Here is a 144179-nt window from a genome sequence, read left to right as displayed (position 1 = left end):
AACAGATTCTAATTTGGAAATAAAACGAAGGCGTGCACAATGAAACAAAATCTCTTCAGAATCCAAAGTCGTGCCGCGGAACGTGGTGACGTCACTGCATATACAGGCTTAAACGGCAATTTTATAAAAGTTAATATTTTGAATAACTTGGTCAATATTAGTCCGATTTTCACCAAATAAAGGTTGTCTTTACTTACCTGGTGGTGTTCCTATCCACCACAAGTAACCCGGTGCAATAATCGAAAACCGATTCAAAATGGACCCTCGCTACGATTTTCCACGATCACATTTTATTTTCACGTACTTCAAATCGATGGATTTTTACCAAATAAAATACCCCACTCAATGCACTGATGTCGTTTTTGCGGCAGAAGTGAAAACAGATTCTAATTTGGAAATAAAACGAAGGCGTGCACAATGAAACAAAATCTCTTCAGAATCCAAAGTCGTGCTGCGGAACATGGTGACGTCACTGCATTTACAGGCTTAAACGGCAATTTTATGTAAGTTAATATTTTGAATAACTCGGTCAATACCAGTCCGATTTTCGCCAAATAAAGGATCCCGTTATCCACAGATACGCCTGTATCCTCCTAGAGGCGAAGTCAGGATGAATTTCGCAAAAAATAAAGTCCTTCGGCGACAAAAATTTAACATGGGGTTTTCCTATGTAAATTTACCCTGAAGTAATTTTACCGAAAATCCTGGAAATTTCACGGGGCCAGTTTCTGTCGAGTGTTAAGACGTACTAGCGACTGCGAAATCCGGAATCAGAATTAAAATCCGAGCCTCTGTTAGCTCTAAGGGCCCCCCAAAACAAATCGCATATATTCCTAATGAAAAAACTCCGGAGTTCCTAAATCCCAAATCCCATGCCATCCGATGTCAATCCATATATCCACACCTCGCTACGAACGTTATGCATCTAATGATAAGCATAAGAACCATCAAAAAATATTTTAAGACCAGTTTATTCGACTAAATGTGGCGCGGCCTAGCATCTAGTCAAGACCAAGTCACCAAGGCCGACCACGCATCCCGACCCCAAATTCCTCATCGACGATAACTAAACAATTTATTATATGACTCGCACCATACATACCTCCTTCTAGTTCTTGTTCTTGTCTTGGTATACTCACTCAGGCTCACCCTCGCACAGGTAACCGAGGTTGAGGAAACGGCGAAGCGAGGCGACCACCAACAAACACGTCCTCGCCTCAAATTTCCTCCCGCCCACACAATCGCAGGGGAGATGGAGGGAACAAAGGCAGGAAAGAACGAGAGGGAAAAAGTGTCCAGTGCACTCTTATCACGACTGAATCCTCTCAGCTCCCCCAAATGGCGTCTGCTCTGCCTCGTGTCCAGCTCCGAACTCTTCTTCTTCGAACGACCTTCGACACTCGTGCCGGAGACGTGATGACTTCACTGCGCTTCAGTCTTAGAAAACTAATTTTTATATAAGTTAATATTTTCAATAACTCGGTCAATTTTTGCCTAATCCTCGCCAAACAAAGGTTCCCGTTACCCACGGATACCCCCTCTATCCTCCTAGAGGCGAAGTCAGGATGAATTTCGCAATAAAAATTAAAGTCCTTCGGCGACGGAAATTTGACACGGTGTTTTCCTATGTAACTTTACCCTGAGGTAATTTTACCAAAAATCCCCGAAATTTCACGGGTCCAGCCCTATTGAGTGCCTCCGGCCTCTCAAGTCCCTTCACAGAGTCGGGCTAGAGTCAAGCTCAAAAGGGTTTTCTTTCCCCATAGTGGGGCAGATATGTGAAAAAGATGTTCATTTCCGGCAGAAAGTGTGAAATTTCGCATACAGGGGTATTTTGGGGCGCTGATTTCAAAAATTGGCGGATCCAAGAGATCTAACCAATGGACCGGCCGCCATCTTGAATTCCAATATGGCCGCCAAGACGAAATGTTGAAATTCCCTATCTTGGGTTCTAAATGACCTGTGGCGCTGAAATTTGGTACACAAGGGTATGTTGACATGCTGAGTTCAATAATGCAATAATTTGAAATGTCTGACAAACGGTATGGCCGCCATTTTAAATTCCAATATGGCCGCCAAGACAAACATCGATGTTTTCATTGCTTTAATAGCACAGTGTACGGTAATGTCATAATGTTAAATCATTTGAGCATTATTATGATAACTGGAAAATTGTTGCATCTCAAATCTACTGATGGGTTTGTAATTTTGTCGAAGGCAGTAGAAATTTGGGAAATTCAGCGCCCCAAAATACCCCTGTATGTGAAATTTAACACTTTCTGCCGGAACTGAACATTCACATGACATTCCAATAATTTATTTTTTTTATGTTTTTTCTCTTTCAGATCCAATGTCGAAATCAAAGAAAACATCGTCAACAATTCCAATGCCAACAGACTGGAACATTTGCGCTCTTTGCCAGAAACGTTCTGAAAATGAACCACTAAGAGATGCACGTAAGGGCAGCAATCAGTCGTGTCTAGACGTCTACGAGAATCTTGCTCAAAATCTCAAGGCATTGAATGATTTAGGTGCCTTGCCTTGCGGGATAAACATTTCCCGACTAGATGATGGTTGCGGTATTGCAGAAACCCTAGCTGCGCATGCTGCTAAATGGCACAAAAACTGTTATGTGCAGTGCAGCAGCTCTCGTGTGGCCAGGGCTGAATCAAGGGAAAGAAAGCAAAGTTCAGACCTTAAACTTGGTGAAGAAACTTACTCGCCTGTTAAGAAAAGACTCAGAACAAGTTTCAAATCTCCATCCGTTGAACAGAGTACTGCTAGCACATGTTTCTTTTGTGATAGCATTATCAGTAATAAAGAAATAGTCCACAGAGCGGCAACAAAAAATGTAGATTCCAATGTTCGATTGATGGCAACAGAATTGAGGGATACAAAACTCCTGGCTAGATTGTCTGTAGGTGATATGACGGCATCAGATGCTGTTTATCACAAGAAGTGCATGACTGTTCTCCACACTCGATACAGATCATTTGTAAGAAAGAATGAGGAAGCCAGTTCAAGTGAAAATATGCCACCAGAATCAGTAGCTTTGGCCGAATTGATAGCCTATTTGGAAGAAATGAAGTGTACAGATGACAGTTACACTTTCAAGTTAGCCGATCTCACAAAGCTTTATACAGAACGTCTGGCACAACTGGGAGGTGATATCTCAAAGAGGATTAATTCAACTCACCTTAAGGACAAGCTTCTCAGACACCTTCCGCAACTTGAGGCACATAAGAGCAACCATGAAGTGGCACTGTCATTCAAAGAGGACATTGGTGAAGCTTTATTGCATGCTTGTAGACAAAGCTCTGACAACGACGCGGTCATTCTCATGAGAGCTGCCCAGATTGTGCACAAAGATATTTTGCAAAAGCAATACCAATTCAATGGATCCCTAGTTAACGAATCATATAACAACTCACCACCATCATTGCAGCGGTGATGGAAATGATTCTTGCTGGTACAAACATACAAAAACAAAACGCAAACAACAAGGGAGGCGTCTCTGTGCAATCCTTAACTCAACTTGTAACATTCAACACTATGAAACGAGGAAGGTTGGAAACTACAGCAGTACGTCACAATTTGAAACGTGAAACATCACTGCCACTTTACCTGGGTCTTCTCATTCATAGCAAAACAAGGAAACGGGATCTCGTTGACGTTCTTTTTCAACATGGTTTGTGTGTTTCCTATGATCGCATACTGGAGGTATCCACAGATGAGGCCAACAGAGTCATAGAAATATACAAACATGACGGCGTTGTGTGTCCAACAAAATTGCGAAGTGGAATATTCACAACAGGCAACCTAGACAACATAGATCACAACCCATCATCAGCATCAGCACAAAGTTCATTTCATGGAACCGCGTTATCACTGACACAACATGTTTCACATGACAAAAGTGGCAGCATTCGAAATCATGAGAATGTCACTGAGAATGAGAACAAACAGCGCTCCAAAACCATAGCCGCCCTTCCTGCATCTTACAGTGATGTGCCTCCTGAAACATTTCCAACTAATAATCCCATTCCAAGAAAACCAAAAGGTCCATCCACTCCAAGTGTGTCCTCCGGAATACAGGACAAAGAAAGTCAGTGGCTTTCGTTTGTACAAAGTCTGCAGGAGAAGGAAGGTCTTGAGAGTGAAGATAATATCTCCTGGTCAGCATACATGGCAAATCTGCAGGTTGAAGTTCCTCGGCCTCCTGCAATTACAGGACTGCTACCTCTGTTCCGCGAGAGTGCTCACACATTGGCAATGGTGAAGCATGGAATGAATTTAATCAAGCAGGCGACAGAACTAGTAAACCCCAGACAAGTTCCAGTTCTGACCGTTGATCAACCACTCTATGCAATTGCAAAGAAGATTCAATGGACTTGGCCAGGTATATATGGTGAAGACAAGTTTGTTGTGATGATGGGAGGACTTCATGTAGAGATGGCCTTGTTGAAAGCGATCGGCAGCTTCCTGGAGGGGAGTGGCTGGGCAAGTGTAATGACCAGTGCTGGTGTAACAACAGAGGGAAGAGCAGATAGTCTTCACAAAGGTTCGCAAATATCGAGGTCACAATGGGCACACCAAGTCACAGTAGCGGCGTTGTACGCTCTGCAGCGAAAGGCATACGATGACTACCGGAAAACATGTGAAACTGAAGATTTACAATCATTTGATCTTTGGAGCAAGAAGATGGCTACAAAGTACCCCCAGTTTTGCTACTGGAATAAAGTCCTGCAGTTGGAGTGTCTTCTCTTGGCATTCATAAGATCACAACGGGAAGCCAACTACACGCTCTATGTGGAGACTCTCACGGCGATCATTCCGTGGATGTTTGCCATGGACCATTACCATTACGCCAGATGGTTGACAGTGCATGTAACAGACCTTCAGGAACTTTCAAACGATTCCATGGATATCCATCGTGAATTTGTCAAGGGGAACTTTGTCACTCAGAAGTCATCACACAAGTTCTCTGCTATGGCACACGATCAGATACATGAACAGCAGAACGCTTATGTGAAAGGTGATGGTGGAGTCATTGGAATTACTGAGAATGAAGGGGCTCTTCGCCGGTGGATGGTAGCTGGTGCAGAAATAGCCAGAATCCTGAATGAGTTTGAGGACCAGTTTCAAAGACAGAGGCAAACTGATGTCCGCCACCACGAACAATTGCCTAGTGTCCAGAAATCCTTTGCATCAGATCTCAATAATGCAATCAGTTCCTTTGAAAAACTTGGAAACCCGTTTGCAGAAGACAGTAATGACTTGTATGTGCTTGACACAAAGGTCATCATGCCTGATGAAGTGATAGCCGCAGTGCGATCCATGGAGGACACTGGCAAAACACAATTTGACGGATTTGTGGGGCAGCGAATCAAGGATCCTTCTGACAATTTCTATGATAGCATTTCATAGAACAATCTGCCACTGTTGAAATTGAAGCCCAAGAAAACACCTGGAAAGTCTGAGGCGAAGATTACACGTATGAAAAGTAATGTGGAGCTCTTCTCACGAATGTACATTTCTTGCCAAACTAGAGATGGTGATCTTAACACATTTTATGAATATGAGTGTCATGGGTGGCCAACTGCATTGGCTGAAGGTATCAATACAATGCGGCCACCAACCGGCAAGGCTGATCTTTTGCCCTGTTCGGAAGCTTTAGCACAACGTCCTCGTGATGCGCCCAAAGGAGAAGTTCGTATTTTCGATGGGGCTGCCTTAGTCCATCATTTGGAGCCTAAGAAGTGCAACAGTGTGATCAGGACATTTGGTGACTATGCACAGAAACAGGTCCTTCCGTACATTGCCCGAAAGTTAAATGAGGGGACTGTGATGCGTGTTGATGTGGTGTGGGACACCTACAGAACGGACAGTCTCAAAGAAGGCACCAGGCTTGGTCGTGGCACTGGCATACCACTCCATGTGACTGAACAGACATCCGTGCCACGAAACTGGAGCAGCTTCCTTCGTGTAGATTCCAACAAAAAGACATTATTCAATTTCCTTGCTGATTCCCTGCAAACGATGCCTATTCCAGAGGGAAAAACACTTCTTACAACCTTAGAAGAAGAGGTTAAATCAAAGCCCCTTCTGATGTTTCTCAAATTCAACCATGTACGCATGAAGAGGCTGATTCACGAATGATGCTACATGCTTGGCATGCATATCAGCAGGGGTACAGAAGTATCGTCATTCATGCAACAGACACGGATGTGGTTGTGTTGGCTATCGCAATGGCAAGCATTATGGACGGTTGTGCAATGTGGTTGGCATTTGGACATGGAAACTATTTCAGGCACATTGCTGCTCACACTATTGCGACTCACATTGGCCCTGAACGCTCATGGGGGCTTCTATTTCTGCATACTGTTTCCGGATGCGATACTGTTTCTGCCATATGTGGGATTGGCAAAAAGACTGTGTGGAGCATATGGAATTCCATGCCAAACTTGGGGGAGGTCTTCAATCATCTCTCACATGCACCAGCGGAAGTAACAGATGATGACATGGACAACATAGAGAGGTTCTTCGTTGTTCTGTACAGTAGAACTTCCCCTCTGAAGAAAGTGAACGAAGCACGCAAGCAGCTGTTTGCTCAGGGAAATCGGCAATCGGAAAATATTCCACCGACAAAAGAGGCACTGCGTCAACATGTGAAGAGGGTAGTCTTTCAGGCCGGTCACATCTGGGGACAGTCCCAAATTGCTAACCCAGAGCTGCCTTCACCTGCAGATTGGGGATGGGCTAAAAATGCAGATGATGTCTGGCATCCATTTTGGACAGTAATGCCAGAGGCGTCAAAAGGGTGCCGAGAGCTGATCAAGTGCAAGTGTAAAAAACGGTGTGCTGGAAATTGCAGATGGTCTGCTGCTAATCTACCATGCACAGAACTATGTTTCTGCTCTGGACAATGCTTCCGAGATGAGCAGTAGGAGAAGTAAAACGGATGGAAAAAAGCTTGCAGCATGTTACGGCTGCCAACTGGTACGAAATATACTTTGAAATGAGCTCTTTGACTTGTTATATGATTTGTCAACTAGGGATCCATTGAATTGGTATTGCTTTTGCAAAGAACCCGGGATTTTCAACATTTCGTCTTGGCGGCCATATTGGAATTCAAAATGGCGGCCATACCATTTGTCAGACATTTCAAATTATTGCCTTATTGAACTCAGCATGTCAACATACCCCTGTGTACAAAATTTGAGCACCACAGGTCATTTAGAACCCAAGATAGGGATTATCAACATTTCGTCTTGGCAGCCATATTGGAATTCAAGATGGCGGCCTGTCCATTGGTCAGACCTCTTGGATCCGCCCATTTTTGAACTCAGCATGTCAAAATACCCCTGTATGCAAAATTTCAAACTTTCTGCCGGATGTGAACATCTCGTGCAATTTTTGTTACATATCTGCCCCACTACCACTGATTCCGCCAAGGCCATTCCTTTGGCTGTGGGTTCGCTGGATAGTAGATAGGGACAGTGGGAATCTCGTTCATCCATTCATGCGCGTCACTGGTTAGATGACGAAATGAATGAATTTCATTCATTTGCGCTGCATGATTTTCAGGGTGGCATAGTTACGAACCCGAAGGATCAGTAGCCGACACAATTTCGGTCTTCGAGGCCGGCTGATAGGCACAGTGTGACCAGAAGGGACGAGGTTCTCCTGACCACATGGCCCTCGACTTGGTGGGGTTTGTCCGCACAATGTGGGCGCATCAGGATGAACTTTAGCCGGGGAGCATTTGGGCGCCCCGGTCTGATACTGCCGCCCATGCGTAGAACACCTTGTGAGCGCACGTAGGTCCCGGCGGTCCCACTGGCCTAGCGCTACCATGTTTAGACAGCGAAATCCGTCCCCGGGCACCGGCACCTACTCCTGGAAGTCGAGAGAATAGCGGCACCAGGCACGGTAGGACACCCGCGGAGCCCCGGCGGACCAGGGACGCGCGAGCCTACGCGTTAGCGTGCTACGGCGGTACCAACGGCTTCGGCCACGGCCAGGTCGATACTTGGCCCGGCCGCACCGGAAATGAACTGGTTCGACACCCGCGCTAGAGAGGTCGCGGGCGACTGAGATGCATTAACAAATTAATTAATTAATATGAGACGTCCAATTTCTAGTGTTTGGAAATTTGGAAGAGCTTGACCCTGGCCTTTCCCTTGCGAGGGCAAGGAGGAACTTAACACTTGACACTTAAGCTTAGTTTGAAGTACACCCTGACCAGCACTCACGGTGGGACGGCAAGGCAACCAGAAGGGACGAGGTTCTCCTGACCACGTGGCCCTCGATCTGGGAAGGGAGAGACGTTCCATTAGTGGACGCGCCCCTCACGCCCGACTTTTGGGCGGCCCCAGCAGGCCGTTTGTTTTGACGTTCCGTGACAGGCCCCGCACCTCCACCTCCGGGCCGACCGGGCGACCGGAATGAATCCCGGTGTCCCGATCCGAACCTTCAGAGCGGGCCGGCTGGGGAGTGACTGGCACCCCATACCTGCACTTTCCGTCCCTGCGGTCCCAAATACCGGAACCACCCGAATACCACTTTATTCGACAAAATGAGGTGCGGCCTACAGCCTTAGAAAACCAACCCTATATAAGTCAATACCTCCAACGACACAGGTGCGCATTCGTGCCGCGTGACGTGGTGACGTCATCACGTTTTCACCTTAAAAGACCTATTTGATATAAGTTAATATTTTGAATTAGTCGGTCAATTTTTGCCCAAGCTTTGCTAAATAAAGGTTGTCCTTACTTACCTAGTGGTGTTCCTATCCACCACAAGTAACCCGGTGTCATAATCGAAAACCGATTCACTGAAAACCGATTCAAAATGGCCCCTCGCTACGATTTTCCACGATCACATTTTATTTTCACCACTTCAAATCGACCGAATTTCACCAAATAAGATACCACACTTGATGCGGGGAGCCAGTGATGCGTCACTGGTTAGATGACGAAATGAATGAATTTCATTCATTTGCGCTGCATGATTTTCAGGGTGGCATAGTTACGAACCTGAAGGATCAGTAGCCGACACAATTTCGGTCTTCGAGGCCGGCCGATAGGCACAGTGTGACCAGAAGGGACGAGGTTCTCCTGACCACGTGGCCCTCGACTTGGTGGGGTTTGTCCGCACAATGTGGGCGCATCAGGATGAACTTTAGCCGGGGAGCGTTTGGGCGCCCCGGTCTGATACTGCCGCCCACGCGCATAACAGCGTGTGAGTGCACGTGGGTCCCGGCGGTCCCACTAGCACTTTTGGAGATATAGAGGTGCAAAGTTTTTCGGTTTTTTCAAGATGGCGGCCGAACAACGTGACTGATGACGTCATCATTATTATTTTTTTCTCCACCAGTTTATGCCGTCATGTCGCTCAAGAAATTGCATCTTGATTGGATAAAGTTTTGTACTTGTCGAGTTAACGAATTATGACGTCATAATGGAGGCCTTCGGCCGAGAGAGTTAAAAATTGGGCACAGTCTATTCCAGGGCAAGACAAATATGTGTGTAAAGTTTGGCGATTCTACGTGCAACGGTGTAGATGTAGTACTGTGAACAAACAGACAAACAGACAGACAGACAGACAAACAGACAGACAAACCAACCGATCAACATACTTGCCGGAATCTTTTCCGGCAAGTAACAAACAGACAAACAAACGGACTCAAATGCAATGCCCTCTCCTCTGGCGAGGGTAAAAAGAAACTGGTATAAAAACTGAGTACTCCCTTTCAGCGTGTGTCCTTTCCGGGCCCCCTTCAGTGCCCAGCAATGACATCATGCAGCACCTGGAGATTGAATAGGAAAGGAGCGGTGCACAAGATCAAACACTTACTTGGTACTTGAGAGTCTTCATTGGTCTTCATGGTCTTGTCGCATACCTGCCTGCTGTACATGTTGGTGCATCACACTGTAAAAACACCCCTGTGCACTCGTTGGGAATATTCTGATCCTACGTAGCTTGAGCATTACCTTGCCTTTCACCAAGCCCAGATATACTTGGACCAGACAGCTGGGGGCTTTGGGGGGGTGGGGGGAGAATGGGGGTGGGGGGAGAATGGGGGAGGGGAGTTTACATTTGTTATTATCGTTGCGGAATGATACTAATATTATTATTATTGTTAATATTATTAGTATTAATTAATATATGCTTTGGTACAATGTTATCGTTGATTTTGCTGTTGCCTTCACAATTAGAATGTCATGCCATGGATGGACCTGTTAAACTGCTCTATACACCTTAACACGGCGTGTGTTTAAAACATGGGAATTCTTCAGGATTATTTGTAGTTAATTAGTGTAGTCAAGTCAGGAGATCATAACGACCATTTTGGTGTATCATATTGCACATCAGAAAGCTCCAGTGGAACGCCACAAAAAAAACATGCCATACACACACACACACACACACACACACACACACACACACACACACACACACACACACACACCTTATCAATTTATAGTAGAAACCAAATTAATTTCCCAAGAGCTCTGTTTTAGTATTCGCACAAACACTCCCTGGGTTACCTCACTACAAGGGGTGTCAAAATTTCTGGTCTGACAGAAGTAAATAAAATAAACACGTTTCTTTTTTGGTAGAAACGTTCAAAGGTCAAAATGGGGACATTTGGGGTAGAAGATATCATGAGTATGGATGGTGGTACTGAACAGCTAGCTTGAAGCTCTGGACGGAAGAATGGACTGGACAGTCTTGGGAAGTTGGTTCGACTGGAGAAAAGAAGAATGAATGAGTGGTGGTGAGCAAGGAGCCTGGATTTTGGGAGTTTAACAAGGTTACTGGCAGACCATCATGGGCGTCCTGCAGAAACCTGGGAATAACTCCAACATTTTGAAGTAAGTAGAAGGACCCGCTCCCTAAGGGAACTGCCAGGGGGGTTATGGTATTTATCCTTATTCAAACGTGTAATTCAAAACACTTCTCCAAAATACCTCTGTCTGCGTAATTCAAAACAAGTCACTGCACTGGAAAATGTGGAGACAGGAATACTGGACGTACTGTAAGGCCGGACTTGAAATACCCTATCCCGCCTAGAGGGGGCGCTACACGATACACATTTACATTCCCTGTCTACCCCCCACCCCCGCTCCCAAGACCACCGGCAAGGATGAAAAAAAACACCCCTGTGCACTAGTTGGGAATATTCTGATCCGATGTAACACGTCTGGATATAATCGGTCCATAATTTTAGGAGGAGTCGCGCAACAAACAAACAAACACTGGTCCATGAATTATTTGTCAGGATTCCCGGGTTTATGATCTCGCACCCTTTGCTCTTTCTGTGCTTTGTCCACCCTCCCTCTCCCTTCGCCCCCTGCTCCCCCTGCTCCCCCCTACCCCCAGGTTTCTGCAGGACGCACGCAGTCCACCATAAATCCCCTTCTTGTGAAACTACTCAAATCCAGGATTCTCATTTCCACTCATTCGATCCTCTTTTTTTCCCTGCCTGTCGTACCAACTTCCACATTCCTTTCAATATCATTCTTCCCTTTAGATCTTCAAAAGAGCTGTTCACCACCAATCCAAAACCATGATCTTTCCTTCCCCCGTTAACCCACCGACCCTCCACCAAGCCCACCTCTTTCCTTCCTGAGAGTTTGCTTCCAGATACATTTTGTCTACCTGTGCATCTTCCCTTCCTCCTCATTTTTCCTCACATGCCTTATTTGTCCAGGTCTCCTTTTATTTTGTCCCTTAAACCTGCTCTTGGTTTGCTTCCCACAGCTTTTTCTCCTGTTCCTTTTGTTCTGTGCGTCCCGGTCCATTCTATGTCCAAGCTCTTCCATGAGCCTTGACTTTGTGTACAAAACAAAAAGTGTTCCACATTTAATTGTTGCTTGTCATTCTTTCAAACAAAGTCCACACTCGGAAGTGGGTTCCTCGTGGCAAAGACCCAAAATGGCGCATCCTTCACATTTACAATATTCACATGACTTCCTCATTTATCACGATAACCCAACCTCTGCAAAGGACGAACCACCTGTTTCGGATACTGGACCACTCTCTTGATTGTGAGCAGATATGGAATCCATACAGATATGGAATCCGTGCAGAAAAAGTACTTGTCCTTATTTACCCAGATAAGCCTTAACGTGTGAGGCAGTACTTGGGTGAAGTTGAGACTGACATGAATTTAGAATGAAAAATACATTTTGTATTTCTCTCGGTGAGAGAACGTAGAACAAAAGGAACTTTGATGCAGAAGGAGGCCATTTTGGCCCTTAAGGCCTGCACCATTAATTCAATCAATCAATTTAATTGTACGGGGAATGTGGAGAGGAGTGAAGAGGAGAACAATGTGGCAGGCAACGGGTGACAGGGACACTTTTAGGGTGATATACATATATATTATGTACTCGTATAAAGCCCGTCAAAAATGACGGGATGGAACCGTTTTTGAAGGTACAGCGCATGAGCATGCCAAAGTCTGAAGTCTGGGCAAAGTGTCAGGGGTGCTTATAGCATTTTTATTTGTTACACATCCTCCAGACGTAAATGAACACTCGTTTTACTCTGTGCGCATTGCACATCATGTGCAGAAAATTTCACCTCCCTGTGCTTTGTATTTATTGTGATTTTTAAAATACCGCTTCTGTACACCGACCTTGAGGCTCAGTTTGCAAGCCACCGTCTACATTTCCAATGTAAGAGGCATAATTACTCTTCTTTTGGGTCTTCAGAGTCCTTGGGGTCTTTTTGTCCTCTGGGTAATTTGGGTCCTTGGGGTATTTTAGGTCTTCAGCGTATTTTGTGTTTTTGGGGTCTTCTGGTTCATCGGCGTCTTTCGGGTCATTTAAGTGTTTTGGGTCCACTAGGTCTTTTGAGTCATTTGAGTATTTTGGGTCCTCGATCTGGATATTTGGAGTATTTAAGGGTCTTCTGGGTATTTTGGATCTTAGGGATAATTTTAGTCTTTGGGGTCCACTGGGTCCTCGGGGACTTTAAGGGGCTTTGGGGTCTTTTTGGTCGTTTGAATTGTTTGGATCCTTGGGGTCTTTCGGGTTTTTATGGGTCTATGGGTTATTTTGGGTCTTCGGGGTCTTTTCGGTCTTCGGTGTTTTTTCGGTCTTCGGGGTTTTAAGGGTCTTTGGGATCTTTTTGGTCTTGGGGTATTTTGGGTCTTTTTGATCCTTTCAGTAACCGGGATATTTTGGGTCTTCGGGCTCTTTTCGGTATTTAAGATTCTTTGGGTCCTTTGGGTCTTTGGGGTCTTTTCGGTCATCAGGGTCTTTTCCATCTTTTCGGTCAACAGGGTGTTTAAAGGTCTTTGGGGTATTTTGGGTCTTCGTGGTCTTTTGGGTCTTTTAACAGTCTTCAGAGTCTTTTAGGTCTTCAGGGTCGTTTGGGTGTTTGTGGTCTTTTGGGTCTTATGGGTATTCGGGTTTTTATGGGTCTTTGGGGAATTTTGTGTCTTCAGGGTATTTTCGGTTTTTGTGGACTTTTGGATCTTGAAGGGTCTTGGTCTGTTTGGGGTATTTTTGGTTTTCAGGGTCTTTCGGTCTTTTAAGTCCTCTGGGTCATTTGGGTCCTTGGAGTCTTCAGGGGTCTTTGGGGTATTTTGCGTCTTAATGGTATTTAAGGGTCTTTGGGTTTTTTTTGGGTGTTTAACAGTCTTTCAGGGTCTTTTGGGTCTTTGGGGTATTTATGGTTTTTCAGGGTATTTTGTGTTTTTTGGGGTCTTTAAGGGTCTTCGGGTTATTTAGAGTCTTCGTGGTCTTTTTGGGGGGGCTTTAAGGGTTTTGGGCCTTTTGGGGTTTTTGGGTCTTTGCGGTATTTTGTGTCTTCATGGTCTTTTGGGTCTTTAACAGTCTTCATTGCCTTCGGGGTCTTCGGGGTATCTTGGGTGTTTGTGGCCCATTGGGTCTTCACGGTCTTTTGGGATTTTGGGTTTTCGGAGTCCTTGGGGTCTTCTGGATCCTTGGGGTATTTTGGGTCCTTGTGTTATTTTGGTCCTTGGGTTATTTGGGTTGTTGGGGTTATTTGGGTCTTCAGGTTTTTTTTGGTCTTTTAGGTCTTTTGGGTCTTTGGGGTCCATTGGGTCTTCAGGGTCTTTTCAGTATTTTGGGTATTTGGGGTCCTCTCGGTATTTTGGGTCTTTTCGGTCTTTTGGGTAACCAGGGTATTTTGGATCTTCAGAGTCCTTTATGGTCTTCTGAGTCCTTGGGGTCTTTTTGGTCCTCTGTCATTTTGGGTCTTTTAACCGGTGGACACATAGTAGTGTTCAAAGATTGCCCATTTAACCCCCCCCCCCGCACCCCCACCCACTCAAATCCCTCCTAAAGCACTACTCAAAGCCTTTAAAACCTACCCTTATGAAGGGGGGTACAGACACACACACACACACACACACACACACACACACACACACACAAACACACACACACACACACACACACACACACACATTGTGTTTTATATGGTATATATATATATACTCGTATATATATATATATATATATATATATATATATATATATATATATGTATGTGTGTGTGTGTGTGAACACCGGACGTGTGTGTGTGTGTGTGTGCGTGTTGGGGCATTGGCCTGGTTGCATAAAACTCCTTTAACATTAAGGAAAGTTTTTTAAGGTACACTGTACTTCCTTAGCTGGTACGCTGTAATTCCTTAGCTAAGGATTCCCTTAAATGCTGTTGCATAAACAACCCTTAAGGATGAGGATTCCCTTAAAGTTAAGGAAAGAGATGTCCGAAAGCAAGGGCATGTAATGAACACGTGATTTTAAATGGCGCTTGTTATATGTTGCATGGGGAACACGTGCTTGCGGACAAAGGAGGAATAAAATGATTATTGTGTAAAATTCATTAGATTCTAATTCACCATTTAATTACAGTGAACCCTCGTTAATCCGACCCGTTTAATCCGAAAATCTCGCCATCCGACCAAAACATCCAGGAACAGATTTCCACTATTCATTTTATCCCTCTAATCTGCAAAATCGTTTGTCTGACAATCTAGCTAATCCGACATTGGGTGGTGGGAGCAAAGTAGTCCGGATTAACGAGGGTTGATTGTACTTCCGCCACAGAAAGTGGCGGAGTTTATGGGCCCAGTTGCATATAGCATCCTTAAGGAAAATTTTTTGGATTTCCTTAACTTTTCTCTTAAGGACGTCCTTAAGTTGAGGATGGTTGCACATACGAATAATCCTTAAGTTTTTCCTTAAATCATTCCTTAAAGTTAAGGGAGCATCCCCCCGGCCTTAAACATGAACCTTTGAGTTTCCAAACGGCGCTTTTCATGGAAATTGGTCATGAAGAGGACGATTATCGCAGCACAATGTCAGAGACTGATAGAACAATATTTCCACAATTTTCATTCTTTCATGAAATCCAGAATATTGTTGCTGTTCTGTGAACCGACCCTGAAGGTAATTGCAACCACCATACAGATCCGGAGATTAGTTATCTCATAAGTATTCATTCAGGTAGTCCTTCCCCTTTGTCTCGTGGGGTGTGGTGGGACACATTGCGTTGCGAGGGGTTAGCTAGGTTTTCCCCTTTATTTTCCCCATTTTCTTAAAAACCACATAAACCCAACTAAATTCACTAGAGCTATTTCCCGCCATAATAAGCGGTAATCATTTACACCTGCACTCTACATTGGGCACGACCACACCCGTTGGATTTCCCATAAAAGCAACTGGCAAAGACTCCGCAGATTTCCCGTGTGACATACAGTGCAAGTCACTATATAAATGTGTGGTTGAGGCGACAAGAGAGATACTAGGGAGGGGACGCGGAGCTACTACAAGGACTATCAGCTCGTGGAGATCCTCAGGGCAGGAGGAGAGAAGGAACAGAGCCAGGCAGAGTGGAGCTGAGCTATGGGGCGATGATGGCAGAACTGAGCTCTGAGCAAGACATAAATCCTGTCACCATGTAAAGTGCATCATGGAGACCAGGGGCCAAGCCGATTACCACTTCCGAAATAAATATCCCCACAACCCCAAAGTAACGTCGTCCCTCCACCCCGCCCCTAAGCGACTGGGAGACGGGACCCTCATTTGGTGAGGCCAGAAGACGTGCAAACCTCGATCTGCTTCTATCTTCCTTCCCTTCCGTGGATTGTCTGATGGTTACCCTGTATTGTGTATACCCACTAAGTGTGGCATAGGATTAAGTCTGCATCTCGTTCATTTTCTTTTATGCCCGTAAATATCACTGCATGCTTCATTACCCCCCCAACGTCCCCCCCAACAATAAAGTCCTTGAGTTCCCTTCCCCCCCCCCCCCTTCTTTTTGCACATGGAAAATTGATTTTGCCGATGGAAATTGATGATTTTGCAGTTGAAAATTGATTTCAGAAGTTTGCCCTGTTGAACTTAAAAACAGTTGGTTCCCCCAAATCAGTGATGCGCTGTGCGATTGCTGTTTAATCCCCAAGTTAATACGATAAGTGATGATTTTGCCAATAGAAATTGATGATTTTGCAGTTGAAAATTGATGATTTCAGAAGTTTGACCTTGAGGTGACCTTTTGAACTTAAAAACAGTTGGTTTCCCAATTCAGTGAGGCATGATGAGATTGCTGTTTAATCATCAAGTTAATAGGATGCTAATTGATGATTTTGCAGTTGAAAATTGATTTCAGAAGTTTGATCTTGAGGTGACCTTTTTAACTTAAAAACACTTGGTTTCCCAATTCAGTGATGCATGCGATTGCCGTTTAAACATCAAGTTGATAGGATGATAATTGATGATTTTGCCAATAGAAATTGATGATTTTGCAGTTGAAAATTGATTTCAGAAGTTTGATCTTGAGGTGACCTTTTTAACTTAAAAACACTTGGTTTCCCAATTCAGTGATGCATGCGATTGCCGTTTAAACATCAAGTTAATAGGATGATAATTGATGATTTTGCCAATAGAAATTGATGATTTTGCAGTTGAAAATTGATTTCAGAAGTTTGATCTTGAGGTGACCTTTTAAGCTTAAAAACAGTTGGTTTCCCCAAATCAGTGATGCGCTATGCGATTGCTGTTTAATTCTCGAGTCAATCAATCGGATGTAAAATGATGATTTTAGAAATTTGACCTCAAGATGACCTTTGACCTCAAAATCAATAGGCGTCTCAATTGAGACTACCTCAACAACTTGGTAAAGTGTCATATTGATCGGTTTAGAATTGCGACCTGTAGGCGAATGACAATCAGACAGACGGAATAACAAAGTTGCCCGACCAATATACTTGAAAAATCTTTGATTTTGCAACTAATAAATATTTACAATATAGAAATGTCATTTTCATACAAGACGCGTGTTTAGGATGAGAATGGAAAGACTGGCGCTGGAGCTCAAACCTGGAAACTGTTCACTTCGGGTCTCCCCACTGAAACAGGCAGATAGTGGGGAGTACATTTGTAAGATTCTCGGAAAGAGTGGGGTTACGTTGGAATGTTTGCAATACCATGTCCGCACAACTACAGCTATTTTTGAAGAGAATGATTATGTGAAATAATAATCAGTGACCAACCTATATATTTAGAACCCAACATATTGTGCATTTTGTGCTGTGATAGAAAGAATAACTGGTGTTGCGCCTGCGCGTAAAGACTCGTGTAAACATATTTTTCTCTGACGAAGGGTTCACACCTGAAACGTCAGCTTGCCGTCCTCACTTCCCACGAGGGGTGTCACACTTCAATTAACGCCCTGTTGATTTCATCCATTATATTGTGATACTTTGCTATTTCGGGCCTAGGTATAATATGAGTAAATAATAGGCATTAGAGGTCCATCCTTTTTTTTTTTTTTTTTTTTTGTATACAAGATCGAGGCTCGTGAAAGAGCGATTTTCACAGTCGCAGCTGGAATTTCGAGGTTGGAACCAATCCTGGACATACTGCCACTCTGTCTGCAACATCGTGTTGGACTTGACAATCTATCTATAGTGAATGTTTTTATGATGAAGACACAACATGAGGAATTTGCACTCACCTTCAATCTATCTATAGCTAGTCAGAGCCCGACTAGAAACTGTCTGTCAGAAATAATGTTAAATTGAGCGTCCTGTCTACTAGCATTAGCTGGTAGATATGAAAGACCCCAAAGTGTCTTTCAGGAAGAGTAAGTGAGTTATTGTCTGCATCCTGAACAAATGATAAATTCTAGCCACCCTCAGTAAAACATCTGGCCTGGCCAGCTGGTATTGAAAGGCTTCGGCCAAAAACTTTCCCCGGAAGAGGTGAGGGCGAGACTACCGGAAGTAAGCTGTAACACGTGCCCTTTTGTGGTTTGTTTTCAACGTATCCAATCACGTGATTGTTATCGCGAAGGGTGCACTAACCGGAAGTTACGTAGTTCCGCGGGCGCCTAGACCCGGAAAGAAGTTAACGTTACGTTTATAGGGAAGAGGGTTGTAGCGGTTACCTTATTCGCATGTCACAGTTAACTTATCCGCATGTGACGGTTACCTTATGTTTGGTCATAATCCACGTGCACGGCCCTGTGGGGCTTTTGGTTTGTTGGACGTGACGCACGTGCGGTTGTCGGAGCCACGCCCTCCGAAGAGGGTTTTGGCTTTATAAAAGCGGTACGACTTCCGTTCGCGTTAGAGTGTGCTGGAGATTTCTGTACCAATAAACAAGCTTCGAACCCTACGAAATGGCCTCGTCTTCTCACCTTCCGCAACTCCTAAACTGGTGACCCCGGCTGCCCCCGAACGGATTCGGGGGCTGCAAACGAACACGGCAGTTTCGATCGCACTGCCGGAGTTTTGGAAATGATGAGCGGCCATGTGGTTCGCGCACCGCGCTCGACTCCTCCTCTATGACCGGAGGAGCGAGCCCACTCCAGGACCCTCCGAAGGAATGCAGTTACGAGATGTGGGTGGCACTGCTGCTCATCTCTTGCGCGCGCACTGACGTTGGCGGCACGGCTGCTTCGTTACCTTCGCGCACGCTGCTGCTCATATCTTGCGCGCCCACTGACATTGGCGGCACGGCTGCTTCGTTACCTTCGCGCGCACTGCTGCTCGTCACCTTCACACAACTACACTCTACAAGAAAGCTGCAACTCGCGCAATAACTTTTCCGACTCTGCATCCTCGGGAGGCCTGCAAGGCTACATCCTCAGCCTACCCTGAGGCCTTGACCAGCCCCTCGGTTGGCTCGACCTCTTTTCGTGTGCACCGAGGCTGAGCACTGCTCGAGCCTTCTCGGCACTGCCGAGCGCACCCGCAAACTGCAACCTCAGGAGGCCCATGAGGAACCTCGGCAGCCTCCCCCCGAGGACTTGACCAGCCCCTCGGTCGGCTCAACCCCACGGCTGCGTTTTTTTGCGCGTACCGAGGCTGAGCACTGCTCGAGCCTTCTCGGCACTGCCGAGCGCGCCTGCGAACTACGTACACGCCCGTGGAGTGCATTCTGGGGGGGGGGGGGGGGGGGTGGGTGCATGTAGCGGTTACCTTATTCGCATGTCGCGGTTAACTTATCCGCATGTCGCTGTTAACTTATTCGCATGTGACGGTTACCTTATGTTTGGTCATAATCCACGTGCACGGCCCTGTGGGGCTCTTGGTTTGTTGGACGTGACGCACGCGCGGTTGTCGGAGCCACGCCCTCCGAAGAGGGTTTTGGCTTTATAAAAGCCAAAGGAGATCTCGCGAGATCTTGGAGACGGCGGCAGGGATTTTCGAAGCTCCACACGGTCTCCACGTTTTTCGAAGTTAAGTCTGTTCACAATTGTATTTTGTCGAAACTGTATTTATCTTTCGGTGTGTGAAGTTATTGTGTGCAACTTTGGTTGTTTCTCGGTGTTTATCTTTCATAAATTGATCGTCTGTTTGCCGTGTCGTGTCTTGAGGCCTTGTACAGTGTGCACTGTACAACCTTGAGGCTTTGTTTTTCTCTCAGCGGTCCGTCTTTTGTGATCCAATAACTTTCGTTCTCTGTATTCCCAGTCTTTTCACCCATAGCCTACTTCCTTGTGTAAATCTCAACTCAAAAAAAAAAAAAAAAAAAAAAAAAAAAAAATTTCCCTTCTCTGTTATCATTCGTTTATTCATTCTTATTCGTTCGTTCGTTCTTTGACCACGTGTTTCTCCCCCATTTCCCCAGATAGTTTTCACTCATTAACCTTCAATGTTTACACTTTCCCCTCAAGTTATGTATTCCGTCATATTTTATAACACCTTTTTCTTCTTCTTCTTTAAAAGGCTGCTTTCGACTTGCTCACCAAATCAATTCATCCCAAAAAAAATATCCATCTCCTATAGTACCTTTTTTCTACATTCCCTAAACTCTCCTGCACTCCATCCTCCATCCAGCGTCCTTAAACGTATTTTTAACTCGAAGGTCACAAGCAACTCATTTTGCAATAAATGTTCGTTTCCCATAAATCGTACACTTTCAAAAATCCAATCTCACCCCTCCCCTCCAAATCTTCCCCATAACCCCTCCCCTCCAAATCTTCCCCATCACCCCTCCCCTCCAAATCTTCCCCATCACCCATCCCTTTCAAATCTCCCCCCTTGCCCCCTCCCTCCTAAACGACCCCCTCACCCCTCCCCGCCAAGACGCCCCCTCGCCCCTCCCCTCCTAGACTCCTGCCTCACCCCTCCCCTCCAAATCTCCCCCATATCCCATCCCTTTCAAATCCCTCCCCTTGCCCCTTCCCTCCCAAACTTCCCCCTCACCCCTCCCCTTCAAATCTCCCCACCCTCATTGCTTCTCAATTTCCCCCCTCTCACTCCCCCTCCTCAAAGCGTCCTCCCCGCTTCTTCCCCCTTCAAACTCTCACCTCCATCTCCCCCAACCTTCTGCCTCGCTCTTCCCCCTCCTCAAATAACACCTCATTGTGGCTCACCCAATCACCATCAAACCTTTTGTCCGCCCCATCCTTCCCTTTCTCCGAGCTATTCTGAAATCTCTGACACACCTTCAACAGCTCTCCCTACCTCTTCCACCTCTTCCACATCTTACCCTACCCCTCCTCCCCCCTGTTCTGTATCTGATGCTCCCCCTTCCTCTTCATTAACGGTATGGACCTCAAACATCCGGGGCCTTCGTTCAAACTTAACTGATCTCTCCATACAGGTTGCTTCTGTCAAACCAGACGTGATCTGCTTAACAGAAACTTTCCTCCTTTATGATGTCTCTGATTCCATAGTATCTCTCCCGGGCTACTCCCTCCTCCGGTATGATAGACCTGAGCCTCGTCCTGGAGGCGGGGTTGCTATCTTTATCAAAAACTCTCTTCCTCACTCGCCCTGCACTGCACTCTCTCCACCTCACCCCCAGGAATACCTCTGGCTACGGCTTCCCCTTCGCTCCCACCTCTTGTTCATATGTGTGTTGTACCGTCCACCAAACAGTGATGACTCCATCTACATCTCGCTGTCTGATGATATGGACCAACTTCTATCTACTCATCCCAACTCTCTCTTCCTCATATGTGGTGATTTCAACTGTCATCATGCCAGTTGGCTGGGTGTGGGTACCTCTCTCACCAGCCATGGCTCCTCAGCAAAGGACTTCTGCGACTCACTGGGACTGACACAATCTGTCAATTTCCCGACCCGGATCTCAGTCAACGGAACATCTTCTCTTCTGGACTTGGTTATGACTAACTTCCCTGAAAATGTCTGCTGCTCTTCTTCTGCTCCGATCGGATCATCTGATCATGTCCTTGTTAAAGTGGACATCTCTCTGACCATCCTCAGGGAGCCTGCTCAGCGTCGACGAGTCTGGCATTTCACTCAGGCCAACTGGCACGGTCTTCAAGCAGCCATCAATCATCTGGACTGGTCTCCCATCTCTACCACCTCTGACATCAACTCATCCTGGGAATTCTTCCAAAGTAAATTGCTCTCTCTCATGCACAGATTTATCCCATCTCGTCTTCAGTTGTCATACCCTTCCTCCCGTCCATGGTACACGGAATCTTGTGGTGAGGCTGTTGCCCAGAAACAACTTGCCTTCGTCTCCTGGAAAGCAAATCCAACGGAAGGAAATCTCATTTCCTTTCACAAAGCCCGAAACAAGTGTGTGTCCACCCTCAGGAGAGCCAGGAAACAATATCTCTCCGTTCTCAAGACCGAACTCTCTTATCTGTCTCCCTCTTCCAAATCCTGGTGGCGTCTGGTCAAATCCGTTTCTGGTGTTTGTTCCCCCTCCATCCCCTCCCTTACCTCAAACGGCTACACAGCTGACTCCGCACGTGAAAAAGCTGAATGCCTCAACTCTGTGTTTGCCTCTAAATCTTGTGTCCCAAACCCATCCCTCTCTGTACCCACCATACCCAGTCGTACCCTGCTGCTCCTGGACTCCGTGTCCTTTCCTCCTGACAAGGTGGAAAAGTTTCTGTCAACCCTCGACTCTGATTCTGCAACTGGACCCGACGGCATCAGCCCACGGGTCCTAAAATCCTGCTCTGCTGCTCTATCTCACCCTCTCTCTGTTCTCTTCACCCTCTCTTTTGCTCAAGGTCAACTGCCATCTGCTTGGAAATCAGCCAACATCACCGCTTTGCACAAAAAAGGTGCAAAAACAGATCCTAGCAACTACAGACCAATCAGCCTTCTCCCAATTATCAGCAAAGTCATGGAATCCATCATTGCTTCGGATATGAAATCTTTCCTCTTCTCCAATGGCTTGATCTCTGATCATCAATTTGGTTTCAGACCAGGTCACTCTACTCTGGACATGCTGCTTCTGCTGTCTCAACAATGGATGGAGGTCCTCAATGCCAAACAGGAAAATAGAGCTGTCTCCCTCGACATATCACGTGCCTTCGACACGGTCTGGCACCCCGCTCTGCTCACCAAACTCTCCTCCTTTGGTATCCATGGAAATCTCCACGCATGGCTGGCGGACTTCCTCTCTAGTCGTCGTCAACGTGTGGCCCTGAATGGGTTTCTCTCATCTCCTCTTCCTGTTCAGGCTGGAGTTCCCCAAGGCAGTGTTCTGGGCCCCGTGCTTTTTCTGGTCTTCATCAATGATCTCTCTGACTCTCTCGAAAATCCTCTCTATCTCTTTGCTGATGACTCCACTCTCTGCCGCTCCATTCCTCTTCCCTCAGATCGGCAGTCTGCTGCCTCCTCACTCTCTGAAGACCTGGACAAAATCACAGACTGGTCAAACAAGTGGAACATGTCTTTCAATCCTGACAAATCTCACACTCTTACTATGTCTCTCCGAAAAGATCGACTGGACAACCCTCCCATCTACTTTCTCAACAATCCTCTCCAAGAAGTTCTGTCGCTCAAGATTTTGGGTCTCACTATCTGCCATGATCTTTCTTGGGAAAACCACATTTCCAAGCTGGCCTCCAAAGCCAGTCGCCGACTGGGCATCCTCCGTCGTGCGAAGTCCTTCCTCGGCACACCTGAGCTCCTCACCACATACAAGGCTTTCATCCGCAGCTCAATGGAATACTGTTCTCCCCTATGGGCCGGTGCTCCTGCCTCACACCTAGCTCGGCTTCACGCTGTTGAAACCAAAGCTTTCAGAATTATTGGAATCTCCCGCGATGAAGCTATCTCTGAGGGCCTTTCACTCACTCACCGCAGGCAGGTAGGTGGTCTTTCTGTCTTCTACCGACTCCTCTCCGGCCTTGCACCCCCAGCTCTCTCGGTGCTCTGTCCCCCAAATATTCCTACAGGTCGCACAAGATCTGCCAGCAACCCTCTGATGGTTAAACTGCCGAAATCTCGGCTCTCTGCTCACCTTCACTCTTTCATTCCTCTTTTCTCCCGCCTCTGGAACAAACTCCCTCACTCCCTTCAATCCCACTCCTCCCTCCAGGTCTTTAAAACAGCTGTTCACCACCATCTCTTATCTTCCCCCATCCAAAACCTTGATCTTTTCTACCCCCGCTAATTCACCCCAGATCCACCTTGTTTGAAATTCCAACTTCTTTCCTGGAAGTCCTGGCAGTGTCCATATGTTTTATACCTCTCCCACCGCCCCCTTCCCACGCCCCCCCCCCCCAAAGCCCTCGCCCTCTCTCAGATCTCTCGATATCTCCATGTCTCTCGGTCCCTGCTCTCAAATGTTGTGTTTGTGTCCTTCCCCCTCTCTCCCCATCTTGTCTACCGCTCCCTATGTTATATGTTTTTTGTGTCGGTTTGTCTTTCTGTGTGATTAATGTTCGCTCTTTCACGAGCCTCGACCTTGAATACAAAAAAAAAAAAAAAAAAAAAAAAAGCGGTATGACTTCCGTTCGCGTTAGAGTGTGCTGGAGATTTCTGTACCAATAAACAAGCTTCGAACCCTATGAAATGGCCTCGTCTTCTCGCCTTCCGCAACTCCTAAAGGGTAATAGTTTAAGGCCTTAACCGCTATGTCTGTTCCCGTTGCTGTTGGAAATTCTGCCATGATTTAATTGTGTGTCTAGGTGTCTTTCGTATTGCCCAAGACAATATGGGCGTTGTCCGATTTAGAGACTGGCTAGGTTAAAGTGTCTCATCTATTTGTTCTCTTATGTCAAATTGGGCGGAGTGGAGAAGAGGATGATACAGGATGTTACAGGATGTATCCCCCTAAAAACAGGAGGTTTCCCGCCCCCCCCCCCCCCCCCCTCTACACGCAGCTGTCTGTTGGTGCATGGATAGTCGTCATCAGGTTATCCCTGTTGGCACAGACATGGCCATTGTTCCGTTGCCATTGGTTAGCCTGTGGAAAATGACTCTTGGTTCATGAAGCCATCATGAGAAATTCTGGACACCCCAAGGGAGGAACTTACCATGGAAGGGTTGCTCATAAAACTTCGGCTCCCACAGGAAGCACTCCATTGCCAGCCAGGCACTCTGCTCTGCTTCCACCCCCTGCTTTTCCTTGTTACCTGCGCCCTGACGATGATGACTCTCTGGTCTGCTGTCTGTCTCCCTCTCCTGTGCTGCATGTTCAGATTCTACAGCAGCCTGGTGATACTCCACCATCCCCCATGTCTCCCCCACACCCTCTTTCGCCCGGTTTTTGTGTGCATGAGTGATTCCTTGTGTTGGAAATTTGGGGCCTACAGGTGGTTAGTTTTTGTGTTGTTTCTGTCTATCGAGATTCTTGTTGCCGCCTTGTGTAATAAATCGTTTTTCTCTCAAGGAACAGTGCCTCATGTTGCCGCCAATTTTGTTTCACCGATAATCATGTTCATTTGGGATCCATGTCGGGCTAAAATTATGATAATCCTGTTATATAACTGGCAAGGTAACATATTCCTCTGGATCACAGGCCGAAGATATTAAACGCTCGGCGGAGTTGGGTTGGTCCATGAAAACAGTGACATGGCCATTTTGAGGCCTGAGCTTCAACATGGACAATAGCCACGTTGTGATTGGTCGCATTCTATCAGAAGGTATTGCCATCCATGCGACAATAAAACTGGGGCCGTTAAAGAAGATAGTTTTGTTCAGTCTTCAACTTGGAGTGAGCAAACTACATCAGACTTCGCTGTGGATGGTCCAATTAAATAGGTTTCCCATTCATTAGCTTGTCCTATACACAAAATATATAAAACGGAGGATCATTGATTGGTCTTACATGACATCAGTGGTGTTTTAATTGACATAAGTAGACAAACTAAAGTATATTTCAGAACAAGCGTTACGCCTAGGTCCCCCGTCAGTGAAGTGATGCGAGTTGACAAAGTGGAAGACACAAGGCGGCCATCTTGGATTTTGACGTGGCGACCCAATTTTCAATAGCGTTCTTCCTTATCCGTAGATACACCCACACACCAGATTAGAAGTTAGTAGTTCGTTTATTTTTCAAGATATTCCGCTCACAAGGTTCAGACATATATATGGTGGCGGCCATCTTGGATTTTGACGTGGCGACCCAATTTTCAATAGCGTTCTTCCTAATGCCTAGATGCACCCACACGCCAGATTAGAAGTTGGTACTTCGCTTATTTTTCAAGATATTCCGCTCACAAGGTTCAGACATACATGGCGTCAGACATACATGGTGGCGGCCATCTTGGATTTTGACGTTGGTTGCACCCACACACCAAATTAGAATTCGGTCCTTCGCTTACGCACGCACGCATGTACGCACGGACGCACACACGGACGGAGGGGAAAAACCATAGTCCTGTAGCGGCTACCGCTGGGTTTTCACAATCGCCTTGCACCTATCAAGGACGCGGAGCGATCACCATGCCGGGCTCGTCCAGGACGCCCGGGCAGGCTCGCCCTCAACTTGCCAGGCCGCAGCCAGGACGCTGGGCCACGCCCCCTCTCGCCTTTCCTGGGCAAACGCTCCGGGATAATATGTATATATATTGCTGCCCGATAAACGGGCTTTTCAGAGTGCCTGAGTGTTTGGTTTGATTAAAGCAACTCGGATGAATTCCAGCTTTTTGTCGCGTCCATTCTTCCGATCGACGTGGGAGCCCCAGCTCCTTCAGTCCCCCTTTCGCTCCGTGGTGCGACGGGGGACAATAAATTGTGTTACCTTGTTAGAAACTCATTGCATAACTCATTTTATTCATTCAAAACACCAAACTGAGACATGTTATGAGCCTGTCCACTGCACAACAGGAGACGGAGTTTTGTAATCACTTCTGTCTGTCTGTCTGTGTGTGCCTGCCTGTCCAGGCCATACCTTTTTTTTTTTTTACTATTTGAGCTATTGTCATCAAATTTTCACCAACGCTTTATTATGATGATACGGAGAAAGCAAAATAATAATTTGGTCAAAAGGTTAAAGGTCAACGTCATTTAAAATTGTCAATTTTCATCTGATTGACCTGAAATTTTAAGAATTTGTATATTGGGTCACTGAATTGGTTCACCAATCAAAACCTAGAACCTGATTGTTTTTTTAGGTGAAGGGTAAAGGTTGCGTAAAATTGTCAATTCATCCGATTAACACAAAATTTAAAGAATTTGCATATTGGGTCACTGAATTGGTTCACCAATCAAAAGGTAGGAGTTTTTTTTTTTTTTAGATAAAAAGGTTAAGGCTGCATCAAATCATCAATTTTAATTTTGTATTTTTTTAAACTCTGTTTTCGTTTTTTTTCAGCATGCGGGCGAAGAAGAATAAGAAGAATAAGAAGAATAATAATAATAAGAAGAAGAAGACATCTGAATACAAACGGATGCAGACGGGCTTTGCATTTTCAGATGCGTTGGCCAACATCATCACATTTGACCGATGGCTCCAAATCCCACACAATGTATTGGGTATTTCTTATTAGAATATGGTGTCAGATTTATCTCTGACACATTTCAAACTGTTCTATTCCTAAAAGAATAAAGAAACCAGTGTGGGAGCTGTGCTCGCACTATAAAGACAGACAAAATGGACGACACAGGAACGAAGTTTCACCGAGCTATTTATTTAGCTCAAAACCAAAGAACTCAAAAGCACACTGAATCTGCCCCTGAACGGGCAGCAATTTATATCGCAAACTGAACACACAAAAGCCACGCCTCTCAGGCGGGGCGTGGTATGCAAAATCGGTAAGTCACGTAGTCACGTAGAGTCTCGATAAGTCCGAGAAGGGCAAGTCTGGACACGCCCGGGCGAGTCCGGACACGTCACCGCTCGCGTCATCGGCCGGTGCACGGTAATTGCGTCATGCTTCCAGTAACCGCTACATGCGCCCCCCCCAGAATTAACCTGCACCGGGAGAGTCAGTTTGAGGGGGGTCCTGATGACCCGGCCGAAACGACCCCTGGCGATTCGTGTGGGGGTGGTAGGTGGCGTGGCGGTGGATGGTCGGGCGGGGGGCTTGGTTGACGGGTGACGGCCCCGTCATGGAGGAAGGGCCAACCGTGGAGGTTGGTCGAGGTCCAAATGGGCCGGCTTGAGGCGGTCCACGGAGATGCGGTCCGGCTTGCCGCCGATGTCGACGATGAATGACTTGTCGTCCCTCTGCAGGACCCGGAAAGGTCCATCGTACGGCGGCCGGAGCGGTCCCCGGTGTGCGTCGTGTCGGATAAAAACGTACTCCGCAGTGCGAAGTGCTGGGGGGACGTGGGGTTGGAGGCAGCCGTGGTGGGACGTGGGCACGGGGGCAAATCTCCTGGCGGCCTCCTGGAGGTCCGAGCGTTGGCGAGCCGACCAGGGGCCGGTGGCATCAGGGATGAATTCGCCCCGCACGTGCAGTGGCTGGCCGTAGACCAGCTCGGCGGTGGAAGCCTGGAGGTCCTCTTTAGGGGCCGTTCGGAGGCCCAATAGGACCCACGGGAGCCTGTCGGCCCAACCGTCGTCCTGGAGGCTGGCTCTGAGAGCGGCCTTCATCGAGCGGTGGAACCGCTCGCACAAGCCGTTGGCTTGGGGGTGGTAGGCCGTGGTGCAGTGAGGTTGACCCCCAAGGCCTGGTTGACCGCGCCCCAAAGCTCGGAGGTGAATTGCGGGCCTCTGTCGGAGGAGATGTCCGAGGGTGCGCCATAACGGGCAATCCAAGTGCCAATGAAGGCCTGCACCACGTCGGCGGATGTTGTTGATGCCAGCGGGATGGCCTACGGCCACCTGGTGGTCCTGTCCACCATCGTGAGGAGGTGGGTGAAACCCCGCGAGGAGGGAAGGGGTCCCACCAGGTCCACATTGATGTGGTCGAAGCGCCGCGCGGGCACGTCGAATGGTGCCAACGGGGCCTGGGTGTGCCGGTGGACCTTCATGTGTTGGCAGGCGACACAGGCATTGGCCCAGTCGCGGACGGCCTTGCGGAGCCCGTGCCAGACGAACTTTGCTGCCTCGAGCTTCTGTGATGCCTTCCGGCCCGGGTGGGAAAGGCCGTGAAGGGCGTCAAAAATGCGCCGCTGCCATCCGGTGGGCACGATGGGGCGAGGTTGGCCCAGGGAAACGTCGCACAGGAGAACTGTGCCTGTGTCCTTGAAGGGGACGTCGGCCAACCGCAGGCCAGTGTCTGCTGTCCGGAGGGCTTGCACCGTGGGATCGGTGGTCTGGTCGGCCGCCATGCGGGCGAAGTCCACACCCAGGTGGACGGTGTTTGCGCCGGACCGGGAGAGGCAATCGGCCACAGCGTTGTCCTTGCCCGCAACATGCCGGATGTCCGTCGTAAATTCGGACACGGCGAAGAGGTGGCGCTGCTGGCGGGCCGTCCACGGCTCCGTAACCTTGGCCATGGCGAAGACCAGGGGTTTGTGGTCCACAAACACCGTGAACGGGCGGCCCTCCAAAAGATGGCGGAAGTGGCGAACGGCCAGGTAAAGACCGAGGAGCTCGCAGTCGAAAGCGCTATACTTGCCCTCGTTGGGGCGAAGGTGCCGGCTGAAGAAGGCCAGCGGTTGCCAAGCCCCGTTCACCCACTGTTCATGCATGGCGCCCACCGCATAGTCGGAGGCGTCCGTGGTGAGGGCGATGGGTGCGTTGAGCGCCGGGTGTGCCAGTATGGTCGCGTTGGCGAGGGCCAGCTTAGCGCCCATGAACGCCGCATCCATCTCTGTGGTCCAGGCGATGTCGTGCTTGGCCGGCTTGCCCCGGAGGGCTTCGTACAGGGGGCGCATGAGTTGGGCGGCGCAAGGCACGAACCAGCTCTCCTAAAAATTTACCATCCCCAAAAATTCCTGTCGGGCCTTGATGGAGCGGGGGCGTGGGAAACTTGTGACTGCCTCCACCTTGGTAGGCAGCGGGACGGCCCCGCGCTTCGTGATGTGGTGCCCCAGGAAGTCGACGGCCGTTACGCCAAACTGGCATTTCGCCGGGTTGATGATGAGGCCGTGCTGGCCGAGGCGCTCGAAAAGCGTGCGCAGGTGGACGAGGTGCTCCGCCCGGGAAGTGCTGGCGATGAGAATGTCATCCAGGTAGACGAACAGAAAGGTGAGATCGCGCAGCACACTGTCCATCAGCTGCTGGAAGGCCTGGGCCGCGTTCTTAAGGCCGAACGGCATTCGGAGGAAATCGAAGAGGCCAAAAGGTGTAATTACAGCCGTCTTCGGAACGTCGGCCGGCCGGACAGGTACCTGGTGGTAGCCCCGAATAAGGTCGACCTTGGAGAAGATCACCCGCCCCGCCAAACGGGTGGAAAAGTCCTGTATGTGTGGTATCGGGTACCGGTCGGGGGTGGTGGCGTCGTTGAGGCGGCGGTAATCGCTGCATGGTCGCCATCCACCACCCGGTTTGGGCACGATGTGCAGGGTCGAGGCCCACGCGCTATTCGAGCGCCGCACAATGCCCAATCGCTCCAGCGCGTCGAATTCCGCCTTCACCACGGCGAGTTTGGCCGGGTCGTGGCGGCGAGCCCTGGCGTAGACCGGTGGACCTGTGGTCGGGATGTGGTGTTCGACGCCATGCTTGACGGCGATGGCCGAAAACGTCGGCTGCGTGAGGGCGGGAAACTCGGCGAGCAGGCGGGTGAAATCGTCCGCGGCCGGGAGCGCGCAGGCTAGCTTGGTCGGAGCAGAGCCGCTCAATGAGCAAGCGAGCGAGCTGAAGGTCTCCGCGTTGATGAGCCGATGCCGTTTGACGTCAACCAAAAGCCCATGCGCACAAAGAAAATCTGCACCCAGCAAGGCCATGGGCACGTTCGCCGTGATGAAGTCCCACCTGAAGCGCTGGCCCCCGAAGCAGAATGCGACGCTGCGCGAACCGAAGGTGCAGATGGAGGAGCCGTTTGCGGCGACCAAGGTGGGGCCGCATAGCGTGGCCTGTTTGTCCTCCACCGAGGCGGGTATCACGCTCAGCTGAGCGCCGGTGTCACACAAAAAACGCCGCCCGGACTCTGTGTCCATGATAAACAGTAGGCTGCCTGAATGGCCGACGCTCATGATAGGCAGCGAGCGCCGGCCTAGTCGTTTCCCGACCCGCCGAAAGTGCATGGTGGGCGGCACGTTCTGGCCTTCTGCCCGAACCTGGCGTGGTAATAGCACATGGTCCGCTCTGGTGGAGGCTTCGGCGGTCGCGTTGGGTTCGGTCGACGGGGTGTCGCGGCAGCCGCAGCCGTCAGTGGCGCGGACTCGGCCGGTGGAGGCGCCGGTCGTGGCGCGGGCATTGCCTCGGTCGGCCCAGGGTTCCAGGCGGCCGCTCCGACGTGTCGCCTTGCCGAGAAAAATTTATCGGCCTCCTTGGCCAGGGCACGAGGGTCCGTGATGGGCGAATTAGCCAAAGCTAACCATACCTGCCCGGGTAGCCGCTGGAGGAATAGCTCCCGGAAGAGGACGTCCGGGCTGTGGTCACCGAGAAGAGCAAGCATGTGGTCCATGCTTTCGGATGGATGGGCCTCACCCAGCTCCGGGAGGTGTAGTAGTTGTTGTGCGCGTTCGGTCTCCGTGAGTCCAAACGCACCGAGGAGTAGGCCTTTGAGCGTGCCGTATTTGTCGGCGTTCGGCGGGTGCTGGAGGAAGCTCAGAACCCGGGCAGCGGAGGAGGCGGTGAGCGCAGAGACCACATGGTGGTAGCGCGTCGTGTCCTCCGTGATGTTCCGCAGGGCGAATTGAGAATCGGCTTGAGCAAACCAAACGGCCGCGTGAGATTCCCAAAAGCCCGGGAGCTTCAAAGCTACAGCTGACTCCATCGCCGTGTTCGTAGAAAGGGGTCACCAATTGTGGGAGCTGTGCTCGCACTATAAAGCCAGACAAAATGGACGACACAGGAACGAAGTTTCACAGAGCTATTTATTTAGCTCAAAACCAAAGAACTCAAAAGCACACTGAATCTGCCCCTCGAACGGGCGGCAATTTAAATCGCAAACTGAACACACAAAAGCCACGCCTCTCAGGCGGGGCGTGGTATGCAAAATCGGTAAGTCACGTGTTCGCCCGAGAAGGGCAAGTCTGGACACGCTCGGGCGAGTCCGGACACGTGACACTCGCCGGTTGCGTCATCGGCCGGTGCACGGTAATTGTGTCATGCTTCCGGTAACCGCTACACCAGGATCTTTCCTGGGAAAACCACATTTCCAAGCTGGCCTCCAAAGCCAGTCGGTGACTGGGCATCGTCCGTCGTGCGAAGTCCTTCCTTGGCACAACTGAGCTCCTCACCACACACAAGACTTTCATCCACAGCTCAATGGAATACTGTCCCCCCCCCCCCCCCCCCTCTGGGCCGGTGCTCCTGCCTCACACCGAGCTCGGCTTCACGCTGTTGAAACCAAAGCTTTCAGAATCATTGGAATCTCCCGCGATGAAGCTAACTCCGAGGGCCTTTCACTTACTCACAGCAGGCAGGTTGGTGGTCTTTCTGTCTTCTACCGACTCCTCTCCGGCCTTGCTCCCCCAGTTCTCGATGTGCTCTGTCCCCCAAATATTCCTACAGGTCGCACAAGATCTGCCAGCAACCCTCTTATGGTTAAACTGCCGAAATCTAGGCTCTCTGCTCACCTTCACTCTTTCATTCTTCTTTTCTCCCGCCTCTGGAACAAACTCCCACACTCCCTTCAATCCCAATCCTCCCTCCAGGTCTTTAAAACAGCTGTTCACCATCATCTCTTATCTTCCCCCATCCAAAACCTTGATCTTTTCTACCCCCGCTAATTCACCCCAGACCCACTTTTTTGAAATTCCAACTTCTTTCCTGGAAGTCCTTGCTGTGTCCATATGTTTTATACCTCTCCCACCCCCCCCCTTTCCATGCCCCCACTCCCAAAGCCCTCTCCCTCCCACAGATCTTCTTTTTTTTTTTTTTTTTCTTTTTTGTATACTGAATCGGGGCTTGTGAATGAGCTAACATTTATTTCAGAAACAAATCAACCAGACAAACAAAATATATAAAAAGAGGGAGCGGAAGACAAGATGGGGAGAGAGGGGAAGCACACAAACACAACATTTGAGAGCAGGGAGATGTGTGGGAGGGAGAGGGCTTAGGGGGAGGAGGCGTGGGAAGGGAGGTGGGGGTGGGGCGGGGAGGGTGGGAGAAGTATAAAACACAAGGACACCAAGGACTTCCAGGACAAAAGTCGGTATTTCAAAAAAGTGGATTTGGGGTGAAATTAGCGGGGGTAGAAAACATTAAGGTTTTGGATGGGGGAAGATAAGAGATGGTGGTGAACAGCTGTTTTAAAGACCTGGAGGGTGGAGTGGGATTGAAGAGAGTGAGGGAGTTTGTTCCAGAGGTGGGAGAAAAGAGGAATTAAGGAGTGAAGGTGAGCAGAGAGTCTTGATTTTGGCAGTTTAACCATAAGAGGGTTGCAGGCAGATCTTGTGCGACCTGTAGGAATATTTGGGGGACAGAGCCCAGAGAGAGCTGGGGGGGCAAGGCCAGAGAGGAGTCGGTAGAAGACGGAAAGACCACCAACCTGCCTGCGGTGAGTGAGTGAAAGGCCCTTGGAGTTAGCTTCATCGCGGGAGATTCCAATGATTCTGAACGCTTTGGTTTCAACAGCGTGAAGACGAGCTGGATGGGAGGGTTGTCCAGTCGGTCTTTTCGGAGAGACATCGTAAGAGTGTGAGATTTGTCAGGATTGAAAGACATGTTCCACTTGTTTGCCCAGTCTGTGATTTTGTCCAGGTCTGCAGAGAGTGAGGAGGCTGCAGACTCCCGATCTGAGGGATGAGGAATGGAGCGACAGAGAGTAGAGTCATCAGCAAAGAGATAGAGAGGATTTTCAAGAGAGTCAGAGAGATCATTGATGAAGACCAGAAAAAGCACAGGGCCCAGAACACTGCCTTGGGGAACTCCAGCCTGAACAGGAAGAAGAGATGAGAGAAACCCATTCAGGTCATACGTTGACTACGACTAGAGAGGAAGTCCGCCAGCCATGCGTGGAGATTTCCATGGATACCAAAGGAGGAGCGTTTGGTGAGCAGAGCGGGGTGCCAGACCGTATCGAAGGCACGTGATATGTCAAGGGAGACAGCTCTAATTTCCTGTTTGGCATTGAGGACCTCCATCCATTGTTGAGAAAGCAGAAGCAGCATGTCCAGAGTAGAGTGACCAGGTCTGAAACCAAATTGATGATCAGAGATCAAGCCATTGGAGAAGAGGAAAGATTTCATATCTGAAGCAATGATGGATTCCATGACTTTGCTGATAATTGGGAGAAGGCTGATTGGTCTGTAGTTGCTAGGATGTTTTTGCACCTTTTTTGTGCAAAGCGGTGATGTTGGCTGATTTCCAAGCAGATGGCAGATGACCTTGAGCAAAAGAGAGGGTGAAGAGAACAGAGAGAGGGAGTGAAAGAGCGGAAGAACAGGATTTTAGGACCCGTGGGCTGATGCCGTCAGGTCCAGTTGCAGAAACTTCTCCACCTTGTCAGGAGAGAAAGACACAGAATCCAGGAGCAGCTGGGTACGACTGGATACGGTGGGTACAGAGAGGGATGGGTTTGGGACACAAGATTTAGAGGCAAACACAGAGTTGAGGCATTCAGCTTTTTCACGTGCGGAGTCAGCCATGTAGCCGTTTGAGGTGAGGGAGGGGATCGAGGGGGAACAAACACCAGAAACAGATTTGACCAGATGCCACCAGGATTTGGAAGAGGGAGACAGATAATAGAGTTCCATCTTGAGAACGGAGAGATATTGTTTCCTGGCTCTCCTGAGGGTGGACACACACTTGTTTCGGGCTTTGTGAAAGGAAATGAGATTTCCTTCCGTTGGATTTGCTTTCCAGGAGACGAAAGCAAGTTGTTTCTGGGCAACAGCCTCCCCACAAGATTCCGTGTACCATGGACGGGAGGAAGCGTATGACAACTGAAGACGAGATGGGATAGAACTGTGCATGAGAGAGAGCAATTTACTTTGGAAGAATTCCCAGGATGAGTTGATGTCAGAGGCGGTAGAGATGGGAGACCACTGTGACCACTCTCTCGATGTCCCTACTCTTAAATGTTGTGTTTGTGTCCTTCCTCCTCTCTCCCCATCTTGTCTACCGCTCCCCTTATTATATGATTTATGTGTCGGTTTGTCTTTCTGTGTGATTAATGTTCGCTCTTTCACAAGCCTCGATCTTGGAAACAAAAAAAAAGAAAAAAAGAAAAAAAAGGAGGAAATGCATGGAAGTTAAAATCACAGTGCCTCCATAAAACATTTTGCAGAATCATAAATAGATTCGGCAAGTTAAGTAGGAAAAATAAATGATGAACTTTACTGCATTAACCTTTCGTTGTCATACTCTAATCATCTAATGGAACAAATAAAGAGAGATGAGTCAGACAAAATTCATGGTTTTTATTCAAAAAAACCTCTTGCAAAGCCATGTTCCGTGCACAGACAAAAACAAAAGGAGCACTACATACTATTTGTTGTTATATGACACTGGGTGAAGCATGTAAAAACTAATCGATTAGGTAAAGCCAAAACAAATAATCCATTAATGCGCCAAAACAAATAATCCATTAATGCGCCAAAACAAATAAGCCATGAATGCGCCAAAACAAATAATCCATTAATGCGCCAAACAAATAAGCCATTAATGCGCCAAAACAAATAATCCATTAATGCGCCAAAACAAATAATCCATTAATGCGCCAAAACAAATAATCCATTAATGCGCCAAAACAAATAATCCATTAATGCGCCAAAATAAATAATCCATTAATGCGCCAAAACAAATAATCCGTTAATGCGCCAAAACAAATACTCCATTAATGCGCCAAAACAAATAATCCGTTAATGCGCCAAAACAAATACTCCATTAATGCGCCAAAACAAATAATCCGTTAATGCGCCAAAACAAATACTCCATTAATGCGCCAAAACAAATAATCCATTAATGCGCCAAAACAAATAATCCATTAATGCGCCAAAACAAATAATCCATTAATGCGCCAAAACAAATAATCCATTAATGCGCCAAAACAAATAATCCATTAATGCGCCAAAACAAATAATCGATTAATGTGCCAAAAATAATAATCCATTAATGCGCCAAAACAAATAATCCATTAATGCTCCAAAACAAATAATCCATTAATGCGCCAAAACAAATAATCCATTAACGCGGCCCAGGTAACTATATGACCACTACCATTACTATTACTTCCTTAGCCTGGTTTAGCCGTTGGGGTGCGGTTTGGGATCCAGGGTTCGAATCTCGGTTAATCGCTGAATTAACGCCAGGGGGGTTGACTCAGCCTGTCATCCTTCCGAGGTCGGCAAATTGAGTACCAGTTAACTGGTAATTCGCTGTGCGTCGCAAGAGGCGACTAACAGGGTTGGCGGCACAAAGGGCATCCGGCCATAAAAAAACAAAACATTGCTTCAAAAAGGGGACCACGGTGCCCGAAAAAGGCCAACCCCTGCTCTGCGGGGAAAAATGGCCTCTAAAGGTGGTTCATTATTATGACTTCCTTAGTGGCCAAATTATACCCACATTCTTTGAAGATTGGCCAGGGAACCTTTTTGGCCTAAGTGTTTCACGAACCCGCTGGCCAGGCATGACGTTCGGCTGAAGGTGGTAGGAATTTGTTAGTTGTTCAGGGTGTCGGTGATAACTTGTCTCCTCTTCACGAAGTACACCGTATGATCTTTAACGTCCATCGGCTAATGCTAGCAGGCCGGGCACCCAGTTTAAGTGTCCATCCGATGGACGGCACATCGATTGATGTCTCGTCCTTCACGCGAAGCAAGGAGACAGTTAAATAGGTGGGTCTAGATTCAAGGCAGGGCTAGACATCTAGTGTGTATGGTTTTTGGTTTCGGTTCTTCTTCTTCTTTTCTCGATTCTTTAAGCTGAACACCGTGTACTGAACATCATCAATATGTTTCTGCAAAGCACGTACACAACAACAGCAAATACGGTACCGCACTTTTGTGTCTCATGTTGTCTCATGTTTGTGTCTTTTGTGTCTCATCTCATGTTTTCACGACCGCACTCACTTCCTCTTCAAATTCAAGCGGACACGCCACAGGCATTTGTTTGCAACAAATTGAAGAGTGTAAAGAAATAAGAGTATAAAAACTATTGCCAATCTTGAGAGTTCGCTCATGTTGGATTAACACCGAGCTCATAAGCAAAACACTCGAGGTACATATAAAGTAACCAAATTGTATTTGGGGATCTAAAGAAAAATAAATGTTTTAGTGTAGCGGTTACCGCTGGATGTACATAATCGCCTTGCACCGGCCAGAACACGGCCAGACGCGCCTCTCCCGGGCATACCCGGACTCACTGTTCCCGGGCACGCCCGAACCTCCCGGGCACGCCCGGTCTCGTCTTTCCCGGGCATGCCCGCTCTCGCCTTTCCAGGGCTCGCCCAGAGCGTCCGGGCATGCCCGCTATCGCCTTTCCAGGGCTCGCCCAGAGCGTCCGGGCATGCCCGCTATCGCCTTTCCAGGGCTCGCCCAGAGCGTCCGGGCATGCCCGCTATCGCCTTTCCAGGGCTCGCCCAGAGCGTCCGGGCATGCCCGCTATCGCCTTTCCAGTGCTCGCCCAGAGCGCCCGGGCACGCCCAGCCTCGACTTGCCAGGCCGCAGCCAAACACGCACGGGCAGGTCCAGACTCGCCTTTCCAAGGCTCGCCCTTGATACCCGGGCATGCCCGGTATAGCTTTTGCCGGGCAAACTTCCCGACATAAATGTGTATATATATTGTTGCCCGAAAAACGGGCTGGTCAGAATACCTGAGCTGTTTTGTTTCAATAAAGCAACTCGGACGAATTCCGTCTTTGGTCGCGTCAATTCTTTCGACTCGCGTTGGAGCGCAGTTCCTTCATTGGTGACCTACCGACATGGATACGGCAGTGACGCTTAAACTGCCTACCTTCTGGGAGGCTCACGCGGCTGTTTGGTTCGCCCAGGCGGACTCCCAGTTCGCCCTGCGAGGCATCACCGCGGACGACACCCGCTTCCACCATGTTGTGGCGGCGCTCGGTTCCGCCACAGCGGCCCGCGCCTTGAGCCTCCTCCAGCACCCGCCGGCTGCTGACAAATACGACGCGCTGAAGACGCTCCTCCTCGGCGCTTTCGCCCTCTCACCGGCAGCACGCGCACGGCGCCTGCTTGACCTGCCCGAGCTCGGCGACACGCGCCCGTCCGAGCGCATGGACTATATGCTCTCGTTGCTCGGCGAGCACTCTCCGGCATTCCTGTTCCGGGAGCTGTTCCTCCGTCAGCTGCCTAACCCGGTACGCCTCGCCCTGGCTGGCACGTTGATCACGGATTCCCGCGCCCTCGCCAGGGAAGCCGATAAGATCTCCTCGGCGGGCCAGCACATCGGCGCGGTTACCTGGAGCCCGCCGCCGTCCGAGGCGACGCCCACGACGCCCGAGCGCCCTGCGCGGTTGGAGGCCGAACTGCCGGTGCAACTGGCGGCCGCCACGCCGCACCGCCCGCTTCCGACACGACGGCCGGGGCCTCCACCTGACCGGGCGTGGTGTTATTACCACGCCAGGTTCGGACACAAGGCTCGGACGTGCCGGCCCCCGTGCACTTTCGGCAGGTCGGGAAACGGCCGGGCCGGCGTTCATTCCCAGCCATGAGCGCCGGCCACTCGGGCAACTTGCTGTTTATTCGGGACAAAGCGTCTGGACGGCGTTTCCTGTGCGACACCGGCGCCCAACTGAGCGTCATACCTGCCTCCGAGCAGGACAGGCTGGACGCAGTTTGCCGCCCCTCTTTGGTCGCTGCTAATGGCTCGGCCATACGCACTTTCGGCCCACGCGTCGTCACCCTCTGCTTCGGCAGCCAGCACTTTCAATGGACTTTTGTTACCGCCAGCGTCCCCGTGGCTTTGCTGGGCGCCGACTTCCTCTGCGCGCACGGGCTGCTGGTCGACGTCAAAAGACGTCGCCTTGTCCACGCTGAGACCTTCAGCTCCCTGGAGTGCACAATGAGCAGCTCCGCGCCGACCGAACTGGCGTGCGCCCTCCCGGCAACGAACGAGTTCGCTCGCCTGCTCGTGGAATTCCCGGCCCTCACGCGGCCGACGTTTTCGGCCGTCGCGGTGCGGCACGGGATCGAGCACCACATACCCACTACGGGCCCGCCGGTCTACGCCAGGGCCCGCCGCCTCGACCCAGCCAAGCTCGCCGTGGCAAAGGCCGAATTCGACGCGTTGGAGCACCTCGGCATCGTGCGGCGCTCCGATAGCGCGTGGGCCTCGCCACTGCACATCGTGCCAAAGCCGGGGGGTGGATGGCGCCCGTGTGGCGACTACCGCCGTCTCAATGATGCTACCACCCCCGACAGGTACCCGATCCCGCATATTCAGGACCTTTCTGCCCGTTTGGCGGGACGGGTCATCTTTTCGAAAATTGACCTGATACGGGGCTACCACCAGGTACCTGTCCGGGCGGCCGACGTCCCGAAGACGGCCGTCATCACGCCGTTCGGCCTGTTCGAATTTTTGCGGATGCCGTTTGGCCTCAAGAACGCGGCCCAGGCGTTCCAGTGCTTGATGGACGGCGTGCTGCGCGACCTGCCGTTTCTTTTCGTCTATCTGGACGACATCCTCGTCGCCAGCACGTCCCGCGCCGAGCACCTCCTCCACCTCCGAACACTGTTCGGTCGCCTCAGCGAGCACGGTTTAATTGTCAACCCAGTCAAATGCCGCTTCGGCGCGACGACCGTTGACTTTTTGGGCCACCGCATCACCAAGACCGGGGCCGTGCCGCTGCCGACCAAGGTCGAGGCCATCACCACGTTCCCGCGTCCCCGTTCCATCAAGGCCCTCCAAGAGTTCCTCGGCATGGTGAATTTTTATCACCGATTCGTGCCCCGCGCTGCTCAGCTCATGCGGCCCCTTTACGAGGCCCTCCGGGGCAAGCCGGCCAAGCATGACATTGTTTGGTCCGCGGCCATGGACGCGGCCTTCGCCAGTGCCAAACGGGCCCTCGCCGACGCAACGCTGCTGGCTCACCCGGTGCTCAACGCGCCCATTGCCCTCACTACGGACGCCTCCAACTACGCGGTGGGCGCCGTCCATGAGCAATGGGTGGACGGGGTTTGGCAGCCACTCGCTTTTTTCAGCCGGCAACTCCGGCCGAACGAGTTAAACTACAGCACGTTCGATCGCGAGCTGCTCGGGCTATTCCTGGCCGTTCGCCATTTCCGACACCTCCTGGAGGGCCGCCCGTTCACGGCTTTCGTCGACCACAAGCCGTTGGTCTACGCAATGGCTAAGGTCACGGAGCCGTGGTCGGCCCGCCAGCAGCGCCACCTCTCCGCCGTGTCGGAGTTCACCACGGACATCCAGCACGTCGCCAGCAAAGACAACGCCGTGGCCGACTGCCTTTCGCGGGCCAGCGCGAACGCGGTCCACCTCGGCGTGGACTTCACGCTCATGGCGGCCGACCAGACCACCGACGCCTCGGTGCAGGCACTCCGCGTGGCGGACACGGGCCTCCGCCTGGCCGACATCCCCTTCGCGGGCACCGTCCTGCTCTGCGACGTCTCCCAGGGCCAGCCTCGCCCCATCGTGCCCGTTTCCTGGCAGCGCCGCATCTTCGCCTCCATCCACGGCCTTTCTCACCCGGGCCGGAAAGCTTCTCAGAAGCTGGTGTCGGCGCGTTTCGTCTGGCACAGCCTTCGACGAAACATCCGCGACTGGGCCAACGCCTGCACGGCCTGCCAGCGAGCCAAGGTCCACCGCCACACCCAGGCCCCGCTGGCACCTTTCGCCGTGCCTGAACGGCGTTTCGACCACGTCCACGTGGACCTGGTGGGTCCCCTGCCCCCCTCGCGGGGGTTCACCCACCTGCTCACCATGGTGGACAGGACCACCAGGTGGCCGGAGGCCGTGCCCCTCACTTCCACCACCACCACCGACGTGGCGCAGGCGTTCATCGCCACCTGGGTCGCGCGCTTCGGCGCACGAGCGGACATCTCGTCCGACCGCGGCCCACAGTTCACGTCTGAGCTTTGGGGCGCGGTCGCCCGTTCGTTGGGGGTCACGCTGCACCGCACCACGGCCTACCACCCCCAAGCCAATGGGTTGTGCGAGCGGTTTCACCGCTCCATGAAGGCCGCACCCATGGCCGGCCTTCAGGACGACGGTTGGGCCGACCGGCTGCCGTGGGTCCTTTTGGGCCTTTGCACGGCCCCCAAGGAAGACCTCCAGGCGTCCGCCGCCGAGCTCGTCTACGGCCAGCCACTCCGCGTCCCGGGCGAATTCGTGCCTGACGCTACCAGTCCCTGGTCCGCCGCTCGCCAGCGCTCGGACCTCCAGGAGGCCGCCCGACGATTTGCCCCCGTGCCGACGTCCCGCCACGGTGGCCCCCAGTCCTACGTCCCCCCGGCGCTTCGCACAGCGGAGTACGTCTTTGTGCGTCATGACGCGCACCGGGGGCCACTCCGGCCGCCGTACGACGGGCCCTTCCGGGTCCTGCGACGGGGCGACAAGTCTTTCATCGTCGACTTCGGCGGCCGGCCGGACCGGATTTCTGTGGACCGCCTCAAACCGGCGCACATGGACGTCGACCGACCACCACGGTTGGCCCTTCCTCCGCGGCGAGGCCGCCCCCCGTCCGCAGTTCCCCCCGCTCGACCACCCACCACCACGTCAGACCCCTCCCCACGACCCTCCAGGGGTCGCTTCGCCTGGGTCATCCGGACCCCCCTTAAATTGACCCTGCCGGTGCAGGTCGATTCTGGAGGGGCATGTGTAGCGGTTACCGCTGGATGTACATAATCGCCTTGCACCGGCCAGAACACGGCCAGACGCGCCTCTCCCGGGCATGCCCGGACTCACTGTTCCCGGGCACGCCCGAACCTCCCGGGCACGCCCGGTCTCGTCTTTCCCGGGCATTCCCGCTCTCGCCTTTCCAGGGCTCGCCCAGAGCGTCCGGGCATGCCCGCTATCGCCTTTCCAGGGCTCGCCCAGAGCGTCCGGGCATGCCCGCTATCGCCTTTCCAGGGCTCGCCCAGAGCGTCCGGGCATGCCCGCTATCGCCTTTCCAGGGCTCGCCCAGAGCGTCCGGGCATGCCCGCTATCGCCTTTCCAGTGCTTGCCCAGAGCGCCCGGGCACGCCCAGCCTCGACTTGCCAGGCCGCAGCCAAACACGCCCGGGCAGGTCCAGACTCGCCTTTCCAAGGCTCGCCCTTGATACCCGGGCATGCCCGGTATAGCTTTTGCCGGGCAAACTTCCCGACATAAATGTGTATATATATTGTTGCCCGAAAAACGGGCTGGTCAGAATACCTGAGCTGTTTTGTTTCAATAAAGCAACTCGGACGAATTCCGTCTTTGGTCGCGTCAATTCTTTCGACTCGCGTTGGAGCGCAGTTCCTTCATTAGTGTTGAAATGATTCCATTTCCAAGTAATTCCAAATGCCACTATTCAAAGTTGAAATTATATAAACTAGTGGGGTCACCCGTGGGAATACCACGGGCATGGCGGTGTATCGTTGCGATCGGTGCAGCCGTTTTTGCGGTACCCGGGACAATAACGTTAGGCGGGAGTCCAAACCTGAAAATGCTGGAGGCCAAAGACGAAATTTGAAAAACAATATAGCCTATTTTACTCCAGGGGTCCCAGGATTACCCACCCAAAATTTCGTTGAGATTGGTTCAGCCGTTTTTGCGGTATCTGGGAACGGACGGACAGACGGACGGACATTTGGTGAATTATAGTAAGATTTGTTTAACAAAACCATTTCATTAACAGGAATCGGTGGTTCATGTGCAGCCTGTGGCTGCTGGCTGCAAGGATGACAGGCCGAGTCAACCCACCTGGTGTTAATTCAACGGTCTGACAGGGGCTTGAACTCAGGACCCCAAGATCTCAAGACAGCCATCTTAACCGTTAAGCCAACACCAGGTTCATAATAGGTATCGATTCCAGGAAAATAAATTTTAACATGTATTTGTCTCCCAGAACCATCTTAAAGCCTCGCTTGTCTGAGCAGGAATATCTCCGGGGGTTTCGCCATTGCTCTCCCAATGAGTCTGTACAGTCCACCTTGCATCAATAATTTCATTGCGATTGTTAAACTTTTTTATTTATTTATGTTAAACACAGATAGAAACGATGCCTCAAAACAAAACCTACCGTTGTTCGTGTTCAACATTAACCCCGATTGATATGCAGCAAAATCAGGCGGATGCATTGCGTATTTTGTTTGTGACAAAATTGTTCATCAGACTCACGTCCCGCGGTGGAATCGGTGGCGCCATGAGCTCGAATTGCATTTCTGCAAAAGAAAAGCAGTTTATTGTTACCTTTGATCGATAAGTATTGACAGATATATTTATGCCGTTTCTGAAATACGTTAACGTGCCTTGATGGGTTTTTGAATATTCCAACGTTCCTTGTCCAGACCTGAAATAAATGTAAAAGAAATAATTAATACTCAAACCTGGATAAGTTGTTCTATTAACAAATATCAATAATGGAGGAGAGGTGGAAATTTTATCTGAATAAAGGAGTACCTTGTGGTTCATCCTCTTTCTGCTGCCACTACCTTCCAGGGAGACCATTCCATTCATTCACTACTCTCTGAGTGAAAGACCCTTGCCTTACTATATACTGTGTTAACTCTCATCTTCTTTACTCTCAGTTCATTTGTTTGCTTGTACCCATCTGTTGCCTCACTGTCACTACTTTGCCCTTTTACCTCTACCACCGAAGGTTTTCCCCCGTCTGTCTGTCTGTGAACAAAATATCTCAAAAAGTTGTGGACGGATTCGGACGAAATTTGGTGGAGACAAGGACGAAATGTGACATTGTGAGAAGGACGAAATTATTAGATTTTGGTGAAGTTCCGAATCTGGATCCGGATCCGAGAATGTTTAAGTGATTCTTCACCATCGGGAGATAGGGCCAAAAACGATACATCGCGGGATATCTCAAACAGTTGTGCACGGATTCAGATAAAACTTGCTGGAGAGGTTGCATGTGCGACAATGAAGAGTTGATTCAATTTTGGTGAATATTGGAATCCGGATCCGGATCACAGAATTTAAAAAATGATTCTTCACCATTGAGGGATAGGCCTAAACCGATATATAACACGATATTTCAAAAAGTCATGGACGGATTTGGACAAAACTTGGTTGTGTGTTGTTGGATGTGTGACAAAACCAGGTTGGGTGTGTGACAAGACCGAATCGATTCGATTTTGGTGAAGTTCCGAATGTGGATTCGGATACGAGAATTATTTAATTTTTTAAGTGATGATTCTTCACCATTGAGAGATCAGGCGAAAAGCGATATATAACATGATATTTTAAAAAGTTATGGACGAGTTATGACTAAACTTGGGGGATGAGTTGGTCAGGTGACAAGAACAAGCAATTCGATTTTGGTTCAGGTCGGAATCCAGATCCGGCCTATCAGTGCGATACAAAATATAAACTGTTCAGCCTGGCGGAGGTATGCACTCTACCGAGTGCCGTTCTAGTTACCTTATGTCATCTTGCTCATCCATGAGCCTCAATTTTGTATGCAAATTATTTTTTTAACGCATGAATGTGACTTGGATGCGAGTAGAAGAATGAACAGCTTACCTTTTAGCCTTCAGAGTTGCCAGTTCTAGAAAAGAAAATAACATTGATTATAACTCTCAAATTGCAAATTTATACTGAAATATCGTGTAGCCACTGCCAACTGGAAAATTTTATATTAAAAAAAAACAAGGAATACTCATCAATAACCATTTATCAACTGTGTTAAGTGAAGGAATTTTAACGAATGCTAACGAGATATTGGTCGAAAATGGCTAAAGGAACAGTCTTATCAGGGACTCAACATAATATCGATAACTCCACATCAGCAACCACAAGTAGTTTGTTTATCATGAAACTCAATGTGATGCCAACCAAAGAGATTCCTTGGACTGCATCATGCTACACCATTGGTTGGAACTGTGGGTCATCTGCTTCCATTACTCCCTGGTATTCCAGACTGCGATTGTAAAGTGGAAAAGGTTGTTGCTTCAGCCTCCGCTTGTCGAGAAGATTGTTGAGGAAGCAAGGTATTTGGAAAGACCCAAGAGGGAGCTTTGTGACTTTTGTGAATGTACATATTGTCTTTTACCCTCTCTCACCTTGGTCTTCCATGAACGTATATCTGGGATATAAAACATCGTGGTGTTTCATCTGTGATGTGTATTTCTTCCTCTCCCCCTATAATTTCACTTCAGTTCCACATACTAATTTTGAGCCTCTGTCACACCCCTCAGTCACCAACAGTCAGTAAGGCTATCCTATGAACCGGCTGATTTTCTTAGATACACTGCAACCCCTTTGCATGAACGGCTGAGCGGTGGTCGCTTGGCTATCCCAGACACATCTGGCTTAACCAGAGGTGCTGCAACACTATTGCATAAATGGTGGAGCTGATACAACTGTAACTGGTTTGCTTTTTGGTTTGCCTTCTCTGCAGAAAGCACGATAGTACTGTCACGTCACACAGCGATTAAGACCACTGAGTGATGGAAAGCCGAAACGGTCCTTAATTTCCGAGGTGATCAGCCAAATCTTAGCGGTTATTTTTGGTGCGTGCGGGACGGAAGGCAGCGAGGTGCTTACCTGGAGAAAAGCCACACGGGTTCATTCCCGAACCCACAAATAAATAAGCAACACAACCAATAAAATATATAACATGATATATATTGTTGCGGATATGAGGATTGCATTTTTTTGATTGTGTGTATTGTATTGTGGTAAATTGTTGTGTAACATTGTTGATTATTGCCCCTCCTGCCTCCGGAGTTGTGTAAAGGTTGTTACATATTTATGTGAATGTATGTGAATTACCATTCAGGTCTTTGCTTATCCGTGTGTAGTATATTAAGTTGTTGTGTAGTTGTTGTGGTTGGAGGGTCAGGAGCCCTCTGAGGGAGTGGCCGGAAACGGAAGTGACCGGAAACGGAAGAGGAAAAGACACGAGGAAAAAAGGACGATTATTATTCTTCCTCACCCCGCTCCGACCAAAAGGTGGGATCGACCTTGCGCTGCGTGGAAAAGCGGCGTTCCGAAGCCGGTCTGGCGAGAGGAATCACCGGGACGTGTACCTGCCCAGTGGAGACGTCAAGTTGACGTGGGGCCGTGCATCGACCCCGCGTCTGGTATCGTTCGCGGCACCGTCTAAACAGACGCGTGCGGGTCGCACGTTGGGGCCTAACGCGCCTTGCAAGCGGCGTGGGGTTTGGCTTGCTCTACCGTACCCGCTCCGCGTGGCCACGAGGGGCTGCAGCCACGGTGCCTGGTACGATACCTGCCCGGTGGAGAAACGTCCACCCGGGGTTCGTTCAACCGCCCGAGTGCGGAGACGCCGACCAGTATCTTGGTCAGGAGGGGCCCAGAGACATTGTGAGGAGCAGAGACCGAAAGGGGGTGTGAGTACTCACCGGGACACACATATATAAGATGGCCATCTTACTCATAGGGAATTGGTTGTGGCATTGAAATATTGTTGATGGTTGTGTATGGTTGATTGCTCGGGGAAAATCTCTGTGGTTGTGTCATTGAAATTGTATGGTATCATTACCATTGGAAATATATCCTTGAAAATCAGTTGTCTCCTGGGTGAAATTCATATGGATTGCGTGGCGAAAGCGCCTATATAATACAGCTTGCTGGCGGAGTTCCTCTCACGGTCCGGGGGTCACCGAGACCAGGTATTCACCGAGGGGACCACGTAACAGAATTGGGGGCTCGTCCAAATTACGATTTGCGGTTTCGCAATTGGGTCTACGTCCGGGATTTAAAATTGTATAAAATAATAAAATAATATTTTTTTATTAATTAAAATTTATTAATTAATTATTAATTGGTAAAAAAATTTTCAGAAATTGGGGTAAAGTCTTGGGTGAAGGTTAACAGGTGTTAACGATAGGCACCATGGCGTTTGTGGCACAGAACTTTGGGGTAACCCCGAGTGAGGCACAGTTCCGAGCGTTGCTAAAGTCGGACCTCTTGAAATTGGCCAAACATTTTAACTTGGAGGTCCGAACTAATTTGAGGAAGGCAGAGTTGCAGGCCACGGTGATACAATCTATGGTGGGATTAGGAACATGGGACGAGTTAGCCTGGGAGTGGCTACCCGAAGAACCAGAAGACGTTGAGCTCCGGAAACTGGAGTTGCAATTACGGAGCCAGGAACGGATTAAAGAAGAAGAAAGGAAAGCAGAAAAGGAAAGAGCAGAAGAAGAAAGGAAAGCAGAAGAGAGGAGGGAAGAGAAACAAGCGGAGGAAAGGAGAGTGGAACGAGAACTCCAGGAAAGGTTAAAAGAAGAAGAAAGGAAAGCAGAAGCGAGGAGAGAAGAGAAACAAGCAGAGGAAAGGAGAGTGGAACGAGAACTCCAGGAAAGGTTAGAAGGGAGAAAAGCAGAGGAGAGGAGAGCTGCAAGGGACCTCGAAGCAGAGGAGAGAAAAGCGGAAAGGGAATTAAAGGAACGTGACATGGAGCTTCAGCAAGAAATCAAATTCAAGGAGCTGGAGTTAATGAGAGAACAGGGAGAGGCACCACCCTTGCTGACGGGGTCGACACCTAACCAGAAAACCTGGGATGTGGGCAGACATGTGAGGCTGGTTCCACCGTTCAGTGAAAAGGAAGTCGCGAAATTTTTCCCACACTTTGAGAAAGTGGCTCGACAATTAAACTGGCTGGAGGAGGCCTGGACCATACTCGTGCAAAGTGTGCTGGTGGGGAAAGCTCAGGAAATTTATTCGGCGCTACCAATGGACCAATGTGCAGATTATGAGGTACTGAAGAAGCACATCCTCAAGGCCTATGAGTTGGTTCCGGAAGCTTACAGGCAAAAATTCAGGAATGCCAGGAAGAGGGAGAGTGAGACCCATGTGGAGTTTGCCAGAGTGAAAGAAAACATGTTTGATCGGTGGTGTGAGTCAAAAGGAGTCGGGAAAGACTTCGAGACATTGCGGGACTTGATCCTGGTGGAGGAATTCCAGCAGTGTGTCCACGAGGACATCAAAGTGTACCTGCAGGAAAAGAAGGTACCAAAGTTGTGGGACGCAGCCACCATGGCAGATGATTATGCCTTAACCCACCGAATAGGGGTCCACGAACCTAACTCCTCGCCTAGATCTCCGCAGGGGAGGTGGGGAACAGCGAGTGCGGAGAACGACCATACATGGCGGCGGCCTCGAGATGATTATGGGGACAACTATGATACCCCACCGGTTCGAAATCAGAGGGATGCGGGCCCAAGACAAACTTATAGTTCGGGGGGCCCGAGGCAGACCCCGAGTTTTTCCTCCGGGCCTACTTGCGCGTTTTGCAAGAAACCTGGACACTTGATGTCCAGTTGTTACCTCATGAAAAGGGACAACCCAGAGCGGAGTCCGACTATTACAACTCCGAATGCGATGGCTAGCGTAAGAAATCGCCATCAAAAAGGTTACCAACCATTTATTTCAGAGGGGTTTGTGTCACTGGATGGAGCCTCGACTAACCGGAGACCGGTTAGGATATTGAGGGACACAGGGGCCCATCAATCTTTAATGCTTGAAGGCATTTTGCCATGGTCCGAGGAGACGGCAACGGGGGATAGTGTTCGTTTACAGGGGATCGGGGGCGGTGTTAGTGCTCCCCTTCAGGTCATCCAGTTGGAGTCCGATTTGGTGTCAGGACCGGTCACCGTCGGTTTACAAGCCACGCTTCCTGTAGAGGGTGTATCTGTGGTTATCGGGAATGATTTGGCCGGGGGTCAAGTTTATGGTAACCTGAGGGTTGGTAAAGAGCCCAGCAGGGAAAATAACACCACACCAGCTCGGGATGGCGACAAAAGTGCCAAGTTATTTGTAGGGGGACTGACTTCAAAACAGAGGAAGAAGTTCTGACCTCTGTCTTCAACAGATATGGGCCGCTGGTGGAAGTGCGGTTGGTAAGAGACTGGGAAACGCAACAGTCAAGAGGGTTCGGCTTTGTCACGTTTGCCAGCACAAAAGACGCCAGAGAGGCAGAGAAGAATTGGAATGGCAAGGATTTGGAGGGTCGGACCATAACAGTAGGGAAGACATTTCGTAGGCGTCGAGAGGTCTACAGGAGAGGACAACTGGGCGGTAGTTTTGGTGGTGGCCGCAATCAATATTATTATGGAGGCTCCCTGAGTTACGGCCGCTCCCGAAGGAAGGATTGGCAAAGTAGTGGCCGAGAAGGAGACCGCTATTCATGGGACTACAGGGACCAGTGGTCCCACCCTAATTATTAGGGAAGTTCTGAGAAGTTGAAGCACTGAAGGCGGCGGAGCCGCCGAGCCAAGATTCCTACACGAATTAACCGTGAACGCCATTCCTAAAGGCGTCCATGTAGTGAACTTTCATGCACGGACTAACCGTGAACTCCACGTTCCTCAAGGCGCCCATGTAGAGAACTTTCCTGCACGGACTAACCGTGAACTCCGCGTTCCTAAAGGCATCCATGTAGTGAATACTCGGCTTGGCCTCCCGGAAAAAGTGCTATCGAGTTGCTTAACTTTGGATCTTTGATCAACCCCTTAACCTTCATTCCCAAGAAACTGACGGTCAAAGTCAGAGGGTCATGAGATGGAGTTTGATTTGGCAGGGACAATGTCGTTGTTGGTACTTAGTCCAGAGGGAGTAATCTGGAGGGGTTGTGGTGAAATTTTGGTTGCTTTATTTTTAAGTGATAACTGTGCCCGGGGGGAACGGATAACGTGGGGGGGGTTGAGTTATCTGGTTTGTTTCTCCAAATTGGCCGGCAAAGAAAGTTTTCGCTGGGTTCAAACTTTCTTTCTTGAAGGGGGGGAGTGTTACATATTTATGTGAATGTATGTGAATTACCATTCAGGTCTTTGCTTATCCGTGTGTAGTATATTAAGTTGTTGTGTAGTTGTTGTGGTTGGAGGGTCAGGAGCCCTTCTGAGGGAGTGGCCGGAAACGGAAGTGACCGGAAACGGAAGAGGAAAAGACACGAGGAAAAAAGGACGATTATTATTCTTCCTCGCCCCGCTCCGACCAAAAGGTGGGATCGACCTTGCGCTGTGTGGAAAAGCGGCGTTCCGAAGCCGGTCTGGCGAGAGGAATCACCGGGACGTGTACCTGCCCGGTGGAGACGTCAAGTTGACGTGGGGCCGTGCATCAACCCCGCGTCTGGTATCGTTCGCGGCACCGTCTAAACAGACGCGTGCGGGTCGCACGTTGGGGCCTAACGCGCCTTGGAAGCAGCGTGGGGTTTGGCTTGCTCTACCGTACCCGCTCCGCGTGGCCACGAGGGGCTGCAGCCACGGTGCCTGGTACGATACCTGCCCGGTGGAGAAACGTCCACCCGGGGTTCGTTCAACCGCCCGAGTGCGGAGACGCCGACCAGTATCTTGGTCAGGAGGGGCTCAGAGACATTGTGAGGAGCAGAGACCGAAAGGGGGTGTGAGTACTCACCGGGACACACATATATAAGATGGCCATCTTACTCATAGGGAATTGGTTGTGGCATTGAAATATTGTTGATGGTTGTGTATGGTTGATTGCTCGGGGAAAATCTCCGTGGTTGTGTCATTGAAATTGTATGGTATCATTACCATTGGAAATATATCCTTGAAAATCAGTTGTCTCCTGGGTGAAATTCATATGGATTGCGTGGCGAAAGCGCCTATATAATACAGCTTGCTGGCGGAGTTCCTCTCACGGTCCGGGGGTCACCGAGACCAGGTATTCACCGAGGGGACCATGTAACAAGGTAAAAAGGGCGTTTGTTACAGACGCGGTTTTAGATGTTAGTTTACCGAGCGGTTTGGTATTACCGCGTCCGAACAGTTACTCCCCGATTAGAACCCTATCCCGCCCGATTCCACTCGAACGTTGGCCGAATCGCGCTACGCTAAATCAATGATGGAAAGGACACAACGGCTGGGTTAAATGAAACGACACAAGGGGTACAGTTCTCAAGACCTCCGGAGGAGGATATAATTGGTGATGCAGAAAAGGGGTAGATTACACGGTAAGAGGTAAAGCACAGAAAAGATGGGCACTTAAACACAGTCTTATCTATCGCCCGACAGACCACAGACAAACGGGACAAGACTGACTTACACGGGGATTGATGGCAGGGAAGGACAGGCAGTCGATAGCTCAAGGTGCACCTTGGCTCAGGGGCAGAATCAACACGGTCCGGTCCAGAGATGCGGGGAGGTATTTCAGCGCTCGGAGGTGGCGTCTTCTCTCTCCAAGCAGGGGGCGCATCTGACGTCACCTCCCTCTCCCTGCGCATGCTCAGCGGGGAGTGACACGCCCTCGGCTCGTTGTCTCCGCCCCAGATGGAATCGGTCCGCCGCTTCTATTGGGTGCGGGGGGTTACCGGGCTCCGCCCTTGACGAGGAGCTGACAGCGAGCCCCTGCGTGGTAACCCCGTCGGAGCACATGTTCAATGGCGGCTAACCAAGCCGGAGTGAGGACGCACACTCCCCGCGCTGCCGCCGCTGTTGTTGTTGTTGTTGTTGTACCATGAGGAAGAGCTGCGGGGAGGTATTGGGAGGTCCTAAACTTTCTAACGGTGCCATACAATCACATTCTGGTGCAACGAAGAGTCAGAATTAATGGAAACGAGTCCTTAACTGACATAGACTAAGAATAACTAGCAAGATGTCCTATAGTTGTCTACGTGAGATGCGGTGGACCTGGATGCGACATTTAAGGGGGGAAATAGGGGAAGGTCGGGGCTACAGAGTGTTGTTTACAGACAATGGGACTAGGGAATGGGGGATTGGGGATAGTTGGGAAGTATTGGGGAAATAGGGGAATATTTACAAGCGGATATGGATGGAGGCTAATCTCATATCCGCAACAATATTGTTGCGGATATGAGGATTGCATTTTTTTGATTGTGTGTATTGTATTGTGGTAAATTGTTGTGTAACATTGTTGATTATTGCCCCTCCTGCCTCCGGAGTTGTGTAAAGGTAAAAAGGGCGTCCCGGTAGTTAATTCCATGAAACACCACATTGAAGGACACGATAAAACCCTTGTTCAGTAGCCTATATCTTATTATGTGTTTTAGAGTAAGGCCTTGTCTTCCATTAGAATGACACTCCATTGCACCGGGTGAAAGAGATAGATTCCCTTCATTCCCATTCCCAAAACCTCCATTTCCTCTTTCGTCATTGCCAAGCCTCGATTGCCAATTACATCCCCTCCAAAGCCGCCATTGACCACGAGGCAGGGTTGGGGAAGAAAGGCGGGTCCCCACCTCGTCAGAGAGGGGAGGAGTGAGTCAGCCCCACTCAACCAACCACGAACAAGGGGTTGGACTTGGAGAGAAAGATCAAGGAGGTTCGCGAAGGTTGAGGGGCGGGGCCTATATAACCCGCTGCGGGACGTTCCCCAACAGATCGCAGATGAGCTGAGAAAGGAGAGGAGCTTTTACACGAGAGTCGCAAACAGGGTCCAAGAGAGAGCTGGGTTGTGAGGTCCAAGCGAGTTGAGAGTTGCACCATTGTTGCGTGCGAGATACGAAAAGCCTTTGACAAAGAGCCGCTTCAACCAGCCCCGTTTCAACCAGCCGAGTGACCCTGCCGGCGTGCGCTGTAAAGCCGAATACAAGGAGCTGCCGGCGTGCGCTGTAAAGCCGAATATAAGGAGCTGCCGGCTCCCCGCTTCGCGCCCGGAGTGGACCCGCTCGCTGTGCCCTGTGATCCCACCTGCTCATCCCTCCAAACGATTCCTACCCATCCATCCATTTGTGTACGTGAGTTTGTTTTGTTCGTGCTGTCCTGGGTAGGTAATTAAGTCCGTATAAGCTCGTAATTTTCACTGTGTCACCTGCGTTTTCATGTCACCTGTAAGTAATCGTGACTGCTCTTTTTGCTTATGTGTGTGTAAATAATAAACCCCGTTACTCTTCTGTACGTCTTCTTCTTCTTCCTCTTTGCATTCGTCGTCTTAGTCTTTTCCATATTGAGTAGCTGTGGCGCGATACGGCCAACGTCTGGGTGAATCGGGTTTAGTCGGGGAACAACTGTTCGGCCGCGGCGCCTCCGCTCGGCAAACAACATCCTTAACCGCGGACCGTAACAATTGGTGTCAGGAGTGTCGGATTCGGACATGGGACTAAATTCATTTAGCCCAAATTTTGGACACAATTGTACAATTGGTGTCGGGGAGTGAGATACGAGGCCCGAACCAAATTTTTAAAACAGCTAGAAAAAAAAAATTTGGTCAAAATTTGGAGTAGCCGAAATTTGCTTTTGTTTTACAAAAACCCGAATTTTGAAATCGCACCATGGCTGGTCAAGGCGACGGGATGCCGGTGGGAGAGATACAGATAGACGGGGTAGAATCGACCCAGGACCTCGGGGAAATGTATATGGAGGATGTGGTTGAGGGGGTATCAGGCGCACAAAATGGCGCTCTCGCGCACGTGGTTGAGGGGGCCACGGCCGTGGAACCAATGAGCGCGGCCCAAATGCAAGCCTTCATGGCCCAATTCATGGTGGAAATGCAGAAAGAAAACGACAGTATGGAACGAATGGAAAACAGAATGAGGGCTGATAGTGAGCGAATGAGGGATGAATTGGGGGGCAAATGGGAGAAATGGGGAACCGGATGGATGCTCAGAGTGAGCAAATTGAAGCAACAATGAACAGAATGAGGGCCGATAGGGAGGAAAGGGAGCAGAGGGACAGAGACCGCAAGTTGGGCGAAAGGGTCCCAGGGGTGCACGACGAGGGAACGCGGGTCGAGAAGCGCTGGTTGAGTGAAGCGGAGGAAAGCGCGGGTACAATGACGGGGGTAGAAATCGCGACACGGGGTTTGGAAAAGCCGGCGACCGATGAGGTAGAGGGAGTTTTATTAAAGCCAACGGTCGTCGAGGCGAGTAAAGAAAAAGTGGAAGTGGGCATTGAAATTGAAGAGACCGGGGACTTAGAAAACCACTCGCGGCGGGAGGAAAAGATGGAATATGTACAAAGTCCCTGCTCAAATCATGAGGATGTGCTCACTAACCAAATAAAGAGTTTGCAGGTGCGCGTGGAGAAGGGAATCCCCCAGGTGAGTCGTGCTGTATATTGTGCGGGTAGATTTTGCAGGAGGATGTTTAACGATAAGAGAATTGTCGCGCGATTGGGATCAAGGAAGCACCCGGGCGTTGGTAAAGGGTCCCGTGTGAGTGGAAATGGCACGCGTGTGAGGAAAAAGTGTGCGTCGGCGAGTGGGTGTGTTATAAAGTGTGGGAGTGAAACCGAGTGCGAGCGAGAATGCACGTCGGGGTGTACGGAGTGTACGTGCGAGGGTGAGAGTGACCCGGAGAGTGAGTTGGTGGTGGAGCAGGTGCGAGAATGCACGCTTGGAATGGTCGAGGGTGTGTGAGGAAGCACACCTGAGTTAGTGGTAGCGCGAGTGTGGGAGAGCCCATGTGAGCGCGTTAGTGGGTGGATGCCAGAGTGCACGCCCATGGTGAGTGTTACGGAGGACGTAACGGAGGAGAGGTGTGGACCGAGGTGTGCGAACGGCGAGTGTGCGCAAGAGTGTGCGTGAGAGGTGTGGTGTGTAACAGGGAGAGCGTTGGTGGAATGTACGGACGGCGTTGGAACGCCAGGTTTTGTGAGGGTGAAAGGGGTAGCGTATGCGTGTGAGCATGCAGGTGAAGCATCGACGGTAACCGGGTTAGCGGTTAGGGCGACGGATAGCCGATGCGAGCACTCGGGGCGCGGTGTGCTTTGTTGGATGCGAGGCCCGGCGCGGATCGAAGCTGCGTCGTTTCTCTTCGAAGCATCGTTGCCGATTCGGGCTTGGCCCCGCCCCGCACGGTCGAGTCCGGGCCTTGCCGGGCGAGGCGACTGGTGCGGTTCAAGGGCGAGTGGGGGGAAGCGGAACGGTGCCCCCTGGCGGGGACCGGGTTCCGACCGGGGGAGATTGAGCCATCGGGCCCGGGACCGCAAAGTACCGCGCCGAGATGGTGCGTGGAATCTCGGCCCGACCAAACCACCTCCCTTGAACCAAAGGCCGGACGGATTCAACCTGCAGGCAACCAAACCACCCGAATTCATTGCTCGGCTTTACGAAGCCGAGTTTAATGATGTCATGACGCACCGAGGCTAGGATATAGCGGACTGTGATGATGATGGTAGTGATTTGATACGAAATTTATAATAGTGAGTAGAATTGGCAGTAAATAGAAAATTTTTGATTGGGTGGAAATTGGACGAGCAAAATTTATAGTAAGAGATTCCCCATGTGATGGGATGGCCAATCCACCATCCCTCACATCGGGGGCAAAGGAGCACTAGATTTATGGGGTTTGGCAGTGAAAACTAGCCCGGGAGGGTTTGGATAATGTGTAGGGACCTAGAAGATGACCTTAGGTAACGTTAAGATTAGGTAGTGACAATGACACCTATAGTGGGGATGCAGAGAGGGTAGTGTGGATGATAATGACGTGGTATGTGCTTAGTTTAAAGGGAAGACGGGGAGCACTAAGTTAGCAGGGCAACAGGTAGTTCAGATGATGCCGTGTGTATGGTGAACAGGTGTGATTGCACAGGTGTGCAACTGAACAGGTGTATGGAGCAGTGTATGAGGGAGTAGTGGTGATTGCGTGTTGTGCTGACCAAATGGTCCAGGAAGAGGAGGAGGGTGCAGGTGGCACCAGGTGAGATTGCACAGGTGTGCAACAACAGGTGAATGGAATAAATGGTCTGGAAATATATGGAGTATTGGAATGGATGGTCGTGGAGTGAGTATGGTGGAAACTATGGAGTGGAGTGGATGGTGCGAAGGTGTGAATGGGGGAAGGATGGACCCCCATCACGAATACCCGGGGCGGGTAGTGTAAGTGTTAGGTAGAGGGTATAGGTAAATTGTGGTTGGATATTGGCATCTGTGGTGCGGGTGACAGAATGGTATTTGGATGGGTGCATTAGTGTTGTGGAAATGGCTGGGCGTGTAGCCTGTTAGTGTGTGTAGTTGGTTTGGGCACTCCACCACTGTGAGGATGTCGGCCAGGTGAGGCCGCAGGTGGGCCCTGGGAGCCGGTAGTTGTGGATGGGGCCCGAGGATCCGGAGGATGGACCCGGGTAGCCCAGTGCCAGAGGGCACCGAGTGGGGTGGCAGAGCCAGGAGGGGCCTTCCCCAGTTAGTTAGGTTAGGGTGAGGAGTTAGGTAAGCTCGGGTGGCAACTACAGTGGTGGGGGTGTGCAGGTGGGTAGACCTGCTGGGAGAGCTACACGTCTCAGCCCAGAAATTGTGCAAGGGCACCGGGAGATGAATCGGGGGAGTGAGACCCCAAATTGAGAAGCACCACAGTTTGGTCAATGGGAATTTGGTTTTTAAAACCACATAGAGTAAGATTGCCAATGGTTTGGCAGGGAAAGACCCCGGGTAGTGTAAAAGTGTGTTAAAGTCATTTAGAGGATAGCTAGGATTGAAGCCTCCTCGCACCATCTGCATCCACTCACCTGAGATGACGTACCTCCACACCATGCCAGGTTGTTTTATTATTTTTGATGCAAATGTTTGGAATGTGAGACGCATCATGACGTGGGTGTGACATTGTGCTTGATGTTCCATCTCTTCCTCCTTATGAGGATTGATGATGAATTGGTGATGGCAAATTTTGGATAGAGGGATTGTGGAGACGAATTTGGTATAAGGGAAATATGGGAAGTCGTGACGATAGCGACGGATTGGTAAATGTGTAGATTTTTGTAAATATGGGGTAAGGGCAAGGGTAGTGTAGGTGACAGGGGGGGTGACGTACGGTAGGGACGAGCTTTTCTCACTTCGCTCTCCGTACGCATTTCACCTTGCATTGCCTTATTGATGTGTACCCTTGTGACCCTACCCCTCGCTCATCTGTCTTCCCCCCTTTTGTCTCCCACATGACCTGAGCACCACTGGGCGCCGAGGGGGCGTGGCTGAGTCGGCCATTGTGCGCCCGGAACTCCCAGAACCAGCTGTCTGCATCGATGCACCACATTATGGACCACATGTCTGTGGCCGAGCACCACTTATGGACCCCATGGGTTGGGGCATGGCCCCTCTGCTGGAACCGGCCATGAAGGCCCAAAATCTTGCTGGCGGACCTTGGCCACAGGGCACCGATGCCCCACAGGTGAACCACACTAGTCGGCCCTGTGGGCCATAAATAAAATAAATAAAAATGGACACGTTGGGTGCATTTCATTTTCAGTTCAAATAGGCCGCTAGTAAGAAAATGAAGGAAAAGACAACAACTGGAAGAAATAATAATAGCCAGCAGAGGGAGCCGAAGAGCAAGAGACCACCTGCAGGGTTAGGGGTTGTCGATTTATTTTATTCATTGAACAGTGATGACTGTGCACCGATTGGTGCTTGAGGGTGTGTTGGTGCGTTATGGGTGCTTTCATGGTGCATTGATGCAGAGCAGACTGTCTCCCCCCACCCCAGAAAGAACAATCACAGGTCCTGGGTTGCGTTTTGTAAATAAAGTAGCGTCAATTGTAACTAATGCTCCCCACCGTCAGTGTGTAGTTTGAAGACCATTCCGCAATTCGGTTAACTGTGGGCGTGAGTCTGTTAGGCAGGGTGCAATGGAGCAGCGGGACAAATTTATCTATGTTTTAAAACTGTCGCACTCAGGGTCAGGTTAAAAGTAGAGGGAACTACACCTACGTGTCACACTAACTTAAAGTTATAGGCCCGGGACGTGCCTAAGAGGAGGAGGGTGCAGTGTTGCGGATATGAGGATTGCATTTTTTTGATTGTGTGTATTGTATTGTGGTATATTGTTGTGTAACATTGTTGATTATGGCCCCTCCTGCCTCCGGAGTTGTGTAAAGGTAAAAAGGGCGTCCCGGTAGTTAATTCCATGAAACACCACATTGAAGGACACGATAAAACCCTTGTTCAGTAGCTTATATCTTATTATGTGTTTTAGAGTAAGGCCTTGTCTTCCATTAGAATGACACTCCATTGCACCGGGTGAAAGAGATAGATTCCCTTCATTCCCATTCCCAAAACCTCCATTTCCCCTTTCGTCATTGCCAAGCCTCGATTGCCAATTACATCCCCTCCAAAGCCGCCATTGATCACGAGGCAGGGTTGGGGAAGAAAGGCGGGTCCCCACCTCGTCAGAGGGGAGGAGTGAGTCAGCCCCACTCAACCAACCACGAACAAGGGGTTGGACTTGGAGAGAAAGATCAAGGAGGTTTGCGAAGGTTGAGGGGCGGGGCCTATATAACCCGCTGTGGGACATTCCCCAACAGATCGCAGATGAGCTGAGAAAGGAGAGGAGCTTTTACACGAGAGTCGCAAACAGGGTCCAAGAGAGAGCTGGGTTGTGAGGTCCAAGCGAGTTGAGAGTTGCACCATTGTTGCGTGCAAGATATGAAAAGCCTTTGACAAAGAGCCGCTTCAACCAGCCCCGTTTCAACCAGCCGAGTGACCCTGCCGGCGTGCGCTGTAAAGCCGAATATAAGGAGCTGCCGGCTCCCCGCTTCGCGCCCGGAGTGGACCCGCTCACTGTGCCCTGTGATCCCACCTGCTCATCCCTCCAAACGATTCCTACCCTTCCATCCATTTGCGTACGTGAGTTTGTTTTGTTCGTGCTGTCCTGGGTAGGTAATTAAGTCCGTATAAGCTAGTAATTTTCACTGTGTCACCTGCGTTTTCATGTCACCTGTAAATAATCGTGACTGCTCTTTTTGCTTATGTGTGTGTAAATAATAAACCCCGTTACTCTTCTGTACGTCTTCTTCTTCTTCCTCTTTGCATTCGTCGTCTTAGTCTTTTCCATATTGAGTAGCTGTGGCGCGATACGGCCAACGTCTGGGTGAATCGGGTTTAGTCGGGGAACAACTGTTCGGCCGCGGCGCCTCCGCTCGGCAAACAACATCCTTAACCGCGGACCGTAACAATATATATATATATATATATAACATATATAACATATATATAAAATATATATAACATATATATATATATATAACATATAAAATATATAACATATAACAACCCATATTCATATACAATAATGAATTTAATAATATAATAAACCAAAGAGATGAAAATGAAAGATGAGGTAAAACTAAATCCTAATTTGAGACGTCTCTATTTCGTCACAAATACGACACACAGTGGAAAGATAAAATTAAAATAAAATGTTTTCTCGCTCTGATGTCACCCTGACCAATCCCTCAACTTTGTAGGTGTGGCCTGTTGGTTACAATCTTCTCGAGGCGGAGTTTAGTTCGGGAGCCTGTTTGCTTGGTGTGAACGTCATTAAGGTGTGGCTTACTTGCTGATCGGCAATGTCTGGGCATTGTTGGTGGTTCCGATGGTTTAATGAAAGTTTTGCATGGCCGGCCTTGTTGTAAATGTAAAACGTAGGGAAAAACCACCGATGGCAATCACATACTGGGGGAAAACTAATCTTAACCCCTATCTAATTACCATAGCTTCACTCCTCGTGTGAATGAATGATCGTTTGAAGGCCATTTTCCCCCGCTAGAGCAGGGGTTAGCCTTGCGGGCACCATGACCTCATGGTTCCCTTTTTGAGGCAGTTTTTATGGTCGGATGCCCTTCCTGACGCCAACCCTCTTACGAAGCACAGGGATATGGTGTACCTATTCTAAATCGGGGTACACACCGGGATCATTCATCCCAGCAAGCTGGTACTCAATTTGCCGACCTCGGAAGGATGACAGGCTGAGTCAACCCCCCTGGCGTTAATTCAGCGATCGATCAGGATTTGGAACTCAGGATCCAAGGATCCCAAGCCGGCACCCTAACCGCTAAGCTTACTCCTCGTGTGAAGGCAAGTAAGCAACTTAAGCTCCAGTTTCCCTACTTAATACATCGAGATGCCTCCTACTCGTCCACGGTCCATGCTATACCTATACAATCCTGCCTCGACTATGGTATTCCATCATCTACCCCCACAAACGTAGCAGTACTATACCACTCGTGACATTTTGTCAAAACATATTGCAAGAAATTCTTACCTTTTTCCAGTTTCTTTTTGTTGACGTGGCAAAAACCTCCAAACACTATCATGAGCAGTGTTGCTGATGATATGGATAGAAGTTGATAGAATAATGGTTTATCTTTTAAAGGACCTGAGAAAATCAGCATACAGCTTCACTCACCATCACAAACACAACTGTTGATATATATATATATATATATATATATATATATATATATATATATATATATATATATATATATATATATATATATATATATATATATATACTGTATATATATATATATATATATAATGTATATATATATATATATATATATATATATATATATATATACTGCATATGTACACATATAATATACACACGTTACATCATAATCAAGGACACCTACAGCGTCATGTATGAAGAATACTTATGCTTCGATACCAAAATCGAAACAGTCATTTACTATTACATTAACATCTTAAAAATTGGAACAAGTAAATATTTCAATGTAAGTACAAAATGTGTGGCATGAAAAGAAAAGAAAAATAAACAAAGAAAAACAAGAGTGAGAATTGCTTTGCAATAAATGTCCCCTACCGATGTGATATTATTGAAGTCCAAAAGGGCATAACTCTGTGAAAAATTGACGAAATTCCCTGAAACTCAAACTTGTGCTGTAACTTATCATAATAAAGTAATGTACTAAGTTTCAGCTAAATATATTAGAGGGTGCCACCTCGAAAGTAAAAAAAAAAAAAACCATAGGTGGGACGGACAGATGGACGGACGGAGAGCAAACCTATAGTCCCCTCTGGTGAAATGGTTAGGGGACTAATAAAAAGAAACAAAAGTCTAAGAGAAAAACCTTCCTCCGTCCATCCATCTTGCCATATAGCCGGAAGGCCATCGGGTCAAAAAATGAAATTCTGTGTGAGGTAAGTGCAAAGAAACAGATGGTGGTGATTGTCAGATTCAATTCAAAGATTCAATCCCACTCCACCCTCCAGGTCTTTAAAACAGCTGTTCACCACCATCTCTTATCTTCCCCCATACAAAACGTTGATCTTTTCTACCCCCGCTAATTTCACCCCAATTCCACTTTTTTGAAATACCAACTTCTGTCCTGCAAGTCCTTGGTGTCCTTGTGTTTTATACTTCTCCCACCCCCCCCCCCCCTTCCCACGCCTCCTCCCCCCAAGCCCTCTCCCTCCCACACTTCTCCCTGCTCTCAAATGTTGTGTGCTCTCAAGTGTTTATGTGCTTCCCCTTCTCTCCCCATCTTGTCTTCCGTTCCCTCTTTTTATATATTTTGTTTGTCTGGTTGATTTGTTTGTGAAGTAAATGTCAGCTCTTTCACGAGCCTCGATTCAGTATACAAAAAAAAAAAGAAGAAAAGACTGGTCACCACACCGATTGTCTTGGACATGGTGGCAGGAATCTGTAATTTGTTCAGGGTGTCGGCGATAGCTTCCCTACTGTCCGGAAAATACATCGTGGGATCTTTAAGGTCCACTGACATGCTATAAGATGGGTCGCCTAGTTTAACATCTATCCAAAAGACGCCACAGTTTGAGATGCCATGCCCTGCCTGCGAAACACCAAATACTGAACTTATATTATAAGTTATGAATGATAATCGCTGCAAACCAGCAACCACGTGATGATGATGATATGATGAAGAATGATAATCAGTTTCCATTATTATGCATCTATTTTTTTTAAACATACCAGGTGATGCTGTGCAGTTACTTTGGCGCTGTGGACCCGATGTAAGTGGGATCTGCGCTGTGGTTGTTTCCCCCAGAGTGGTAGATTTAATGGGGTCTGTTGTAAAACACACGTGGCACATGCTTGTGAGGGTAAAAAGAGCGATGACGTGCATATGTTGGTCACCTACTTGAAACACAAGTTATAATTAATCATTATTATAAAGTTGCACATCATCATATTTGCTGTGAAGCATTGTAGCCTCAGACAAATGCGGGTTTTATAAAACGATCAAATTTATCCCAAAACATTTATAGGGTGATTTTTGGTTCTTTACATTTTAAACTCCTTCCCTTCTAATCTCAATGTTTTGCACATTTTCATTTATAAATGTTCAAACTCCTTTGTTGTAGTTTCTCTTTGTCACCTCCATTTGGGTCTCTTCAAGCAATCCATTCCTTTCCAAGTAAACTGCTACATCGAAATAAACATGATGTTGTCTCACTTTGTTATGTTGTGTTTATCTTCCAAGAAGTATGTTATGTTTGTTGTCCTGAAAAGAAAAACTTTTCGTTTATTGTTGAACAGCTCAATCGGTCAGTCGTACAGTTTTTCGGGTTGGAAAAATAGTCCCTTGAAAGTTGGTGAAAACTTTATGAAGAAACAAGGAGAAAAAGACATAAAATGTAATAGGCCCCGTGGGTTTAGTAATTTTGCTGCATGGAGTTAAAGGCCGCCAGTCAGCCATCTTTGGTCGGATTACAAAACAAAATCTTCTGCATATGTACAATGTCATGTGCTGTGCTTATGCCAAGTTAAAACAAAATTGGTCCATGCATGTTCAAGAAATGGTTGGGGACATGTTTAAGTAATAAAATTGCCACCAGTCGGCCATCTTGGATCTGATCTCGAAAGAAAATGACGTGCTTATGTGGGCCATCATTCATTATCTGTCTGTCAAATTTTGAACAAGATCGGTAAATGCATGTCCGAGAAATGGTTGAGGACGTATTCAATACTGGATTTTTATGCCTCCGCCGCCAAAGTTGCCGGAGGCATTATGTTTTCAGGTCGTCTGTCCGGCTGTCCGTCCGTCCATTATAGGTTTTCGTTACTGCGATAACTTGAGAACGGCTGAAGGGATTTGAATTAAAACTTGGTACAGGCATGTATAATGATGTAAAGATGTACTGAATAGATTTTGGGGTCAAGGGGTCAAAGGTCAGATGACGTGTCAGGTAAAAATGTGATAACTTGAGAACAGCTGAACGGATTTAAATCAAACTTGGTACAGGTATTATAATGATGTAATAATGTGGGCGAAGGCATATGGGTCAACGTCCTGACGTCGCAGAGTGTAGTTCTAGTTTTACAACTAAATTGGCTGCCAGTCTACCAGTCAGCCATCTTTAATCGGTAAGCAAAATGAAGTGAGATGGACGTGTATGCCATCATGTACTGTGCCAGGGGTGGATCCAGGGATTTCAAGACGGAGGGGTGCACCAAACCATAGCGACGAGGGGGGAGGGTGTGAAGGTGGGTCTGGGGGTTGTCCCCCAGGGATTTAAAAAAAAATTGTATCGTCAGAAATGGCATTTGGTGCGTTCTTGGAAGTTTCTGCAGTTCCTTGCGTTCTTCTCTGGTCCATCAGTTCAGCACATTCACGATGACTAATGGCCAGATTGACGAACTGGTGAACCGACTTGCCCAGCTGTTCCTTCTGCTATAAATTGTGTGTGTGTGTGTGTGTGTGTGTGTGTGTGTGTGTATGTGTGTGTGTGTGTGTGTGTGTGTGTGTGTGTGTGTGTGTGTGTGTGTGTGTGTGTCTGTGTGTGTGTGTGTGTGTGTGTGTGTGTGTTAAAACCTCTGAGTGTTGATAAGCTGCCTGGAACATTCCTTACTCAAAATAATCTGGACAAGAGGACCAGATTCATAGCTTATAATTTATCATCCAAAATCCGAAGGGGGGTGGGGGGTGCGCACCCCCTGCACTCCCCCCTGCCCCCTCCATCTCCATCTCCCGGATCCGCCAGTGTGTGCTTGTGCTAAGTTTGAACAAAATCGGACCATGCACTTCCGATAATTTTTTGGGGACACATCTAAGTATCAAAATGGCCGCCAGTCAGACATCTTTGATCTGATCTCAAAAGGAAATGACGTGTGTATGTGAGCTATCGTTCATTATCTGTGTGCCAAATTTGAACAAGATCGGTAAATGCATGTTCGAGAAATGGTTGAGGACGTGTTCAACATCGGGTTTTTTTACAACTAAAATGTCTGCCAGTCGGCCATCTTTGATCAGATCGTGAAACAAAACGATACGCATACGTGTACCATCATGTATGTGCCAAGTACGAACAAAATCGGTCCATACTTGTCAGACATATGGTTGCGAACTCACGTACGAGACCCAATCCGTAAAACCCCCGTTTTGGACCAAGTCCAACAAGGGCTAATAAACTTTGGATTTTCTGACTAAAGACTGTTTGGGCAAAATGTGGCCTAAACAAATAGGTTGGAATAGTTGTGCTTCGGCTAACTCGCTCAACAGCACCACACACAATTACGTAACCTAACACGTTTCAATCTGGTGATGGTGAATTGGCCAAAGTTATTCCCATCAGTAGAATAAACCCGTTTTATACTCGATGTAACCGATTCAAATACCATAATAAGCCTGTGACGTTAATTTAAGTTGTGACGATTTCCTGTGGTGTGCAAAGCACTACAAATGTGAGGAACGACAATTGTAACTGAGAGGACATTCAAACTCAGGCGAGACAGCTCATAAGTGAGTGTGCATACATCGAGGGCCTAGGCTATCCGACCAACCCATGGAAGGAAGCGAATGTGTTGTTAAATGATTCCCGAGCAGAAGTTAACACCTGTTTAGTTAGTGCTTTTTGTTTATTATGATACTTGTCGAAAACGTCATTTTCCTCGGTTTGGAAAGACATCCAACCGCACAGTGGTTACAGATTTTCCGACTATGTGGGTGGAATGTAACGTCACACGTGGTGTGGGCAGTTTTTATATGAGAATTGCAATATTGGGGGAAGGGAAAACGTAACGTAAAGAACATGTGTAAAATTGCAAAATAACTTCACTTACGCGTTGGTGTAGTGACGCTGACGTGGTATTGCAGTCGGGCCTGGCCCATTACACCATGTACCCATATAATGCCAATCACCATCTCCTCACAGTCTGCACCAAACCTCCAGCAAAGTTCCTCACGTGGAATCATCTCAACCTCTGCAGAACCTCCAGCTCTTCACCCCGATGTCCTCCCCGTGAGCTCGCAAGGTCCTTCAACTCTCGGTGCCTTTACCAGAGCCATGACCTCAACCTCATCGCACCTTCTCCAGCACATCGGGTGCATCCTCGAATCGGCATCAGGAGCAGCACAAGGCAGTGTGAGAGAAGCTCCTTCATTCACTGACACATTCTCTTTGCTGACATTCGTCATTTTCTTATTTCTTGAGGACCATGTGGAAGCTGAAAAAGAGCACGTGGTATGGTAGCAAATGCTTTTGAATGACATCATCTCGATAATTACACAATATTATACCTTACTACCGATTACCATGTCGGTGTGATCCTTCTGTGTGTGGATTACTCATTGTGCAAAACACTACAGGTCCAGGTAAATCTTTACTTTGAAAAATAATAAATCAAGCAATTCTCTTGGAGCTGTTTCAGTCGTTGGTTTACCAATATTGACGAGTTTACTACTCGGTTCAGGGAAGTGTCTGTGTGTATGTGTGTGTGTATGTATGTATGTGTGTATCTGTGTGTGTCGTTGGTTGTTATCTCCATATGTGGGTTTCAGAAGGTGAAACGGAGCCCTCCCATGTCTCAAAGTATCCACCTTTATGTGTGTGTGTGTGTGTGTGTGTGTGTGTGTGTGTGTGTGTGTGTGTCTGTGTGTATGTGTGTATGTGTGGAGGGGTGTGCGTGTGGGGGGAGGGAGAATGTCTGTGTGTGTGTGGATGTGTGGATGTGTGGATGTGCGTGTGTGTGAAGGTCTGTGTGTGTGTGGGTGGGGGGGGGGGGGTGGTTATGTGTGTGTGGGGGGGGGGGGTTGAGGTGTGCGTATGGAGGGGGGGGGTGGATGTGTGTGTGTGTTTGTGTGTGTGTGTTTGATCGATTAAAAATATGATTGCCGATGATTGAAAATATGTATATACCGAGGTGTTCTTTATCCAAATTCTCAATCCTTATTTACACTCTATGCTCAAAGGTGGAAGTTTAAATAAATTATAGTAGTATTAATTATAAAATCCAAAATAATTGTATTTCATGCCGTTCTCCCTCTGTGTTGCATGTTTAAGGTGCCGTGTGTCTCTCACAATACGAGAGTACATTTTTCACTGCAGGTTCATTGTGGGTTAAGTTGAACCAATGACAAAAGAAAATGGATTAATTATTATTGAAGTAAATACAATTCAATTCTCCCCATTATTCCCCATATTCAATTCTCCCCGTTATTCACCATATTCAATTCTCCCCATTATTCCCCATATTCAATTCTCCCCATTATTCCCCATATTCAATTCTCCCCATTATTCCCCATATTCAATTCTCCACATTATTCTCCATATTCAATTCTCCCCATTATTCCCCATATTCAATTCTCCCCATTATTCCCCATATTCAATTCTCCCCATTATTCCCCATATTCAATTCTCCCCATTATTCCCCATATTCAATTCTCCCCATTATTCCCCATATTCAATTCTCCCCATTATTCACCATATTCAATTCTCCCCATTATTCACCATATTCAATTCTCCCCATTATTCCCCATATTCAATTCTCCCCATTATTCCGCATATTCAATTCTCCCCATTATTCCCCATATTCAATTCTCCCCATTATTCCGCATATTCAATTCTCCCCATTATTCACCATATTCAATTCTCCCCATTATTCCCCATATTCAATTCTCCCCATTATTCCGCATATTCAATTCTCCCCATTATTCCCCATATTCAATTCTCCCCATTATTCCGCATATTCAATTCTCCCCATTATTCCCCATATTCAATTCTCCCCATTATTCCCCATATTCAATTCTCCCCATTATTCACCATATTCAATTCTCCCCATTATTCCCCATATTCAATTCTCCCCATTATTCCCCATATTCAATTCTCCCCATTATTCACCATATTCAATTCTCCCCATTATTCCCCATATTCAATTCTCCCCATTATTCCCCATATTCAATTCTCCCCATTATTCCCCATATTCAATTCTCCCCATTATTCCCCATATTCAATTCTCCCCATTATTCACCATATTCAATTCTCCCCATTATTCACCATATTCAATTCTCCCCATTATTCACCATATTCAATTCTCCCCATTATTCACCATATTCAATTCTCCCCATTATTCACCATATTCAATTCTCCCCATTATTCCCCATATTCAATTCTCCCCATTATTCACCATATTCAATTCTCCCCATTATTCCCCATATTCAATTCTCCCCATTATTCCCCATATTCAATTCTCCCCATTATTCACCATATTCAATTCTCCCCATTATTCCCCATATTCAATTCTCCCCATTATTCACCATATTCAATTCTCCCCATTATTCACCATATTCAATTCTCCCCATTATTCCCCATATTCAATTCTCCCCATTATTCACCATATTCAATTCTCCCCATTATTCCCCATATTCAATTCTCCCCATTATTCCCCATATTCAATTCTCCCCATTATTCACCATATTCAATTCTCCCCATTATTCCCCATATTCAATTCTCCCCATTATTCCCCATATTCAATTCTCCCCATTATTCCGCATATTCAATTCTCCCCATTATTCCCCATATTCAATTCTCCCCATTATTCCCCATATTCAATTCTCCCCATTATTCACCATATTCAATTCTCCCCATTATTCCCCATATTCAATTCTCCCCATTATTCCCCATATTCAATTCTCCCCATTATTCACCATATTCAATTCTCCCCATTATTCCCCATATTCAATTCTCCCCATTATTCCCCATATTCAATTCTCCCCATTATTCCCCATATTCAATTCTCCCCATTATTCCCCATATTCAATTCTCCCCATTATTCACCATATTCAATTCTCCCCATTATTCACCATATTCAATTCTCCCCATTATTCACCATATTCAATTCTCCCCATTATTCACCATATTCAATTCTCCCCATTATTCCCCATATTCAATTCTCCCCATTATTCCCCATATTCAATTCTCCCCATTATTCACCATATTCAATTCTCCCCATTATTCCCCATATTCAATTCTCCCCATTATTCCCCATATTCAATTCTCCCCATTATTCCCCATATTCAATTCTCCCCATTATTCCCCATATTCAATTCTCCCCATTATTCACCATATTCAATTCTCCCCATTATTCACCATATTCAATTCTCCCCATTATTCACCATATTCAATTCTCCCCATTATTCACCATATTCAATTCTCCCCATTATTCACCATATTCAATTCTCCCCATTATTCCCCATATTCAATTCTCCCCATTATTCCCCATATTCAATTCTCCCCATTATTCCCCATATTCAATTCTCCCCATTATTCCCCATATTCAATTCTCCCCATTATTCCCCATATTCAATTCTCCCCATTATTCACCATATTCAATTCTCCCCATTATTCACCATATTCAATTCTCCCCATTATTCCCCATATTCAATTCTCCCCATTATTCCCCATATTCAATTCTCCCCATTATTCCCCATATTCAATTCTCCCCATTATTCCCCATATTCAATTCTCCCCATTATTCCCCATATTCAATTCTCCCCATTATTCCCCATATTCAATTCTCCCCATTATTCCCCATATTCAATTCTCCCCATTATTCCCCATATTCAATTCTACCAATTATTCACCATATTCAATTCTCCCCATTATTCACCATATTCAATTCTTCCCATTATTCCCCATATTCAATTCTCCAATTCTCCCATTTATTCAATTCTCCAATAATGGAAGGCAATCTTTACATATTAAGATACAAAGTTGGGCTCTCCAAGTCAGAAACCGATTTCTGTTCAAATTTCTTTGGACATGTCTCAACAAAACCATTTCTATTCGTGACTTAACTTGGTGAATGACAGTTTAAATGATTAAATGTAGGTGGTTAGAACCGAGAGTGTATCGATGACTATAATTGATAACTAGTGATCATATAAGTTTGTATGGGGGATTATAACATGCTCAGGGGCGTCGAGATGGGGGGGGGGGGGGAGGTCGAGGGTCGGGGGAGGGGTCGTTGCCTTGGGGTCCGGGATCCGTTGAGAGGCCCGAGCCTATCCTGTAATTTTTTTTAAACAGCAGTCGACAGTGAAACCCCTGATCGGCTCATCCTCATTTCCTCATCGTTACATTTAAACTCAGAAGCTCATTTTGCTTTCTTGCCGGGAATGAAACAACATTTACCGCTGTTATTGATGGTAGTTTCAAACTTTACAGAAAAATGGTTATTAACCAGGAATGTGCGTTACAAATAAATGGGTTTGTATCCTCTTTGCCCCAAAAAAAGTGTTAACCATCTTTCTCACGTATTTTTTGCCAATCTGATGGAGAAATCGTGTTCAACAGTCGAGGGTGCGAATTGCCTCGATCGGTCCAAACGTCCCGTTATCTCCTTTATTTTTGATCATACGCCGAAATAAAAGTAACCATCTGTTTTATTTAAAGTTTTTTGTTTTTCATGAAAGAAAGTTCCTTAAAAAGTTATAAAAGAGAGAAAGGATGGGGGTGGGGGCCCCGAGGTTGTTTGCCTTGGGGTCCGTGCTGGCTCTTTCGCTGTGCCTAAACATGGTATAAATGCCTCCATCTCTTTACCATGCATTTTACTGTATTATTTGAGCAGTGAATTACTGTATTATTTGAACAGTGAATTACTGTATTATTTGAGCAGTGAATTACTGCATTATTTGAACAGTGAATTACTGTATTATTTGAACAGTGAATTACTGTATTATTTGAACAGTGAATGACTGTATTATTTGAACAGTGAATTACTGTATTATTTGAACAGTGAATTACTGTATTATTTGAACAGTGAATGACTGTATTATTTGAACAGTGAATTACTGTATTATTTGAACAGTGAATTACTGTATTATTTGAGCAGTGAATTACTGCATTATTTGAACAGTGAATGACTGCATTATTTGAACAGTGAATTACTGTATTATTTGAACAGTGAATTACTGCATTATTTGAGCAGTGAATTACTGCATTATTTGAGCAGTGAATTACTGTATTATTTGAGCAGTGAATTACTGCATTATTTGAGCAGTGAATTACTGTATTATTTGAACAGTGAATTACTGTATTATTTGAACAGTGAATTACTGTATTATTTGAACAGTGAATTACTGCATTATTTGAACAGTGAATTACTGCATTATTTGAACAGTGAATTACTGCATTATTTGAGCAGTGAATTACTGCATTATTTGAACAGTGAATTACTGTATTATTTGAACAGTGAATTACTGTATTATTTGAACAGTGAATTACTGCATTATTTGAACAGTGAATTACTGTATTATTTGAACAGTGAATTACTGTATTATTTGAGCAGTGAATTACTGCATTATTTGAACAGTGAATGACTGTATTATTTGAACAGTGAATTACTGTATTATTTGAACAGTGAATGACTGTATTATTTGAACAGTCAATTACTGCATTATTTGAACAGTGAATTACTGCATTATTTGAACAGTGAATTACTGTATTATTTGAACAGTGAATTACTGTATTATTTGAACAGTGAATGACTGTATTATTTGAACAGTGAATTACTGCATTATTTGAGCAGTGAATTACTGTATTATTTGAACAGTGAATTACTGTATTATTTGAGCAGTGAATTACTGTATTATTTGAACAGTGAATTACTGTATTATTTGAACAGTGAATTACTGTATTATTTGAACAGTGAATTACTGTATTATTTGAACAGTGAATTACTGTATTATTTGAACAGTGAATTACTGTATTATTTGAACAGTGAATTACTGTATTATTTGAACAGTGAATTACTGTATTATTTGAACAGTGAATTACTGTATTATTTGAACAGTGAATTACTGTATTATTTGAACAGTGAATTACTGTATTATTTGAACAGTGAATGACTGTATTATTTGAACAGTGAATTACTGCATTATTTGAGCAGTGAATTACTGTATTATTTGAACAGTGAATTACTGTATTATTTGAACAGTGAATTACTGTATTATTTGAACAGTGAATTACTGTATTATTTGAACAGTGAATTACTTACTATATTATTTGAACAGTGAATTACTATATTATTTGAACAGTGAATTACTGTATTATTTGAACAGTGAATTACTGTATTATTTGAGCAGTGAATTACTGTATTATTTGAACAGTGAATTACTGTATTATTTGAGCAGTGAATTACTGTATTATTTGAGCAGTGAATTACTGTATTATTTGAACAGTGAATTACTGTATTATTTGAGCAGTGAATTACTGTATTATTTGAACAGTGAATTACTGTATTATTTGAGCAGTGAATTACTGTATTATTTGAACAGTGAATTACTGTATTATTTGAACAGTGAATTACTGTATTATTTGAACAGTGAATTACTGTATTATTTGAGCAGTGAATTACTGTATTATTTGAGCAGTGAATTACTGTATTATTTGAGCAGTGAATTACTGTATTATTTGAGCAGTGAATTACTGTATTATTTGAGCAGTGAATTACTGTATTATTTGAACAGTGAATTACTGTATTATTTGAACAGTGAATGACTGTATTATTTGAGCAGTGAATTACTGTATTATTTGAGCAGTGAATTACTGTATTATTTGAACAGTGAATTACTGTATTATTTGAACAGTGAATTACTGTATTATTTGAACAGTGATTTACTGTATTATTTGAACAGTGAATTACTGTATTATTTGAGCAGTGAATTACTGTATTATTTGAGCAGTGAATTACTGTATTATTTGAACAGTGAATTACTGTATTATTTGAACAGTGAATTACTGTATTATTTGAACAGTGAATTACTGTATTATTTGAACAGTGAATTACTGTATTATTTGAACAGTGAATTACTGTATTATTTGAACAGTGAATTACTGTATTATTTGAACAGTGAATTACTGTATTATTTGAACAGTGAATTACTGTATTATTTGAACAGTGAATTACTGTATTATTTGAACAGTGAATTACTGTATTATTTGAACAGTGAATTACTGTATTATTTGAGCAGTGAATTACTGTATTATTTGAGTAGTGAATTACTGTATTATTTGAACAGTGAATTACTGTATTATTTGAACAGTGAATTACTGTATTATTTGAACAGTGAATTACTGTATTATTTGAACAGTGAATTACTGTATTATTTGAGCAGTGAATTACTGTATTATTTGAGCAGTGAATTACTGTATTATTTGAACAGTGAATTACTGTATTATTTGAACAGTGAATTACTGTATTATTTGAACAGTGAATTACTGTATTATTTGAACAGTGAATTACTGTATTATTTGAACAGTGAATTACTGTATTATTTGAGCAGTGAATTACTGTATTATTTGAACAGTGAATTACTGTATTATTTGAGCAGTGAATTACTGTATTATTTGAGCAGTGAATTACTGTATTATTTGAGCAGTGAATTACTGTATTATTTGAACAGTGAATTACTGTATTATTTGAACAGTGAATTCCTGTATTATTTGAGCAGTGAATTACTGTATTATTTGAACAGTGAATTACTGTATTATTTGAACAGTGAATTACTGTATTATTTGAGCAGTGAATTACTGTATTATTTGAACAGTGAATTACTGTATTATTTGAGCAGTGAATTACTGTATTATTTGAACAGTGAATTACTGTATTATTTGAGCAGTGAATTACTGTATTATTTGAGCAGTGAATTACTGTATTATTTGAACAGTGAATTTCTGTATTATTTGAGCAGTGAATTACTGTATTATTTGAGCAGTGAATTACTGTATTATTTGAACAGTGAATTACTGTATTATTTGAGCAGTGAATTACTGTTTTATTTGAGCAGTGAATTACTGTATTATTTGAACAGTGAATGCCTTTTATCATGTAAGAAGTTCATTTAATAATGAACAGCTATACAGAATATATCGTTTAAATTTCCAGAAAAAAGAGACATGCATTTTAATGATGTAAAAAATATTACAAGGTTGATATCACTAATAGTCAGGCTCACTTTGTCAATAAATTATATTTCGTTCAAAATCATGGTAGATTAGCAAACCTATACATTTTTGGAAAGGTTATAGCATAAGGAAACTTAAAAATCAATGTTTACATTTGGAGAGATACCTGTATGGCGGCCATTTTGGATTTTCAAAATGGCCACTGTAAAATACATATTTTGTTCTATTTCTGCCTCTAATTACCCTAAAAACTTTTTAAAATATACTAAACCTATATTTTCAGGGACAAGGAATCCAATGAAAGTATCAAATTAGTGCTATGGGGAATGGTAAGACACGAATCAAAGGTTTTGAATTGCAAAATACTGTCTTTATATTCGCGATAAGTTGCATAATCAAATACATGTTATCATTTTGTACAGGCAGTTAATAACATCAAAATGTGTCACAATAATTCATATCACCAAACATACACAGGCAGTCAGCAAAATCATATATACACATGCAGTCAGTATAACTTCACATCTACACAGGCAGTCAATGACAAAATATACACAGGCAGTCAATAGCATCAAACATACACGATTACAGAATATGCCATTTAGAGTTCGTCATCACTGTCCTGTGTGTCGTATCCGACAATATAGTCCGCATCGTTTTCACAGTCTGTTCCACACAAGCAAAGGTCGGTCAAATTGATTGGCAAATCGAATTGGTCGAATGGTCGATCGAATCGAATTCGATGAATCGAATCGAATCGAAACGATTGGTCGAATGGTCGAATGGTCGATCGAAACAATTGGTCGAATGGAATTGGTCGAATGGAATTGGTCGATTGGTCGAATTGGTCGAATCGAATTGGTCGGAATTGGCAAATGTAAACATTGATTTTCAGATTTTCCATGTAATAACGTTTCCAAAAATGTATAGGTTTGCTAATCTACCATGATTTTGAACGAAAAAACATAGTGAACCTGACTATAATTGCAGGACTTCAACCAACAAATCGCTTCTTTTTAATTTTTATACATGTTTAAACAGCTATATTAAATGATTATTTTTTTATTATATTTTGTTTTTTAACTTGGACATCTTAAAATATTTTAATCCTTTAAATAAACAATCACCATTATCATATATTTTCCTGCTTCTATGTCAGGCCAGATAATTACTGATCAACCCTCATACAAAGTTGCCAGATTATAGCTAACAAATCGTTGAGAAATAATAAATGACCAGAAACCGATCATAGTTATAACCAATAAGGATCTTTGTTACAACTAGTGATGTGATAATGGGTGAATCTTATTATAATAGAGCAAACGTATATGCTTCGCTATGTATTGTTGCGGATATGAGGATTGTGTTTTTTTTTATTGTGTTGTATTGTATAGTAAATTGTTGTGAAATATTGCTTTATTCTGGACCCTCCTTACTCCAGTTATGTATAAAGGTCAAAGGGCGTCCCATAATTAGGTCATAAACAATCACATCAGCCAATCATAGATTTCCCCCTGGTTGATAGTTATATCTTTATTATGTGTATTAGGGTAAGGCCTTGTCTTCCATTAAGATGACACTCCATTGCACCAAGTGAAATAGAGTAGATTCCTTTCATTCCCCATTCCCACTCCCAAAAACATTCATTGCCAAGCCTCGATTGCCAATTACATCCCCTCCAAGCCTCCATTGCCAACTGCACGGGGCACAGGTTTGTTACAGCGGTGGGTTGCTGATTTCACCCCAATAGCCGCCATTAAGCATGTGTTCAGCTCGGGGTCAGAGGGCCTGTGCCCACCAATCAGGGCCGAGGCGAGCTGACCGATGGGCGTGTCCTAAAGGCCGGCGGCTTGATCGCCGGAGGCGCTATAAAAGTGCGCGCGCAAGGTACTGCCGAAGGATATCCAGGGAAGCAAAAAGCCTGCTATTTGTCGCCTTGCTCGCCCAAGTTGGACCAAGAGAGAAAGAGTTGTTGGACCAAGAGAGAAAGGGTTGTTGGACAGGGAGTTGTTGAGTGCAGTGGTTGGACCAAGAGAGAAAGTGTTGTTGGACAGGGAGACGTGCGTTATTGTTGACCCGATGAGCTTGGACAAGACGAGAGAGACGAGTCCTAAAAAGAGCACGCGACGTCCAAACAGCGGCAGCTTCAGCAGCAACAGCAGCAGCCACAGCAGCAACACGGCAACTTGGGGCCTTGACGGCAGTTTTGAGCGGGGCCGCAAAGGAACGGCGGCTGCCAAACGCGCCGATCGTGCTGCAGTGTCCGTTGGACCTTCCTCTCCCTCCAGCCATCCACCTCCTGCCTTTCCATCTTCTTGTGTACGTGAGTTTGTTTTGTTTGTTCTGTCCTTGGGTTAATTAAGTTTGTATAAGCTAGCGTTGCACTGTGTCCCTAATATCTTCTGTAAATTATTTTATTATCTTTCCTTCTTCCTTGGTTACTTTGAGCGTGTATATAATAGAAACAAATTTAGTAGTATTGCCAACCTTTTCGTCTTCTTCTTCTTCTTCTTCTTCACATCCGTGTCACTTTTGTCTTTTCCATATTGAATATCTGTGGCGCGATCCGGCCAATGTTCGGGAATCGGGTTAGTCGGGGTAACTGTTAGGGCCGCGGGGCCTCCGCTCGGCAAAAACCAACATCTTACACCAGCGGTCCATAACAATTGGTGTCAGGAGTGTCGGATTCGGACCTGGGACTAAATTTATTTAGCCCAAATTTTGGAACACCAATTGTACTATTGGCAGTAACAATTGGTGTCGGGAGCGGGGTCGGACCCGAAGCGAGCTTAACGCGCTCAAAATTACAAGCTGCTGAAATTTGTTTTGTTTTTAAAAAAACCCGAATTTTGGAATCGCGCCATGGCTAGTCAAGGCGATCGGATGCAGGTGGGTGAGCTAGAAGTGGGGTTAGGGGTAACTCAGGACCACAGGGAGGAAAGGGAGGAGAGCAATGAGGAGGTGGTTGAGGAGGTGTCAGGCGCACAAAATGGCGCCCTCGCGCACGTGGTTGAAGATGCACAAAATGGCGGCGCTGCGGCAGCCGAGACCGCAGCGGTGGGGAAATTGAACCTCTTCGCGGCGCAGATGAAGGGGTATATGGAAAAAATGGGTGAGCAAATGAGGGATGAATTGAGGGGCCAAATGGGAGCAATGAGGGATGAAGCGAGGGGTACCGGTGAACGGTTAGACAATAATTTTAAGGGGTTAGACAAGAAATTTGAGGGGTTAGACAAGAAATTTGAGGGGTTAGACAAGAAATTTGAGGGGTTAGACAATGGGATAGAAGGGGTGAAACATGGGTTAACGGGGGTGGAAAATAGAATGGCTGCCCAGGAGAATCAGATAGAGGGGGTGAAAAATGGGTTAAGGGGGCTAGAAGATAGGATGGAAGGCAAATTGCGGGAAGTAGGGGAGCAATCCGCCCGGGAAATCAAACGGATGGGGAACCAGATAGAGGAGGTGAAAATCGGGTTAGAAGGTAAATTGGATGCTCAGAGGGATGAATTGGGACATATGAGGGTGGCATCTACAAAAGTGAGGGAGGGGATGAAGGAGGAGATACGACGAGGTGTAAGCGAGGAGGTCTCGGGGGTACGCGAGGAGGTAAGGCGAAGTGAGAAGCGTATGGAGAAAGAGGTGAGAAATGGGATGGCAAGGTTACAAGGGGGCATAGAGGACCTGACGCAGGAGGTGGAACAGCTGACGGTGGGACAGACGGAGTTAGTAGAGCAGGTACAAAAGAACACTGCGGTACTAGGAGGTTTAAAAGCGACACAGAAAGACATTAAAAATGAATTAATAGCGACACAGAGGGAATGTCAGATGGTACGTGAGGGACTGACAACGAGGTTGGAAGAGGTGACAGAAGTAATGGAGACGAAGGACCGGGAGGTGAGGGCGCACATAGAAACGGTCAAGGTAGCCTTAGAGGATGAAATTGAGGAGACGCACCAGGAAATAAAAGAGGTGAAGCAAAAGTTAGAGAAGGTGGAAGAGGGGGTGCGTGAAATTAAGAAGAGACGGACGGAAACTAAGAGAGAAATACAGGAGGAGGTGATGGAATATGTACAAGGTCGGTGCTCAAATCGTGATGATGTGCTCGCTAACCAAATAAAGAGTTTGCAGGTGGCGAAGGAGGTGCGGAGACGAGGTGCCAAGGTGAGTGGCGATATACGAGGAAATATACATGATGTGAGGGGAGCTTCAGTCGGCTTGGGGGTTGATTTGGATCCGGGTGTTCGTGAGAGGCCGTTGGTGAAGTGTGCGACAGGTACGGTGTGTGAAGGAGGAGGTGTGCGAGAATGTCCGACTCTGGGGTATGTGAGGAAAAAGTGCGCGCCGAGGAGTGAGTGTGCTGTCGAGAGTGAGTCGGTCGTAGCGCGTGTGCGAGGGAGCACATGGAAGCACGTAGTGGGGAGTGTTACGGAGGGAGTAACGAGAGAGTGTGCTCAAGAGGATGCACGAGAAAGGTATGTGACGGATGGGGGCATGAGGGAAGAGTGCGCTGTCAAAAGTAAAAGGAGAATGCACACCTGTGGTGAGTGTTACGGAGGGTGTAACGGGAGAGTGTGCGCAAGAGGATGCGCGAGAAAGGTATGTGACGGATGGGGGCATGAGGGAAGAGTGCGCTGTCAAGAGTAAGAAAGAGTGCACACCTGTGGTGAGTGTTACAGAGGAAGTAACGAGAGAGTGTGCGCAAGAGGATGCACGAGAAAGGGGTGTAACGGATGGGTGCATGAGTAAAGAGTGCGCTGGCGAGAGTAAGGGTGAGTGCGCGACCGAGTGTGGTCGTAAAAGTAGTGAGAGTGACACGGAGCGTGAGTTGGTTGTGGCAGGTGAGAGAGGATGTACACCTGGAATGGAAGGATGCACACCTGGAATGGTAGAGCGCGTATGGGAATGCACACTTGAGTTGGTAGTGAGGCACGTGGTTGGGTGTGCAAGTGAGAGCACACCTGTGGTTGTCACCGAGGAGGTGACCGAGAAGGGGGCGTGAAGAGGTGTGTTGGTGAGGTGTGCGAACGACGAGTGTGTGCAAAGGTGTGCGGTGGTCAGGTGTGTGACCAAGTCTGTGAGCAAAAGAACGAGTGCAATGACGAAGTATGCGGGGTGTACGGGCGGCGTTGGAGCACCGAGCTCGGTGAGGGTGAAAGGGGTAGCGTATGCGTGTGAGCATGCAGGTGAAGCATCGACGGTAACCGGGTTAGCGGTTAGAGCGACTTATAGCCGAATCGGGCCCTGGTTGCGCGCCGGGCAGCTTCGCGTGCCGCGAGGACCAGCGGCGATCCGAACCACGGCGGTTTCGAAAGAATCGCCGTACGCGATCCATGCCGGGCCGCGCTTTGAACGGCCGCGTCCGTGCTCCACTAGGCGGAGCGGGCAGCCCGATAGGAAGGGTCGTCGTGGCGACCCCTTTTTGTTGAGGCGTTCCGGCAGGTCGAGATCGGGCCATTGGACGGCTCTGTGCCGAGATGGTGCGTGGGATCTTGGCCCGGGTAAGCCCCCGTCCCTGCACCGAATGCGGGACGTATCCAGCCGCCGGCACCAAGCAACCCGCATTCATTGCTCGGCCGTGCGAAGCCGGGCTGTAGAAGTGAATTGGCGCACCGAGAGGCACTAGTGAGTAGACTGATGATGAGGATAGTGTTTTGGCCCCGAAATTAGAAAAACAAAATTTGATGATTGGCAGAGTGAGGATTGGCAGACGATTGGCAGATGATTGGCAAATTTTTGATTTGTTGAATTTGGACGAGCAAAATTTATAGTGAAAGATACCCGATGTGGTGGGATGGCAACTCTGCCATCTCTCACAGCGGGGGCAAAGGAGCACTAGACTTATGGGGTTAATGCAGTGTAAGCTCGCCGAGGGAGGGTTTGGATAATGTGTAGGGATCTAGAGAAGATGACAATAGGTAACGTTAAGATTAGGTAGTGACAATGATACCTGTAGTGGGGACGCAGGTAGATTAGAGTGGATGATAATGACGTGGTATGTGCTTAGTTTAAAGGGAAGACGAGGAGCACTAAGTTAGCAGGGCACCAGGTAGATTAGATGATGCCGTGTGTATGGTGAACAGGTGTGATTGCACAGGTGTGCAACTGAACAGGTGTATGGAGCAGTGTTTGAGTGAGTGATGGTGATGAGTATTGTGCTGACTAAATGGTCCAGGAAGGAAGGAGGGTGCAGGTGGCACCAGGTGTGATTGCACAGGTGTGCAACAACAGGTGTATGGAGAATGGTTGTGTGGAATAAATGGAGTGTGAAATACATGGAGTGTGGAATACATGGAGTGTGGAATATATGGAGTATTGGAATGGATGGTCGTGGAGTGAGTAGGGTGGAAACTGTGGAGTGGAGTGGATGGTGCGAAGGTGTGAATGGGGGAAGGATGGACCCCCATCACGAATACCCGGGGAGGGTAGTGTAAGTGTTAGGTAGAGGGTATAGTTAAATTGTGGTTGGATATTGGCATCTGTGGTGCGGGTGAAAGAATGGTATTTGGATGGGTGCATTAGTGTTGTCGAAATGGCTGGGCGTGTAGCCTGTTAGTGTGTGTAGTTGGTTTGGGCACTCCACCACTGTGAGGATGTCAGCCAAGTGAGGCCGCAGGTGGGCTCTGGGAGCCGGTAGAGTTGTTGTGGATGGGGCCCGAGGATCCGGAGGACGGACCCGGGTAGCCCAGTGCCAGAGGGCACCGAGGGGTGACAGAGCCAGGAGGGGCCTTCCCCAATTAGATAGGTTAAGGTGAGGACCTAGGTAAGCTCGGGTGGCAACTGCAGTGGTGGAGGTGTGCAGGTGGGTAGACCTGCTGGGAGAGCTACACGACCCAGCCCGGAAATTGTGCAAGAGCACCGGGAGATGAATCGGGGGGAGTGAGACCCCAAATTGAGAAGCACCACAGTTTGGTCAATGGGAATTGGTTTTTAGAACCCATAGTGTAAGTTGGCCAATGGATTGGCAGGGAAGGACCCCGGGTAGTGTAAAGTGTGTTAATGTCATTTAGAGGATAGTTAGGATTGAAGTCTCCTCGCACCATCTACATCCACTCACCTGGGATGACGTACCTCCACACCATGCCAGGTTGTTTTTATTATTTTTATTGATGCAAATGTTTGGAATGTGAGACGCATCATGACGTGGGTGTGACATTGTGCTTTGATGTTCCATCTCTGCCTCCTTATGAGGATTGATAATGAATTGGGTGATGGCAAATTTTGGTTAGAGCGATTGTGGTGATGAATTTGGAATAGAAGAGATATGGGGAGACGTGACAGTAGTGACGAATTTGTAAATGTGTAGATTTTGTAAATATGGGGTAAGGGCAAGGGTAGAGTAGGTGACAGGGGGGGTGACGTACGGTAGGGACGAGCTTTCTCACTTCGCTCTCCGTACGCAATTTGCCTTGCATTGCCTTATTGATGTGTACCCTTGTGACCTTGCCCCTCGCTCATCTGTCTTTTCCCCCTTTTTGTCTCCCACATGAGGACCTGTGCGCCACTGGGCGCCGAGGGGAGCGTGCGTGAGTCCGCCATTGTGCACCCGGAACTCCCAGAACCAGCTGTCTGCATCGATGCACCACATTATGGACCACATGTCTGTGGCCGAGCACCACTTATGGACCCCATGGGTTGGGGCATGGCCCCTCTGCTGGAACCGGCCATGAAGGCCCGAAATCTTGCTGGCGGACCTTGATCACAGGGCACCGATGCCCCACAGGTGAACCACACTAGTCGGCCCTGTGGGCCATAAACAAAATAAATAAAAATGGACACGTTGGGTGCATTTTAATAGTGCAAATAGGCCGCCAGCAAAGGAAGATGACAACACCAGGAAAATAATAATAGCCAGCAGAGGGAGCCGAAGAACAAGAGACCACCTGCAGGGTTAGGGGTTGTTGTTTTTATTTTCATGAACAGTGATGACTTTGCACCGATTGGTGCTTGAGGGTGTATTGGTGCGTTTTGGGTGCTTTCATGGTGCGTCGATGCAGAGCAGACTGTCTCCCCGCAGAAAGAACAATCACAGGTCCTGGGTTACGTTTTGTAAATAAAGTAAAGCCATTGTAAATAATGATACCCACCGTAAATGTATAGTTTGAAGACCATTCCGCAATTCGGTTAGCTGTGGGCGTGAGTCTGTTAGGTAGGGTGCAATGGAGCAGCGGGACATATTTATTTATGTTTTAAAACTGTCGCACTCACGGTCAGGTTAAAAGTAGGGGGAACTACACCTACGTGTCACACTAAATTAAAGTTATAGGCCCGGGACGTGCCTAAGAGGAGGAGGGTGCAGTGTTGCGGATATGAGGATTGTGTTTTTTTTTATTGTGTTGTATTGTATAGTAAATTATTGTGAAATATTGCTTTATTCTGGACCCTCCTTACTCCAGTTATGTATAAAGGTCAAAGGGCGTCCCATAATTCGGTCATAAACAATCACGTCAGCCAATCATAGATTTCCCCCTGGTTGATAGTTATATCTTTATTATGTGTATTAGGGTAAGGCCTTGTCTTCCATTAAGATGACACTCCATTGCACCAAGTGAAATAGAGTAGATTCCTTTCATTCCCCATTCCCACTCCCAAAAACTTTCATTGCCAAGCCTCGATTGCCAATTACATCCCCTCCAAGCCTCCATTGCCAACTGCATGGGGCACAGGTTTGTTACAGCGGTGGGTTGCTGATTTCACCCCAATAGCCGCCATTAAGCATGTGCTCAGCTCGGGGTCAGAGGGCCTGTGCCCACCAATCAGGGCCGAGGCGAGCTGACCGATGGGCATGTCCTAAAGGCCGGCGGCTTGATCGCCGGAGGCGCTATAAAAGCGCGCGCGCAAGGTACTGCCGAATGATATCCAGGGAAGCAAAAAGCCTGCTATTCGTCGCCTTGCTCGCCCAAGTTGGACCAAGAGAGAAAGAGTTGTTGGACCAAGAGAGAAAGGGTTGTTGGACAGGGAGTTGTTGAGTGCAGTGGTTGGACCAAGAGAGAAAGGGTTGTTTGACAGGGAGACGTGCGTCGTTGTGGACCCAATGAGCTTGGACAAGACGAGAGAGACGAGTCCTAAAAAGAGCACGCGACGTCCAAACAGCGGCAGCTTCAGCAGCAACAGCGGCAGCCACAGCAGCAACACAGCAACTTGGGGCCTTGACGGCAGTTTTGAGCGGGGTCGCGAAGGAACGGCGGCTGCCAAACGCGCCGATCGTGCTGCAGTGTCCGTTGGACCTTCCTCTCCCTCCAGCCATCCACCTCCTGCCTTTCCATCTTCTTGTGTACGTGAGTTTGTTTTGTTTGTTCTGTCCTTGGGTTAATTAAGTTTGTATAAGCTAGCGTTGCACTGTGTCCCTAATATCTTCTGTAAATTATTTTAATATCTTTCCTTCTTCCTTGGTTACTTTGAGCGTGTATATAATAGGAATAAATTTAGTAGTATTGCCAACCTTTTCGTCTTCTTCTTCTTCTTCACATCCGTGTCGCTTTTGTCTTTTCCATATTGAATATCTGTGGCGCGATCCGGCCAACGTTCGGGAATCGGGTTAGTCGGGGTAACTGTTAGGGCCGCGGGGCCTCCGCTCGGCAAAAACCAACATCTTATCCGCGGTCCGTAACAGTATGTATGTTTATATGCAACGAAAACATCCGGTTCTTCTTCTTCAAATAAAATAACCACCCTCTTAATTAACCCTCTCAATTGCGTTAAGACTACTGAGACCCTCAGACCTTTGACAACCCTTTAATTCCCCCAAGACCCTTCAGACCACCAAGACCCCCTGAAGACCCAAAATACCCCGAAGACCCAAAATACCCTGAAGACCCCCAAAGACCCAAAATACCCCAAAGACCCTCAAAGACCCAACATACCCCCAAAGATCCCAAAGACACTTCAAGGCCCTGAGGCTCAAAAAGACCCTGAATACCCGAGGACCCAAAACACCCCGAGGACCCAAAACACCCCGAGGACCCAAAACACCCCGAGGACCCAAAACACCCCGAGGACCCAAAACACCCCGAGGACCCAAAACACCCCGAGGACCCAAAACACCCCGAGGACCCAAAACACCCCGAGGACCCAAAACACCCCGAGGACCCAAAACACCCCGAGGACCCAAAACACCCCGAGGACCCAAAACACCCCGAGGACCCAAAACACCCCGAGGACCCAAAACACCCCGAGGACCCAAAACACCCGAGGACCCAAAACACCCCGAGGTCCCAAAACACCCCGAGGTCCCAAAACACCCCGAGGTCCCAAAACACCCCGAGGACCCAAAACACCCCGAGGTCCCAAAAGACCCCGAGGACCCAAAACACCCCAAGGACCCAAAACACCCCGAAGACCCAAAACACCCCGAAGACCCAAAACACCCCGAGGACCCAAAACACCCCGAAGACCCAAAACACCCTGAAGACCCAAAACACCCCGAAGACCCAAAACACCCCGAAGACCCAAAACACCCCAAAGACCCAAAACACCCCGAAGACCAAAAAGACCCCAAAGACCCAAAGCACCCTGAAGACCAAAAAGACCCCGAAGACCAAAAAGACCCCGAAGACCAAAAAGACCAAAACGACCCCGAAGACCCAAAAAGACCCCGAAGACCCAAAAGACTCCGAAGACCCAAAATACCCCCAAGACCCAAAATACCCCCAAGACTCAAAAAACCCCGAAGACCAAAAATACCTCAAAGACCCAAAAGACCCCGAAGACCCAAAAGACCCAGAAGACCAAAAATACCCCAAAGACCCAAAAGACCCTGAAGACCCAAAAAGCCCCTGAAGACCCCACAGACCCAAAAGACACTGAAGACCCCAAAAGCCTCTGAAGACACCAAAGACCCCGAAGACCCAAAAACACCTCAAAGACCCAAAATACCCTTAAATGCCCAGAGGATCCAAAAGTCCCTGAAGACCCAAATGGCCCTGAAGACCCAAAACACCATGAAGACCCAAAAGACACTGAAATGGTCAAAGATGCCTACCCCTCTGAAACGACGTGTGGTGAGGCGCGCCTAGCGCGCTGAGTCACGCTAGTTTAATTAATGAAGATCTTCGTTATAACAGATGCATTGTACATGAAATATATGCATTTTTGTGAGAAATAATTTCTTTTCTTGCAGTGTGAAGAGTTCAGAGGAAGAGGAAGAATGTGCAACAGGAGTTGTAGGGGATTTAATTCTGGTGGAGTGGGGAGCTGCCTGTTATATATTAATATGTGTGTGTGTGTGTGTGTGTGTGTGTGTGTGTGTGTGTCTTCCATAACTCCAAAACCATGAAACTGATCAGGCCAAAACTTTGTAAGCATATTAAGAGAACTCCAAAGGAGTGCATAAGTGAAAACTGAGTGTTTGAGTACATTTAAACACCCCTTTTGAAGATAATTTAGGAGGTGCCCAAAACAAAAAAATTTTTTTTTTAAATCTTACGAAAATGGTGGCACACCATCTTCGTCTGCCTTCTGCCACATCACTGGGTTCTTAAGCCGCCATATTGTTCGGCCTGCTAAAAAAATGCCTTGCTTTGGAATCACAATGTTATAAACACCGACTAATTAAAGTATATTATAGAAATCTGGCCTTGGATTTAAGGATCGGATCCGATGGACTAAATAAGTGTCTAAATTTGAAGTGAAATCTGAAAATTGTAAGAAAATAACGAATCTTATAACTAAGTGTATTCTTATAACTCCTTCTGCACTGTTGTCTTAATTCATACCTCCATAGGATAGGGTGTCATTCGACTGGGACCTGCGATACTTGGAGGAAACCCAAAGATTTGAACCACCTGTTTTTAAAATTCCCTCCATATGAGGGAGATAAGATGGAGTCTATCTTAAAGTATGAAAGAGGTGGGGATTGACATATCGAATCTGCCGAACACTTTCAGCCATTTGAACCAGAAGCATTCCCGACTCTGAAAAGCGGTTTTGAGATTTTATAAAGAGAGCCGGAAATCAATATAGTATTATCGATTAGCTAAAGGCTCCTCCATTCACTATGTCTGGGCGTGTGACGTATATAGAGCCTCGCAGCTCTGAAAATGCCATAAAACTTAAAACGAGGAGGAAGAAGAAGAAGAAGAAGTTCCCTCATCCATATTCAGCGAAGCAACAGGTGGAATTTGCTAGCGATGGGTGATAGTTTGAGTGAGAGCTGTGGTGCGACCCCACGGTGTTCACACATGTCTTTATATGATGTGGCCGAGTGAGCGACGTGGTAAGATAAGGTGAAATGAACGATGATGTTTTACGTACGCAGTTCAGTCATCTCCGCTATGTTAGTGTTAATTCATGGTATAACTGGATTGCACTTCAGGGAGGTGCTGACTCACACCATTATGTTTCTCTTTGGAGAAGTCATGTTTGTTTTGTGATTTGATGTACTATAACAGGATTGACAGTCGTTTTAAGCTGAAGTCGGAACGTATTTTTATGCACATACACTGATAATATGAATTGGCAGTTTTATATTTTAGTATGATGACCTTTCACTGGAATTTAGCATTACTACAGGATGGCGGTTTTTTTTTTTAAGACAGAAGTGCTAAAAAATTTTTTAAAGTACCAACAAAGCTACACAAATATGAATATATAGTAGGGGGCAAAATTAAATTCATTTTGCGCACATGACCTGCCCATGGGTGGCCCGAGCACATTTGCAAACTTTAAGTGAAATTGACCAAGCAACCATGACTTAGAGGAGAAACATAATGGCATGGGTCAGCACCTCCATCAAGCGTGCTTCCTGTCTCTGCTCTGCTCATAATGCATAAAGACGTCTTTGTATGTTAGTTGGCAGAATAAATCAACAACAGGGGCACCTAGAATTGTCAGATTTGGCACGCATAGCTTGAAACACATTGCGTGCACACACAAGGATCTTTGGCACAGAAGGAGGCCTACCCTGCACCAACCCGTGTCGTAGTTGCCAACATTGAGAGAACAAACAGCGGTAGGATGGAAATGATCTGTGGTGCAAGGGAGCGAAGCGGCCGAGGGGAGATGGTCTGGGAGGGGAGGTGTCCTCCTTCCACGGTGGTTACATTTTGTAATTTTAACCTTCAATTAGCACATTCTAAGACACTTTTATGCAAAATTAAATCAGATTAGGCCTAATCATGTTTTCCTAATGAATTGAAGTTGTTATTTTTTTACGTGTAATTCGTGAATATGTTTTGGACTTTACATTGTATAACATATGTTGTAATGAGTAAAATATAAATTCAAATTTAAAGATAAACTCAGACTTAGCCATGCCCTACACTCCATTACAGACTTTACGTCAATCTAATGCAATCAACAATATAAAATACCATATAAAACACAGTGTGCGTTTGTACATTTGAACAAATGTCTGATGTCTGTCCCCCTTCATAAGGACGATTTGAGTAGGGTTTTTAAGGCCAAACTTTTAACACGACTGTGTATTCATTATGGTCAAAAGACACAAAAGACTCCTCACACTCAAAAGATCCAGAGGATGCAAAATACCCAAAAGACCCTAAGGATCCAAAAGACCCCAAGGACCTGAAAGACTCTGGGGATCCCGAAGACCCAAAACACTCAAAAGACCCCGATGACCCAAAAGACCCCGATGGCCCAAAAGAACCCGATGTCCCAAAAGACTGAGGAACCAAAAGCCTTAAAGGATCAAAAAGACCCAGAGGACCCAAAATACCCTGAGGACCCAAAAGACCCCAAGGACCCAAAAGATGGATGAACCAAAAGACCAAGGAACCAAAAGACCAAGGACCCAAAAGACTCTGAGAACCCAAAAGCCTGAGGATCCAAAAGACTTCGAGGACCCAAAAGAATCAGAGGATCAAAAAGACCCAGAAGACTAAAAAGGCCTCTTTTTCTTCTGGTTCCCCGATTGAGGTTGTGTTGTCTGAGCTCGTCCATGTCTATCAAAGTTGAGTTTTATTTTTGCTGTGTATGTGTATACTGTGTGTTTGTAGTTTCTAGTGTTTCTAGTCCTTCCTTAATATCTCTCCCGGGTTGCTCCCTCCTCCGGTATGATAGACCTGAGCCTCGTCCTGGAGGTGGGGTTGCTATCTTTATCAAAAACTCTCTTCCTCACTCTCTCTGCACTTTTCTCTCTCTCTGCACTTTTTTTTTCTTCTTTCTTTCTTTCTTTCTCTCTCTTTCTCTCTCTCTCTCTCGCCCCCTGCAGGCCGTTTGTGTTGGGCGTGGCATCATGGCGGCTGTGAGCAACTGCTCTGTGTTTTGGTGAGTCTGTTGTGAGTTTTTTCCCCCTCCCCTGCCCTCCCCTGCCCCCCTCCCTCTCCTTTTCCATCCTGTGTGCTTCGGCATTGTGTTTTCATCCGTTCTGCACCTTTGTCTTCTAGAGAGAGAGGTTTGAGAGCGGGCCCATTTTGGGTGCGGCCTATTGGCTTTGACGTCGCTTTGTAAGCCATTTTTGTGCTTATAATGCACGTTTATTATTTACTTTAGGTCGATTATTTAGGTTTGATACCTTCTTGTCCGGTTCGGACAAGGAGGGGGGTAAATTCGCTGGTATGGCGAATACACGCTCTCGTTACGAGGTGTTCGAAAATTTAACACGGAAGCATGCATTCGCATGTGTTCCGCCTGAAGGAGCTCCTACTGAGGACATTATCCTGGCCGTGGGATCCATCATAGGAGACGGTAATGTTCGAGCGGCATCACGAATGAAACAGAAATTTGTTGTCTTCATGTCAGAAGAAAAGTTCGTTCATGACGTTGTTAGTACCGGTCTAACCATAAAAGGGGGTCATTATATGACAGTATCCCCTATGGATACGCCAGCTACCAAGATAACAATATCCAACGTTCCACCATTTATGCCAGGCGAGAAACTCCTATCCGTTGTGTCTCGTTATGGTAAAGTTGTCTCCCGAATCTCAATGATTCCGCTCGGGTGTCGCAGCGATCGTGTCAAACACGTAATGAGCTTTAGGAGGCAAGTGTACATGATTCTCCCGGATCGCGGAGCCGATACAGGTTTAAACATATCCTTCAAAGTATCGTTGGATGATCGGGAATACCACATGTATGCTTCCTCAGCCTCCTTAACATGCTTTAATTGTGGAGAATTCGGACACGTTAAAAGATTCTGTCCTAAGGCCTCTTGTCCGAAGTGTGGTGAACCGGGACATAACGAAAGGGTTTGTAAAAAGGCCAATCCCCCCGCCACGCCTTCTGACACCCCGACCGTGCTCGCTGACACCCGGACCGTATCTCCTGTTACCCCTACCGTACCTTCCGTCACCCGGACCGTATCTCCTGTCACCCCTACCGTACCTTCCGTCCCCCGGACCGTATCCTCTGACACCCTGACCGCACCTTCGGACGCCCCGACCGCACCTTCAGACACCCCGACCGTACCTTCTGGCACTCCGACCGTACCTTCTGACACCCCGACCGTACCCTTTGACCCCCCGATCGTACCTCTTGACACCCCGACCGTACCTTCTGACACCCCGACCGTACCTTCTGACAACCCGACCGTACCTTCTGACACCACGACTGAGTCGTCTGACACACCGGTGCTTTCCGATTCCAATGTGATGACACCCACCGATGTGACTGACACAACTAGCATTGCCCCCTCTCCCGAACCCATGAACGAAGAATCCATAGTGTATTCTAAAAAGCGAAGAGCACCAGTGCCAAGCAGTTTCGCCGGGGCTGCAAAGAAGGCGGTCATGGGCGGCACCATTTTGGTGCACATGTGTCCGAGTGTCCCTCTGACATTCCCTCACTAACTGAGTACATGAATACCGTTGTCAATGACACCAGCGAGTCTCATTATGTAAATGAGCCGAAAAATAAAATTTGTACCCCTCACCTGGAAGTTTCCGAGTGCGAAACCCCCAGTGAAAGTATGACCATTTCCGAGCTGGGAAATGTTTTTCCGCTTGTCCCCCCTTTGAATACCGAGCAGACTAAGGATTCAATAAACGTTCCCACTGTACAAACGGGGCCAGTAAATCTGAGTTTGCTGGGATCTCCAACCCAAGCTCCAACCCCAGATACAAATATCCACCAAAGTGTTAACGAGTGCTCTCGGGAACACCTTGGGAAACTTGTGAAGGTGCCTCCAGACAAGATCGCGGGGACAGCGGGTAATACCCCAGAACCTGACGACATGTTATCTGATGTGTCTGAGTCCGAGGATGACATTGAGGCAACCGAGCTGTCACAAGCGATGACAGGTCACTCACAGGTACCTCCTCAACTCATTTTTACATTCCTAAACGAAACGTATCGTCACCGCAACATTGTCATTAAAGACTATTTCCCTGACTTGGCTGCATTCATTTGCACCGCAAAGTCAATAATCAAAGCGCATGAGGATTTTGACCTGACAAGATCTCAATTCCACAGGTTAAGAAAGTTTGTTACTCGAGCAGGTACGGAGTGTTCCCAAGCACAGGGCGATTTCATTAACACAGAATGAAAATCATTTCCTTTGCGACCTTAAATATGAATGGTGGGGGTGCAAGTCACCTCCGTCAGGCCCAAATTAAAAACTTGTTTCGTAATCGTAAAAAAAATTTCGTAAAAAATCGTAAAAAGGCAAATGTTCTTTTACTGCAAGAGACCCACATCACACCTAACGTGGAACATGACTGGTGCCAAACTTTCAAAGGACGATGCTATTTTAGCAATCTGTCCGCCTCATCTGCCGGGGTTGGTTTTTTTCTAAAGCCAGGTCTAGCTTTTGAGTCTTGCTATTTTCAGGAAGTCATAAAAGGCCGGCTTATTTCCCTTCAGCTCGTACACCAAAACTTCCGCTGCACCATTTTAAATGTGTACGCACCTAGTGAGAGCAGGGACCGAAAGGCCTTCTTCACCTCCATGGTAAACCACCTGAAATCAGTTGATCTCGACCAATGTGTGTGCATTGGTGGTGACTTTAATTGCACCTTTGACCCTTCAAAGGACAGAAACTCTGCAGAACCCCACCCTGAGTCCCATGCGGACCTATCCCGTTTCTTTAAGATGGCCGGTCTACTGGATGTTTGGTGATTGCATCACCCCAACATAGCCCAGTATACCTGGTGTCGATGTGCCAATGGCCGGGTGTCTTCGGCAAGACTCGACCGCTGGTACATTAATGTACCCTTTAGGAATGTCGCGGTCTCTTCAGGTTGTTTTCCATCATTGTTTTCAGACCACCATATGGTAACCGTAGATCTTTCTTTTCCTCGACCCACATGCAGAAATAGTTACTGGAAGTTTAACGTTAAACTTTTAGAGGATAGTTTATTTACAGACTCCTTTCGTGATTTCTGGGCTGAAATGAGTACTAAAAAATCTTCTTTCTCCTCAATTAGTCTTTGGTGGGACAACCTAAAGGCCCAAATTCGAGTATTTTGCCAACAATTTAATTCACACTGTACCAATTTAAAACATATCACGATGTTACTCGTGCTCGTGCTTGGAAGCAGACATCTTAAGGTTAGAGGGCAAGTTGGCCAATGAGAGCAACCCAGAGAACTATCGGTTGCTATTCGAGAAGAAGGCCCAATTAAGGGATTTGATCCATGAAAAAGCAGCGGGCACACTGGTCAGGCTAAGAATACAGAATATAAAGGTTTCAGATACCCCAACTAAGTCTTTCTTTCACCTAGAAACTGTAGAGAAACCAGCACGACTTATATCTTCGGTTTTGGACCCAGGGGGGAACATCCTAACAAATCCAAGTGATATAAGATTAAATGTAATCGATTTCTTTTCTGATCTTTTCAAGGCCAAAACAGTTTCTCACGAAATGATGAATGTTTTGACCTCTAATCTTCCTTCTGTGGCTGAGGCCCAACGTCTGGAACTGGATGCTCCAATTACCCTTCCAGAGCTAACCGGTGCACTTGCTGAGATGGAGTCGGGAAAGGCCCCTGGCATCGATGGCCTACCCGCCGAATTTTTTTTGGCATTCTGGGACATTTTGGGCCCCGAGCTGCTCAATGTTCTGGATGCGTCCCTTTTATCCAGAGAATTACCGCTCAGTCTTAGAAGAGCAGTACACTGCCTGCTACCCAAGACTGGCGATCTCTGACACCTGTCAAACTGGCGTCCGATCTCTTTGTTGTGCACGGATTACAAACTGTTTTCCAAGGTCCTTGCAAACCGGTTGAAGACAGTTATTGGGGACCTGGTGTCACCTGATCAAAGTTGTGGCATCCCTGGCAGATCCATCTACGACAACATATTCCTAATCAGAGATTTGTTAACTGGTAAATGTGTCAAAGAGGATTTTGGATTGGTGTTTCTTGACCTTGCAAAGGCCTTTGATAGCATTGATCATGAGATTTTGTGTCATGTGTTACAAGCTTGCGGGCTCGGTGCTAATTTTAGAGCCTACATAGCTTTGTTATATGCAAACATCTCCAGCTTGATTAAAGTTAACAACGAATTTTGCCCACCCATAAAGGTTCAGAGAGGTGTAAGGCAAGGTTGTCCACTTTCAGGTCTATTATTTGCTCTCGCCTTGGAACCTCTCTTAATCGCCCTCAGAAAAGATATCCCTGGACTTGTTCTTTCTCCAGGACACCCACCTTTGACCCTGTCCGCTTATGCCGACGACCTATGTGTCATTATAAAAAAAAAATGCGACAGTGACGCCATGGCAAAGTGTTTGTCGGACTTCAACCTTGCCTCATCATTAAGGTGTAATTGGGGGAAAAGCAAGGCTCTGTGGTTCCCCTTTCCAAAAAACGACTTACCTGTGCCACCGTTATTACCACCACCTCCCCTTCCTGCAGAGCTAGTGTGGGCAAACGATGGCATCAAGTATTTGGGCGTCTTCCTCGGTCCTCCTCAGTATGCCCAGAACAATTGGGACAGGATCATTGACCAGGTAGATGGGCGTTTGAGCCGATGGAAAAGAGCTCTACCCCACCTTTCCTATAAGGGTCGCGTGCTAGTTGTCAACAACCTTGTCACTACCCTTTTGTGGCACCGGTTCATCTGCCTGCAACCCCGGAGGTTTTGCTCCAAGCTATCCAGAGGAAACTGGTGGATTTTTTTTTTGGGGAGGCTACCACTGGCTTCGCCCCAGCGCCATATGTTGTCCCTCGGCCGAGGGTGGTCATGGCCTAGTCGACGTGAAATGCCGCCTGTTGGCCTTCCGGCTCTGCTCCATCCAACGCTTGCTTTATGCAGAACACCTACCAGGAAAGCCCTTGGCCTGCTCCATTCTTCAACGAGCTGGGAGGCTCGGATACGGACAGGAACTTTTCCTGACCAACCTTCAACACGTCGATACATCTCTGCTTCCAGTCTTTTATCAGAGCCTCTTGAATGCCTGGCAGGGCGTTTCAATAAGTCGCCAAACAGACTCGTATGGCACTAACATGTATGCACATGAGCCTTTATTTTTCAACCCACTTTTCCCCGATATCCCGAGGGGTCGCGACTTCTGCCAGCATTTTATAGTGGCCAACATCCTGAAAGTGTGTCATCTCCGGCACGACTCTGGACAGGGATGGAAGCCTGCGAACGAGCTGGCGGACCTAACAGGTGTTCGGTCCAGGAGGCAAATCGGGAACATACTAAGAGCGGTGATCCGAATGGGCCACCAGCTAGGCCTACATTGGACCCAGGGCGCAGAGGTTGAGCCCACAGTTCCAAAATTAGTTGTGGCTTTTACCCCAAACGAGCTGCCCCCCATGAGCGCAGGGTCACCCCCCTTCCATGCTATGAGCAGCAAGAGTATTTATAGGTCTTGTGTGAAACTTCTTCTTGGGGACCCACCTCTAACTGGGGTTACCCGGTGGAAAGGACTCTTGCCTCCCGGTCCCCCCTCTGAGCCTTTATGGGATACAATGTATGCTGGACTTATTTCTAAAAGAACAGGTGACCTTCAGTGGCACTTGACCCACTGGATTGTTCCTTCCAATGCTGTCATTCGTTTTTTTCCCCCCATTTCAGGCTGTTGCCCCTTTTGTCCGGTGAGGGAAGATTTGTTTCATGCTTTCATTAATTGTGAAAGACTTTCTCCTTTGTTTCATTGGTTAAATTTTATTTCCCATAGATTGCGGGTTACCTTTTCTTTGAAAGCTTACATCTTTGGCTTTCCCCCCAAAAAGGGAACCACATCTATTGTATTCGGGTTCCTAACCGCTACTGCTAAACTGGCCGTATACCTGTCGCGGAAGGCGAAGCTGGGCGGCAGACCCATGCAGGAATGCAGTATTATGGTGTTTTTTAGTTCGTTGGTGTCAGCAAAGCTCAAGCTTGAATTTGGCTGTGTCCAAACTGCAAACGACCTTGCAAATTTTGTCACGACCTGGTGTGTTGGAGGGATTTGTGAGGTCCAAGATAACAAATTGTTAATTTCTGTATAATACAGTGCGGGTGTTTCTTATACACTGTTCCATGCTTCTCCTTGCCGGCTTTTTTCTCCCCCTGGTCTTGACCTACTCTTTCTTTCTTCCGTCTCTCCTCAGGGTTGCAGATGCAATTGTAAATTTGTACATATGAAATTATGCCTAGTTTAGAAATTATGCCTAGATTTTCTCCTCGTGTTTTTTTTGTATTTGCACCTTTTCTGTTGCTTGGTTTGCAGTGCACTGATTGTTTTTTCCTTCCGGGATTTCTATGATTTTACTGATTTTCCTGGATGAATTGCCTTTGGTGGTACTCTTGTTTTATACTTTTATAATAAAAAGAGTTAAAAAGTCAAGTCTCTTTCTCTCTCTCTCTCTCTCACCCCCAGGAGTACCTCTGGCTATGGCTTCCCCTTCGCTCCCACCTTTTGTTCATATGTGTGTTGTACCATCCACCAAACAGTGATGACTCCATCTATATCTCGCTGTCTGATAACATGGACCAACTTCTATCTACTCATCCCAACTATCTCTTCATCATATGTGGTGATTTCAATTGTCACCATGCCAGCTGGCTGGGTGTGGGTACCTCTCTCACCAGCCATCTCACCAGCCATGGCTCCTCAGCAAAGGACTTCTGCGACTCATTCGGACTGACACAATCTGTCAATTTCCCGACCCGGATCTCAGTCAAGGAGCATCTTCTCTTCTAGACTTGGTTATGACAAACTTCCCTGCAAATGTCTGCTGCTCTTCTTCTGCTCCAATCGGTTCATCTGACCATATGCTTGTTAAAGTGGACATCTCTCTGGCCATTCTCAGACAGCCTCCTCAGCGTCGAAGAGCCTGGCATTTCACTCAGGTCAACTGGCACAGTCTTCAAGCAGCCATCAATCATCTGGACTGGTCTCCCATCTCTGCTGCCTCTGACATCAACTCATCCTAGGAATTCTTCCAAAGTAAATTGCTCTCTCTCATGCACAGATTGATCCCATCTGGTCTTCAGTTGTCATAACCTTCCTCCCGCCTATGGTACGTGGAATGTTGTGGTGAGGCAGTTGCCTGAAACAACTTGCCTTCGCCTCCTGGAAGGCAAATCCAACTGAAGGAAATTTCATTTCCTTTCACAAAGCCTGGAACAAGTATGTGTCCATCCTCAGGAGAGCCAGGTAGCACTACCTCTCTACTCTCAAGACTGAACTCTCACACCTGACTCCCTCTTCCAAATCCTAGTGGCGTCTGGTCAAATCTGTTTCTGGTGTTTGTTCCCCTTCCATCCCTTCCCTTACCTCAAATGGCTACACAGCTGACTCCGCACGTGAAAAAGCTGAATGCCTCAACTCTGTGTTTATCTTGAAATCTTGTGTCCCAAACCCGTCCCTCTCTGTACCCACCGTACCCAGTCGTACCCAGTCGTACCCAGCTGCTCCTGGACTCTGTGTCTTTCTCTCCTGACAAGGTGGAGATGTTTCTGTCAAACCTCGACTATGATTCTGCAACTGGACCAGACGGCATCAGCCCACCGGTCCTAAAATCCTGCTCTGCCGCTCTTTCACACCCTCTCTCTGTTCTCTTCACCCTCTCTTTTGCTCAAGGTCATCTGCCATCAGCTTGGAAAAAAGCCAACATTACTGCTTCATACAAAAAGGTGCAAAAACAGATCCTTGCAACTATAGACCAATCAGCCTGCTCCCAATTATCAACAGTGTTGATACCAATTATCAATTGAATCCATCATTGTTTCAGTTATCAAATCCCTTCTCTTCTCCAATAGCTTGATCTCTGATCATCAATTTGGTTTTAGACCAGGTCACTCTACTCTGGACATGCTGCTTCTGTCTCAACAATGGATGGAGGTCCTCATTGTCAAACAGGAAATTAGAGCTGTCTTAGAAATTAGAGATGGAGGGATGAATTAGAAATTAGAAATTAGAGCCTTGACATATCACGTGCCTTTCGACACGGTCTGGCACCCCACTCTGCTCACCAAACTCTCCTCATATGGTATCCATGGAAATCTCCATGCTTGGCTTGCTGACCTCCTCTCTGGTCGTCGTCAATGTGTGGCTTTGAATGGATTTCTCTCATCTCCCCTGCCTGTTCAGGCTGGTGTTCCCCAAGGCAGTGTTCTGGGCCCTGTACTTTTTCTGATCTTCATCAATGATCTCTCTGACTCTTGAAAATCCTCTCTATTTCTTTGCTGATGACTCCACTCTCTGCCGCTCCATTCTTCATCCCTCAGATCGGCAGTCTGCAGCCCCCTCACTCTCTGCAGTCCTGGACAAAATCACAGACTGGTCAAACAATTGGAACATGTCTTTCAATCCTGCCAATCTCACACTCTCACTATGTCTCTCAGAAAAGACCGACTGGACAACCCTCCCATCTTCTTTCTGAACAATCCTCTCCAAGAAGATCTGTCACTTAAGCTTTGGGGTCTCACTATCTGCCATGATCTTTCCTGGGAAAACCACATTTCCAAGCTGGCCTCCAAAGCCAGTCGCCGACTGGGCATCCTCCGTCGTGCGAAATCCTTCCTTGGCACACCTGACCTCCTCACCACATACAAGGCTTTCATCCGCAGCTCAATGGAATACTGTTCTCCCCTCTGGGCTGGTGCTCCTGCCTCACACCTAGCTCATCTTCACAGTGTTGAAACCAAAGCTATCAGAATCATTGGAATCTCCCACGATGAAGCTAACTCTGAGGGCCTTTCACTCACTCACCGCAGGCAGGTAGGTAGGTGGTCTTTCACAACCTGAATTCAAATTCAGACGAGATTGAACCGACGCACCCGAATGCCTAACCCCGTTTTCGCTTCGCGAGCACAGGGTAACTAGAACGGCACTGAGTAGAGAGCATACCTCCACCTGGTTGGCCATATCACTCAATGGTGAAGAATCACTAAATAATTCTCATATCCGAATCCATATTCAGATATCACCAAAATCGAACCTATTCGTCCTTGTCACACACCCATCCGGTCGACAAAGTTTCGTCCAAATCCATCCATAACTTTTTGAGATATCCTGCTATGTATCGTTTTTGGCCGTATCCCACAATGGTGAAGAATCACTTAAAAAAATTAAATAACTCTCATATCCGAATCCATATTCAGATCTTCACCAAAATCGAACCTATTCGTCCTTGTCACACACCCAATCGGTCGACAAAGTTTCGTCCAAATCCATCCATAACTTTTTGAGATATCCTACTATGTATCGTTTTTGGCCGTATCCCACAATGGTGAAGAATCACTTAAAAAATTAAATCACTCATATCCGAATCCAACATTCAGATCTTCCCCAAAATCGAATCGAATCGTCCTTGTCAGACACCCAACCGGTCCACCAAGTTTCGTCCGAATCCGTCCACAACTTTTTGAGATATTCTGTTCACAAACAAACAAACAGACAAACAGACACGAGTGAAAACATAACCTCCATCCACCTTTGGTGGAGGAGGTAATAATTACCTTTGATGATGAGAGGAATTGACCACAGGAGGAGTAATACAAAGATGAACATTTTGGGTAATGACTGATCCATCATTTTCTTCAAATCTGGAACAAATACATTTGATTTGTCTCATAAAATACACATATTTTAACTGCACATTAATTCAAGACGAACAGCAACTAATATCGTACAACAAATATATCATTCCCGTGAATGCATTCTACCGGATTCAACAAGGAGTTTGGTTTGTTGGTTGCATCATTGTTGTTGAGGACTGGTTGGCTGTATTGTTGAACTCCAACAACAACAACAAAAAAGGTCTTAAAACATTATTCTGATATCCCACATTTTGCTAACGATGGTGACTGCTTTATTACTGCGACTTTATTTATGCGACTTTATTTATGCGACTTTATGCGACTTTATTACTTTATTACTGTGACTTACTGCGATGGTGATGTGACCCAAACTATACGTTTCACTTACACCGTATAAACACCCCAGAACATTTAAAATGCCAAATCTGAGCATACTCGTACGTGGGTGGTACCTGTATTGTCATTAACGGAGGGAACGGGTTGTGTATTATCTACCTGAAGTGTTTCTTAACTTTCAGAATGATTCAACAAATGTCTATTTTGTATAGGTTAAACACCATGCTATTGTCGGCTTTCAAGGAAAGAGCCATCTATTTATTATGTATGCAAATATGAACTTTCTAACCTCAACTTTCTCTCCAAACTCCTCACAACATTCCCCTGATCTCCTCTCTTTCTTTTATTCCACCCCTTTTCGTTATTTATGTTTTCAACTTAGTCCATGGGACACCTTTAGTGCATGCTCCATGCATGGTGCAAATTCGTCCACACGGTGGCTTAGTTGATATTGACCTCAGGGGTGGAGACCCAGGAATTTCAAGAATGGAGGGATGGGGGATGGAGGTGCACTAAGTGAAAGTGCTGAACGGGGATGGGTGGAGAGGGGTCTGTGGGTGCTCCCCCAGGAAATTTTGAAAAATTGATCGTTGGAAACGGCATTTCCTGCGTTCTTCCCTGGCCCAACAGTTCAACCGATTCACGATGACTAAATGGGCCAAAATGGCGAATTGATGAAACGACTTGTCCAGCCAAAATCCTTAGTCAAAAGAAGAATGACCGCATTGCGGTCACAACCTACAACAAAATCTGGTAATGGACCGGGTTGGGAAAAGCACATTTATAACACTCTTAAAAGATGAACAGTGCGATTGGGAAACACACATTTAATGCGCTATTAAAAAATTAACTCGACACGTCTTATTCATGTCAGCCTCCCCACGGTTATATCAGAACGAGATGATTCATCACATGGTCACAGATTGTTTAATCCAATATATGGCTGTTAAAAAGTTACTTAACCCTTTTTTTTTTAGTAATACGCATTACATAACACTTGATTACATAACGCAACGTAACGCTTGATTACCGTGCATTCTGATGTGCCAATTGGGAAACACGCATTTAAAGCACTCTTAAAATTTGAGCAGCACGATTGGGAAACACACAAATGAAGAGTTTAAATATTAACTCGACACCTCTCATCACGTGTATCCTGTAAACACACGCTTAATTGACTCACTCATGAAGAGAACGTTGAATGGTGAACACCACTCTGTATCTGCCAGTGGAATGCATCCAATATCACAGCATATAATTCATCAATCCAAAAGGAGGAGGGGCGCATCTCCCCCCCCCCCCCCCCCCCACTCCTGGATCCGCCTATGGACCTCACTGCCAAAAATAATCTTTTTGGTAAGAAAACATATTCTTAAAATAAGAATGGTTTTCTTGTTTCAAGAAAACCAATTGAAAGGTTTTCTACCCACAATAAAAATGTTTCATGGTTTTCTTGGTTCAAGAAAACTTTTCTTATTTTAAGAAAATGTTTTCTTACCAAGAAGATTATTTTGACAATGTTGCATCTGTGCTTTCAAACCCATTCCATGGCACGTGCAGGCAGACAGCAATGCTTGTACGAGATACATGTCTAAGTACAGTACATGTATTGAATCCAGTGTAACATTTATGTCCTGCATGCATTTAAAAGCTGCACTTTTGGTTTGTTGCAAGATAATTTCTCGGGAAAACCACATTTCCAAGCTGACCTCCAAAGCCAGTCGCCGTCTGGGCATACTTCATCGTGCGAAGTCCTTCCTTGGCACACCTGAGCTCCTCACCACATACAAGGCTTTCATCCGCAGCTCAATGGAATACTGCTCTCCCCTCTGGGCTGGTGCTCCTGCCTCACACCGAGCTCGTCTTCACGCTGTTGAGGCCAAAGCTTTCAGAATCATTGGAATCTCCCGCGATGAAGCTGATTGAGAGGGCCTTTCTCTCTTTCACCGCAGGCAGGTTGGTGGTCTTTCTGTCTCCTGCCGACTCCTCTCCGGCCTAGCTCCCCCTGCTCTGTGTGTGTTCTGCCCCCCAAATTTTCCTGCAGGTCGCACAAGATCTGCCAGCAACCCTCTTATGGTGAAACTGCCAAAATCAAGACTCTCTGCTCACCTTTACTCTTTTATTCTTCTTTTCTCCCGCCTCTGGAACAAACTCCCTCACTCTCTTAAATCTCTCTCCTTCCTCCAGGTCTTTAAAACAGCTGTTCACCACCATCTCTTATCTTCCCCCATCCAAAACCTTGATCTTTTCTACCCCCGTTAAATCTCCACAAATCCACCTTTCAATCTAAAACTTATTTCCTGAAATTCCTAGTAGTGTCAATTTGTTTCATACAGTGTATATATCTTCTTCCTCTTTCGTATGCAGCACAGAACTGTAGGTAGCATCATTGACTGAGGGTGCGGTCGTGCCGCTGATGCAGTGCCCCTACTTCCAGTACACTGGTACTCATTTTTCCGACCTCGGAAGGATGACAGGCTGAGTCAACCGCACCTTGTGTTATTTCAATATATACTGTATACTCTTTTAAAGGCTCTTCTGGCTGATCTCGACTTAATAATGCCTTCTAGGGTTTGACCGGTTCACTCTCGGGAGGAGCTTCTGCTCCACGCTGATGAGGGCCAACAAGCCCGAAACACATGTCCGTGGATTTTGGTCAAAACAAATGAATGATTTGGTCAAAGGTCACGTTTGCATAAAATCGTCAAGTTTTCATCCAATTTATGTGGAATTTTAAGAATTTGCATATTGGGTCACTGAATTGGTTCACCAATCAAAAGCTAGAAGCTGATTGTTTTGCTTTTGTTACGTGGTCCTCCCGGTAACTACCTAGTCTGGGTGACCCCCGGACCGTGGGAGGGACCCCGCCAGAAAGATATATGGTTTATACGCTTTCGTAACGCAATCAATATGAATTCCGGTCAAGAAGAAACCCCCACACCAAGGATCCGGAATAATCAATAATATATTCTCTGAGCAATCAACAACCATCAACAATGCACAATCAATATTACAAAGGTATAAACTCATCTACACAAACTCTAAGATGGCCATCTTATATATTCCTCACGTGAGCCCCACTCCTGACTCCCTCCGTGGTCAATGTCTCCCACAATGTCTCTCGTCTCCGCACACGGGCGGTTGAACGAACCCCAGGCGGACGTGCTCCAACGTGCCGTCTCGTACCGGGGACAGCTGTTGCAGCGCACCTCCTTGCCAAGCAACGGGGCAAAACCCAGCGCGGCTTCCAACGCGCGCGAGGCCCCGAAGTGCGACCCGTACGCGTCCTTGTAGACGGGGCAAAACCAAGCGCGGTTTTTCACCGCGTGCGAGGTTCAACGTGCGACCTGTACGCGTCCTTGTAGACGGGGCAAAACCAAGCGCGGTTTTTCACCGCGTGCGAGGTTCAACGTGCGACCCGTATGCGTCCTTGTAGACGGGGCAAAACCAAGCGCGGTTTTTCACCGCGTGCGAGGTTCAACGTGCGACCCGTACGCGGCCTTGTAGACGGGGCAAAACCCAGCGCGGTTTGCAACGCGCGCGCGGCCCAACGTGCGACCGCTTGGTTCCGTGCACGAACTCACGGGGACTTCACGTGTCAACAGGTAGTTACGCGTCCAGGTAACTCCTCTCGCCAAACGGGTTTCGGAACGCCTCTGTGTTCTGCGCAGCGCAAGGTCGATTCCACCTTCTGTCGTCGCGGGGCGAGGAAGAAGAATCACCGTCCTTTTCTCTCCTCGTGTTTTTTCTTCTTCCGTTTTCGGTCACTTCCGTTTCCGGCCACTGGTTCAGAAGGGCTCCTGACCCTCCAATCACAACAACCCTTAATATAATACACACGGATAAGCAACCTGACTGGTAATTCACCTACATTCACATAAATATGTAACACTCCCCCCCTTCAAGAAAGAAAGTTTGAACCCAGCGAAAACTTTCTTTGCCGGCCAATTTGGAGAAACAAACCAGATAACTCAACCCCTCCAGATTACTCCCTCTGGACTAAGTACCAACAACGACATTGTCCCTGCCAAATCAAACTCCATCTCATGACCCTCTGACTTTGACCGTCCGTATCTTGGGAATGAAGGTTAAGGGGTTGATCAAAGATCCAAAGTTAAGCAACTCGATAGCACTTTTTCCGGGAGGCCAAGCCGAGTATTCACTACATGGATGCCTTTAGGAACGCGGAGTTCACGGTTAGTCCGTGCAGGAAAGTTCTCTACATGGGCGCCTTGAGGAACGTGGAGTTCACGGTTAGTCCGTGCATGAAAGTTCACTACATGGACGCCTTTAGGAACGGCGTTCACGGTTAATTCGTGTAGGAATCTTGGCTCGGCGGCTCCGCCGCCTTCAGTGCTTCAACTTCTCAGAACTTCCCTAATAATTATGGTGGGACCACTTGTCCCTGTAGTCCCATGAATAGCGGTCTCCTTCTCGGCCACTACTTTGACAATCCTTCCTTCGGGAGCTGCTGTAACTCAGGGAGCCTTCATAATAATATTGATTGCGGCCACCACCAAAACTACCGCCCAGTTGTCCTCTCCTGTAGACCTCTCGACGCCTACGAAATGCCTTCCCTACTGTTATGGTCCAGGCCTCCTCCGGCCAGTTTAATTGTCGAGCCACTTTCTCAAAGTGTGGAAAAAATTTCGCGACTTCTTTTTCACTGAACGGTGGAACCAGCCTCACATGTCTGCCCACATCCCAGGTTTTCTGGTTAGGTGTCGACCCCGTCAGCAAGGGTGGTGCCTCTCCCCGTTCTCTCATTAACTCCAGCTCCTTGAATTTGATTTCTTGCTGAAGCTCCATGTCACGTTCCTTTAATTCCCTTTCCGCTTTTCTCTCCTCTGCTTCGAGGTCCCTTGCAGCTCTCCTCTCCTCTGCTTTTCTCCCTTCTAACCTTTCCTGGAGTTCTCGTTCCACTCTCCTTTCCTCTGCTTCTGCTTTCCTTTCTTCTTCTTTTAACCTTTCCTGGAGTTCTCGTTCCACTCTCCTTTCCTCCGCTTGTTTCTCTTCTCTCCTCGCTTCTGCTTTCCTTTCTTCTTCTGCTAACCTTTCCTGGAGTTCTCGTTCCACTCTCCTTTCCTCTGCTTGTTTCTCTTCTCTCCTCGCTTCTGCTTTCCTTTCTTCTTCTGCTCTTTCCTTTTCTGCTTTCCTTTCTTCTTCTGCTCTTTCCTTTTCTGCTTTCCTTTCTTCTTCTTTAATCCGTTCCTGGCTCCGTAATTGCAACTCCAGTTTCCGGAGCTCAACGTCTTCTGGTTCTTCGGGTAGCCACTCCCAGGCTAACTCGTCCCATGTTCCTAATCCCACCATAGATTGTATCACCGTGGCCTGCAACTCTGCCTTCCTCAAATTAGTTCGGACCTCCAAGTTAAAATGTTTGGCCAATTTCAAGAGGTCCGACTTTAGCAATGCTCGGAACTGTGCCTCACTCGGTGTTACCCCAAAGTTCTGTGCCACAAACGCCATGGTGCCTATCGTTAACACCTGTTAACCTTCACCCAAGATTTTACCCCAATTTCTCAAAAAAATTTTTTTTTTACCAATTAATAATTAATTAATAAATTTTAATTAATTAAAATTATTATTTTATTACTTTATACAATTTTAGATCCCGGACGAGCCCCCAATTCTGTTACGTGGTCCTCCCGGTAACTACCTGGTCTGGGTGACCCCCGGACCGTGGGAGGGACCCCGCCAGAAAGATATATGGTTTATACGCTTTCGTAACGCAATCAATATGAATTCCGGTCAAGAAGAAACCCCCACACCAAGGATCCGGAATAATCAATAATATATTCTCTGAGCAATCAACAACCATCAACAATGCACAATCAATATTACAAAGGTATAAACTCATCTACACAAACTCTAAGATGGCCATCTTATATATTCCTCACGTGAGCCCCACTCCTGACTCCCTCCATGGTCAATGTCTCCCACAATGTCTCTCGTCTCCGCACACGGGCGGTTGAACGAACCCCGGGCGGACGTGCTCCAACATGCCGTCTCGTACCGGGGACAGCTGTTGCAGCGCACCTCCTTGCCAAGCAACGGGGCAAAACCCAGCGCGGCTTCCAACGCGCGCGAGGCCCCGAAGTGCGACCCGTACGCGTCCTTGTAGACGGGGCAAAACCAAGCGCGGTTTTTCACCGCGTGCGAGGTTCAACGTGCGACCCGTACGCGTCCTTGTAGACGGGGCAAAACCAAGCGCGGTTTTTCACCGCGTGCGAGGTTCAACGTGCGACCCGTACGCGGCCTTGTAGACGGGGCAAAACCCAGCGCGGTTTGCAACGCGCGCGCGGCCCAACGTGCGACCGCTTGGTTCCGTGCACGAACTCACAGGGACTTCACGTGTCAACAGGTAGTTACGCGTCCAGGTAACTCCTCTCGCCAAACGGGTTTCGGAACGCCTCTGTGTTCCGCGCAGCGCAAGGTCGATTCCACCTTCTGTCGTCGCGGGGCGAGGAAGAAGAATCACCGTCCTTTTCTCTCCTCGTGTTTTTTCTTCTTCCGTTTTCGGTCACTTCCGTTTCCGGCCACTGGTTCAGAAGGGCTCCTGACCCTCCAATCACAACAACCCTTAATATAATACACACGGATAAGCAACCTGACTGGTAATTCACCTACATTCACATAAATATGTAACACTTTTTTTTTTTTTATCAAAAGGTCATGGTTGCATAAAATCATCCATTTTCATCAAATTGACCTGAAATTGAAAGTTTTCATCTGATTGACTTGATATTTAAGCAGGATTTGCATATTTAGTCAGGTTCACTATGTTTTTTCGTTCAAAATTTTGGTAGATTAGCAAAACTATACATTTTTGGAATATTCAGAGCATGAGGAATCCAAAAATTAATGTTTACATTTGCGTAGACACCTTTGCGAAAATGACACTCAGGACAGTGATGAAGATCTGTAAAAGCATATTCCTGAACGGTATAGACCTCGCATTGCTGCGAGGCAATGCATTGCTGTCTGCCTGCACGTGCCATGGAATGGGTTTGAAAGCACAGACGCAACATTGTCAAAATAATCTTCTACAGTTATACAGTTATATCACAAATATAAAGACAATGGTTTTCAATTACCTTTGTTTGTTGCTTTTCAATAAATCCTGAGCACTATTTTGAGGCCTTTATTGGATTCCTTGACCCAGAAAACATAGGATTAGCATATTTAATTAAGTCTCTAGGTTGACTAGAAGCCGAGATCGCGCAAAATATGTATTTTATGGCGGCCATTTTCAAAATCCAAAATGGCGGCCATGCAGGTGTCTGTGCAAATGCCAACATTGATTTTCAGATTCTCCATGCTCTGAAGATTCCAAAAATGTACAGGTTTGCTAATCCCAAAATTTTGAAAGAAATTATATTTGTTAACATAGTGAACCTGACTAATTGGGTCACTGACGCCTATCGCTTTTGAGGTCAAAATATCAAGGTCGCCTAAAATCGTCACTTTTTTTTTTTAATCTCTTTTTGTCATGCGTAGTATACAGAAGAAGTCTGAATACAAGGTGGACGTGGATGGGCTTTGCACTTTTCAGATGTTTTCTAGTTTAATTTTTGATTTGCAAAAATAGGTTGGGAGTCAAGTTTCCTGCATCTTCTAGTTTTACTTTATTATCGCAAAGTGGTGTTTATTCCACGCTTATCTTAAGATACAGACAGACCGCAAAGCTTTTGTGGCGAGATATGGAAAAAAACGTTTTCCACTGCTGTTTATATGAACAAACACCTGTTTTATATTCTGGCACCACAAATGTCCAAGACATCACAAATAAACTAATTTCTACCATCATACTTGCTTTTAGCTGGGGGTCCAGGGGTAAATGGCTCTGAAAGGTAGACTTTAGTGCATCGCGGTTGTTGAAGGTTGTCGTTGGGTTTCATCGGAATTGCATGTGTAGTTTCTGAGAAAAACGCAAATACCTATTTTGGGGGGCAACCTCCCCCCCCCTCCCCCCCCCTCAATATACTCCCTTAGGGCCCGATATTTTAAATGGTGTGAACAAACTTCGGTACATCATGGGTGATGAAGGTTGTGGTGAAGTTTCATTGAAATTTTGTGTGTAGTTTCAGAGGAAAAAGCAAATTCCTATTTTTGGGGGTCAAACCTGAATCCACTTTGACCCCCGGGAGACCACCTTAAACCCGGATTTGTTTTAATGCCGTGAACAAACTTTAGTCACAACACAACAAATATTATTTGTGCCAAGTTTGGTCGCAATCCCATCTGCGGTTTCGGAGAAGTTTCAAGTGTTTACGGACGGACGTACGATGCGCCATCCTACAAATAAGCTTCCCAGAACTACATTCCAGGTGAGCTAACCAGAAGTTCATGATAATTCATTATAATGTTCCCATCGCCATTGTGCGACTGGTGGAAGCATAACTAGTCCTGTATAATAGAAGTCAGTGAAACTTCTCCATTCAGAGGAATCCTCAATATTTGATGATAAAGCCGGTGGATCCTCCTGCCAGCACTGGTCGCAGACAGATATTGAAGATCTCACGATGTCTTTTGTGAAGAGTAGTGAAGTTATTGCGCCCCCACCACCCCCACACAGGATACAAATACTGTACCTGCATTTTCGTTAGAACGTCAGACCTAGCCAGCCAGTTCGTGAAAGACTTGGATAAAAAATGTGCCTCGGCCGACCCCACAAGGTCAGAATAATTGTAGTAGTAGTAGTAGTAGTATTAGAAGTCGTAATAGTATTAGTAGTATTAGTAGTAGTATTAGTACTATTAGAAGTAGTAGTAGTAGTAGTAGTATTAATATTAGTAGTATTAGTCATAGTAGTAGTAGTAGTAATAGTAGTATTAGTATTAGAAGTAGTAGTAGTAGTAGTAGTAGTAGTAGTAGTAGTAGTAGTAGTAGTATTAGAAGAAGTAGTAGTAGTAGTAGTAGTAGTAGTAGTAGTATTAGTAGTAGTAGTAGTAGTAGTAGTGTTAGAAGTAGTAGTAGTAGTAGTAGTAGTAGTAGTAGTAGTAGTAGTAGTAGTCGTAGTAATACTAGTAATAGTAGTAGTAGTAGTAGTCATAGTAGTAGTATTAGAAGTAGTAGTAGTAGTAGTAGTAGTAGTAGTAGTAGTAATACTAGTAATAGTAGTAGTAGTAGTAGTAGTCATAGTAGTAGTATTAGAAGTAGTAGTAGTAGTATTACCTGTAATCCTCAAGATGTATCAAAACATCCTGGAAAAGTCCACCTTTCCACGAAGGTTGCATTTTGTAGTAAAAATAGTGTAACAATTATGACATCACCGATTAGGACATGTTCACTGGAGTTTCATGAATTACAATTGTTTCCACGTCGTGGTCACGCATTCTAACACTAACACAATAACACAGTAACACTAACAGCCCATAATTTACACATTTGTATTGAAAAACTGATTTCGCAAATTCAATCCCAAACCAAAGACACGATGGTTTGCTCGAAGACGCAGCATTACAATTAATCACAAGTTAAAATAAACTTACAATAACCACGATATTTGTTAGCAAATACAACAAAAACTTCAAACCTGAGACCACGTGAAGGAACAGTCGGAGACTCGGAGTGGAAACGAAGATAGAACTTTACTCTACCTGCCCTGTGTCACGTGTGTGTGACGTAGAGGGGCGTGGTTTGTCCCGGCACTTTGGAAACGTTCCCTCTGCTCTTTGACGTTATCAGCAAGATATTGGATGCGAGGTGACCTGGATGCGAGGTGACCTGGATGCGAGGTGACTTGGATGCGAGTAGAAGAATGAACAGCTTACCTTTTAGCCTTCCGAGTTGCCAGTTCTAGAAAAGAAAATAACATTGATTATAACTCTCAAATTGCAAATTTATACTGAAATCTCGTGTAGCCACTGTCAACTGGAAAATTTTATATTAAAAAAAAACAAGTAATACTTAAAATAACCATTTATCAACTGTGTTAAGTGAAGGAATTTTAACGAATGCTAACGAGATATTGGTCGAAAATGGCTAAAGGAACAGTCTTATCAGGGACTCAACATAATATCGATAACTCCACATCAGCAACCACAAGTAGTTTGTTTATCATGAAACTCAATGTGATGCCAACCAAAGAGATTCCTTGGACTGCATCATGCTACACCATTGGTTGGAACTGTGGGTCATCTGCTTCCATTACTCCCTGGTATTCCAGACTGCGATTGTAAAGTGGAAAAGGTTGTTGCTTCAGCCTCCGCTTGTAGAGAAGATTGTTGAGGAAGCAAGGTATTTGGAAAGACCCAAGAGGGAGCTTTGTGACTTTTGTGAATGTTTTCATGTACCAAAGTTTCATCATCTTTTCAGGTATCAAAGTTTCATCATCTTTTCAGGTATCAAAGTTTCATCATCTTTTCAGGTACCAATGTTTCATAATATTTTCAGGAACCAAAGTTTCATCATCTTTTCAGGTACCAAAGTTTCATCATCTTTTCAGGTACCAATGTTTCATAATCCTTTCAGGTGTAGTGGCTACCGCTGGGTTTTCACAATCGCCTTGCACCTATCAAGGACGCGGCGCGATCACCATGCCGGGCTCGTCCAGGACGCCCGGGCAGGCTCGCCCTCAACTTGCCAGGCCGCAGCCAGGACGCTGGGCCACGCCCCTCTCGCCTTTCCTGGGCAAACGCTCCGGGATAATATGTATATATATTGCTGCCCGATAAACGGGCTTTTCAGAGTGCCTGAGTGTTTGGTTTGAATAAAGCAACTCGTATGAATTCCAGCTTTTTGTCGCGTCCATTCTTCCGATCGACGTGGGAGCCGTAGCTCCTTCATTGGTGACCTACCGACATGGACACGGCAGTCGCCCTTAAACTGCCTACCTTCTGGGAGGCTCACGCGGCGGTTTGGTTCGCACAGGCGGATTCCCTGTTCGCCCTGCGAGGCATCACGGCCGATGACACCCGCTTCCACCATGTGGTAGCAGCGCTCGGTTCGGCCACCGTTGCCCGCGCCCTGAGCCTCCTCGAGAGCCCGCCAGCCGCTGACAAATACGGCGCGATTAAGAAGCTCTCCTCGACGCTTTCGCCCTCCCATCGGCGGAACACGCACGGCGCCTGCTCGACCTGCCCGAGCTCGGCGACACGCGCCCTTCCGAGCGAATGGACTACATGCTTTCACTGCTCGGCGAGCACTCTCCGCCATTCCTGTTCCGGGAGCTGTTCCTCCGTCAGCTGCCTAACCCGGTACGCCTCGCCCTGGCAAGCACGACGATCACAGATCCCCGGGCCCTTGCCAGAGAAGCCGACAAGATCTCCGCCGCAGGTCAGCGCATCGCAGTGGCGACATGGGACCCACCGCCGTCCGATGCAACACCCATGGCGCCCGAGCACCCGGCACGGTCGACGACCGAACTGCCGACGCAATTGGCGGCCGCTACACCGAGCCGACCACCTCCAGCACGACGACCGGGGCCTCCACCTGACCAAGCGTGGTGTTACTATCATGCCAGGTTCGGACAGAAGGCCCGGACATGCCGACCCCCGTGCACCTTCGGCAGGCCGGGAAATGGCCGGGCCGGCGTTCATTACCAGCCATGAGCGCCGGCCACACGGGCAACTTACTGTTCATCACGGATAAAGCGTCCGGATGGCGCTTCCTGTGCGACACCGGCGCCCAACTGAGCGTTGAAGGAGCTGGGGCTCCCACGTCGATCGGAAGAATGGACGCGACAAAAAGCTGGAATTCATCCGAGTTGCTTTATTCAAACCAAACATGCAGGCACTCTGAAAAGCCCGTTTATCGGGCATCAATATATATACATATTGTTACAGATCGCGGATTAAGATGTTAGTTACCGAGCGGTTTGGTATTGCCGCGACTGTTACAGGATCCCTGACTCACCCGATTCACCCAGAACTTTGGCCGTATCGCACCACAGCTGCTCAATGAGGGAAAAGACAAAAACGACGCAATGCAAGAGGAAAAGGAATAAAACGAGAAGACGTACAGACGAGTAATGGGGTTTATTATTTACACACACAAGCAAAAAGGAGCAATCAAGTTTTATTTACAACACATAAGACGCAGGTGACACAGTGCAAATTTTAGCTTACCTACAGACTTAATTAAATACCCAGGGACAGAACAAACAAAACAAACTCACGTATACAAGAAGGATGGAATGGATTGAATGTTGGAAGGAGGAATGGGAAGGTTCAGCTGGGGGCAGATGGTTCAGGCTTGATCCCGCACAGGACGTCGGCTGGACCTCGACGGCCACCGATGCCACCGCTATTTGGTCCCTGCGGGGTAACGGGTTGAAGCTGCCTGGTGGATTCAACGCTGCCTCTCTGGCTCAGCTCAGGGCGCGTCTGCCGTCTCTGGCGCAACTGCTGGTAATGGCCCTTGGCACCTTCTCTCTCTTGGCCCTGGTGTCTCCTCACCATTGACAACTCAACGCGACCAACACAACCACTGACACCTCGACGCCACCACTTCTCACCACCGACTTCTTACCACCGCAACCAACGCAACCACTGACCCTCCTCTGGCAACCGACTCAGACCAACTTAGACCAACTCTCTACTCACTTCCGTTTGCGCCTTTTATAGCGCCTCCAGCGATTACGCCGCCGGCGTTTTGGACACGCCCATCGGGGTGCTCACCTCGGCCCTGGTTGGTCGCGCGACCCTCGGGCTCCGCCCTGGATGACGACGGGCGGGCACGCCCCTCCTCCCCTCTGACGAGGTGGAGACACGCCTTTCTTCTCCGACTCAAGCACATGGTCAATGGCGGTTATTGGAGGGGAGGTGATTGGGAATCGAGGGCTCAGCAATGACGAGAGGGGATGTAATATGGAAATGGAGGTTTTGGGGATGGAAAGGAAAGGGGATCTATTCTCTTTCACTGGTGCAATGGAGTATTTCAATTAATGGAAGACACAGCCTTACACTAATACACATAATAAGGATATAACTGTCAAAAAAGATATATCGTGTCCTGCATGTATGTTTTATGGACTAACTACGGGAATGCCCTTTGACCTTTATACAACCACAAACGGAGGGAGGAGGGGTGATATTTTACAACAACCTTTTACAACAACATTTTACCACAACAATAAAATAAAAAAAACATTCTCATATCCACAACACTGCACCCTCCTCCCCTTAGGCACGTCCCGGGCCTATAACTTTTACCTTAGTGTGGCACGTAGGTGTAGTTCCCTCTACTTTTAACCTGACCCTGAGTGCGACAGTTTTAAAACATAAATAAATGTGTCCCGCTGCTCCATTGCACCCTGCCTAACAGACTTACGCCCACAGTTAACCGAATTGCGGAATGGTCTTCAAACTATACACTGATGGTGGGAAGCATTATTTACAATGACGCTATTTTTATTTACAAAACTAACCCAGGACCTGTGATTGTTCTTTCTGGGGGGGAGACAGTCTGCTCTGCATCGACGCACCATTAAAGCACCCAAAAACGCACCAATACACACCCAAGCACCAATCGGTGCAGTCACCATAGTTCATCAGTGTTCCATAAAAATAAAATCAACAACCCATAACCCTGCAGGTGATCTCTTGCTCTTCGGCTCCCTCTGCTGGTTATTATTATTTTCCTGGTGTTGTCATCTTCCCTTGCTGGTGGCCTATTTGCAATAAAAGAATGCACCTAACGTGTCCGTTTTTATTTTATTTATGGCCCACAGGGGCCGACTACTGTGGTTCACCTGTGGGGCATCGGTGCCCTGTGACCAAGGTCCGCCAGCAAGATTTCAGGCCCTCATGGCCGGTTTCAGCAGAGGGGCCATGCCCCAACCCATGGGGTCCATAAGTGTTGCTCGGCCACAGGCATGTGGTCCATAATGTGGTGCATCGATGCAGACAGCTGGTTCTGGGAATTTCGGGCGCACAATGGCCGACCCACGCACGCTCCCCTCGGCACCCAATGGCGCACAGGTCATGTGGGAGACAAAAGGGGAAAGACAATTGAGCGAGGGGTAAGGTCACAAGGGTACACATCAATAAGGCAATGCAAGGCGAAATGCGTACGGAGGGCGAAGTGAGAAAGCTCGTCCCTACCGTACGTCACCCCCCTGTCACCTACCCTACCCTTGCCCTTACCCCATATGTACAAAAATCTACACATTTACAAATTCGTCACTACTGTCACGTCTTCCCCATATTTCCCCTATACCAAATTCGTCTCCACAATCCCTCTACTTCAAAATTTGCCATCACCAACTTCATCATCAATCCTCATAAGGAGGCAGAGATGGAACATCAAAGCACAATGTCACACCCACGTCATGATGCGTCTCACATTCCAAAACATTTGCATCAAAAATAATTAAACATGGCATGGTGCGGAGTACCTGTCACCTCAGGTGAGTGGATGCAGATGGTGCGAGGAGACTTCATCCTAACTACTTTCTAAATGAGATTAACACACTTTACACTACCCGGGGTCTTTCCCTGCCAATCCATTGGCCAACTTACACTACGGGTTCTAAAAACCAATTCCCATTGTCCAAACTGTGGTGCTTCTCAATTTGGGGTCTCACTCCCCCGATTCATCTCCCGGTGCCTTCGCACAATTTCTGGGCTGCGACGTGTAGCTCTCCCAGCAGGTCTACCCACCTGCACACCTCCACCACTGCAGTTGCCACCCGAGCTTACCTAGCTCCTCACCCTAACCTAACTAACTGGGGCAGGCCCTCTCCTGGCTCTGTCACCCCCTGGTGCCCTCTGGCACTGGGCTACCCGGGTCCGTCCTCCGGATCCTCGGGCCCCATCCACAACTACTGGCTCCCAGAGCCCACCTGCGGCCTCACCTGGCCGACATCCTCACAGTCGTGGAGTGCCCAAACCAACTACACACACTAACAGGCTACACGCCCAGCCATTTCCACAACACTAATGCACCCATCCAAATACCATTCTTTCACCTCGCACCACAGATGCCAATATCCAACCACAATTTACCTATACCCTCTACCTAACACGTACACTACCCGCCCCGGGTATCCGTGATGGGGGTCCACTCTTCCCCCATTCACACCTTCGCACCATCCACTCCACTCCACAATTTCCACCATACTCACTCCACGACCATCCATTCCTATACTCCATACCATTTATTCCATACACCTGTCCTTCATTCACCTGTCGTTGCACACCTGTGCAATCCAACCTGGTGCCACCTGCACCCTCCTCCTCTTCCTGGACCATTTGGTCAACACAACACGCAATCACCACTACTCCCTCATACACTGCTCCATTCACCTGTTCAGTTGCACACCTGTGCAATCACACCTGTTCAATTCTCACCTGTTCAATCTTCACACACACGGCATCATCTCAGCTAACTACTCCCTTCTGAAACTTGCGCTTCCCAGTCGTCCCTTTAAACTATTGCGCTCCCACGTCATTATCAACCACACTAAACTACCTGCGTCCCCACTACAGGTATCAGTCACTATCTAAACCTTAATGTTACCTACTGTCATCTTCGCTAGATCCCTATCAATATAACCAAGCCCTCCCTGGCTCGTTTTCACTGCCATCAACCCCATAAACTATAGCGCATTTGCCCCACTCGTGAGGGATGACAGAGTTGCCATCCCACCACATCGGGGCATCTCTCACTACCATCCCCCCAGTCCTCTGACGCTACGAGCCCCCGTCGCAAGAGGTACTGGGTCCTGCCTCGGCATCTAGAGCCGAGGCGATCCATGAGGGCGCCTGCTCGCCGGCATAAGGTCTTATCCGGTCGGCATGGACGATCCGAGGGGGGGTCCGTGGCCCCATTTTGATCTTAATGACCACGTCACAGATTTGCGACAGGACGACTCCTGGGCCTTGCCAGGGGGAGGTGAGTTTTGGGCACCTTCCCTTCCGCCTCCGGGGATTAAAGAACCAAATCTTCATCCCCGGAGCGTATTGACTCCCCTGGCTCCGGTCGTCGTACCTGCGCTTCATCTTGGCCCCCGCCAGATGGAGCTGGCGGCGGGCGAAGGCATGGACCCGCTCCATGCCTTCCTCCAGGTGACGTGCGTAACCCTCCCTCGGCGGTGTATCCGTGGTGTCTGGCACGGGACCGCATAGCAAGTCGGCGGGAGCCCGTAACTCCCGCCCATACATAAGCAACGCTGGACTGCATGCGGTGGCCCCGTGCTGGCTAGTTCGGTAGGCCATCAACAGGTACGGGAGATGTTCGTCCCAGTCATCCTGACGGGTGGTGGTGAACAATGCCAGTTGTTGTATCAATGTTCTGTTGAACCGTTCCACCATCCCGTCAGATTGTGGCCGCAAGGGCGTGGTTCTTGTTTTCCGAATTGACAGGAGTCTGCACACATCTTTTAGTAATTGGCTCTCAAAATTTCGTCCCTGATCGGTGTGCAGCTCCTGTGGAATCCCGTGCCGACATACAAATCCTTCTACGAAGGCCTGTGCTACCACCCCTGCTTCTTGGTTGGGGAGGGCATAGGCCTCCGGCCACTTGGTGAAATAGTCCATTACAACGAGGATATACTTATTACCTTGGCGGGTGCGGGGCAGCGGTCCTAGAATATCCATAGCCACCCGCTCAAGGGGGCCCCCCACCTGATGTAATTGAAGGGGGCCCTCATCCTCCGTGCTGGTCCCTTTTTGGCAGAACAGGCGTCGCATCCCCGACACCAGTCCTGTATGTCGCGCCCCATATTCACCCAATAGAACCTCTGGCGGACCCGAGGATATTGGACGTACGGGCCTGGTGAAACATCAGATCCACACCGGTGAGGCCCGGCCTATTCGTCAGGCCGCCCGACGGCTCCCTTGGAGCAAGAGGGCGGAAGCTGACGAGCAGGTTGAAAAAATGCTCGACGCAGGTGTGATCGAGCCCTCGGGAAGTCCTTGGATGTCACCTGTTGTGCTGGTCAAAAAGAAGGATGGGACCACGCGTTTCTGCGTGGACTATCGCCAGCTAAACAACGTGACACTCAAGGACTCATATCCCCTGCCAAGAATTGATGACACCCTCGATGCCGTTGCGGGCTCAAATTGGTTCTCGACTTTGGACCTCAAGAGTGGGTATTGGCAGGTGGAAATGGATAGGGCAGGGAAGGAGAAAACGGCATTTTCCACAGGTAAGGGACTGTATCAGTTTACTGTGATGCCGTTTGGTTTGTGTAACGCCCCCGCCACCTTTGAAAGATTGATGGAGCATGTACTAGGCGGCATGCCATGGCAATCATGCCTGGTGTACCTGGATGACGTCCTAGTACATGCCAAAACGTTCCCCCAGGCAGTAGCTAATTTGGACCAGGTGTTCGGGTGCCTCAGACAGGCAGGGTTGAAGCTGAACCCGAGTAAGTGCACTTTGTTTGCAAGAGAGGTGGCCTATCTAGGTCACGTGATCGGCCGCGAGGGGGTAAAAACGGACCCAGACAAAATTAAAGCGGTAGAGGAGTGGCCCGCACCACGTACCATCAAGGAGGTGCGGGGATTTTTGGGACTCTGCTCCTACTACCGGCGCTTTGTGGCGAAATTTGCGGAGTTGGCCCGTCCCCTCCACCGGCTTACGGAGAAGGGGACGCGATTTAATTGGACACGGGAGTGCCACGAGGCCTTCCAAAAATTGAAGGGGTGTCTAACATCCGCACCCCTTCTAGCTTACCCCACTAGTGACGGGGCATTTACCCTGGACACGGATGCGAGCCAGGAAGGATTGGGCGCAGTTTTGTCTCAGACACAGGAGGGCGTGGAGAGAGTGATTGGTTACTATAGTCGGGCCTTAAGTAGGCCCGAGTGAAATTATTGCGTCACTCGCAAAGATTTATTGGCCATGCTGGCTGCCATGAACCATTTCCACCCATACCTGTACGGGCGGAAATTTTTGGTTAGAACTGACCATTCCTCCTTGCAATGGCTCCTTCGGTTCAAGGAACCGGAGGGCCAAATTGCAAGGTGGTTGGAAAAGTTGCAGCAGTACGATTTTGATGTGGCCCATAGGGCCGGGAAGGCCCATGGTAATGCGGACGCACTCTATCGGCGTCCTTGTCTGGGGGAAAACTGTAAATTTTGTGCGAGACACGAGGAGAGGGAGCAATTGGGCGATTCTGCCCCGATTCCCGTCGTCCGGGCAACCCGGGTGAGAGGGCCAATTTTGCCACTAACCGCGGACGAGGAATTTGGAGATTTGGCATGGAGCACGGCCCAGCAGGAGGATCCTGTCCTGGGGCCAGTGTTCAATTGGGTCAAATTGGGGCAAAGACCAAAGGGGGAAGAGGTCACCCCCCTCGGGGCGCAAACAAAGGCGTATTGGGCTCAGTGGCAGACCCTGGAATTGAAAGGCAACATCTTGTATCGCAAGTGGGTGGAGGTTCCCTCTGATAGAACTTCCTGGCTGGTGATAGTCCCTGACAAATTCAAGAACGTCATATTGCAACAGGTGCATGGTACCCGCTCCGGCGGCCATTTGGGCAGGACAAAGACAATATCTCGGGTCCGCTGGAGGTTCTATTGGGTGAATATGGGGCGTGATATACAGGACTGGTGTCGGGGATGCGATGCCTGTTCTGCCAAAAAGGGACCAGCACGGAGGATGAGGGCCCCCCTTCAATTACATCAGGTGGGGGCCCCCCTTGAGCGGGTGGCTATGGATATTCTAGGACCGCTGCCCCGCACCCGCCAAGGTAATAAGTATGCCCTTAGGTAAGCTAAAATTTGCACTGTGTCACCTGCGTCTTATGTGTTGTAAATAAAACTTGATTGCTCCTTTTTGCTTGTGTGTGTAAATAATAAACCCCATTACTCATCTGTACGTCTTCTCGTTTTATTCCTTTTCCTAATTGTTACAGATCGCGGATTAAGATGTTAGTTACCGAGCGGTTTGGTATTGCCGCGACCGTTACAGGATCCCTGACTCACCCGATTCACCCAGAACTTTGGCCGTATCGCACCACAGCTGCTCAATGAGGGAAAAGACAAAAACGACGCAATGCAAGAGGAAAAGGAATAAAACGAGAAGACGTACAGACGAGTAATGGGGTTTATTATTTACACACACAAGCAAAAAGGAGCAATCAAGTTTTATTTACAACACATAAGACGCAGGTGACACAGTGCAAATTTTAGCTTACCTACAGACTTAATTAAATACCCAGGGACAGAACAAACAAAACAAACTCATGTATACAAGAAGGATGGAATGGAATGAATGTTGGAAGGAGGAATGGGAAGGTTCAGCTGGGGGCAGATGGTTCGGGCTTGATCCCGCACGGGACGTCGGCTGGACCTCGACGGCCACCGATGCCATCGCTATTTGGTCCCCACGGGGTAACGGGTTGAAGCTGCCTGGTGGAGTCAACGCTGCCTCTCTGGCTCAGCTCAGGGCGCGTCTGCCGTCTCTGGCGCAACTGCTGGTAATGGCCCTTGGCACCTTCTCTCTCTTGGCCCTGGTGTCTCCTCACCATTGACAACTCAACGCGACCAACACAACCACTGACCCCTCGACGCCACCACTTCTCACCACCGACTTCTTACCACCGCAACCAACGCAACCACTGACCCTCCTCTGGCAACCGACTCAGACCAACTCAGACCAACTCTCTACTCACTTCCGTTTGCGCCTTTTATAGCGCCTCCAGCGATTACGCCGCCGGCGTTTTGGACACGCCCATCGGGGTGCTCACCTCGGCCCTGGTTGGTCGCGCGACCCTCGGGCTCCGCCCTGGATGACGACGGGCGGGCACGCCCCTCCTCCCCTCTGACGAGGTGGAGACACGCCTTTCTTCTGCGACTCAAGCACATGGTCAATGGCGGTTATTGGAGGGGAGGTGATTGGGAATCGAGGGCTCAGCAATGACGAGAGGGGATGTAATATGGAAATGGAAGTTTTGGGAATGGGATGGAAAGGGAGATTTTGGGGATGGGAAGGAAAGGGGATCTATTCTCTTTCACTGGTGCAATGGAGTATTTCAATTAATGGAAGACACAGCCTTACACTAATACACATAATAAGGATATAACTGTCAAAAAAGATATATCGTGTCCTGCATGTATGTTTTATGGACTAACTACGGGAACGCCCTTTGACCTTTATACAACCACAAACGGAGGGAGGAGGGGTGATATTTTACAACAACCTTTTACAACAACATTTTACCACAACAATAAAATAAAAAAACATTCTCATATCCACAACAATATTATCCAGGAGCGTTTGCCCAGGAAAGGCGAGAGGGGGCGTGGCCCAGCGTCCCGACCGAGGCCTGGCAAGTTGAGCGCAGGCCTGCCCGGGCGTCCTGGACGAGCCCGGCATGGTGATCGCTCCGCGTCCTTGATAGGTGCAAGGCGATTGTGAAAACCCAGCGGTAGCCGCTACACACGTCCCCCCAGAATCGACTTGCACCGGCAGGGTCAATTTGAGGGGGGTCCTGATGACCCGGCCGAAGCGACCCCTGCCGGGTCGTGGGAGGGGGTCCGGTGTGGTGGTGGGCGGTCGAGTGGGGGGCACCGTGGACAGGGGGCGGCCTCGCCGCGGCGGAAGGCCACCCGTGGTGGGTGGTCGACGTCCACGTGTGCCGGCTTGAGGCGGTCCACCGCAATCCGGTCCGACCTGCCGCCGATGTCGATGACGAACGACTTGTCGTCCCGTCGCAGCACCCGGAAGGGCCCGTTGTACGGCGGCCGGAGTGGCCCCCGATGTGCGTCGTGACGCACAAAAACATACTCCGCTGTGCGAAGTGCTGGGGGGACGTAGGAATGGGGGTCACCGTGGTGGGATGTTGGCATGGGGGCAAACCATCGGGCGGCCTCCTGGAGGTCCGAGCGCTGGTGAGCTGCGGACCAGGGACTGGTAGCGTCGGGCACGAATTCGCCCGGGACACGTAGCGCCTGGCCATAGACAAGCTCGGCGGTGGATGCCTGGAGGTCCTCCTTGGGGGGCCGTGCGGAGGCCCAAAAGGACCCACGGCAGCCGGTCGGCCCAACCGCCGTCTTGAAGGCCGGCCATGAGCGCGGCCTTCATGGAGCGGTGGAATCGCTCGCACAACCCGTTTGCTTGGGGGTGGTAGGCCGTAGTACGGTGGAGCTTGACCCCCAGGTTGCGGGCGACCGCGCCCCACAGCTCGGAGGTGAACTGTGGTCCGCGTTCTGACGAGATGTCCGCCGGTGCGCCGAAGCGGGCGACCCAGGTGGCGATGAAAGCCTGCGCCACGTCGGCGGTGGTGGTGGAGACGAGGGGAACGGCCTCCGGCCACCTGGTGGTCCTGTCCACCATGGTGAGCAGGTGTGTGAACCCCCGTGATGGTGGGAGGGGGCCCACCAGATCCACGTTGACGTGGTCGAAACGTCGTTCAGGCACGGTGAAAGGTGCCAGCGGGCCTGGGTGTGTCGGTGGACCTTGGCCCGTTGGCAGGCCGTGCAGGTGCTGGTCCAATCGCGGACGTCCTGACGAAGGCCGTGCCAGACGAATCGCGCCGACACCAGCTTCTGGGAAGCTTTTCGGCCCGGGTGGGAAAGGCCGTGGAGGGAGGCGAAGATGCGGCGTTGCCAGGTGACGGGCACGATGGGGCGAGGCTGGCCTTGGGAGACGTCGCAGAGCAGGACAGTGTCCGCGAAGGGGATGTCGGCCAGGCAGAGGCCCGTGTCCGCCGCCCGGAGGGCTTGCACCGTGGTGTCGGTGGTTTGGTCCGCCGCCATAAGCGCAAAGTCCACGCCCAGGTGGACCGCGTTCGCGCTGGCCCGGGAAAGACAGTCGGCCATGGCGTTGTTTTTGCCGGCGACGTGCCGGATGTCCGTGGTAAACTCCGACACGGCGGAGAGGTGGCGCTGTTGGCAGGCCGACCATGGCTCCGTGACCTTGGCCATGGCGTAAACCAACGGCTTGTGGTCGACGAACGCCGTGAAAGGTCGGCCCTCCAGGAGGTGGCGGAAATGGCGGACGGCCAGGTGTAGACCGAGGAGCTCCCGGTCAAACGTGCTGTATTTGAGCTCGTTCGGCCGGAGCTGCCGGCTGAAAAAAGCGAGTGGCTGCCAAACCCCGTTCACCCATTGCTCATGTATGGCGCCCACCGCGTAGTCGGAGGCATCCGTGGTGAGGGCGATGGGAGCGTTGAGCACCGGGTGAGCGAGCAGTGTTGCGTCGGCGAGGGCCCGCTTTGAGCTTTGGAAGGCCGCATCCATTGCTGCGGACCAGGCGATGTCGTGCTTGGCCGGCTTGCCCCGGAGGGCTTCGTAGAGGGGCCGCATGAGTTGAGCAGCGCGGGGCACGAAGCGGTGATAAAAATTCACCATTCCCAGGAATTCCTGCAGGGCCTTTATGGTGCGGGAACGCGGGAACGTGGTGATGGCCTCGACCTTGGTTGGCAGTGGCACGGCCCCGTTCTTGGTGATGTGGTGGCCCAAAAAATCAACGGCCGTCGTGCCGAAGTGGCATTTGGCCGGGTTGAAGATGAGGCCGTGCTCGCTGAGGCGCCCGAACAGTGTTATGAGGTGGAGGAGGTGCTCGGCCCGGGACGTGCTGGCGACGAGGATGTCGTCCAGGTAAACGAAAAGGAACGGCAGGTCACGCAGCACGCCGTCCATCAAGCGCTGGAACGCCTGAGCCGCGTTCTTGAGACCAAACGGCATCCGCAAGAATTCGAATAAGCCGAACGGCGTGATGACTGCCGTTTTAGGGACGTCGGCCGCCCTGACAGGTACCTGGTGATATCCCCGTATGAGATCAATTTTCGAAAAAATGACCTGTCCTGCCAGACGGGCGGAGAAGTCTTGGATATGCGGGATCGGGTACCTGTCGGGGGTGGTAGCGTCATTGAGACGGCGGTAGTCACCACACGGGTGCCATCCACCCCCCGGCTTTGGCACGATGTGCAGTGGCGAGGCCCACGCGCTATCGGAGCGCCGCACGATGCCGAGGTGCTCCAACGTGTCGAATTCGGCCTTCGCCACGGCGAGCTTGGCTGGGTCGAGGCGGCGGGCCCTGGTGTAGACCGGCGGGCCCGTGGTTGGTATGTGGTGCTCGATCCCATGCCGTACTGCGACGGCTGAAAACGTCGGCCGCGTGAGGGCCGGGAACTCCGTGAGCAGGCGAGCAAACTCGTTCGCCGCCGGGACGGCGCATGCCAGCTCGGTCGGCGCGGAGCTGCTCAATGTGCATACCAGGGAGCTGAAGGTTTCGGCGTTGATTATACGATGCCGTTGGACGTCCACCAGCAGTCCGTGTGCGCAGAGGAAGTCGGCGCCTAGCAGAGCCATGGGCACATTTGCGGTTACAAACGTCCAAGCAAAGCGTTGGCCGCCGAAGCAGAGGGTGACGTTGCGTGGGCCGAAGGTGCGGATGGTCGATCCGTTGGCCGCAACCAAGGAGGGGCCGCAAACCGCGGATTGCCTGTCCTGGTCAGAGGCGGGTATGACGCTCAGTTGGGCGCCGGTGTCGCACAGGAAGCGCCGTCCGGACGCTTTATCCGTGATGAACAGTAAGTTGCCCGTGTGGCCGGCGCTCATGGCTGGTAATGAACGCCGGCCCGGCCGTTTCCCGGCCTGCCGAAGGTGCACGGGGGTCGGCATGTCCGGGCCTTCTGTCCGAACCTGGCATGATAGTAACACCACGCTTGGTCAGGTGGAGGCCCCAGTCGTCCTGCTGGAGGTGGTCGGCTCGGTGTAGCGGCCGCCAATTGCGTCGGCAGTTCGGTCGTCGACCGTGCCGGGTGCTCGGGCGCCATGGGTGTTGCGTCGGATGGCGGTGGGTCCCATGTCGCCGCTGCGATGCGCTGACCTGCGGCGGAGATCTTGTCGGCTTCTCTGGCAAGGGCCCGGGGATCTGTGATCGTCGTGCTTGCCAGGGCGAGGCGTACCGGGTTAGGCAGCTGACGGAGGAACAGCTCCCGGAACAGCAATGCCGGAGAGTGCCCGCCGAGCAGTGAAAGCATGTAGTCCATTCGCTCGGAAGGGCGCGTGTCGCCGAGCTCGGGCAGGTCGAGCAGGCGCCGTGCGCGTTCCGCCGATGGGAGGACGAAAGCGTCGAGGAGAAGCTTCTTAATCGCGCCGTATTTGTCAGCGGCTGGCGGGCTCTCGAGGAGGCTCAGGGCGCGGGCCGCGGTGGCCGAACCGAGCGCTGCTACCACATGGTGGAAGCGGGTGTCGTCGGCCGTGATGCCTCGCAGGGCAAACAGGGAATCCGCCTGTGCGAACCAAACCGCCGCGTGAGCCTCCCAGAAGGTAGGCAGTTTAAGGGCGACTGCCGTGTCCATGTCAGTAGGTCACCAATGAAGGAGCTGGGGCTCCCACGTCGATCGGAAGAATGGACGCGACAAAAAGCTGGAATTCATCCAAGTTGCTTTCTTCAAACCAAACACTCAGGCACTCTGAAAAGCCCGTTTATCGGGCATCAATATATATACATATTATCCAGGAGCGTTTGCCCAGGAAAGGCGAGAGGGGGCGTGGCCCAGCGTCCTGGCTGCGGCCTGGCAAGTTGAGGGCGAGCCTGCCCGGGCATCCCGACCGAGGCCTGGCAAGTTGAGCGCGGGCCTGCCCGGGCGTCCTGGACGAGCCCGGCATGGCGATCGCTCCGCGTCCTTGATAGGTGCAAGGCGATTGTGAAAACCCAGCGTTAGCCGCTACAGCGTCATACCCGCCTCTGACCAGGACAGGCAATCCGCGGTTTGCGGCCCCTCCTTGGTTGCGGCCAATGGATCGACCATCCGCACCTTCGGCCCGCGCAACGTCACCCTCTGCTTCGGCGGCCAACGCTTTGCTTGGACGTTTGTAACCGCAAACGTGCCCATGGCTCTGCTAGGCGCCGACTTCCTCTGCGCACACGGACTGCTGGTGGACGTCCAACGGCATCGTTTAATCAACGCCGAAACCTTCAGCTCCCTGGTATGCACATTGAGCAGCTCCGTGCCGACCGAGCTGGCATGCGCCGTCCCGGCGGCGAACGAGTTTGCTCGCCTGCTCACGGAGTTCCCGGCCCTCACACGGCCGACGTTTTCGGCCGTCGCAGTACGGCATGGGATTGAGCACCACATACCAACCATGGGCCCGCCGGTCTACGCCAGGGCCCGCCGCCTCGACCCAGCCAAGCTCGCCGTGGCGAAGGCCGAATTCAACGCGTTGGAGCAACTCGGCATCGTGCGGCGCTCCGATAGCGCGTGGGCCTCGCCACTGCACATCGTGCCAAAGCCGGGGGGTGGATGGCGCCCGTGTGGCGACTACCGCCGTCTCAATGACGCTACTACCCCCGACAGGTACCCGATCCCGCATATCCAAGACTTCTCCGCCCGTCTGGCGGAACGGGTCATTTTTTTGAAAATTGATCTCATATGGGGATATCACCAGGTACCTGTCAGGGCGGCCGACGTCCCTAAAACGGCAGTCATCACGCCGTTCGGCTTATTCGAATTCTTGCGGATGCCGTTTGGTCTCAAGAACGCGGGTCAGGCATTCCAGCGCTTGATGGACGGCGTGCTGCGTGACCTGCCGTTCCTTTTTGTTTACCTGGACGACATCCTCGTCGCCAGCACATCCCGGGCCGAGCACCTCCTCCACCTCCGAACACTGTTCGGGCGCCTCAGCGAGCACGGCCTCATCGTCAACCCGGCCAAATGCCACTTCGGCACGACGGCCGTTGATTTTTTGGGCCACCACATCACCAAGAACGGGGCCGTGCCACTGCCAACCAAGGTCGAGGCCATCACCATGTTCCCGCGTCCCCGCACCATAAAGGCCCTGCAGGAATTCCTGGGAATGGTGAATTTTTATCACCGCTTCGTGCCCCTCGCTGCTCAACTCATGCGGCCCCTCTACGAAGCCCTCCGGGGCAAGCCGGCCAAGCACGACATCGCCTGGTCCGCAGCAATGGATACGGCCTTCCAAAGCTCAAAGCGGGCCCTCGCCGATGCAACACTGCTCGCTCACCCGGTGCTCAACGCTCCCATCGCCCTCACCACGGATGCCTCCGACTACGCGGTGGGTGCCGTACATGAGCAATGGGTGAACGGGGTTTGGCAGCCACTCGCTTTTTTCAGCCGGCAGCTCCGGCCGAACGAGCTCAAATACAGCACGTTTGACCGGGAGCTCCTCGGTCTACACCTGGCCGTCCACCATTTCCGCCACCTCCTGGAGGGCCGACCTTTCACGGCGTTCGTCGACCACAAGCCGTTGGTTTACGCCATGGCCAAGGTCACGGAGCCGTGGTCGGCCCGCCAACAGCGCCACCTCTCCGCCGTGTCGGAGTTTACCACGGACATCCGGCACGTCGCCGGCAAAAACAACGCCGTGGCCGACTGTCTTTCCCGGGCCAGCGCGAACGCGGTCCACCTGGGCGTGGACTTTGCGCTTATGGCGGCGGACCAAACCACCGACACCACGGTGCAAGCCCTCCGGGCGGCGGACACGGGCCTCCGCCTGGCCGACATCCCCTTCGCGGACACTGTCCTGCTCTGCGACGTCTCCCAAGGCCAGCCTCGCCCCATCGTGCCCGTCACCTGGCAACGCCGCACCTTCGCCTCCCTCCACGGCCTTTCCCACCCGGGCCGGAAAGCTTCCCAGAAGCTGGTGTCGGCACGATTCGTCTGGTATGGCCTTAGTCGGGACGTCCGCGATTGGACCAGCACCTGCACGGCCTGCCAACGGGCCAAGGTCCACCGACACACCCAGGCCCCGCTGGCACCTTTCACCGTGCCCGAACGACGTTTCGACCACGTCAACGTGGATCTGGTGGGCCCCCTCCCCCGGCACGGGGGTTCACACACCTGCTCACCATGGTGGACAGGACCACCAGGTGGCCGGAGGCCGTTCCCCTCGTATCCACCACCACCGCCGACGTGGCGCAGGCTTTCATCGCCACCTGGGTCGCCCGCTTCGGCGCACTGGCGGACATCTCGTCAGACCGCGGACCACAGTTCACCTCCGAGCTGTGGGGCGCGGTCGCCCGCAACCTGGGGGTCAAGCTCCACCGTACTACGGCCTACCACCCCCAAGCAAACGGGTTGTGCGAGCGATTCCACCGCTCCATGAAGGCCGCGCTCATGGCCGGCCTTCAAGACGGCGGTTTGGCCGACCGGCTGCCGTGGGTCCTTTTGGGCCTCCACACGGCCCCCAAGGAGGACCTCCAGGCATCCACCGCCGAGCTTGTCTATGGCCAGGCGCTACGCGTCCCGGGCGAATTCGTGCCCGACGCTACCATTCCCTGGTCCGCAGCTCACCAGCGCTCGGACCTCCAGGAGGCCGCCTGACGGTTTGCCCCCGTGCCAACATCCCACCACGGTGACCCCCAGTCCTACGTCCCCCCAGCACTTCGCACTGCGGAGTATGTTTTTGTGCGTCACGACGCACATCGGGGGCCACTCCGGCCACCGTACGACGGGCCCTTCCGGGTGCTGCGACGGGATGACAAGTCGTTCGTCATCGACATCGGCGGCAGGTCGGACCGGATTGCGGTGGACCGCCTCAAGCCGGCGCATGTGGACGTCGACCACCCACCACGGGTGGCCCTTCCGCCGCGGCGAGGCCGCCCCCCGTCCACGGTGCCCCCCACTTGACCGCCCACCACCACACCGGACCCCCTCCCACGACCCGCCAGGGGTCGCTTCGGCCGGGTCATCAGGACCCCCCTCAAATTGACCCTGCCGGTGCAAGTCGATTCTGGGGGGACGTGTGTAGCGGCTACCGCTGGGTTTTCACAATCGCCTTGCACCTATCAAGGACGCGGAGCGATCACCATGCCGGGCTCGTCCAGGACGCCCGGGCAGGAACGTGCTCAACTTGCCAGGCCGCAGCCAGGACGCTGGGCCACGCCCCCTCTCGCCTTTCCTGGGCAAACGCTCCGGGATAACATGTATATATATTGCTGCCTGATAAACGGGCTTTTCAGAGTGCCTGAGTGTTTGGTTTGAATAAAGCAACTCGGATGAATTCCAGCTTTTTGTCGCGTCCATTCTTCCGATCGACGTGGGAGCCCCAGCTCCTTCACAGGTACCAATGTTTCATAATCTTTTCAGGTACCAAAGTTTCATAATATTTTCAGGTACCAAAATTTTATCATCTTTTCACGCACCAAACTTTCATCATCTTTTCAGGCAGCAAAGTTTCATCATCTTTTCAGGCAGGAAAGTTTCATCATCTTCACAGGTACCAAACTTTCATCATCTTTTCAGGCAGCAAAGTTTCATCATCTTTTCAGGTACCAAAGTTTCATCATCTTTTCAGGTACCAAAGTTTCATCATCTTTTCAGGTACCAAAGTTTCATCATCTTTTCAGGTACCAAAGTTTCATCATCTTTTCAGGTACCAAAGTTTCATCATCTTTTCAGGTCCCAAAGTTTCATCATCTTTTCATGTACCAAAGTTTCATCATCTTTTCAGGTACCAAAGTTTCATCATCTTTTCAGGTATCAAAGTTTCATCATCTTTTCAGGTATCAAAGTTTCATCATCTTTTCAGGTACCAAAGTTTCATCATCTTTTCAGGTACCAAAGTTTCATCATCTTTTCACATATCAAAGTTTCATCATATTTTCAGGTACCAAAGTTTCATCATCTTTTCATGTACCAAAGTTTCATCATCTTTTCAGGTATCAAAGTTTCATCATCTTTTCAGGTATCAAAGTTTCATCATCTTTTCAGGTACCAAAGTTTCATCATCTTTTCAGGTACCAATGTTTCATAATATTTTCAGGTACTAAAGTTTCATAATCTTTTCAGGTAACAAAGTTTCATCATCTTTTCAGGTACCAAGGTTTCATCATCTTTTCAGGTATGAAAGTTTCATCATCTTTTCAGGTACCAAAGTTTCATCATCTTGTCAGGTACCAAAGTTTCATCATCTTTTCAGGTACCAAGGTTTCATCATCTTTTCAGGTATGAAAGTTTCATCATCTTTTCAGGTACCAAAGTTTCATCATCTTGTCAGGTACCAAAGTTTCATCATCTTTTCAGGTACCAAAGTTTCATCATCTTTTCAGGTGCCAAACTTTCATCATCTTTTCAGGTACCAAAGTTTTATCATCTTTTCAGGTACCAAAGTTTCATCATCTTGTCAGGAACCAAAGTTTCATCATCTTGTCAGGTACCAAGGTTTCATCATCTTTTCAGGTACCAAAGTTTCATCATCTTTTCAGGTAGAAAGTTTCATCATCTTTGTAGGTACCAAAGTTTCATCATCTTTTCAGGTACCAAAGTTTCATCATCTTTTCAGGTACCAAAGTTTCATCATCTTTTCAGGTACCAAAGTTTCATCATCTTTTCAGGTATCAAAGTTTCATCATCTTTTCAGGTACCAAACTTTCATCATCTTTTCAGGCAGCAAAGTTTCATCATCTTTTCAGGTACCAAAGTTTCATCATCTTTTCAGGTACCAAAGTTACATCATCTTTTCAGGTACCAAAGTTTCATCATCTTTTCAGGTACCAAAGTTTCATCATCTTTAAAGGTACCGAAGTTTCATCATCTTGTCAGGTACCAAGGTTTCATCATATTTTCAGTTCCCAAACTTTCATCATCTTTTCAGGTACCAAAGTTTTATCATCTTTTCAGGTACCAAAGTTTCATCATCTTTTCAGGTACCAAAGTTTCATCATCTTTTCAGGTGCCAAACTTTCATCATCTTTTCAGGTACCAAAGTTTTATCATCTTTTCAGGTACCAAAGTTTCATCATCTTGTCAGGAACCAAAGTTTCATCATCTTGTCAGGTACCAAGGTTTCATCATCTTTTCAGGTACCAAAGTTTCATCATCTTTTCAGGTAGAAAGTTTCATCATCTTTGTAGGTACCAAAGTTTCATCATCTTTTCAGTTACCAAAGTTTCATCATCTTTTCAGGTACCAAAGTTTCATCATCTTTTCAGGCACCAAAGTTTTATCATCTTTTCATGTACCAAAGTTTCATCATCTTTTCAGGTGTCAAAGTTTCATCATCTTTTCAGGTACCAAAGTTTCATCATCTTTTCAGGTACCAAAGTTTCATCATATTTTCAGGTTCCAAAGTTTCATCATCTTTTCAGGAACCAAAGTTTCATCATCTTTTCAGGTACCAAAGTTTCATCATCTTTTCACGCAGCAAAGTTTCATCATATTTTCAGGTACCAAAGTTTCATCATCTTTTCAGGTACCAAAGTTTCATCATCTTTTCAGGTACCAAACTTTCATCATCTTTTCAGGCACCAAAGTTTCATCATCTTTTCAGGTATAAAAGTTTCATCATCTTTTCAGGTACCAAAGTTTCATCATCTTTTCAGGTACCAAAGTTTCATCATCTTTTCATGTACCAAAGATTCATCATCTTTTCAGCTACCAAAGTTTCATCATCTTTTCAGGTATCAAAGTTTCATCATCTTTTCAGGTACCAACGTTTCATCATCTTTTCAGGTACCGAAGTTTCATCATCTTTTCAGGTACCAAAGTTTCATAATATTTTCAGGTACCAAAGTTTCATAATCTTTTCAGGCAGCAAAGTTTCATCATCTTTTCAGGTACCAAAGTTTCATCATCTTTTCAGGTACCAAACTTTCATCATCTTTTCAGGTACCAAAGTTTTATCATATTTTCAGATACCAAAGTTTCATCGTCTTTTCAGGTGCCAAAGTTTCATCATCTTTTCAGGTACCAAAGTTTCATCATCTTTTCAGGTACCAAAGTTTCATCATCTTTTCAGGTACCAAAGTTTCATCATCTTTTCAGGTACCAAAGTTTCATCATCTTTTCAGGTACCAAAGTTTCATCATCTTTTCAGGTACCGAAGTTTCATCATCTTTTCAGGTACCAAAGTTTCATAATATTTTCAGGTACCATAGTTTCATAATCTTTTCAGGCAGCAAAGTTTCATCATCTTTTCAGGTACCAAAGTTTCATCATATTTTCAGGTACCAAAGTTTCATCATATTTTCAGGGACCAAAGTTTCATCATATTTTCAGGTAACAAAGTTTCATCATCTTTTCAGGTACCAAAGTTTCATCATCTTTTCAGGTACCAAACTTTCATCATCTTTTCAGGTACCAAAGTTTCATCATCTTTTCAGGTACCGAAGTTTCATCATCTTTTCAGGTACCAAAGTTTCATAATATTTTCAGGTACCAAAGTTTCATCATATTTTCAGGTACCAAAGTTTCATCATATTTTCAGGTAACAAAGTTTCATCATCTTTTCAGGTACCAAAGTTTCATCATATTTTTAGGTTCCAAAGTTTCATCATCTTTTCAGGCACCAAAGTTTCACCATCTTTTCAGGTACCAAAGTTTCATCATCTTTTCAGGCAGCAAAGTTTCATCATATTTTCAGGTACCAAAGTTTCATCATCTTTTCGGTACCAAAGTTTCATCATCTTTTCAGGTACCAAAGTTTCATCATCTTTTCAGGTATCAAAGTTTCATCATCTTTTCAGGTACCAACGTTTCATCATCTTTTCAGGAACCAAAGTTTCATCATCTTTTCAGGTATCAAAGTTTCATCATCTTTTCAGGTACCAAAGTTTCATCATCTTTTCAGGTACCAAAGTTTCATCATCTTTTCAGGTACCAAAGTTTCATCATCTTTTCAGGTACCAAAGTTTCATCATGTTTTCAGGTATCAAAGTTTCATCATCTTTTCAGGTACCAAAGTTTCATCATCTTTTCAGGTACCAATGTTTCATAATATTTTCAGGAACCAAAGTTTCATAATCTTTTCAGGTACCAAAGTTTCATCATATTTTCAGGTACCAAGGTTTCATCATCTTTTCAGGTATCAAAGTTTCATCATCTTTTCAGGTACCAAAGTTTCATCATCTTTAAAGGTACCAAAGTTTCATCATCTTTTCAGGTACCAAAGTTTCACCATCTTTTCAGGTACCAAAGTTTCATCATCTTCTCAGGTACCAAAGTTTCATCATCTTTTCAGGTACCAAAGTTTCATCATCTTTTCAGGTACCAAACTTTCATCATCTTTTCAGGTACCAAAGTTTTATCATATTTTCAGGTACCAAAGTTTCATCGTCTTTTCAGGTGCCAAAGTTTCATCATCTTTTCAGGTACCAAAGTTTCATCATCTTTTCAGGTACCAAAGTTTCATCATCTTTTCAGGTACCAAAGTTTCATCATCTTTTCAGGTACCAAAGTTTCATCAACTTTTCATGTTCCAAAGTTTCATAATATTTTCAGGTACCAAAGTTTCATCATCTTTTCAGGTATCAAAGTTTCATCATCTTTTCAGGTTCCAAAGTTTCATCATCTTTTCAGGTACCAAAGTTTCATCATCTTTTCAGGTACCAAAGTTTCATCATCTTTTCAGGTACCAAAGTTTCATCATCTTTTCAGGTACCAAAGTTTCATCATCTTTTCACGTACCAAATTTTCATCATCTTTTCAGGTACCAAAGTTTCATAATCTTTTCAGGTACCAAAGTTTCATCATCTTTTCATGTTCCAAAGTTTCATAATATTTTCAGGTACCAAAGTTTCATCATCTTTTCAGGTATCAAAGTTTCATCATCTTTTCAGGTACCAAAGTTTCATCATCTTTTCAGGTACCAAAGTTTCATCATCTTTTCAGGTATCAAAGTTTCATCATATTTTCAGGTACCAAAGTTTCATAATATTTTCAGGTACCAAAGTTTCATAATCTTTTCAGGTAACAAAGTTTCATCATCTTTTCAGGTACCGAAGTTTCATCATCTTTTAAGGTACCAAAGTTTCATCATCTTTTCATGTACCGAAGTTTCATCATCTTTTCAGGTATCAAAGTTTCATCATCTTTTCAGGTATCAAAGTTTCATCATCTTTTCAGGTATCAAAGTTTCATCATCTTTTCAGGTACCAAAGTTTCATCATCTTTTCAGGTACCAATGTTTCATAATATTTTCAGGAACCAAAGTTTCATAATCTTTTCAGGTACCAAAGTTTCTTTATATTTTCAGGTACCAAGGTTTCATCATCTTTTCATGTATCAAAGTTTCATCATCTTTTCAGGTACCAAAGTTTCATCATCTTTAAAGGTACCAAAGTTTCATCATCTTGTCAGGTACCAAGATTTCATCATCTTTTCAGGTCCCAAACTTTCATCATCTTTTCAGGAAGCAAAGTTTTATCATCTTTTCAGGCACCAAACTTTCATCATCTTTTCAGGCAGCAAAGTTTCATCATCTTTTCAGGCAGGAAAGTTTCATCATCTTCACAGGTACCAAACTTTCATCATCTTTTCAGGCAGCAAAGTTTCATCATCTTTTCAGGTACCAAAGTTTCATCAACTTTTCAGGTACCAAAGTTACATCATCTTTTCAGGTACCAAAGTTTCATCATCTTTTCAGGTACCAAAGTTTCATCATCTTTTCAGGTCCCAAAGTTTCATCATCTTTTCAGGTACCAAAGTTTCATCATCTTTTCAGGTACCAAAGTTTCATCATCTTTTCAGGCATCAAAGTTTCGTCATCTTTTCAGCTACCAAAGTTTCATCATCTTTTCATGTACCAAAGTTTCATAATATTTTCAGGTACCAAAGTTTCAAAATCTTTTCAGGTGTCAAAGTTTCATCATCTTTTCAGGTACCAAAGTTTCATCATCTTTTCAGGTACCAAAGTTTCATCATCTTTTCAGGAACCAACGTTTCATCATCTTTTCAGGTACCAAAGTTTCATCATCTTTTCAGGTACCAAAGTTTCATCATCTTTTCAGGAACCAAAGTTTCATAATATTTTCAGGTACCAAAGTTTCATAATCTTTTCAGGCAGCAAAGTTTCATCATCTTTTCAGGTACCAAAGTTTCATCATATTTTCAGGTACCAAAGTTTCATCATATTTTCAGGTAACAAAGTTTCATCATCTTTTCAGGTACCAAAGTTTCATCATATTTTCAGGTACAAAACTTTCATCATATTTTCAGGCAGCAAAGTTTCATCATATTTTCAGGTTCCAAAGTTTCATCATCTTTTCAGGTACCAAAGTCTCGTCATCTTTTCAGCTACCAAAGTTTCATCATCTTTTCAGGCAGCAAAGTTTCATCATATTTTCAGGTATCAAAGTTTCAAAATCTTTTCAGGTGCCAAAGTTTCATCATCTTTTCAGGTATCAAAGTTTCATCATCTTTTCAGGTACCAAAGTTTCATCATCTTTTCAGGAACCAAAGTTTCATAATATTTTCAGGTACCAAAGTTTCATAATCTTTTCAGGCAGAAAAGTTTCATCATCTTTTCAGGTACCAAACTTTCATAATCTTTTCAGGTACCAAACTTTCATCATCTTTTCAGGTACCAAACTTTCATCATCTTTTCAGGCAGAAAGTTTCATCATCTTTTCAGGTACCAAACTTTAATCATCTTTTCAGGCAGAAAAGTTTCATCATCTTTTCAGGTATCAAAGTTTCATCATCTTTTCAGGTACCAAAGTTTCATCATCTTTTCAGGTACCAAAGTTTCATCATCTTTTCAGGTACCAAAGTTTCATCATCTTTTCAGGTACCAAATTTTCATCATCTTTTCAGGTACCAAAGTTTCATCATCTTTTCAGGTACCAAAGTTTCATCATCTTTTCATGTTCCAAAGTTTCATAATATTTTCAGGTACCAAAGTTTCATCATCTTTTCAGGTATCAAAGTTTCATCATCTTTTCAGGTACCAAAGTTTCATCATCTTTTCAGGTACCAAAGTTTCATCATCTTTTCAGGTATCAAAGTTTCATCATATTTTCAGGTACCAAAGTTTCATAATATTTTCAGGTACCAAAGTTTCATAATCTTTTCAGGTAACAAAGTTTCATCATCTTTTCAGGTACCGAAGTTTCATCATCTTTTCAGGTACCAAAGTTTCATCATCTTTTCAGGTACCAAGGTTTCATCATCTTTTCAGGTATCAAAGTTTCATCATCTTTTCAGGTACCAAAGTTTCATCATCTTTTCATGTACCGAAGTTTCATCATCTTTTCAGGTATCAAAGTTTCATCATCTTTTCAGGTATCAAAGTTTCATCATCTTTTCAGGTACCAAAGTTTCATCATCTTTTCAGGTACCAATGTTTCATAATATTTTCAGGAACCAAAGTTTCATAATCTTTTCAGGTACCAAAGTTTCATTATATTTTCAGGTACCAAGGTTTCATCATCTTTTCACGTATCAAAGTTTCATCATCTTTTCAGATACCAAAGTTTCATCATCTTTAAAGGTACCAAAGTTTCATCATCTTGTCAGGTACCAAGATTTCATCATCTTTTCAGGTCCCAAACTTTCATCATCTTTTCAGGAAGCAAAGTTTTATCATCTTTTCAGGCACCAAACTTTCATCATCTTTTCAGGCAGCAAAGTTTCATCATCTTTTCAGGCAGCAAAGTTTCATCATCTTCACAGGTACCAAACTTTCATCATCTTTTCAGGCAGCAAAGTTTCATCATCTTTTCAGGTACCAAAGTTTCATCATATTTTCAGGTACCAAAGTTACATCATCTTTTCAGGTACCAAAGTTTCATCATCTTTTCAGGTACCAAAGTTTCATCATCTTTTCAGGTCCCAAAGTTTCATCATCTTTTCAGGTACCAAAGTTTCATCATCTTTTCAGGTACCAAAGTTTCATCATCTTTTCAGGCATCAAAGTTTCATCATCTTTTCATGTACCAAAGTTTCATAATATTTTCAGGTACCAAAGTTTCAAAATCTTTTCAGGTATCAAAGTTTCATCATCTTTTCAGGTACCAAAGTTTCATCATCTTTTCAGGTACCAATGTTTCATAATATTTTCAGGAACCAAAGTTTCATAATCTTTTCAGGTACCAAAGTTTCTTTATATTTTCAGGTACCAAGGTTTCATCATCTTTTCACGTATCAAAGTTTCATCATCTTTTCAGGTACCAAAGCTTCATCATCTTTAAAGGTACCAAAGTTTCATCATCTTGTCAGGTACCAAGATTTCATCATCTTTTCAGGTCCCAAACTTTCATCATCTTTTCAGGAAGCAAAGTTTTATCATCTTTTCAGGCACCAAACTTTCATCATCTTTTCAGGCAGCAAAGTTTCATCATCTTTTCAGGCAGGAAAGTTTCATCATCTTCACAGGTACCAAACTTTCATCATCTTTTCAGGCAGCAAAGTTTCCTCATCTTTTCAGGTACCAAAGTTTCATCATCTTTTCAGGTACCAAAGTTACATCATCTTTTCAGGTACCAAAGTTTCATCATCTTTTCAGGTACCAAAGTTTCATCATCTTTTCAGGTCCCAAAGTTTCATCATCTTTTCAGGTACCAAAGTTTCATCATCTTTTCAGGTACCAAAGTTTCATCATCTTTTCAGGCATCAAAGTTTCGTCATCTTTTCAGCTACCAAAGTTTCATCATCTTTTCATGTACCAAAGTTTCATAATATTTTCAGGTACCAAAGTTTCAAAATCTTTTCAGGTGTCAAAGTTTCATCATCTTTTCAGGTACCAAAGTTTCATCATCTTTTCAGGTACCAAAGTTTCATCATCTTTTCAGGAACCAACGTTTCATCATCTTTTCAGGTACCAAAGTTTCATCATCTTTTCAGGTACCAAAGTTTCATAATATTTTCAGGTACCAAAGTTTCATAATCTTTTCAGGCAGCAAAGTTTCATCATCTTTTCAGGTACCAAAGTTTCATCATATTTTCAGGTACCAAAGTTTCATCATATTTTCAGGTACCAAAGTTTCATAATCTTTTCAGGCAGCAAAGTTTCATCATATTTTCAGGTTCCAAAGTTTCATCATCTTTTCAGGTACCAAAGTCTTGTCATCTTTTCAGCTACCAAAGTTTCATCATCTTTTCAGGCAGCAAAGTTTCATCATATTTTCAGGTATCAAAGTTTCAAAATCTTTTCAGGTGCCAAAGTTTCATCATCTTTTCAGGTATCAAAGTTTCATCATCTTTTCAGGTACCAAAGTTTCATCATCTTTTCAGGAACCAAAGTTTCATAATATTTTCAGGTACCAAAGTTTCATAATCTTTTCAGGCAGAAAAGTTTCATCATCTTTTCAGGTACCAAACTTTCATAATCTTTTCAGGTACCAAACTTTCATCATCTTTTCAGGTACCAAACTTTCATCATCTTTTCAGGCAGAAAGTTTCATCATCTTTTCAGGTACCAAACTTTAATCATCTTTTCAGGCAGAAAAGTTTCATCATCTTTTCAGGTATCAAAGTTTCATCATCTTTTCAGGTACCAAAGTTTCATCATCTTTTCAGGTACCAAAGTTTCATCATCTTTTCAGGTACCAAAGTTTCATCATCTTTTCAGGTACCAAATTTTCATCATCTTTTCAGGTACCAAAGTTTCATCATCTTTTCAGGTACCAAAGTTTCATCATCTTTTCATGTTCCAAAGTTTCATAATATTTTCAGGTACCAAAGTTTCATCATCTTTTCAGGTATCAAAGTTTCATCATCTTTTCAGGTACCAAAGTTTCATCATCTTTTCAGGTACCAAAGTTTCATCATCTTTTCAGGTATCAAAGTTTCATCATATTTTCAGGTACCAAAGTTTCATAATATTTTCAGGTACCAAAGTTTCATAATCTTTTCAGGTAACAAAGTTTCATCATCTTTTCAGGTACCGAAGTTTCATCATCTTTTCAGGTACCAAAGTTTCATCATCTTTTCAGGTACCAAGGTTTCATCATCTTTTCAGGTGCCAAAGTTTCATCATCTTTTCAGGTACCAAAGTTTCATCATCTTTTCAGGTACCAAAGTTTCATCATCTTTTCAGGTACCAAAGTTTCATCATCTTTTCAGGTACCAAAGTTTCATCATCTTTTCAGGTACCAAAGTTTCATCATCTTTTCAGGTACCGAAGTTTCATCATCTTTTCAGGTACCAAAGTTTCATAATATTTTCAGGTACCATAGTTTCATAATCTTTTCAGGCAGCAAAGTTTCATCATCTTTTCAGGTACCAAAGTTTCATCATATTTTCAGGTACCAAAGTTTCATCATATTTTCAGGGACCAAAGTTTCATCATATTTTCAGGTAACAAAGTTTCATCATCTTTTCAGGTACCAAAGTTTCATCATCTTTTCAGGTACCAAACTTTCATCATCTTTTCAGGTACCAAAGTTTCATCATCTTTTCAGGTACCGAAGTTTCATCATCTTTTCAGGTACCAAAGTTTCATAATATTTTCAGGTACCAAAGTTTCATCATATTTTCAGGTACCAAAGTTTCATCATATTTTCAGGTAACAAAGTTTCATCATCTTTTCAGGTACCAAAGTTTCATCATATTTTTAGGTTCCAAAGTTTCATCATCTTTTCAGGCACCAAAGTTTCACCATCTTTTCAGGTACCAAAGTTTCATCATCTTTTCAGGCAGCAAAGTTTCATCATATTTTCAGGTACCAAAGTTTCATCATCTTTTCGGTACCAAAGTTTCATCATCTTTTCAGGTACCAAAGTTTCATCATCTTTTCAGGTATCAAAGTTTCATCATCTTTTCAGGTACCAACGTTTCATCATCTTTTCAGGAACCAAAGTTTCATCATCTTTTCAGGTATCAAAGTTTCATCATCTTTTCAGGTACCAAAGTTTCATCATCTTTTCAGGTACCAAAGTTTCATCATCTTTTCAGGTACCAAAGTTTCATCATCTTTTCAGGTACCAAAGTTTCATCATGTTTTCAGGTATCAAAGTTTCATCATCTTTTCAGGTACCAAAGTTTCATCATCTTTTCAGGTACCAATGTTTCATAATATTTTCAGGAACCAAAGATTCATAATCTTTTCAGGTACCAAAGTTTCATCATATTTTCAGGTACCAAGGTTTCATCATCTTTTCAGGTATCAAAGTTTCATCATCTTTTCAGGTACCAAAGTTTCATCATCTTTAAAGGTACCAAAGTTTCATCATCTTTTCAGGTACCAAAGTTTCACCATCTTTTCAGGTACCAAAGTTTCATCATCTTCTCAGGTACCAAAGTTTCATCATCTTTTCAGGTACCAAAGTTTCATCATCTTTTCAGGTACCAAACTTTCATCATCTTTTCAGGTACCAAAGTTTTATCATATTTTCAGGTACCAAAGTTTCATCGTCTTTTCAGGTGCCAAAGTTTCATCATCTTTTCAGGTACCAAAGTTTCATCATCTTTTCATGTACCAAAGTTTCATCATCTTTTCAGGTACCAAAGTTTCATCATCTTTTCAGGTACCAAAGTTTCATCATCTTTTCATGTTCCAAAGTTTCATAATATTTTCAGGTACCAAAGTTTCATCATCTTTTCAGGTATCAAAGTTTCATCATCTTTTCAGGTTCCAAAGTTTCATCATCTTTTCAGGTACCAAAGTTTCATCATCTTTTCAGGTACCAAAGTTTCATCATCTTTTCAGGTACCAAAGTTTCATCATCTTTTCAGGTACCAAAGTTTCATCATCTTTTCACGTACCAAATTTTCATCATCTTTTCAGGTACCAAAGTTTCATAATCTTTTCAGGTACCAAAGTTTCATCATCTTTTCATGTTCCAAAGTTTCATAATATTTTCAGGTACCAAAGTTTCATCATCTTTTCAGGTATCAAAGTTTCATCATCTTTTCAGGTACCAAAGTTTCATCATCTTTTCAGGTACCAAAGTTTCATCATCTTTTCAGGTATCAAAGTTTCATCATATTTTCAGGTACCAAAGTTTCATAATATTTTCAGGTACCAAAGTTTCATAATCTTTTCAGGTAACAAAGTTTCATCATCTTTTCAGGTACCGAAGTTTCATCATCTTTTAAGGTACCAAAGTTTCATCATCTTTTCATGTACCGAAGTTTCATCATCTTTTCAGGTATCAAAGTTTCATCATCTTTTCAGGTATCAAAGTTTCATCATCTTTTCAGGTATCAAAGTTTCATCATCTTTTCAGATACCAAAGTTTCATCATCTTTTCAGGTACCAATGTTTCATAATATTTTCAGGAACCAAAGTTTCATAATCTTTTCAGGTACCAAAGTTTCTTTATATTTTCAGGTACCAAGGTTTCATCATCTTTTCACGTATCAAAGTTTCATCATCTTTTCAGGTACCAAAGTTTCATCATCTTTAAAGGTACCAAAGTTTCATCATCTTGTCAGGTACCAAGATTTCATCATCTTTTCAGGTCCCAAACTTTCATCATCTTTTCAGGAAGCAAAGTTTTATCATCTTTTCAGGCACCAAACTTTCATCATCTTTTCAGGCAGCAAAGTTTCATCATCTTTTCAGGCAGGAAAGTTTCATCATCTTCACAGGTACCAAAGTTTCATCATCTTTTCAGGTACCAAAGTTTCATCATCTTTTCAGGTACCAAGGTTTCATCATCTTTTCAGGTGCCAAAGTTTCATCATCTTTTCAGGTACCAAAGTTTCATCATCTTTTCAGGTACCAAAGTTTCATCATCTTTTCAGGTACCAAAGTTTCATCATCTTTTCAGGTACCAAAGTTTCATCATCTTTTCAGGTACCAAAGTTTCATCATCTTTTCAGGTACCGAAGTTTCATCATCTTTTCAGGTACCAAATTTTCATAATATTTTCAGGTACCATAGTTTCATAATCTTTTCAGGCAGCAAAGTTTCATCATCTTTTCAGGTACCAAAGTTTCATCATATTTTCAGGTACCAAAGTTTCATCATATTTTCAGGGACCAAAGTTTCATCATATTTTCAGGTAACAAAGTTTCATCATCTTTTCAGGTACCAAAGTTTCATCATCTTTTCAGGTACCAAACTTTCATCATCTTTTCAGGTACCAAAGTTTCATCATCTTTTCAGGTACCGAAGTTTCATCATCTTTTCAGGTACCAAAGTTTCATAATATTTTCAGGTACCAAAGTTTCATCATATTTTCAGGTACCAAAGTTTCATCATATTTTCAGGTAACAAAGTTTCATCATCTTTTCAGGTACCAAAGTTTCATCATATTTTTAGGTTCCAAAGTTTCATCATCTTTTCAGGCACCAAAGTTTCACCATCTTTTCAGGTACCAAAGTTTCATCATCTTTTCAGGCAGCAAAGTTTCATCATATTTTCAGGTACCAAAGTTTCATCATCTTTTCGGTACCAAAGTTTCATCATCTTTTCAGGTACCAAAGTTTCATCATCTTTTCAGGTATCAAAGTTTCATCATCTTTTCAGGTACCAACGTTTCATCATCTTTTCAGGAACCAAAGTTTCATCATCTTTTCAGGTCTCAAAGTTTCATCATCTTTTCAGGTACCAAAGTTTCATCATCTTTTCAGGTACCAAAGTTTCATCATCTTTTCAGGTACCAAAGTTTCATCATCTTTTCAGGTACCAAAGTTTCATCATGTTTTCAGGTATCAAAGTTTCATCATCTTTTCAGGTACCAAAGTTTCATCATCTTTTCAGGTACCAATGTTTCATAATATTTTCAGGAACCAAAGTTTCATAATCTTTTCAGGTACCAAAGTTTCATCATATTTTCAGGTACCAAGGTTTCATCATCTTTTCAGGTATCAAAGTTTCATCATCTTTTCAGGTACCAAAGTTTCATCATCTTTAAAGGTACCAAAGTTTCATCATCTTTTCAGGTACCAAAGTTTCACCATCTTTTCAGGTACCAAAGTTTAATCATCTTCTCAGGTACCAAAGTTTCATCATCTTTTCAGGTACCAAAGTTTCATCATCTTTTCAGGTACCAAACTTTCATCATCTTTTCAGGTACCAAAGTTTTATCATATTTTCAGGTACCAAAGTTTCATCGTCTTTTCAGGTGCCAAAGTTTCATCATCTTTTCAGGTACCAAAGTTTCATCATCTTTTCAGGTACCAAAGTTTCATCATCTTTTCAGGTACCAAAGTTTCATCATCTTTTCAGGTACCAAAGTTTCATCATCTTTTCATGTTCCAAAGTTTCATAATATTTTCAGGTACCAAAGTTTCATCATCTTTTCAGGTATCAAAGTTTCATCATCTTTTCAGGTTCCAAAGTTTCATCATCTTTTCAGGTACCAAAGTTTCATCATCTTTTCAGGTACCAAAGTTTCATCATCTTTTCAGGTACCAAAGTTTCATCATCTTTTCAGGTACCAAAGTTTCATCATCTTTTCACGTACCAAATTTTCATCATCTTTTCAGGTACCAAAGTTTCATAATCTTTTCAGGTACCAAAGTTTCATCATCTTTTCATGTTCCAAAGTTTCATAATATTTTCAGGTACCAAAGTTTCATCATCTTTTCAGGTATCAAAGTTTCATCATCTTTTCAGGTACCAAAGTTTCATCATCTTTTCAGGTACCAAAGTTTCATCATGTTTTCAGGTATCAAAGTTTCATCATATTTTCAGGTACCAAAGTTTCATAATATTTTCAGGTACCAAAGTTTCATAATCTTTTCAGGTAACAAAGTTTCATCATCTTTTCAGGTACCGAAGTTTCATCATCTTTTAAGGTACCAAAGTTTCATCATCTTTTCATGTACCGAAGTTTCATCATCTTTTCAGGTATCAAAGTTTCATCATCTTTTCAGGTATCAAAGTTTCATCATCTTTTCAGGTATCAAAGTTTCATCATCTTTTCAGGTACCAAAGTTTCATCATCTTTTCAGGTACCAATGTTTCATAATATTTTCAGGAACCAAAGTTTCATAATCTTTTCAGGTACCAAAGTTTCTTTATATTTTCAGGTACCAAGGTTTCATCATCTTTTCACGTATCAAAGTTTCATCATCTTTTCAGGTACCAAAGTTTCATCATCTTTAAAGGTACCAAAGTTTCATCATCTTGTCAGGTACCAAGATTTCATCATCTTTTCAGGTCCCAAACTTTCATCATCTTTTCAGGAAGCAAAGTTTTATCATCTTTTCAGGCACCAAACTTTCATCATCTTTTCAGGCAGCAAAGTTTCATCATCTTTTCAGGCAGGAAAGTTTCATCATCTTCACAGGTACCAAACTTTCATCATCTTTTCAGGCAGCAAAGTTTCATCATCTTTTCAGGTACCAAAGTTTCATCATCTTTTCAGGTACCAAAGTTACATCATCTTTTCAGGTACCAAAGTTTCATCATCTTTTCAGGTACCAAAGTTTCATCATCTTTTCAGGTCCCAAAGTTTCATCATCTTTTCAGGTACCAAAGTTTCATCATCTTTTCAGGTCCCAAAGTTTCATCATCTTTTCAGGTACCAAAGTTTCATCATCTTTTCAGGTACCAAAGTTTCATCATCTTTTCAGGCATCAAAGTTTCATCATCTTTTCATGTACCAAAGTTTCATAATATTTTCAGGTACCAAAGTTTCAAAATCTTTTCAGGTATCAAAGTTTCATCATCTTTTCAGGTACCAAAGTTTCATCATCTTTTCAGGTACCAATGTTTCATAATATTTTCAGGAACCAAAGTTTCATAATCTTTTCAGGTACCAAAGTTTCTTTATATTTTCAGGTACCAAGGTTTCATCATCTTTTCACGTATCAAAGTTTCATCATCTTTTCAGGTACCAAAGTTTCATCATCTTTAAAGGTACCAAAGTTTCATCATCTTGTCAGGTACCAAGATTTCATCATCTTTTCAGGTCCCAAACTTTCATCATCTTTTCAGGAAGCAAAGTTTTATCATCTTTTCAGGCACCAAACTTTCATCATCTTTTCAGGCAGCAAAGTTTCATCATCTTTTCGGGCAGGAAAGTTTCATCATCTTCACAGGTACCAAACTTTCATCATCTTTTCAGGCAGCAAAGTTTCCTCATCTTTTCAGGTACCAAAGTTTCATCATCTTTTCAGGTACCAAAGTTACATCATCTTTTCAGGTACCAAAGTTTCATCATCTTTTCAGGTACCAAAGTTTCATCATCTTTTCAGGTCCCAAAGTTTCATCATCTTTTCAGGTACCAAAGTTTCATCATCTTTTCAGGTACCAAAGTTTCATCATCTTTTCAGGCATCAAAGTTTCGTCATCTTTTCAGCTACCAAAGTTTCATCATCTTTTCATGTACCAAAGTTTCATAATATTTTCAGGTACCAAAGTTTCAAAATCTTTTCAGGTGTCAAAGTTTCATCATCTTTTCAGGTACCAAAGTTTCATCATCTTTTCAGGTACCAAAGTTTCATCATCTTTTCAGGAACCAACGTTTCATCATCTTTTCAGGTACCAAAGTTTCATCATCTTTTCAGGTACCAAAGTTTCATAATATTTTCAGGTACCAAAGTTTCATAATCTTTTCAGGCAGCAAAGTTTCATCATCTTTTCAGGTACCAAAGTTTCATCATATTTTCAGGTACCAAAGTTTCATCATATTTTCAGGTACCAAAGTTTCATAATCTTTTCAGGCAGCAAAGTTTCATCATATTTTCAGGTTCCAAAGTTTCATCATCTTTTCAGGTACCAAAGTCTTGTCATCTTTTCAGCTACCAAAGTTTCATCATCTTTTCAGGCAGCAAAGTTTCATCATATTTTCAGGTATCAAAGTTTCAAAATCTTTTCAGGTGCCAAAGTTTCATCATCTTTTCAGGTATCAAAGTTTCATCATCTTTTCAGGTACCAAAGTTTCATCATCTTTTCAGGAACCAAAGTTTCATAATATTTTCAGGTACCAAAGTTTCATAATCTTTTCAGGCAGAAAAGTTTCATCATCTTTTCAGGTACCAAACTTTCATAATCTTTTCAGGTACCAAACTTTCATCATCTTTTCAGGTACCAAACTTTCATCATCTTTTCAGGCAGAAAGTTTCATCATCTTTTCAGGTACCAAACTTTAATCATCTTTTCAGGCAGAAAAGTTTCATCATCTTTTCAGGTATCAAAGTTTCATCATCTTTTCAGGTACCAAAGTTTCATCATCTTTTCAGGTACCAAAGTTTCATCATCTTTTCAGGTACCAAAGTTTCATCATCTTTTCAGGTACCAAATTTTCATCATCTTTTCAGGTACCAAAGTTTCATCATCTTTTCAGGTACCAAAGTTTCATCATCTTTTCATGTTCCAAAGTTTCATAATATTTTCAGGTACCAAAGTTTCATCATCTTTTCAGGTATCAAAGTTTCATCATCTTTTCAGGTACCAAAGTTTCATCATCTTTTCAGGTACCAAAGTTTCATCATCTTTTCAGGTATCAAAGTTTCATCATATTTTCAGGTACCAAAGTTTCATAATATTTTCAGGTACCAAAGTTTCATAATCTTTTCAGGTAACAAAGTTTCATCATCTTTTCAGGTACCGAAGTTTCATCATCTTTTCAGGTACCAAAGTTTCATCATCTTTTCAGGTACCAAGGTTTCATCATCTTTTCAGGTGCCAAAGTTTCATCATCTTTTCAGGTACCAAAGTTTCATCATCTTTTCAGGTACCAAAGTTTCATCATCTTTTCAGGTACCAAAGTTTCATCATCTTTTCAGGTACCAAAGTTTCATCATCTTTTCAGGTACCAAAGTTTCATCATCATTTCAGGTACCGAAGTTTCATCATCTTTTCAGGTACCAAAGTTTCATAATATTTTCAGGTACCATAGTTTCATAATCTTTTCAGGCAGCAAAGTTTCATCATCTTTTCAGGTACCAAAGTTTCATCATATTTTCAGGTACCAAAGTTTCATCATATTTTCAGGGACCAAAGTTTCATCATATTTTCAGGTAACAAAGTTTCATCATCTTTTCAGGTACCAAAGTTTCATCATCTTTTCAGGTACCAAACTTTCATCATCTTTTCAGGTACCAAAGTTTCATCATCTTTTCAGGTACCGAAGTTTCATCATCTTTTCAGGTACCAAAGTTTCATAATATTTTCAGGTACCAAAGTTTCATCATATTTTCAGGTACCAAAGTTTCATCATATTTTCAGGTAACAAAGTTTCATCATCTTTTCAGGTACCAAAGTTTCATCATATTTTTAGGTTCCAAAGTTTCATCATCTTTTCAGGCACCAAAGTTTCACCATCTTTTCAGGTACCAAAGTTTCATCATCTTTTCAGGCAGCAAAGTTTCATCATATTTTCAGGTACCAAAGTTTCATCATCTTTTCGGTACCAAAGTTTCATCATCTTTTCAGGTACCAAAGTTTCATCATCTTTTCAGGTATCAAAGTTTCATCATCTTTTCAGGTACCAACGTTTCATCATCTTTTCAGGAACCAAAGTTTCATCATCTTTTCAGGTATCAAAGTTTCATCATCTTTTCAGGTACCAAAGTTTCATCATCTTTTCAGGTACCAAAGTTTCATCATCTTTTCAGGTACCAAAGTTTCATCATCTTTTCAGGTACCAAAGTTTCATCATGTTTTCAGGTATCAAAGTTTCATCATCTTTTCAGGTACCAAAGTTTCATCATCTTTTCAGGTACCAATGTTTCATAATATTTTCAGGAACCAAAGTTTCATAATCTTTTCAGGTACCAAAGTTTCATCATATTTTCAGGTACCAAGGTTTCATCATCTTTTCAGGTATCAAAGTTTCATCATCTTTTCAGGTACCAAAGTTTCATCATCTTTAAAGGTACCAAAGTTTCATCATCTTTTCAGGTACCAAAGTTTCACCATCTTTTCAGGTACCAAAGTTTCATCATCTTCTCAGGTACCAAAGTTTCATCATCTTTTCAGGTACCAAAGTTTCATCATCTTTTCAGGTACCAAACTTTCATCATCTTTTCAGGTACCAAAGTTTTATCATATTTTCAGGTACCAAAGTTTCATCGTCTTTTCAGGTGCCAAAGTTTCATCATCTTTTCAGGTACCAAAGTTTCATCATCTTTTCATGTACCAAAGTTTCATCATCTTTTCAGGTACCAAAGTTTCATCATCTTTTCAGGTACCAAAGTTTCATCATCTTTTCATGTTCCAAAGTTTCATAATATTTTCAGGTACCAAAGTTTCATCATCTTTTCAGGTATCAAAGTTTCATCATCTTTTCAGGTTCCAAAGTTTCATCATCTTTTCAGGTACCAAAGTTTCATCATCTTTTCAGGTACCAAAGTTTCATCATCTTTTCAGGTACCAAAGTTTCATCATCTTTTCAGGTACCAAAGTTTCATCATCTTTTCACGTACCAAATTTTCATCATCTTTTCAGGTACCAAAGTTTCATAATCTTTTCAGGTACCAAAGTTTCATCATCTTTTCATGTTCCAAAGTTTCATAATATTTTCAGGTACCAAAGTTTCATCATCTTTTCAGGTATCAAAGTTTCATCATCTTTTCAGGTACCAAAGTTTCATCATCTTTTCAGGTACCAAAGTTTCATCATCTTTTCAGGTATCAAAGTTTCATCATATTTTCAGGTACCAAAGTTTCATAATATTTTCAGGTACCAAAGTTTCATAATCTTTTCAGGTAACAAAGTTTCATCATCTTTTCAGGTACCGAAGTTTCATCATCTTTTAAGGTACCAAAGTTTCATCATCTTTTCATGTACCGAAGTTTCATCATCTTTTCAGGTATCAAAGTTTCATCATCTTTTCAGGTATCAAAGTTTCATCATCTTTTCAGGTATCAAAGTTTCATCATCTTTTCAGATACCAAAGTTTCATCATCTTTTCAGGTACCAATGTTTCATAATATTTTCA

The 144179-nt window shown here is 46.5% G+C and overlaps 1 protein-coding gene across 4 annotated transcripts; it reads right to left on the bottom strand.

Annotated features, from left to right (window-relative positions):
* Positions 1-35072: 35072 nt before the first annotated feature.
* LOC144892944 (uncharacterized) lies at positions 35073-106438 on the bottom strand. Of its 4 annotated transcripts, none has more exons than XM_078781720.1 (9): positions 106348-106438; positions 96393-96479; positions 64483-64866; positions 61393-61488; positions 59695-59808; positions 44304-44328; positions 43076-43116; positions 42945-42988; positions 35073-36624 (listed from the first exon to the last, which is right to left on the bottom strand). In XM_078781720.1, the coding sequence occupies exons 3-9, from the start codon at positions 64613-64615 to the stop codon at positions 36526-36528; spliced, it is 552 nt and encodes a 183-aa protein (XP_078637846.1). In that variant the 5' UTR covers positions 64616-64866; positions 96393-96479; positions 106348-106438; the 3' UTR covers positions 35073-36525. The 4 variants fall into 4 exon arrangements, with proteins under 4 accessions (XP_078637846.1, XP_078637847.1, XP_078637848.1 ...); XM_078781721.1 differs by lacking the exon at positions 106348-106438 and adding an exon at positions 97993-98058; XM_078781722.1 differs by lacking the exon at positions 106348-106438 and adding an exon at positions 96600-96670.
* Between the last annotated feature and the right edge of the window lie 37741 nt (positions 106439-144179).

This window comes from Myxine glutinosa, chromosome 7 (assembly GCF_964187855.1).
Source record: "Myxine glutinosa chromosome 7, kmMyxGlut1.1, whole genome shotgun sequence".
In the NCBI taxonomy this organism is placed as follows: Eukaryota; Metazoa; Chordata; class Myxini; order Myxiniformes; family Myxinidae; genus Myxine; species Myxine glutinosa.
The sequence above is the reverse complement of the archived record's forward strand: the minus strand, read 5'-3'. Positions and strand labels throughout refer to the sequence as shown.

Bases quoted from the DNA above. Each gene is read 5' to 3' on its own strand.
- LOC144892944 (XM_078781720.1), bottom strand. From the start codon at position 64,615: ATGATTCCACGTGAGGAACTTTGCTGGAGGTTTGGTGCAGACTGTGAG. The intron at 61,489-64,482 runs GTAAGTGAAGTT...GTTTTACAACAG, and splicing joins CAGCGTCACTACACCAACGC to ACCCCATTAAATCTACCACT. The intron at 43,117-44,303 runs GTAAGCTGTTCA...CATTTATTTCAG, and splicing joins GCAACTCTGAAGGCTAAAAG to GTCTGGACAAGGAACGTTGG.